The following is a 144,179-nucleotide window of genomic DNA, read 5'->3' as shown; positions in this document are numbered from 1 at the left end:
GATATATTAGCTTCGATGGAGGACTGGCTAACTAACAGGAAACAAAGAGTCAGGATAAATGGGTCATTTTCAGGTTTGCAAGCTGTAACTAGTGGAGTGTAATCAGTGCTGGGGACTCAACTATTTACAATCTACATTTATGACTTGGATGAAGGGCCCGACTGTCGCCAAATTTGCGGATGATACCAAGATAGATAGGAAAGCAAGTTTTGAGGAGGATACAAGGAGTCTGTAGAGGGATATAGATAGGTTAAGTGAGTGGGAAAAAATCTAGCAGGTGGAGTGTAATGTGGGAAAATGTGAGGTTGTCCACTTTGGCAGGAAGAATAGTCAAGCAGAATATTATCTAAATGGAGCGAAACTGCAGAATGCTGTGGTACAGAGCGATCTGGGTATCCTTGTATATGAATCAGAAAAAGTCAGCATGCAGGTACAGCAAATAATTAGGAAGGCAAATGGAATCTCAGCCTTTATTGCAAGGGGGATGGAGTATGAAAGTAGGGAAGGCTTGCTGCAACTGTAGAGGGTATTGGTGAGACCACACCTGGAGTACAGTGTACAATTTTGGTCACCTTAAGGAGGGATGTATTTGTATTGGAATCAGTTCAGAGAAGGTTCATTAGGCTGATTCCTGGGTTGAGGGGTTTCACTTATCAGGAAAGGTTGAGCAGGTTGGGCCTATACTCATTGGAGGATAGAAGATTGAGAGGTGATCTTCTTGAAATATATAAGTTGCTGACGGGTCTTGACAGGGTAGATGCTGAGAGGATGTTTCCCATTGTTGGGGAATCTAGAACTAGGGGGCACAGTTTCAAAATAAGGGATCTGCCATTTAAGATGGAGATGAGGAGGAATTTCTTCGCTGAGGTTGGGAGCATTTGGAATTCTCTTCCCCAGTGAGCAGTGGATTCTGGGTCATTGAATATATTCAAGGCTGGGTTAGACAGATTTTTGATTGACAAAGGAGTCAAAGGTTATGGGGGTCAGGCAGGAATGTGGAGTTAAGGCCACAATCAGTTCAGCCATGATCTTATTGAGTGGTGGGGCAGGCTTGAGGGCCCGAATGGCCTACTCCTGTTTCCTATTTCTTATGTTCTTATGTTGCTGCTGCTCTAATTTTGAATGTTGCTGCACACTTACATCACAAGAGTTCTTGCCACAGTGCCAGCACTCTTCAGAATTGGAGAAGCAGCAACAAAAACAAGGCAGGAACTCTGGAGCAACACTGAGGAAAGAACTGAGAACATTACTGGCTTTTGTCCACAAACATGCAGACAGTGCCTCTAAAACACTGACTGTCACCATTAAAGTCACTAGTATGCAATTCAAGTCATTGTCTCAGAACTGCTGCAACTAGCTACTCCATAGGCCTACCCCTGCGCTGTCACACAATGAACTCCTGATTTCAGTTATGTCACTGTGGGTAGTTGCCAAATGGAGGCCAGGGATGACTTCACAGAAAGAAGGGAACGAAACTGTAGGATCAATCATTCTATTTCAGTGAGGCCTTTTTGCTTGGTCTACAGAAACTTCAATAATTCTGACGACTAATGGCATTCCCTTGCTTAGTTGTGAGGGATAGCAAGAAAATGAGGGAAAAACAGTGAATCGCAGCTTGGTCAGCTTGCCACAGTCTGCTAGCCCATGAATGGAGACCCAAGGCTTATGTAGCAGAAGTCTGCCAAGGATCACAGGCAAAGGGTCAGCAGCCCACAAATGGCCTCCAGGGGAATGTTATAAGTTCCAATGGTGTATTAGGTACAAGTTGCCATATGTGCCAAGTCTTCACTGAAATATTTGAACTTAAAATTAGAAATTTGTTGAAAGTTGATACAGTTATCCATAGTAAAATACATTGGAACACCATCTACATTACCATAATCATTTGTTTAAAAAATGCAATTCTTAACATTTTAATTTTGTTCCTCTGCCCCACACTCTCTGTTCACCCCACACATTCATACTAATTCACATTATTCATTCTAATCTTGTACTGTTCACACATACACAGGTCTCAGTTCTGAATTAAGCAACATCCAGATGGTTTTGAGGGCCTCCTCAAAAAGCTTAAGGTTGAGATCTATACTGCTTCAAAAATATATCTTTACATTGTGTGTCAAGGTTGTTGTCACCTAAAATCAATTTACTGATGTGCGGAGTGCTCCCATGTAAATAGAGGTTATCGTTATATTGTGGATGGCAGCATTTAATTATCTCTGTTTATTTCTTTGTAATCCACTGATGGAATTAATATCATATTCCCTGTCACTTACTTTACGCTACTTGTACCATGCTGAACAAGCGTAAGAGTAAATTTATTAAATGTGAAAATTATATATAACATTTTGTACAGAATAACGAATGGTTGGCAGTGAGTTTACAGAGTAATTGAATACCTGAATTCTGCTACTTTCATAAACCCCTTGAGCCTCACTTTCACCATTTGTGACGTTATCAAAACTGGCCTGAATGAATGTCTTGTAACTCAGTGCCTGCCTCCTGTGTGTTTTATTTTCTAGGAATCTGCTGAAAAACATGTAGTTATACTTCAGTACTTGCCAGGTGAGGCTGCTGTTCCTGAAATCATACAGCGTCCACTGATGTTATACCCTGATATCTACATAATTTCTGCAGTGTTCTTTTTCCTGATACTTAGGATCTATTTACTGCATCAAAGAAATTGGATCTAAACAGAAAGCTAATTGAGCTTGTCATTTGAAACACCAAACTCTTCAATGTTTCTTGAGGTCACTTGATGCAGTAAATGTTTTTCTTCTAAGAAAAACATTCTTTGCCAGCCACCAAAACATGCTGCCATCAAACTGCTCTACTAATTCTCCCTCAAACAGACAGCAACAGCTGCCCTTCACAATCATACACTCTCCAGTAAGAAAGAAACTTCACAAAGCATGGAGAGTCCACATATACAAAATAAAAGAAAAATACTGGAGAACAAGTTATAGGGATAGGAACTCTATATATATTAAGATTATCTCTCAGTTTAGAATGTTGTCTGAACCACTCACTGGAATTACTGCCTTGTTACCCAATCTCCTTTCTATCTGTGGTTCTATATTTCATGTATTGTTCTGGTACTTACTGGTTGATGAAAAACAGATTCCTGTTCTCCAGAAATACTGAGCTTATAAATTCAATATTGTAATTCACTCATGTCCCACTCGTATTGGCCTTGTACCTTTACAGCTGCATGTCATGTATAGATTGCATGTATATACCGCACAATCTCACATTTTTGTCTCCCAATCGTGCAGCATAACTTCAGTAGAAGATCTGCAGAAACTCTGTTTCTTCAGGCTTTCTGCAACTCTTGTTTCAATGTTACAGTGGATGATCGGGAGAACCCACATCAAAATTAAACCCTTTTGTCTTTTTATGGTGCATAGACTGTTAGTACCATGCACCTATACATCATGCGACTTGAGGTCTGAAGGAGTTCAATCTTATACGGTATACATGATCTTGTAATGCTATTATACTACTGGTTTTAACATTCTCATTCTTGTTTACACAACCCTCATAGCCTCACCGCTCCTTATCTCTGTAACCTCTTCCAGCACTAAAACCCTCCAAGATCTCTGCACTCCTCCAATTCTGGACATCCCTACTTCCTTCCATTGGTGGCCATGTCTCTAGCTGCCTATATCCTAAGCTCTTGAATTTCCTTCCTAAATCTTGGCCTCTCTTCCTCTCTTTCCTCCTTTAAGATGCTTCTTAAAACCTACCCTTGCCTTTCCTAATTTCTCCTTATGTGGCTCGATATCAAATTTTTTTTGATAGCGTTCCTGTGAAGCACCTTGGAACATTTTACTATGTTAAGGGCATGATATAAATGCAAGTTGTTGTTCTTTTGCCTCACTGCCAGGCCATTTCTGATGTTTGGGGGTACATTTACATAGTGGTTCTCCTGTTCGCCCACAGTAACTTTCGTGGAAGAGCCATGGAACCCCAGGAAACTGTATTTTTCCATGGTTTATCTGCCTCTTCCACCGAAGTTCCAGGAAATGAGCAAAAGACTGCACTCATCGAAATTCACCCCCAGTAACTCAGGAGTCAGCTTCATGACCTGATTCTTGAACCCAGTGAAGCCAACAAGCAGAAATCTCCTCTAATAAATCCTCTCGCAGTCCTTGGCCTTCACATCAGCTACAGTATGTCTCTATTGCTTGCCTATACTGCAATAGTTGGCTCTTAATTGCAGGAAAATATTTAAAAATCAATTAGTTATGTTGATTAACAATTATATAAAAAGAGCTAGATAAATTTCAATTGCTTCTGAATAGTAATAAGAAGAAGCTCAAATGAAATCCTGAGTGGAATAACTTCGTTTCTGAACAGCTGGAAGCAAAGAAATGCCAAGGAAGAATAATGTAGTATATGAATTTGGATAAATATTCTGGAGTTTTGCATGATTAACTCTTTAGAGGGAAGAGAATATTTTTATAAACTTTACTCCTGACTAAATAGGTTGGGCAAGGCCATAATGTGAATTATTTATGGTCTGGGTGAGAAACAGCTTTTGATGCATCAATTGGACTTATCTCTTAGATTCATACAAATGTTTTCTCTTGCTCTCTCCTGAAAGTGTTGACTCATGCTAGGGTTGTTTCTGCAGTTTCATGATCAGCAGTAGCAGTCCTGTAATGCCTTATCCAAGTGGCTATTTTTCGTGCTTGAAATGAGATAGTAAATATCAGGAAGCTTTTTGACCATAGAAGGTAACACTTCTGAGCCCAATCCTGCCCTTACCCAATGTCTGTGTGCATTTCCCAGCAGGAATAATAGGATAGCAATCAGGAGCAGGAACCTTGTCTGATTTTTCCCTCCTCAGTCCAGGCACACACACAGAATTGGAGTGTTGCAACAACCGACCAGGCTGAAATCAGTTAACTCGACACAGACAGAAATTAACCTAGGATTTTTCTGGTTTGGCCTAATACTTCACATTGTGGTACTTTTACCCACTGAGCCACTGTCCCATCCTAGTGTTCCTCTAATTGAGATAAGTAAAAGCATTTAAATGCAGTACTGCTGACAAAGTGAGAATAGAGGTTGATGGATGGAGATTGTATTGCAGCTAGATATGAGTGGAACATTGGAATAGGGAGCAAATAGTTTCAAAGACACTTATTAATTGTTGCAATGTGATAACATTTTTGTTTTCATTTTTTAATTCCATTGTTTCCTTTCACAAACTTTTGTTATAAATTCACGTTGTTAGTTGTTAAAGATAAGGTCCAGAAATGTGTTTGTCAAGGAAGGCCATGGCCCTCATTTGATTTGTTGTCGGTGGAGCAAACAGTGATAGTTAGGGGACCTTTTGCATACAACTTTTGAGCTGTTGTTTCCTGATCCAGAAACAAATTACTATACAGCCAACATATCCCTTTTTAGTTTAAAAACCATCAATTTGAATTTGATCGACAGTTTCTCTAACCTCAATAACTGTGTATCTTTGACTGTGTGTGCCCGTCTGTTTTGTGCTGTTCTATTCATTTCTAAGGTATTCTGTGACAAAGGAAGGCAACATATGACAAGGGCAGCAGATGCATGCACCTGCAAGTTTCCCTCCAAGCCACACACCATCCTGACTAGGAACTATATCACTGTTCCTTCACTGTCGCTGGGTCAAAAACTTGAAGTTCCCTTCCTAGCAGCACTGTGGGTGTACCTACACCACATGGACTGCAGCGGTTCAAGAAGGCAGCTCACCACCACCTTCTCAAGGGCAATTAGTGATGGGCTTGCTAGCAACGTTCACATCCCCTGAAAGAATAAAAAAAGTGAATTATAAACCTTCTTTACACTGCCAGATTTATTCTGTGACCAATCCAATATGATTTATTTAAACCTGCTACGAAGTTTCTCAAGTTGGAATTCCTGCTCAGAATGCAGCATTTTGGAGGGATGAATCTCAGGACTATGCTTGCACCTGACCATCATTCTGGTTAATGTTTTATGCATTCCCGCGTCAATCTGACTGCTATTGTCTATGGCTGGACGTTGAACAATAAGTGAACTGTACAACATGTAAAAACCATTGGAATAATTTGGAGTGAATGAATTTGCAGGATGTCATGTATGAAATATCTACGAAGCTAATGTGGCTAGATAGAAATCCCCTTCTTTCAGCATGATGTTTACATTTTGTCCAGTTCATAGTCTCCTGGGCTACCCTAGTTACATATCCAGTTTGGAATCCCACCAAAAATTTTTATAGCTCAATTCATGTCATCAAATGAAGTGAGTCAGCAAAACAGGACCAAGAAATTGACAAGGCAGGAGAATATGAGAATAAACTAGCAAGAGACATAAATACAGATTGTAGATGTTCTATAGGTATGTAAATAGGAAGAGATTAATGAAATTAAATGTGGGTCCATTAGAGGCAGAGACAGATGAAATTATAATGGGGAATAAGGAAATGGCTAAAACATTAAACAAATACTTTCTATATGCCTTCACAGTAGAAGACACAATAAACATTCTGGAAATAATGGGGAACCAAAGGTCTAGTGAGAATGAGGAACTTAAAGAAATCAATATAAGTAAAGAAATAGTACTGGAGAAATTAATGGGACTAAGTGGCGGCAAATCCCTTGGAACTGACGATCTGCACTCAAGGGTTTTAAAAGAAATAGCTGCAGAGATAGTGGATGCATTGGTTTAGATCTTCCAGAATTCCTTAGATTCTAGAACAGTTCCCAAGGATTAGAAGGTCGCAAACATAGCACTGCTATTTAAGGAAAGAGGAAAAGAGAAAAGGGAGAACTATAGGCCAGTTAGCCTAACATCAGTAGTAGGGAAAATGCTCGAATCCATTATCAGGGAGGTGACAACAGGGCACTTAGAAAATCATAATATGATTAAGCAGAGCCAACATAAATTTATGAAAGGGAAATCATTTTTGACAAATCTGTTAGTTTTTTGAGGATGTAACTAGTAAGATGGATAAGGGGGAGCCAGTGGATGGAGTGTATTTGGATTTTCACAAAGCATTCGATAAGGTGCCACACAAGAGGTTCTTGCACAAAATTAGGACATGGGATTGGAGGTAACATATTAGCATGGATTGAGGATTGGTTAATGGACAGAAAACAAAGAATAGGAATAAACGGGATATTTTTGGGTTGGCGGGCTTTAACTAGCAGGGTACCACAAGGATCAGTACTTGGACCTCAGTATTTACAATCTATATTTATGACTTAGATGAGGGGTTGAGTGTAACCTATCCAAATTGGTAATACAAAGTTAATTGGGAAAGTAAGTGGTGAGGAGGACACAAAGAGGCTGTAGAGGGATATAGACAGGTTGGGTGAGTGGGCATGAACATAGCAGATGAAATACAATGTAGCGAAATGTGAAGTTATCCACTTTGGTAGGAAAAATAAAAAAACATCTTTTGAATGGTGAGACACTGGGAAATGTTTTGCATTCAGAGGGACCTTGGTATCCTTGTACATGAATCACAGAAAGTGAACATGAAAACGAAGAAAGACTTGCATTTACATAGCACCTTTCATGTTTTTTAGTTTAGAAAAGTCCACTGGACGTCTCAAAGCACTTTACAACCAATTAAGTACTTTCTTTGCAGTATGGTCACTGTTGTGAGGCAGGAAATATGACAGCCAGTATGCAACAAACAGCAATGATAATCTGTTTTTGTGATGTTGATTGAGGGATAAATATTGACCAGGACACGAGGAATAGCTGCTCTACCTTTCTTTGAAATAGTTACACGTGATCTTTTACATCCACCCAAGCAAGCAGATGGGGCCTCAGTCTTATCTGAAAAACAGCACCTCTGACAGTGCAGGGCTCGCTCAGTATTGCTGAGGGTCAGTCTTGATTTTTGTGCTCAAGCCCTGGAGCAGGACTTGAACCTGGAGATTCAGAGGTAAGAGTGCCAGCAACTGAGCCACACCTGACACTAACGTGTAGATACTGCAAGCGGTTAGGAAGGCAAATGGCATATTAACTTTTGTTACAAAGGGATTGGAGAATAAGAGTAAAGAAGGCTTACTACAATTGTACAGTGCATTAGTCAGGCCATACCTGGAGTACTGAGTGAAATTTTGGTCTGCTTGCCTAAGGAAGGACATACTTGCCCTAGAGGAAGTGCAACAAAGATTCACCATGCTGGTTCCTGGGATGAGGGGAGTGTCCTCTGAGGAGAGATTGAATAGACTATGCTTATATTCCTTGTTTTTGTGAATGAAAGGTGATCTAATTGAAACACATAAACTTCTTCAGGGGCTTGACAGGGTCGATGGTCAGAAAATGTTTCCCCCGCTGGGGAATCTGGAACACAGGGTCACAATCTCAGAATAAGGGTTTGACGATTTAGGACTGAGATGAGGACAAATTTCTTCTGTTAAAGGGTTTTGAATTTTTTGGAATTCTCGACAGAGAACTGTGGATGCTCAGTCGTTGAGTATATTCAGGACTGTGATCAACTGATTTTTGGGTACTAAGTGAATTAAGGGATGTGGGGATCGTACGGAAAGGTGCAGTTGAGATAGATCAGCCATGAGCTTGTTGAATGGTGGAGCAGGCTCAAAAGGCCAAATGGCCTACTCCAGCTCCTATTTCTTATGTTCTTATGTTCCATTTTCTTTGGCCCCTCTGCCACTAAATCCAGTAAAATTTGCATTTAGTTAAAACAAGATACTTAGACACATCATTCTATATAGATGTAAACACAGATAGTCACTGTCACTAAGAGGCACTTGGTTTTTTTGTTAGTAAAAATGGCTGGCTTCACTGTCAATATAAACATAAAGTTGGCGAAATTCTTATTTTTGTAGACTGGGTTGTCAGTACGGTAGAGGAATTTTCAAACTACTGTTTTTGTCTTTTTTCCATTGCGTGATTTTGACCCATCTTGCAATAATTTTTTGTCAGAAATTCTATATAAACTTCAAACAATAAAATCACTGAATTCCATTGATTACTATAGGTTTTAATTGTTGCTTTTTAAGAATGACTGATTGCATTGGAGGTTCATGCACTGATAGGAAATGGGTTCCCATCTTCAATTCTTCATATGGTGAAATCCCCAAGTTGTATTGAACATAGGCTGGCTGATTCCTGCCCAGAGATAAAGCCAAAGAAATATAACAAAGTTACAACATGGAAACAGGACATTTGGCCCAACCAGTCTGTGTCAGTGTTTACCCTCCACACTCAACCACTAACCTTGGAAATGTATTCCACATTCTCACAACTCTGTGTGAAGAGGTTTCTCCTACTGTCTATCTTAAATCTCTTACATTTAATCTTGTATCTATGGCCCCTCATTCTTGACTCCTTCCTTAACTACTGGAAATAGTCTGCATTTTCTACCCTGTCTCATCCTTTCATAATTTAAAACATTTCTGTCATGTTGTTAAGGCCTGTGTGCCATCCACATTTTTGGCAAGGCTGTGAAACACAATACAAAAAAACTAATTTGAGCACCAACGGGCTGAAATCAGTGATGAAAAAGAAGTTCTTCCCCACCCCCACCCCCCACCCCCCGAGGTTCCACAGTAGAATTCTCCATTTGTTCAATTTTCCGTTTGCTTACATGAGATTTGGACATAGAACATAGAACAGTACAGCACAGTACAGGCCCTTCGGCTCACGATGTTGTGCCAAACCTTTAACCTACTCTAAGATCAAACTAACTACCTACCCTTCATTCTACTATCATCCATGTACCTATCAAAGAGTCGCTTAAGTGTCCCTAATGTATCTGCTTCTGCTACCACCGCTGGCAGTGCATTCCACGCACCCACCACTCTCTGTGTAAAGAACCTACCTCTGACATCTCCCCGAAACCTTCCTCCAATCACCTTAAAATTATGCCCCCTGGTGATAGCCCTTTCCACCCTGGGAAAAAGTCTCTGACTATCCACTCTATCTATGCCTCTCATCATCTTGTACCCCTCTATCAAGTCACCTCTCATCCTTCTTCGCTCCAATGAGAAAAGCCCTAGCTCCCTCAATCTTTCTTCGTAGGACATGCCCTCCAGTCCAGGCAGCATCCTGGTAAATCTCCTCAGCACCCTCTCTAAAGCTTCCACATCCTTCCTACAATGAGGCGACCAGAACTGAACACAATATTCCAAGTGTGGTCGAACCAGGGCCTTATAGAGCTGCAACATAACCTCGCGGCTCTTAAACTCAATCCCCCTGTTAATGAAAGCCAACACCCCATACGCCTTCTTAACAACCCTATCAACTTGGGTGGCAACTTTGAGCGATCTATGGACATGGACCCCAAGATCCCTCTGTTCCTCCACACTACCAAGAATCCTGTCTTTAAGCCTGTATTCCGCATTCAAATTCGACCTTCTAAAATGAATCACTTCACACTTTTCCAGGTTGAACTCCATCTGCCACTTCTCAGCCCAGCTCTGCATCCTGTCAATGTCCCGTTGCAACCTACAACAGCCTTCCACACTATCCACAACTCCAGCAACCTTCGTGTCATCGGCAAACTTGCTAACCCAGCCTTCCACTTCCTCATCCAAGTCATTTATAAAAATCACAAAGAGCAGAGGTCCCAGAACAGATCCTTGTGGAACACCACTGGTCACCGAGCTCCGTGCTGAATACTTTCCATCTACTACCACCCTCTGACTTCTATGGGCCAGCCAATTTTGTATCCAGATAGCCAACTTTCCCTGAATCCCATGCCTCCTTACTTTCTGAATGAGCCTACCATGGGGAACCTTATCAAACGCCTTGCTAAAATCCATATACACCACGTCCACTGCTCTTCCTTCATCAATGTGTTTTGTCACATCTTCAAAGAATTCAATAAGGCTTGTGAGGCATGACCTGCCCCTCACAAAGCCATGCTGACAGCAGAGGATTGTAACAATGCTATGGAATATGTTGGAGCAGAGAATGACAGTTTCCCACTTCAGGCTGCCAATCCTAGCTCTTCATTTGTAACACCTACATTCACCTCCATATTCCTACTCATACACTGCCCTGCCGCATTTGGGGATATAAAAGAAGTGCAAGATTACATCAATTTGCCAATCCGCTGTGCCATACAGCTTCCAAATGCCTTTGCTCCGTGACCTTTTGGTCAGCTATGTGGCCTGGTCCAATCTGCACCTTCTCCTTTGTTATCTCTTGCCCAACCCCCACCTCACTTGTTTATAATCTGTGACTTTTCTAATATTTGTCAGTTCCGAAGAAGGGTCACTGACCCGAAACGTTAACTCTGCTTCTCTTTCCACAGATGCTGCCAGACCTGCTGAGTGAATCCAGCATTTCTTGTTTTTGTTCCAAATCTAACTTCCTTTCAAAGCAGACTGTGATGGAATTCCTAACGAATGTCTTTTCAAATACATAAAATGGCATAATGGTTAAAGCAGTTATAGATACTACAGGAAATGCTTTAACATTGATTTGGTGCTGAGCCATTTGAATTACCTCATTTAAAAGAATGGCGATTAACTTTTATTTTGGGGGTACATCCACATAGAGCTAGCTTTGTTTTCTGATGCACTTTTTGTCTCCAGTTTGTCTGTAATGGGGAATTAGTTGAGACCTGGTTTTGGTAAAGCATCTAGTCAGCCACAACATAGACAAACAAGCTTGATGAGGGGATGAAAAACTGACTTTTTTTTGCCTGTGATGAAATATTTGTGAATCAGAAATAAACCTTAGTTCATGCCATGTGGTGTAGTGTGTTACATCATGCTCTTACAGAGTTTTTAGGCAGGCTCAGGAGCAGCATGCTCTGAAAATTCTGTTTTGCAGCTTTCATATTGGTTGTTGGGAAACATTTAGCAAATGTGATATTGGCCATTGCACAAAATACCTCAAAACAGTTGGCATGAAGATGTTTCAATTTTCAATTCATTTTTTATTCAATTTTGTAAAACTCGGACTAACTCACATTACTATGGAGCTGTTATATGATAGAATTGACATTGTCAAGTCCAGTGAATAGCTAACAACTTATCTCAAACCTGCATATATAAAAATTGCATTTATTTTGCCAAAAATATGAAGGTCCAGTCCCATCTCCATCCATTAATAACAAAAGCTTACCATGTATGTGGATATTGACATAAACTATGGCACACCAAATTCAACAACATTTTAAAGTCCCTAACAATATTAAAGACCTTCAGTTATTACCAGTTATGTTGACAGGTGCAACACGTGAGTGAATGTGGCACATAATTTTTAGGCTTCTACGATAGCTGTGTTGCGAGCATCTATCATAGCTTTCTTGAGATGGATACCAAGACTGGAACTAAACTGAAATTTGATTTGCGAGCACTTGAGGAATAATGGCCCAAAAATTTCTGTATCGGGATGTTGACCAGCTCCTGCAGTTGATTAGACTTGTCCTTGCCCGTTTAATGTCGATGTTGTGTTGTGCGTGGAAAGTTGCTGGAAGTGGAAGATGGAATCAGCGAGTCACCATTTGCAGGGCTTCTGGGACCTAAGTGACCAGGGCTGGCAACTGTGTACCTTCTTAACCAATCAGATTGAAGGATTGTGAAATGAACGGTGGAACAAGGAAGTGTAAGTTAGAATGGGTGAATTCAATTTCAAAGCAGGTGCAGAAAGAGAAATAGAGGGGAAAAAAGATTGGATTGAAGTTTTTTAAACATCGTCAACAACAATTAAAACCTGAAGAAATGAGATTCCACACTTATAATAGTTAATTTTCAGTGTCTGAGAGCTTGACTGGCAGTAGCTAACACTTATCATGTTGTTAAAAGGATACTTAGGCTTGAAATGACAACTTTCTGTGGCGAGTTTACTTTGTACCTAAAGTGCAAGTACAGGAAATTCACACTGTTCAATCCATTTGAATGGAGAGCCAGACAGTGAGATGTCATTTTCGCAAAACTAACAGGAGAGTGGCACATCTCTGACAGCAACATCTTGATTTCCCTGTTTAATGGCATATCTGCTCTTGCCCGATGTTACGCTATCAGCCTCACCATTATTTTGACAGCAGTTTTTGAGCCTATATTGCGTAGTCAAGCAATTGAGAGTGAATAGTAAAGAAGTCTGCAAATCCCCCTCCTTGAAGCATAGTGCAGAAAATTTGCAGGAAGGGTAAATTTGCCAACTTGCCTCACCTCATCGAGTGGGAGACCCATCTCCATGAGGTTTTGCAGGATAGTCAAAAAACCTGTGATGCTTTAAAAACAAGAAACAGCTCCCAATCCATTATGTGGCCAATGCAAAGCCTGGATGACAGCTGATATTTTTGCAAAGTAGACTCAAAAGCCTGATTGAAAGTCGACAATACTTGGTTTGAAAATAGCATGATTAATCAATAACTGCTCTGCCCACCCTTGTGTCAATGGTATGCAAGCCATTATGTTTGCTTTTCTTCCTCCAAATACCACACCGTTAATCCAACCAATGGATCAAGGGATCATTCAGGTCTTAAGTATCACTATCAATTGCTTTTAGCTCATAAAAATGTGGCAACCATGGATGTCAAGAAAGAGTTTTTGGAAGACTTACAGTGGAAATGCACCATTTAAAAAAAATCTGGATATTAGTAAAATAAGAGACAAATCAAAATCGTTCTATGCGTGCTATTTTCTGCTACCCACACGATGATGACTTCCATGAATTCACAGCAGATAGAGCTGAAGAACACGCAGAAGATCAGGCTCTATATGAAGCACTTGGCTTGCAAAAAGATCATTTCATAACTTTAGCTATTAACTTGGATGCAAATGAGCAGTCTATTACAGTACGTTTGGGTGAAGATACCATTATCTCAATAAAGGTGGGTCAAGACAACAGTAAAGAAGCTGAAGAAGTTTAAAACAATGATTTGAATAATCTCAAATGCTAATCTGAAAGAACAAGTGGTCTGTTTGAAACAGTCTACTCTTAAACAGCTTTTTTAATAAATTGAGGAAAATCTATGCAAATAAATATACTGAGATTTAAAGTTCATAAATTCTGTTCATTATTTTATGTTTATAATTATATGTTATGCTCACTTATTTTGACAATCTACTTATGTTGACAAAATTAGAACAGTCTCCAGTATGACTATATAAGTATTATAATATTCCCCAAATTTGGTACATTCCGTTTTTTGTTTTATCCTGCAGCACTTATGTTTGCATGATGCTTTAGATCTCAGCAAATTAAAGAATTACTGTGTCACTAGAGGAATAGAAAAAACATCCAAATACAATGGGTAGAATTTTCATTCCAAAACGAAGGCGGGTTTGGAGGTGGGCGTGCCAGCAATTTCTCACTACTGCCCAGTGTGCCGGTCTGTCGGCATGTTTCTGCCTCCGGCCGACTTTCAGGGAGGTGGCTTCTAGGGGACCAATTAGGCCAATTAAAGTGCCAATTGAGAGCACTCTTCACATGCTGACTGGATTTTCCATATGGTAGACGGGTCCCCCAATGTGGCTGGAGCCCGGAGAAGGAAAGAAGCATGGCCTCCTGGCAGCAGGCCTGGGTGGGGGGTGTGGGGAGAGCCAGGGGTGCATTTTGCAAAGCAGCCAAGCGTTACCTCCTCGAAAATCTCCTCTAAGGTTCTTCCACGGCCACCTCCAGGCTCCCAACCCGGAATTCAGCCCAGTGCCGGGATCGGAACCCTGGAACTAAATTCAGCCCAATGACTTTGTAAATTATGTCATCAATATGCAGCAAATTAAAAATTATTATGGAGAGACAGATCTCTGAAAGGGGCAAACTGTTTGTGACTATGAGCTACTCTCAAGTGGTGAGTAATGTGTAAAGATCAAAGGTTTTGATCAGCACAGTTGTGAATTCCATATTTTGTGTGGCACGCGCAAACTATAAGAAGTCAGCGTCCATTTGGAGAAAACCCATTTCTATCAGTTATTAGATATTGAATGGAAAATGGCATTACATGTTTTTAAAAAACGCAAATGCAAAAATATGATTGGATGCAGTGCATTTATGCTTCAAACTGTGGCTTCCTCCTATGGTCCCCAGCATCATAGATGTCAGTCTTCAGCCAATTCGATTCACTCCATGTGATATCAGAAACAGGTGAAGGCATAGGATACTGCAAAAGCTATGGGCCCTGACAACATTCTGGCAATAGTACTGAAGACGTGTGCTCCAGAACTAGCCGTGGCCCTAGCCAAGCTGTTCCAGTACAGCTACAACACTGGCATCTACCCTACAATGTGGAAAATTGCCCAGGTATGTCCTGTACACAAAAGCAGGACAAATCCAACCTGGCCAGTTACTGCCTCATCAGTCTACTCTCGATCATCAGCAAAATGATGGAAGGTGTCGTCAACTGTGCTATCAAGAGGCACTTACTCAGCAATAACCTGCTCGCTGACGCTCAGTTTGGGTTCCGCCAGGGACACTCAGCTCCTGACCTCATGACTTTGGGGTGGCGCAGTGGCTAGCACTGCAGCCTCACAGTTCCAACAACCCAGGTTCGGTTCTGGGTACTGCCTATGCGGAGTTTGCAAGTTCTCCCTGTGACTGCGTTGGTTTCCTCTTGGTGCTCCGGTTTCCTCCCATATGCCAAAGACTTGCAGGTTGATAGGTAAATTGGCCTTTATAAATTGCCCCTAGTATAGGTAGGTGGTAGGGAAATATAGGGACAGGTGGGGATGTGGTAGGAATATGGAATTAGTGTAGGATTAGTATAAATGGGTGGTTGATGGTCAGCACAGACTCGGTGGGCCGAAGGGCCTGTTTCAGTGCTGTATCTCTAAATAAAAAAATCAAAAAAAAAATCACTCCACCCACCCACTGGCAGGAGAGCTTGGGAAAGAACTGCTTTGGTTGTATTTTTAATTTGAGAATTGATCTGTACTAGAATAGGGGATAGAGAGCTGATTAAGACATGTGGAAATTTTGCCTTTATGCATTGCAGCCATTATTATTGGTTTACGTTTTGATTCTAATGCTCAGGGAGCCTGTTGCTATCTTATTTGAAATGGGATCTGGGAGTATGCCAGCTACTTCCCATAGAAAACAATATTCTCAGAATGAAGACTTCTGCCAAATAGCCAAATGGATGGCTGAATTTAATCAAGTGGTATCTAACTGAGAGGTTGAGGCTACCAATCTGTTGCATGAAAATGATAAGCCCTGGCACTTTGTGTTGTGGTGATAGGAGAAGAAATGCTGTAGTAATTTTGTCCTTTGTACATGTCTATACCTTGTTTATCTTTATCAGAGGATTAATATTGTCTAAATCTATTATAATCTAGATGTCTATTTCCAAATATTAGAAAGACATTTATGATGCTTGCTTTTACGGTTCTACCCTTACAATTATAGGATATCGTTGCAGTGAGTGGTACATGGAACAACCCATCTGCTGCCAAACCTCAAAACTGTGAACCTCACTTAAATAGGAGCAAAGAGATTATGGCCTTAGTTTTGGTTTCCATACCATCTCATTTACAGTGAAACCAAAATCAAAAACTAACACTTAACAATTGTCGTCCCGCCCAAGGCCAGCGCAACTAAAGCCTGGCTACCTGACCCAAACCCAGCCAAATCCGACTACTTGTGTCCGGTTCAGGTCGGGTCGGGTCTATATTCGGTGTCCGGCATACGGGCTCAGGTCGGATCAGGTCGGGTTCGGGTTGGCTGTGGTCGGGTTTTGTTTTATATTGTTTCCTTTTTAATCTAAATTTAGGCGAGATTTTTTTTTTCTGTAGTAATAACATGTTTGATATTTTCTGGTCGGGTCGGGCATGAAAAAAAATTGAAGGACTCGGGCCCAGGTCGGGCTCGGGATGGCTGTGGTTGGGTTGGGCCCGGGTGGAATTTTAATTTTATACCCGACCCAGGCTTTAAGCACAACACCATTTTGAATGGGTCTTGAAAAAAACGGTCCTAGAACAGTCCAGAAACAGATAGCAATGTGAATGCGCAGTGCTGCACATGCAGGACCCAGTCACTGCCCTGAGCCGAAATTTGCCACAATCAGCACCCTTAAAGGAGAATTAAAAATTCATTTGCTGAGGATTTTGTGACAGCAGTTAAACATCATTTCTTGTCCATCATCTCTCTCCCTTCCCTCCACCTTCCTTTACACTTCCCTACCCCCCATCCTTCCCTCCCCCTTTACCTCTCCTCACTTCACTCCTCCTTGGATTGGCCTAGCACTTCCCTGTCATCAATTTCATGTGACTTAATTTCATGAATAGGCTATAAAGGAAAAATACTGCAGATGCTGGAAATCTGAAATAAAACAGAAAATGCTGAAAATAGTCAGTAAGTCAGGAAGCATTGTGGGGAGAGAAACAGAGTTATCCAGCTGAATTTTCCCAGTCCGTGAAGACGAGGATGGAGGCAGGGTGGGGAGGGGAACCGCGTCGGGCCGACTCCCCAATGCATTCCTGCCTCCTATGGACTTTCCCGGGGTGGGCTGGGACCAGGTTCAGCGGCCTGCTCCATGGAGGCAGGCAGCTAATTAGGGCAATTGAGACACCACTTAGGGGACATTTTGCGACAGCACCAGTATTTTTCTGCCAGCAGAGCGCCACCCACTGCACCCCCCCCCCCCCCACTACTGTGTGCCGAGCCCAGCAGCTCATTGGAAGCGGCCACCCGACAGCCAAAGGCTCCATGCCCCAATGACGGGGCCATGGAGATCAAAGGCCCCAACCTCATCCATCACTACTCCACACCAATGGCCCTATCGGCTTCGGGTCTCTTTATTTGTTGACTTCTCTGCAGGCAACCAAGGGTGCCTCCATGTTGAGGGGCCCTCATGCTCGCCTGCCTGCCTCAGCAGCGCTCACCTGTACAGGTGGGGTTGCCGGCCTGATATCACTGCGGGCCCTTTTATTGGCCTCCTACTTTCTTGGTCCGCCCGCCATCCTTAATTGGACTAGGCTCCTGAAGGTGGCTTATTAATTGGTCATCTCTGAGAAGATCATGACTCACATTCCGCCATAGTCACTTCTGGGTTCCTGACCCAGAATTGAGGCCAACATCAGGATCATGACCCACCTGGGAAAATCCAGCCAAATGTTTCAGGTCAATGCCTTTTCATCAGAACTGAAAAAAGTTGCAACAGGTTCTAAGCAAGTGCAGAGGCAGGGAGATTTAATCACAAAAGGGATGATGGTGCAACGCAAAAGGAAATGGTAATAAAACCAGAAACAAAAGTTGGATCTAGAGGAGGTGTAAATGAGAATAGCCGAATCATCACCGACAGCTACTGGCTGAGAAAATGGAGCTGAGATTATGATCTGAAATTGTTGAACTCAACATTGGGCTGAATTTTATTGGGACAAAGTGGACGAGTATGGAAGTGTGGGGTGACATAAAATCGGGACGGGACATGTCGGATAGGAAGTCCGATGTCGTGTCCTCCCATCCCGATTTTGTGCATGGCGGCAATCATAGCAGGCAGAGGTTCAATGTCGCTGCGGCGGGCAGGTAATTAAGATACTTTTGAGGCCAATTGAAAGTGATTTTATTCAGCAGATGCAATTTTATTAACGGCGCACGGGTCTCATGGAGCTTCAGAATTGGCAACATAGAGGCAACAGAGCGTGGCTGGCTAGAAGGGGAGGCTATCAGAATGGCATATATTGAGGGCCTGGAAGGGCCCCAAAGGGAGGGCTGATCTTAGGGCGCGAAGCATGAGAGAAGGTGTACAGCACTGCAGGGGAACCAATACAAGGATGGCAACTGGCAAGTGAAACTTGGTCAAAGATCACAAGTGGGGGCATCAAGAGAGGGACACTGGCAGGAAAGGACTGCCTTTCAGGGAGAGGGCACTTTTGGGTCTCATTCACCCAGGCTTCAGGGACCCCATTGAAGACAAGGTGCTCCTTAGCGGGACGGCTGCCCCTGCGCTGTCAGCTGAGGCGGAGGCTGCCTGCTGACCTTGCTACCCCGTGGCTAGGGATGACCTTGGCAGTTGTCCTTGGGATGCTTTGGGCCTGGAGAGCCCCAGAATGTTGCAGATCTCCTCCACAGAAGCAGTACTGCCTTCTTTTGGCAGTGATGTAGGAGGAGCTGGTGACACTGGCAGAGGGGCCTAGGAGCTGGTGCCTGCACCAAAAACACCTGGAGATATTCTCCAGCTGTGGGAGGTACACATCCCTCCTCCCTATCAAGGCAAAATTCTGCCTCCCTGCTGACCTCCTCATCTATCTGCAGCCATGCCTGCTTGGTTTGGGTGGCAGGTCTCCACCTCCCATCACTCGGGAACAAGATGTCCCTCCTATCCCTAAGACCCTGAAAGAACACCTGAAGGGAGGCATCAGGAGAGCGTGGAGCCGTACTGGGTCCCCTGTTAGCCATTTATTGAGAATTCCTGCTACCTTATCCTCCCAGGCCTGGCAGCCCTTTAATAATGGCCGCTTTAACTGCCAAGGCATCAACTGACACTTAGCTCCCTACCTCCAGGCCCGACCCCGACAACGTATTTGCACGCGGGTTCCATCTCATTAGGGTCAATTGACTGGCTGCTGCTGAATTGCATGCGTCCAGCTGCTACTGCCCCTGACTTGTATCCAGCTCCGGCCCTGGAGGCAGTACCGGCATCCCAAAAATAAAGTGAAGCCCTTTGAGTCCGAAAGACTGTAAAGTGCCTAATCAAAAGATGAACTGTTGTTTCTCGAGCTTACTGGTCAGAGTGGGAGTGGGTGGAGGATCAAATGGACAGGCTATCTAATTTCCCACTGCTCCCAGAACTGCAAGCTACTTATCAATTTGTGCTTGCAGCTCGCTGCTTCCATGAAGTTGAAGCTTGGCCATCGAAATGGTTCAGGCGTCTCGCTAGCTATATCTGGCTGTCGTAATCACCCTTCTCACCACCCGCCTGATGTATACCCCACTTCAAAATCACCTGTTATGGAAGAACCCGGCGCGGCATGCATGTATCAGAGACTAGAAAAAAGCATGGGGATTATAAATAGGGGCTATGCTACAATAAGGTATCTCAGCATGAATGATGTGTCATCATGTGTACAAGTCCCAACTTCAGCAGTGAGCTGTGCTTGTAGTTAAAAGGAAATGTTTATATTTATATATCTTTTTTAAGTTTCCTTAATGACACCTGGAATAAGGGGGGGGATGGTAACAGTAATTTGCCCTCCCTCGCCCCAAAGAGCACATCAACCTGCAAAAATGGGAAGGACAATACTGTCAATTGTTCATTTAACAGGAGTACAAGTATGTATCACTGGAGGAGACTAACCAAATGGATATGAATATCTTTGTTTCCTTTTCGCAGACCCAGAACAGAATGAAGTTGATGGCAGATAATTACGAGGAGGACCACCTGAAATCCTCAGCACATTCAGAGCAGATGAACCATAAACTCTCCCCAGAACAGGTGAGAATCATTTTGTCTTCTAACTGGGAATTGCACAGTTAATGGTTAAGATTTATATAGCACCATTAGCACTTCTCTTAAACACATCACACATCAGCAAAAAAAAGGCTCTGTTGGAGATATCTGCTATAACAGATCTGGATCAAGTTTGGAGTTGTGATTTAACACTAGGAGCAATGTGAAGGGTTGCAAAACTGCACCACAGAAATAGAGTATCTCTTCCTGTTGCAAAAAAAATCAATGGGCTGGTTATGTTTATATATTATGTACATTAGAAAGTTGTCATATGATTCCCTCATCCTACACTAGAGCAGCAATGGCAATCTAGATTTACTAGGCCAGTAAAGCCTAGATTGATGCCCTTTGATCCAGTTTGGCACATCACCCATGTGAAACAACACCCATTTGTTTTGCCCACAGCAAACTCAGATTGCAGTCAGTTCATTTGCTCGCACAAGTCTGAGCATACATGGAAGGATTAAGCATAAACGGTTCCTCTGAGAAACCCACCAAATCCGTATCTTAGACATAAATGTATTTATAACACATGCTAGAGAGAATCAGCTTATTTCACAATAATAGAAATGAAACCAAATTCACAATTATTTTCAGATCATTTTTTGACATAAGATTAGCTGTGATTGAGCAACCAAACCCCAGGGGAGAGGTGTGTGTCTATGGGTAAGAATGTGTTTGTAGATATATATAATATATATATTTTATATATATATATAATTACACAGACCAGAAACTCACTGGTTTTACTGTAACAATAACCAGCTTGTTTTCGAAAGGATAATTTTTTTTGCCATGGTTGCAGGCTACTTAGTAACAGTTTAATTTTGTTTTAAATTATTGTGATTATCTGTTATAATTAAAGTTGGAATTGTAAAAAATAATTCGTAAGCAAGATGACTACACCTCCTGTAAAAACCCACCTCACTAATCAGTGTCAACAACTTATGTGGTACATTATTAAAATTTATTCAGATTCACATTATAGCTGGTTTGTTGTTCTTAAAGATGTTTAAAATACCTCAATGCTTTTGAATACATGGGCTCTGTCATGAAATCTCAGCAAACCTCTTAATGTACCCAGGGAAAGCCAACACATTGACAATATGCAAGTACTTTGGTCTTTGTAAATGATGCTGTAGTAGTCACCCACATGGCCAGGGCTTTTTCCCTTTAGCCTGCTCCAAAACTGTAGCTTTTGGTTGTGGCTCCGGTTAAAGCCATGGTTAGATTCCAGTGTTTGTATATGCTATTCCCAACTGATAGATGGTTTCCCAGATGCCTGTTTTTTTTCCAGTTCAAGCAAGTGCTATATGTTTCCATTTAATAGCTGCTGATTGTTTCTTACTTACTTAATTCTGGCTTTCCACGTCATGAGACAGACAAAGGAGCAACAATTGGGCTGATTGCTGGGATCTCATGTGGTAATGTTAAAGGGTGTGCAAAGCACATTTCTCAACCTTTACCCAACTATTTTCATTTTCTTTATCTTTTGCTCTCTTTTTAGTCTTTTGTGCAAGGCAACTTCCATTATTGTAGAATTATATTCCCCAGTCTGAATTGTTGAACTACATACCTTGATGTGGTAAATGTGCTCCAAGCATATATCAGGCACTCTAACTCATTCTTTTCCCTGTCATCAAAACTGTGGACTTGCTTGCCTCCCTCAATTTTCCCTTTCTGCTACAATCCAGAGACTTTTAAGACCTAAAGTTGGCATCAATTAAACACGATGTCCAGGTAGTTATTTTGATTTCTTCTCTCACTCTCTTTAACCTTGGAGGTGCTCTGTGCTATAGCACGATAATGGCTCTCTCTGACAGATTTCTGATGGTGATAGCAGAAGAGCAATGTTAGGCTGATATTAATTAGAGCTTGCCATCAAGCTGTGAAATTGTTAACTACAAAAATGCAAGCTTGACTTCAAAAATTGGAAGCATAGTTTTGCTGTCTAAATTGGATTGATACCCTCATAAATGTATCCCATTCCCAGTAGAATTTAAAACAATGCATAAAATTTTGATGGATACTTCAAGAGATGGTTCCCAAGGTAGGCCTGTTTTACAGATGAACCCACAGTAATTGGGATCAAGTTGAAAATGATGGAGGATGGTTTTAATGATCGATATCATTGCTCCAAACTTGAGTAAAAGTATGAATAATTACTAGTTTTTAAAGAAAAGCAACACAATGCAGAAAGGAGAAATTTTAAAAACCTAATTTTGAAGAACTAATGGCCCAACAACCTTGCCTAAAATGAACTTTGAATAACTCAGTCTGCACTTTAAAATGTTCGATTTTCCTGCCATGATTTTGTTTCATTTTGCTTTGTAGTTTGTACCAAACCTGATCCCCTCTGATTTTCAATTTTTATTTCATCATTCAGTCCAGAAGTCAGAAATGACTTGGTCCACTCTTAAAATTGATGCTTTTTCACTTAAGAATTTTCTCATTTTGCAGAAGAACTAGGCTTTTGTGAACTGCTATGGGTTCCATTTTTACTCTCCAAGTCCAGATATTTTTGGGGGGAATTTTAACCAAAAAGAAAACAAGCAGTTTTGGGTTGGGTGGTTAAAGTTTAAAAATCAGAATTTCGACACAACCCACCTCCAACACGCCTACTTCTGGCTTTAACTGAAGTGGAAAGGTGGGCGGATGATTAACCTTCTCCAAGGAGGCTGGTTGGCATTTTAAATGTGATAATGAGGCTGCGAGTCTCATTGTTATGCAGCTTTTCAATTTTAACTATGATTGGCTGAGTTTCCAAAGCCTCAGAAAGCCCATCAACTACATCAAGGTGAGAGCTGCTGGATTCAGGAGGTAAGTGCCTTTACACCTATCTGCTGGATCCAGTGGACTGGGCAACCCCCACTAACCAGACACCCACTGACATTCCCCCCACCCCACACCCCCTTCCCTGGCCTCTGAAACCCCTTCCTAGACCTCCAACACCTCACTCGCCCCCCCCCCCCTCCCCTCCCGCCAGGCCTCTGATGCCTTTCCCAGGCTTGCTATTACAAACTCCTCCCCCCCACCCCAACAAGGTCTCCAACCTCCCCCTGCTGTTAAACTGTTAAACTCCAGAAAGCATGTTATGGAAGGATAATGCTGGAGCCTATCTTTACTCAGTTTCACATTTATTGTACAGAGTAAAACAGTTACAAACATGTAGTTCCTCACTCAAACCCTCCACCAGTCTCAGTAAGTGTCTGCTTATAAGTGCTCAAGTAAGACCCAAATTAACACCCTCCACTTGCATATAATCAAACAATTGATACACAATTAACAGATTAACCACCAAACCCTCCCCTCTCCCACCTCCTCTTAACTCCGTGATCGCCCTGAGACAGAGACCTATCTTGACCTGCAGCTTCCACCGACTAGTTCCTTTTCTGACTGGAAGCCAAGCCTGTCAGTCAGGCTGGTTTCTGGGCAGGGAACTGATTAGTGATGCCATGCACAGCATGCAGGGAAATCCCAACTTCCAGGTTCCCTGTGCTTTACTGCCCCCCCACCACCCCCCACAAGATCCTGGCGGGTCAAGTTCAGTAAAAATCCAGGCCATTACCTTTGCAGTTACCTTTGGAGGTGTGTCAAGAGCTATTTCTTTGAATCTAATCCCAAACTATCTGGCACTTTTCCAAAGCTAGGTGAAAAATTTGCATCAGTTCCATATTCTTGATTGTGTTTTGTTTTAATAAATGGAACATTTACTGACTTAAATTATGTTTGATTCTGTCTTGAAAGGGTCATTTTTGTTAGAAATTCTACTTTCCACAACAGGAATTGCCCAGCATGTTAATTTAAAAGATGGTCAAATTAATTGAGATTTTTGAGATTTTCAAAATTCTGCAAGATTTTGAGAGGGTAGTGAAAGATTGTTTTACTGGTTGAATTGATAACAAGGCTGCATGTATTGAGACTTGTAACTTTTTCAATTTGTGACTTCTTAGAACAAGGAATGTTTTATCACATGTGGTATTAAGGTAGAGACAATATTGTTTAAAAAGAAATCGACAAGTATCTGAAAAGAATATAAAATAATAACAAAAGAGGGTGTGAAAATGGCATTGGAACAGATAGTTACAGTTGAAGAATTAGCAAAGGTCCCAAATGGTGCCTTTGCAACAGTAATTTCTATGATTCTAATTCAGGACCCTATCTCATTTTGTTCCCAAAATGGCATCCATGCAGTTTATAAGGTCACCTTCTTTTGGAAATTATTCAAATTTATCGGTGTTTTTACGACACTCAGACAGTATTCACTTGTGTGCTTGCAAGCCAGAAACACCTGATGACAGCTTTCCTGGAAAGATATGAGAGCCAATTTTACAAATACATGCTCCCCACTGGGAGTACACATTTGCAAACTCACCCTGTGATGATGAGAAATAAAATGTGGTGATACTTGACTGCATGCTTGAAATAATCTTATCTCATTTCAAAAAGGCAAGAAACATATGGTTGACTTCATCCAAGGAAGACCAGTAATGGGTCTCACTGAATTATAATTAGTTTCAGAACTCTAAATCTGAAATGTTCTTTATTTTTTTCTAAATGCACCCAGTTGAACTGTAATTATATTATGTTCTACAGTGCACAAATTAATAGGTATATTTTCTCCCAGAAATATTATTTACAAAACATGTTTGTTAAGCCATATTGAAGTTCCTGAGTAGCATACAAAAAGTGACAGTGTTGTGCATTTACAACAACCAAAAACATGCAGCTCCAAATGAAATCCACTTAAATTTATCCTAATATTACCAAAGCATGAACAGGTTTGGCCTGGAGAAGGAGTGAATGCTAGAAGTCTGCTTGTGTCAGTGCACAGTAATGGCTGTTTTAGAAATGGACTAATTATTTTGCTATCTGTTCTTAATTATAAATGAGTAAGGGCCATCTCGTTCCAACCTTCTCAGTCCCAAATTTGTCAAATGTGATTTCCCCCATACTGTGACTAATATTTAGCATCACAGTTATGCTAAGGTCACGATTTCGAGGTGTAGGGAATCACAGGTGCATACCCTCATTCCATTGCTCCAACCTGTCGAAATGTTCCCTCCCTTTTTCTTTTGTTTTTCCCCTCTCAATCAAGAAATACTGGCCGGACTTTTAAACTCACCGGACGGGAGCTGTTCACCGACTGAAGAGTTGGTGACAATCCCCCTTCCACTTGGCCTGGCGATCCTGACTGCATTTCACGGTCCCCAGGCCTTTAATTGGTCTGAGGCAGGACTTCCACCTCATTAAGGCAGGAAGTCCCGCCTCATGGAGCAGCCAGCCAATCAGCGGGCCGGCAGCTCTTTGTCCCAGCAGCGCCACTGGGAGTGGTGGCCACTGCTGGGACTGCAACCCAGCTTCGAGAAGAAGAGGAAGGACGGCCTCAGGAAAAGGTAGGTTTTTGGGGCCTCGCCAGGGGTGATCAGTCAGGCCCCGGTGAGGCAAGGGTGGTCAATTGGGGGGCAGGGGGGCGTGTTGGGCGTTGGGGGTGGTTGGGGCATCGGGGGCAGCCCTCTGTCGGGCACAAGGTGCTTGATCAGGAGGGCCCCCGACCAAGCTGTCAGAAAGCCGCCTACTTTAAACAGGCCGCTTTTCTCAGGCCTGGGCCGCCCGCCAGCCAAGGGTAAAATCCCCGTGGAGGCGGGCGGAGGCCCTTAAGGGTCTTGATTGGCCTGGGGCAGGCGGGCCTTTTTCATCACCGCCGCCCCCTGTAAAATGGCAGCAGAGGCGGGAGCGGGTCAGGAAGGGCCCCCCCGAGATTCCCACTACATTCTAAACCCCCCCCCACCCTCCTCTCCCATCCCTCGCCAACATCCCACTCTTTGGGGGGGCGTAAAATTTCGCCCACTACCTTAGAATATTTCACACAGCCTGAAGCTCCTAGTACTTTTGTGCAATGTTAATTTTGCTAGGACATACACATGTTAAATGCAGTGAGTTTAAATTTACACTCAATTCAATCCATGGATGCAATGAAATGTCTTTGAAAGTCAAAGATTCCTAATTTACAGTGTTGTGATGGAAGATCAATGGTAATATTGCAAACTTAAAAGTTTCCTTGGATGACCAAAGGGACGTCTGCAGATCTGTTAAATGAAGATAAGTGCAGGTGGGCCATATATTTGTTAAATATGACATTCACACAGCTGTTGTCCAGGTAGAGGAGGAATATTCTATATTATCTGCTCTCTTCTAGCCTTAGCCAGTAAGGTAAAACTAACACTGTGTACTCTATTTACTTCAAGATTAAATAACAAAAGAGCAAGATTACATTAACTATGACTTCATTAGGGATGGATTTCAAACATTAAACATTAAGGGGCGGCACAGTGGCGCAGTAGTTAGCACCGTAGCCTCACAGCTCCAGGGACCCGGGTTCAATTCTGGGTACTGCCTGTGCAGTTTGCAAGTTCTCCCTGTGACCACGTGGGTTTTCGCCGGGTGCTCTGGTTTCCTCCCACAGCCAAAGACTTGCAGGTTGTAGGTAAATTGGCCATTGTAAATTGCCCCTAGTGTAGGTAGGTGGTAGGAATTATGGGATTACTGCAGGGTTAGTATAAATGGGTGGTTGTTGGTCGGCACAGACTCGGTGGGCTGAAGGGCCTGTTTCAGTGCTGTATCTCTAAATAAAAATAAATAAATAAATAAACTAGTTTCAATGCAATATTCTGTGTGTCCATGCTTTGAACTGAAGGAGGATGGCAATGGATTCAGTTATTTTCTGATGAATTGTGCTGCTCATTATGTCACTCATGAGCAGTTCCTGGTATCTGCTATGTACATTGAAAATTCAAATCTAAATTTGTCAGCTGTCTTAATGACTAAAGAATGACTTTGTCCCTTGGGAGGAGGGTCTGCTGGGTCCCCTCAGTGTAGACTTCAGGTTAATTCATTTGGCAATGGAAGATTGAACCCAAGTCTGTTTCTGTGACAGGTCTGTAGTACTCCAGGGCACTGCTGCTGATTGGCCAGTCTTGTTCATTAGTGGAACATAGAGGAGCCACTCAATGTTATTATCCTCTCACTCAGCTTGAAGGCAATGCCATAATGGGTAGGATAATCTTTGCAGGAAAGTAGTGGGAAAATTCTGGGTAAACTGGATGCTATTAGCTGATAATGCTCCAGTAGAATAGAACCCCTCTACATACATAGAGGGGAGTTCCCTAGCCTTCAGCCATTGGTAAACTGCACCTACACTTTCTGGGGTTCTGTGGGGATCAAGTGTGTACTCCATAACCACTCCTGTGTGGATTATCAGGTTTGTACACTTCTGATGTTTACATTATTAAATCTGTCTCTGTTATCGCAGTTGCAGAATATTATGTTCAGATTTTGTGGCCAGAATGTAGTTGTGAAAACACAGGGTCTGGCTTGTGGGTGGGGTTCGCCCAAAATTCAAACTAAACAGAGGCGATTTGAATCACACCGACATGTCTGGCATGCAGAGAAAAACGTGGCTGGCCAGAAAGAAAATCACTAGTTTCACTTTATGGAGCAACCCTGTTTAGTCTGTTTTAAGATGAAATTTGGAGGCTCTTGAAATCTCTTTCTGATGTTGACAGCATTGTGGTGTAAGAGAAGTTACAGACCTTTCACTTTAAGCTCTGAATAAGTGATCTGTCCTGTCAACCTTTGTAAATTTGAATTGAGACAATTAATTTGGGTCTTGTCTTGGATTTAATTAAATAGCAAGGTCCTTAGTACCCTTCAAACCAACTCTAACCATTCCATGATGAAGACTGTTGTAGTGGACTGGCATTACTGGTGTATCCTCAAGGTTGCTATACCCAAACTGAAAGGAAAGTACTAAAAATGATATAAAAAGTTCTCATTCTTTATCCCATCTTTTAAATTCAGTGTATGTATTTTAACATGTTGTATTTTGGTGCAGTCAATACAACCCTGTCACTGATGTATAATACTGTGGTGATTCGATTCACAGGAAATTGAGTAAATCTGTTTGTCCATTCACAAATCCATTATTTTGCACATAACAGAGGGGAGGAGATTTCTGAGAAGGCACCTCTGCTGATCTTTATTCTAATGTACAATCTGGTTGTTGCCTGCTTATACTAACTTGCTGTTATTTTGTCCCCATGCTATCATTGGCTGTCCTTGTCATCTGCAACCAAATAGGATGATGAGGAGGGCATATGGGCATAGCCATTCAGATGAACTTAAGCAGCTATTTTGTTCAGAATGGTGAGAATCTGTTTTGACTCCTGTTTCTCACAATCACTTGCACACGTTGATTCCAAATCGCTAACCCTAATCCTATGTGTGAGTGTTCTCCATTTCATTTGAACCTCTTTTCTTAATCCATTTGTGTGTGTATGTTTGGGAGTGGGACACTTTTACTGACTTGCAATTTCCTTCCACTCACACAAGGGAACACTGCAGACTTGACAGTTAAAATTAAAGGTATATATTTAGGATTTAAAATTTTTGAACACCTAGTATAAAAAGAAGTTAATTACATGACATTTTTTTTTAAGTGCATGTTGAAACCCAACAGCAAATGTGCAATGCATACAACAGAATTTCATGTTAATTGTGCTGTTTGGTAATCACAGTAAATTGCTATGCTAGATGCATGATTAAGAAGGTTTGAGAGTTGTAAAGTTAAACTGAAAGTGGTTCTTGCAAAACAAGGGGAATGAAAGGTGTGTACAGTTCAACTTAGTTTTACACTGAAATGATACTAACTCCTTGCAGCTAGTTTTTTGTATCTAGCGTACATGTGAGGAGCAAAATGGGTATCATTCATACTTTAAGTACAAATTTTATCTGTAACAACTAGTAATCAATATGAAAATCCCAAAGCACTCCACAGAAGTGGAAATGGTCAACAAGCAATGAAGGGAGAAGAGTTAGGGTAGGAAACCAAAGGCAGGGTCAAAGAGGTAAGATTTTTTTTTCAAAAGGTCATGTGTGTTTTAATAGCCTATAAAGGAAATCCTAATTTCACCCGTGTTTAAAAACTGGACCGTCCTTAATACATAGAATTTACAGCACATAAATTGGCTGTTTGGCCCAAGCAGCCAAATGCAGATGTTTATGATCCTTCAAGCCTCCTCCCATCCTACTTCATCTCACCTTATCTGCATATCCTTGTATTCCTTTCTCCTTTATCAGTAGTGACAGTCTCATTCCTTGTGTTGTAAGTGAGATTTATAACTGGCATAAAATCTGCTGCAATTAGACAGAAGTGTGCCTGTAGCTAGTTCAGTTGACTCTCCGTCTGATTTTCCTGCTTGCCATCAGGGGAAGTGCCTAGCTGGTGCTCTGTGCCTTCCCCTAATTACCTGGCTGCAATCACAAGTTCATAGAATTCTAAGTCAACTGCAGTATTTGGCATTAGCCATGAGAGCTTTGATATCTTTATTTTTAAAAATCTACATTTCATTCACATTTTTTTTTCAGTTATCGTTAGAGATACAGCACTGAAACAGGCCCTTCGGCCCACCGAGTCTGTGCCGACCATCAACCACCCATTTATACTAATCCTACACTAATTCCATATTCCTACCACATCCCCACCTGTCCCTATATTTCCCTACCACCTACCTATACTAGGGGCAATTTATAATGGCCAATTAACCTATCAACCTGCAAGTCTTTGGCATGTGGGAGGAAACCGGAGCACCCGGAGGAAACCCACGCAGACACAGGGAGAACTTGCAAACTCCACACAGGCAGTACCCAGAATTGAACCCGGGTCGCTGGAGCTGTGACGCTGCGGTGCTAACCACTGCGCCACTGTGCCGCCCTCATTGGGGTTTCCTTGTCCCACATTTCCTGTTCTTCGGCCTTTGCCAGGGCCCCTCTGAACCAACAGTTAGCTGTTGACCTAGTGTGACTGTTCTTTTGATTTTCCTCCTTCCCACATGGACAAGTATCTGCTCTCAGCCTGGCGATGAGATAGGTTTAATGGAGGATCTCAGGTACACCCTCTTGTGCTATCTCTCTGCTACTTTTCAATGCTCCATCACCTGCAATGTCATTTTAAATTCATAATTTTTTAATAGTTCAATGGGCATATGATTTATATATATCTTCAAATTAAGCATTATTACAAGATTGTAAAAAATCTACCTTGGGAACCTATTGACAATTTGTTACTTATAATCTGAAATTTAGAATTAAATATACAAGGAAGATATGTTTAATAGCTAACTCTTTCCAGCTTATAGAGGTTCCTAGCATCTTAGCAAGTATTGACCAAGACCTTAAAATATGAGGTGGGTTTTATAAGAGCTGATCATTCATGGTATAGCTCATGATGAGTCAGAAGTTCTATAAGGACAGGGTGTTATGCCGAGTATTAGTATTGGAGGGGGAGGGCATTGATTCATCAACATTGGGTGTCACCCTGGGATCTCGGAGCACTGGTAATGGAGTCCAGTGTCCAGCAGTATGGGGATGAGTATGGGAGAACTAGTAAAGAAAAAGAATGAACTTTCATTCATATAACTTCTTCCATGTCCTCAGAATGTCCCAAAGCATTCACTCACAATGAATTACTTTTGAAATGTAACCACTGTTGTTTTGTAGGCATACGCGGCAGCCAATTTTTGCACAGCAAGTTCCCACAGACATCAGTGAAATTGGTACCTGGTTAACCTGTTTTAATGGTGTTGCTTGAGGAATAATTGTTGATCAGAACATCAGGGGAGCGCCCTTCCTTATCTTTAAATAGTATCATGCAGTCTTTTATGTTCATTTCAACAGGCAGATGGGGTCTTGCTGTAATGTCAACCTTCTCCTCCTAAACCCACCACTGTATTCCCCATTGTCAGCTGCTTCGTCCTTTAAAGGTTGACCTTAAGGCATTGATTGCACTGTGTGTTTGCTGACTGATACAGTCTAATAAACATAAATTTCAACAAACTGGCAAATTATTACCTCAGAACACTCAAAGAAACTGCCAAATCTTCATGGGATGAGGTAAAATACCCTTTCACTCTTCAAATCTTGGTGATGCAGAAATTGCTTACAGTGGACATTGGCATACTGTATGTGGAATGCACAGAGGTGGTGTTTTTCAGCTATTCTGATGAAAAGACTTTTGAGATGGGCTTGCAGTAAAAGCTTTAATTGAAGGCATTAAAGCACATAAAATAAAAGTCAATGAATAAATTTATTCACATGAAAAATTTAATCCGTTAATGCTTTTATTTTCTTTAAATCATCATTTGGGACATGCGATATTTCAGTTACTGAGGAAAAAGTGACAGATGAATGACTTTTCAAAAAGTGCTTTGAATAACATGATTAGTTTTCATTTTTCTTTTGATTCATTGCTAAGTTCTCCTGACCAGTCATTTACAATTGGTTGCTTCATTGTACTTAGTTTCTACTTGGTAGTTTTTCAGCCACCTCCTCACTTTTTATTCATATGTTGCTAATCCCTTTGGTTCTTATTTGCTACTGTTTTACTTTGAACCAATCAACTAAGTGAAAAAGGGAATACTTGTTGCACAACAGGAACTGCATGTGCATGTGTAATCCATAATAGATAAATATAAACTTAAAACATCAGAGGACTGCCCAGTTGTGTAACAAATTTCTTCATTTAGAAGTACTGTTTAAGTCAACCTATGATAAATAGTAAGGAGGCTGCATACAGGGAAAAATGTGCATGTGGTTATATAATGCTTACCAGCAAGTAAATGACTGACAATGTTATGTTACAAATGCTATAACGCATCGTAACCTCAGTGACCTACCTCAGTGCAGTGGATTACTTGGATTGTATAAACAGGCAATATTTTGTTTTGTGGCCCACATTGCAAGTGACTTTCAAACCATCCTTAACCTCTTCAACTCCGCATACAAAAGGGTTAGTCTCTCACTCAACATCAGCAAGATCAAAATCCTCCAGCAGCCCTCCCCCAGACAAGCATCTACACCTCCAGCTATTGATATTGATAGGGAGACTTTAGAAGTTGTTGAACATTTTAATCTCGGCAGCTGTCTTTCTCAAAAGCTCACCATCCAAGTGGAGAACCAGAACAGAATCAGCTGAGCTAGCACAGCCTTCCAAATATTGCACAACCGGGTCTTTGACAACAGAGATCTCCAAAAGAAGACAAAGGCTTTAGTCCACAATGCTGTTGTTGTCACCACCCTTCTATATGACAGTGAGACTTGAGTCACCTACCAAAGGCACCTCCGAGTGCTGGAGAATTTCCACAAGCGGTGCCTTTGCAAGATACTCAAAGTCAAGTGGGAAGACAGGCAAACAAATTCCAGCATCCTCACTGAAGCCAATTCCTCCAGCCATGATCATTCAAGATCAGCTCCACTGGTGTGGACACTGCATCCGCATGCCAAATAATTGGCTTCTGAAGCAAATCCTCTTCTCACAATTTAAGGATGGCACCTGACCTCAAGGAGAGACACAGAAAACGTTTTAAGGACACTCTGAAGGGCTCATTGAAAAGGGGACAAATTGACGTCGGTACATGGGAGGAACTTGCCACAAACTGTACCATGTGGCAGTCCCTCATCCAAAAACCCGCAACACAGTCAGAAACTGACCACAGAGACTCTGCTGCAGAGAAGCGTCGAAAACAGAAGGAGAGAGAGCAGAACCCTGGCTTGAGAACCCCCCTTCCTCAGAGCAACTCCTGTCCTCTCTTCTCAAAGACCTGTGGCTCCAGGATTGGTCTGTTGAGTCAATTGAAGACACACAAATCATGAAGCCTGGCATCCTCGTTTCGAGGGACTGACAACAACAACAAAAAATAGTTACAACCCATCATAACCTCAGTGCAATGGATTACTGGGATTGTATAAACAGGCAGTATTTTGTCTTTAAAACATTTTAACTGCTAAATTTCAGGAAATACAAATTGATTATTGTGTGTTAGAAACTTTAGTAAAGGCCAAAACCAGGAATTTGATGAAGACATTTGACTTGTAGCAATATCCTATTGTCTGCCTGCCTGTCCTGAATTACAAATGACTGAACTCCACTGTAGCTCTGTCACTGCTTAACTCATTTCATTTGGAAAGAGTAAGAATCAGGCAGAGTAACCCTATTATTTTTGCACAAGGCACTTAATGACACAGTTTGGGACTGCAAAATTGAGCAGGAAATTCATGATCTCGTTGACGCTTGGTGTGGCGGTTCATTCCAGCCTGAGGCCCAAGTAAGATTTGGCTTTGGGCTTCAGTTAAATGCCACAGGAGAGCCGTGGGTACTAAAAAGACACCCAGCTGCAGCTCACTGGTCAGGGAAATTTGCTGGCTGTCATGAGGAGCTGGCTGGCAGGTCAGGTCGGCAGGGTGTCCATTCTTGGGCCGGAGTTCGTGCCTCTAATGTGGTGGCAGAAGGCCATATTTGTTTTGTGAACCCAGGAGATGCACTCTTATTTCTCCTGGAAACACATGAATAAAAAATGAATAAAAGCAAAATACTGTGGATGCTGGAAATCTGAAATAAAAACAGAAAGTGCTGGAAATATTCAGCAGGTCAGGCAGCATCTGTGGCGAGAGATGCAGAGTTAATGTTTCAGGTCTGTGACCAAAGGAGAGGGAGCACCACTGACCGAAAACCTATGTACTTGAAAGACACCTATAGTAAATTGGACTCTTCACTTTCTTCATCTCCTTAAAGGCTTCCCCAACATCATGTACTATTTATTGGCAGAGAGGAAACATTCTTCCAAACTTTACAACAACCTTCTAGTAGCTTATCCCATAATTCTTCCTACTCTGTTTGAAACTGTTTGATACCTGCTCTGTACCTTCCTCAAAACAAATGTAGCTGAGATCAAAAAACCACACTGTAGAGCAATGCAAGGTCTAAACATGCCTCCTCCCATTTTGTGACAGCTGGGGTTCTCGCCCTCATTGTATACTTTATAATGCTTGTTTTGGAAAAATAAATTGAAGGGATACTTGCTTTTAAGAAACTACACCTCACTTAATAGGTATCATTTTCAGAGGATGGAACAGTACTAGCTTAGTATTTATCTTTAAGACTGGAAATGCAACTTTTGGTCAGGCAAGTCTAATGAACAAGCCCTTTGTTTAGCTGGGGAAGAGAGAGTTAAACATTAAATCTGCAGGAGGCTTGTTGTTGAAAAAATAGCTTGAGAAAAAGAAATTCTTGAGAGGGTAAACAAGGGTATTAAAATTTATCTCTGTCCAGTCCCACCATTAAGAATAGTTCAACGTCATGCTCATACTCCTTTTGAATCAGGCCTCAGATTTTGTCTCACTGGAGTTTAGGAATGTAGTGCTTCAAAAGAATGTTTGTGAAGCTTATGACAATTGGATTATAGGGGATCTACATTTTAACTCTGCCAGTACAAGACATCTATGCCTGGAATGTCTGTCTCTGCTCTATGATTTCTTCAAATACTGTGCATTCTATAAACTGATCAAAATTCAACTACAACTAACAAAGTGTGCAAAGATGAAGTACAACTTGTTTTGTTACCTTACTTGCACTATGTTAAAGATAACTTGCACAGTGTACTTATTACATCATAAACAGACCTGCAGTTTTACAATAAACAATGTTGAACATTGTTTTAGTTGATTGGACCAGCCACATAAATACAGTGACTACAAGACCAGGTCAGAAGCTGGGTATTCTGCAGCGAGTAACTCACCACTTGACTCATCTCCTGATTCCCCAAAGCCTGTCCACCACCTACAAGGCACAAGCCAGGAGTGTAATGAAATACTGTCCACTTCTGCACTTGTTTGGATGAGCGCAACTCCAACATCACTTAAGAAGCTCGACACCATCCAGGACAAAACAGCACCCCATCCACCACCTTAAACAGTCACTCCCTCCACCACCAGCACACAATGGCAGCAGTGTATACCATCTACAAGTTGCACTGCAGCAAGTCACCAAGGTTTTTTTTGACAGCACCTCCCAAATCCACGATCTCTACCACCTTGAAGGACAAGGGCAGCCAGTGCATGGGAACACCACCATTTGCAAGTTTCCGTCCAAGTCACACTGACTTGAAAATATAACACCGGTCCTTCATTGTCGCTGGGTCAAAATCCCGGACTCCCTACCTAACAGCATTGTGTGAGTACCTTCACTACACAGACTGCAGTTCACGAAGGTTCAAGAAGGTGGCTCACCACCACCCTGTCAAGGGAAATTAGCGATGGGTAATAAATGCAGGCTTTGCCAGCGATGCCCACTTCCCGTGAATGAATAAAAAAAACAAAAGCTGTACTTTCAAGACAGTAACGATTAATCTCTGATCTTTCTTCGTAGTTCACCACCTCTACAATTGGGATCAGTCATGTTACTCTTTTTCTAATACAAATTAAAGTTTTTGGGTTACACAGATGAAAATTGAACACAGTATCTAGAGTTGTGTGTTTAACAGGCCACAATTTTTCCCCCATTCATTTTAATCGGGGCTGGCAAGTACAGAAGCAAATATTGCCAACCAGTATTCTTGGCATAGTCTAACTAGTGCAGTGCACACCCTGAACATGACTTCTGTAAACATATGCCTTATGACTCTGACCATATATCCTAGCATATGGTGGGTTTTTTAATCAAGTAGTCTACTCTTGTTAATTTGTATTGTTGGACAATTTACATTTTTTAGCACAATTGCACTTTTAGTGATTGATGTATAGTTTCTATTTTGTTTGACAATTGTTAATAAAACTTAAGCCATTTTGTTTTAATGATGCATATAATCTGCGAATAAAGGTGTGTATGAATTCAGCTGCCTGACTTCCAACTGTATTCTGACAGATGACTAATGCTCTAAGAAAAATGTGTAAGCTGGATGTTGCTTTCTTAGCCTAAAGACTGCCAACAGGAAAATTAACTTGAGTCTAAAATTTCTAATTGGCAGTAAGATTTATATCTGCAAGTTGGATGTGAGCCTGTCTGAGTTCCACTGTATGTGAAGTACATGAAAATTCCACATATATGAAATAATGAAAACAAATTTGACCAGAAACAAGGACATTGAGGGGGATTGTAAAATGCATGATGAGCTCTGAACACAGCCCACGCCCAAGTTGGAAAAACTCCATACTGCCAAAGAATGCAACCCTAATCTCCAAGGATCTGACATCGACATAAATCTTTGATTATAAAGCAACAGCATGTACATTACATATGCCCACTTCAGGCTGCAAATGTTAGGAAAATGGATCCATGTGTAGAATGCAGGTCCCCTTCCCATTTTGGAGCTGTAAATATAAAGTATTCATCATGTGACCTCAAGCTACATTGCAACAGAGTAGCTTAAAGAAAGAAAGACTGCATTTACATAGTGCTTTTCATGACCTTAGAACATCTCAAACTGATATACAGACAATGAAGTGCTTTTGAAATGTAGTCACTATCGTAAAATATGAAAACAAGGCACCCAACTTGTGCACAGCAAGGTCCCACAAACAGCAATGTGATAATGACTAAATTGTAGAATCATAGCATGGGGTTACAGCACAAATGAAGGTCATTCGGACGATTGGGTCTGTGCTGGCTCTCTGCAAGAGCAATTCAGCTAGTCCCATTCCCCCACCCTGTCCATGTTCCCCTGCAATTTTTTTTCTCTTCAGGTGCTTATCCAATTCCTTTTTGAAAACCACAACTGAACCTGCTTTCACCACACTCTCAGGCAGTGCATTCCAGATCCTAACCAATCGCTTCATTAAAAAAATGTTCATGTTGCCTTTGGTACTTTTGCCAATCGGCTTAAATCTATGTCCTCTGTTTCTCGATCCCTCTGCTAAAGTGAACAGTTCTATCTACTCTATCTGGAACCCTTCATGACTTTGAACACCTCAATCAAATCTCCTCTCAACCTCTCTAAGGAGAACAACCTCAGCTTTTCCTTTCTATCCACGTAACTGAAGTCCCTCATTCCCGGAACCATTCTCGTAAATCTTTACTGCACCCTCTGTAAAGCCTTCACAGCCTTCCTAAAGTACAATACTTCAGTTGTGTCCAAACCAGTGTTCTATAAAGGTTCATCATAACCTCCTTGCTTTAGTACTCTGTGCCTCTATTTATAAAGCCCAGGATCCTCAATGCCACTTTCTCAACCTGCCCTGCCACCTTCAATGCCACTTTCTCAACCTGCCCTGCCACCTTCAATGATTTGCGCACATATACCACCAGGTCTCTCCCTTCCTGTACCTCCTTTAGAATTGTACCCTTTAGTTTATATTGCTTCTTCTTGTTCTTCCTACCAAAATGTATCACTCACATTTCTCTGCGTTAAATTTCACCTGCCACCTGTCCGCCCATTTCACCAGCCTGTCTATGTCCTCTTGGAGTCTCTCACTATCTTTCTCACAGTTCACAATACTTCCAAGTTTTGTATCATCTGCAAATTTTGAAGTTGTGCCCTGTACATGCAAGTCAGTCATTTATATAGATCAAGAAAAGCAGTGGTTCTGGTACTGACTCCTGGGGAATACACCTGTATACCTCCCTTCAGTCCAAAAAACAACCGTTGACCACTACTTTCTGTTTCCTGTCACTCAGCTAACTTTGTAACCATACTGCCACTGTCTCTTTTATTCCTTGGGCCTCAACTTTGCTGACAAACCTATTATGTGACACTTCATCAAATGCCTTTTGGAAGTCCATATACACCACACCAATCACATTACCCTCATTAACCCTCTCTGTTACCTAATCAAAATCTCAATCAAGTTAGTGAAACACGATTTGCCTGTAACAAATCCATGTTGGCTTTTCTTAATTTATCCACCCCATCCACGTTACTTTTAATTTTGTCCCAGATTATTGTTTCCCACCACCTAGGTTAAACTAAATGGCCTGCAGTTTCTGAGTTTATCCTTACATCCTTTTTTGAACAAGTCATAGAGTTATAGAGAGTCATTTGCGTCACAGAAGGTGGTCATTCAGCCCATTGAGTCCATGCCGTCTCTCCACGGAGCACGCCAGTCAGTCTCATTTTCCCCGCTCATTCCCCCTAGCCCTGAAAGTTTATTTCCTTGAAGTCGCCATCCAATTTCCTTTTGAAATCATTGGTCGTCTCTGCTTCCATCACCCTTGTGGGGAGCGAGTTCCAGGTCACTACCACTCGCTGCGTAAAAAGTTCTTCCTCACATTCCCCCTGCATCTCTTACCCTGTGTCCCTTAGTTCTTGTACTATTAACTAATGGGAACAGTTTTTCCTTGTCCAACTCATCCATGCCTATCATAATCTTGTGCACCTCTATTAAATCTCCTCTCAATCTCTTTTGTTCAAAGGAGAACAACCCCAGCTTTTCTAACCTAACCTTGTAACTAAAATTCCCCATCCCTGGAACCGTTCTGGTAAATCTCCTCTGCACCCTGACAAGGACCCTCACACCCTTCCTAAAGCATGGAGACCAGAACTGGACGCAGTACTCCAGTTGTGGCCTAACCAGAGCTTTATAAAGGTTCAAAATAACTTCCCTGCTTTTGTACTCAATGCCTCTATTTATGAAGCCCAAGATCCCATATGCTTTGCTAACCACTCTCTCAATATGTCCCGCCACCTTCAGAGATCAATGCACATGCACCCTAGGTCCCTCTGTTCCTGCACACCCTTTAGAACTGTGCCATTAAGTCTATAATGCCTCTCCCTATTCCTTGTGCCAAAATAGCATGTTAAAATATTTTCCAGTCCTCTGGCACTACTCCCACATCCAAGTAGGATTTTGGCCAGCAGTTCCGCAATTTCCGCTCCTACTTCCCTCAGCATCTTTGGTGCAACCTATGCAGTCCTTGTGACTTAACAAATTTTAAGTACAGACAGCCTTTCTAATGCCTCCACTTTATCAATTTTTAGCTCATCTAGGGGCTCAATTCCCTCCTCCCTCACTATGACTTTGGCAGCATCTTCTTCTTTGGTAAAGACAGATCCAAATTCTTCATTTAGTACCTCAGCAATGTTCACCTTGTTGGTCCTTAATTGGCCCCACCCCTTCTCTTACTACCATTTTACCATTTATATGCCTATAATCTGTTTTTTAGTGATGTTAGTTGAGGAATAATCAATACTAGGACACAAGGGAGCACTTCCCAACTGATCTTACGAATAATGGCTTGGCAATTTTTATGTCCATCTGAGAGGGCAGACAGGGCCTCAGCTTGGTGTCTCATCTGAAAGACATCATCTCTGACACTTCAATGCAGCACTGGGGATCAGCCTAAACTATTTGCTCAAGTCTTTGGAGTGGGAACTTGAACTCACAACCTTCTGATTCAGAGGCAAGAGTGATACTGCTGTGCTATGGCTGACACAAGAAAGGCTTGCATTTATATAGTGCATTTTCATATCTCTTAGAAATACTTCAAAGTACTCCACATACAATGAAGCACCTTGGGATGTTTTTCTGCAGTAAAGGCATTCTACAAATGTCTGTTGTATTGCCTTGAAATACATCGACCATTGTTATTTAGACAAACAGGACTACCATTTTCCACATAGTGAGATCTCAGAAACAGCAATGAGATTAATGTCCATTTAGTCTGTTTATGATTATGTTGCTCAGAATCATGGAATGATACCGGACAGAAGGAAGTTATTTGGCCCATTATGCCGGTGCTGGGTCATTAAAAGAGCTGTCCAATTAGTCCCATATCTATATTCTTTCCCCATAGCGCTACAAATTTTTTCCTCTTCAAGTATTTATCCAAATCCCTTTTGAAATTTTTCACCACCTTTTCAGGCTGTTCTTTCCAGATTATAACAACTTGCTGCATGATTTTTTTCTTCATATCACCTCTGATTCTTTTGCCAATGACCTTAAACTGTGACCTCTAGTTGTCAACCCTTCTGCCATTGGAAAAGGTTTGAGGGAGGATTGTTGGTTCAAATACTACGAGGATCTTTTCTTTGGTATCCACTTGAACTACTGGAGCAGGCAAACAGAATCTCTGTTTAATGTCATCCAAAAAAACCCTCTAAAAATGCATCACTCACTCAATACAGAACTGCATTATCAGCTAATTTTAATTCTCAAGTACTGAATTGGAATCATAAGCTTTTGGCTCAAAGATACAAGTGATACCAACTGAGTCAAGCTCAAAATAAACACACTGAGGCTTGTGGCAATAGAGGCTAGAAGTTTACCAGACCTTTGGTAACAGGCTGGGAGACAGGAAGGCTGGCAAAATGGCGTGGGAAGGTGGCGGGACGGTACCAGACGTATTCCCGCTACCATGCCATTTTGCCAGCGGCGGGTAAGGTGGCAGATCGGCTGCCCGCTGGGAGACCAATTGAGCCACTTAAGTGGCCAATTAAGGCCCGCTTCCTGCCTCCGTGGGCATTTTTCCCACGTCGAGAGACCGACCAGTGAAGCTTGGCGGCCTCCCAGCGGACTCCAGTTGGAGGCCCTCCAGTAGGGGCACTCCATGGCCCAAGGAGGGCCCCCCTCCACCCCCAGCGGCAATGGCTGCCCTTGTGGTAACGACACCACCTGCCTTCAGTAATCACCAACAATCGCCGAAGCCTGCCTGCCAAGCCCCAGCTACCTGCAACCCCACTTACCCCTCTTTGAGGGCGCCTTGGCCATTGAGGTGTCCTCTGCTTGCAGCTGTGGCCTCAGCACTGGCCACCACGAGCAGTAGCACTGCTGAAGCTGCTGAGCCATCAGCCCGCTGATTGGGCCGGCAGCTCTTGGGGACAGGCCATTCTCCTTAATTGGCCTGCTGGTCCCAGCAGTGGCCAGTTAATTGGCCAGGTCCCACAACTGGCCCAAGTGGAGTTGCCTCCCGCTTTCGGCTCCGGCAGCAGGATTTCAGCTGTCCTTTTAAAATTCCGGCCAGAATCTGTTTCCCTCAGTTCGTAGCATACTGGAATCTGAGTTTGAAGATTTAATTTCATGTTAGAATACACGTAAATGACATAACTCCCAGTATTGGACAATTATTGAGTGGAAAAGTGAGTATTGTAATTAAAACTTAGAATATCTATGAGAACATAAAGATAGAGAAATTGATGGCCATTTAGCTTGCTGTTTCTACTTCTTCCACTCAACTTGTGCAATGTTGGACCGTTAGGGCATAATTTATTTAATCTCATGAGGAAGTCAAAGTAAAATTCTAAGATAAATCATGAAATTCTTCTCAGACTTAAAAGCCAAACTACAATGAATCAATCAAATGTTGCAAAATACTGTACATAACATTATGCAACAGTTGCATTACATCGCCTAGAAAGAACAAAACTAGAGTATTTTTAAGTTTTTTAAAATTATAGTGTGAATATCTAACATTTTGATAGAAGGTAATAACTTCCAATCTCCAACTTCTATATGCCTTTCAAAAATCAAGACTTTTGTAAATAATGTACATTGGATGGCCCTCATCAGCTAATAGTTCCCTCTTAGAATTCCAGTGGATTCATGTGGACTTACCTATCTTACTGTTTCTTACGGGTTCTGTGCTCTTTAGATGAATACTGACGGCATCTCATGAAATGCTTAGGATCTATTACTGCTTATATTTTCCTGTTTTCTGCTGTGGCATTAAGGCTTATATTACTCATCAACTTACACTGTATACTTCAGGTCTGATCTGCAATATATGGTCAGTCATGATGCATGGGTTGGCGGAAGTGTGAGATGTATTAAGAATTAACATGTTGAGGACTTGTGAGAATATGGCTAAGGAGATTGTTAAGAAGCTTGAGGATGAGAGGAATAAAAACTGGTAATTTGATGAAGAAGGCTGTGAGCAGTGGAAGTTGGACCCAGGTGATTTGCTAACTATTGTATGAGAAAGGGCTCAAAACAGCAATGACTGTGTATTGTCAGATGGAGGGTGGAATGGTTGCTGGCTCGTGTACTATAGTTTGAATGGTAGTGCTATGTGAATTGAAACCACAATTAAACATTTTTGACAACACCCAATGACCTGCTTGGTGAGGGAGCAGTAGTTTTTGCTCTATGCTTGATTGATGTAAACAGTGCAAGTTACTTTTATTTGTACATGGATAATTTGCTGTAAGCAGCAGTTGGATGTATCCTCAGGGGTTGCAGAAAGTAGCTTTAAATTTAACAGGGATTGTCTTATGTCAGGCTTCATTCTAAAATAATAAGTGACTCCAGTTTAGAGCTGCTTGCTTAAACATGTTTCTGTGCTGGTGAATGTAGCTGAGTGTAACATGACGAGCTGGTATTGTTTTCAGCACGTGCTCCTTTCAAGAAGGACTTGCATTTATATAGCACCTTTCACAACCACAGGACGTCCCAAAGCGCTTTACAGCCAATGAAATACTTTGAATTGTAGTCACTGTTGTAATGTAGGAAACATGACAGCCAATTGGTGCACAGCAAGCTCCCACCAACAGCAATATGATAATGGCCAGATTTTCTTTTAGTGAGAAATATTGGCCCACACACCAGGGATAACTGCCCTGTTCTTCTTCGTAATAGTAGCAGGGGATCTTTTGCATCCACCTGCAAGGGCAGACAGGGCCTCTGTCTAATCCAAAGGATCCGATTGTACAGCACTCCCTCAGTGCTGCACTGGAATATCACTGTTGATATTTGTCCTAAGGTATGGAGTGAAACGTGACCTGACGACCATCTGACTGAGAGGCAAGAGTGCTGCCAACTGAGCCACAGCTGACACACAAGCTTTTACTGAGATAGAAGCATGTTTAAACAGGTCCTGGTTACATCTGGAATCTGGTTAATTATTTTCAAATCAAGCATGATGGAAGGCAGGCAAAACTAATACTTTAGAAGATTTCCAGAAATGTATTGTCGAAGAGTTTGTTTAAGGATTTTTTTATATGTAATGCACAGCAGAATTTTTTTTTCTACGTGTCTTGACCAATGTTGCATGTTACTTTTGTAGTAGTTGTTGTAGCGTAGCTGCGGTGTTGTAGATAAAGTCTAAGGGATGGATTTTAAGAGCCTGCCGTCGCTCCCGGCAGTGAACTCAAAATGCCAAAGAGCCACCGCGATCTCCTGCGCGGTGTCACATTTAAATAGCCGTGCGGCCCAACCCCCAATCAGATGGAGGGCGTTGGCTGTCCGTCGCCAGAAATGTGTCAGTGCCATTTTTAAAAGGCAGCCTGCCCTGCTGGCAAATTTGAATTTTTAAAGTGAACCCCCCCCCGCACCATATGTACAGAATAAAATTGTAATTCCCCTTTCCAACCCCCCAATAAATATTACAGTATTTACCCTCCCCACCCAAAACACTTACCTTTGAATTCTGACCTTACCCCGCCCTCCCAGACTGCACGAAGTTGAAAGTGCACCCCTACCTACCATCCCCTACATTGATGATGCTTATTTGACCCCATCCCCTGCCCCACAGTAAAAATCTTAGCTCCTCCCCCTCCCCACCAGTGTCATGTCTGCTTTCCCCAGACAGGCAATTGAAGGCGCGGGAGTGCCGACCGCTGCGCCAAAGATTGCAGCGGGCCTGGAAGATTCAAGGTAAGTTGATTTAAATTTATTCATCTCATTAATTTAAATATTTAAATCCAGGTCCCATCGCCCAGTGACGGGGGGCCGCTACGGAGCCTCACCACTGCTGAGAGGATCGGGCCAGGCCCTCCGACATGGCCTCCGTGGTGGACCTCTGTCATAACCATCTTCTGGGCGCCCCCCCCCCTCACGCCACGGTGCCCGATGTCATGGGCTTGGTAAAATCCAGCCATGGGAGTCTAGATTAGATCAACTAATAGCTCTTTATTATATATACATTACTATTTATACTTTCCTCAAGCCTCTTTAGCTAGCATCCTTTGTGCTGCTACTCCCTTCTTCCCAAAGCCCATTGCCATGTGACTATTACATCATCAGCCATACAGTGGGAGGGTTTGCTCTCACTGTCTCCAACATTAACCCTTACATGTCATTATACTACATCTCCCCCCAAGTCATTATCCAACATTTTCTTAAACATATATACATTCTTGACTTAACCTTTTTTTTTATTCATTCATGGGATGTGGGCGTCGCTGGCCAGGCCAGCATTTATTGCCCATCCCTAATTGCCCTTGAGAAGCTGGTGGTGAGCTGCCTACTACCCTTTCTCCCCTCAAGTCTCTGACTTCACAGATGTAGTCTGTTAGGAGGTTTCATGACTCCCCCTGATTGTGTTCTAGTCTGAATGGGATGATCTGTAGTCTTACTTGTAAGTCTGGATCGCTGACTTGGTTGACTTCTACTAAGGATTGTAATATTCTGTTTGCTTTGGGTTAGTTCAACTTCATCTGGATTTTCCGAATGAATGATTGACTGTTGTTTCTGGGGAATAGGGATAATGTTTCTCCTGTTTCAACATATGTTTCCTTCAGCTGTGTGTACTACATAAGATCTCTAGTAGTTTTCATCTCTGTGGATTACAATACCTTCCCTTTCTAGATAACGTATCCATATCCTTTGGCCATCATTCAGTTTTGGTAAGTCTCTGACACAAAATTGTTTGTTGTAATTTTGAGTTTGTTGCCTTCTATAAGCGTTTTCCTGGTCTCTTACTCTTTCATAGTCCCGGACATTCAATACTGGAAGCAACTTTTTTGGAAAACAGGAAGTTGCATTCTTATCTTCCTGCCCAACAGTAACTCTGCAAGTGATAGTCCACACATCAACGGTGTAGAGCGGTAAATTAGAAGTGAATTTAGCAGATCTTCATTCTTTTTCAATAAGGAGTTTATGGTTCTTACACCTCTTTCTGCTTCACCATTCGACTGTGGATACCATGGTGAACTTGTGAGATGTTGAAATCCCATTCTTTTCGCAAACTGTGTGAAATATTCATTCGGTCTGTTGTCTGACAATACTTTGTCAGGGATACCATGTGTCGCAAAGATGTCTTGTAGGACTTTTATAACTATTTCTGTTGTAGTTGAATATAACCTCTCCCTTCTATCCACCTTGAGAAATAATCAATGATGATTATGTTGGACTTTCTGTTGAGCATGAATAAATCCATACCTAGACGTTGCCAAGGTCTGGTCAGAAATTGAGTAGTTAACAGAGGTTCACGCTGTTCTGGTCTTTGTATTGCACAGATCTGACAGTTCTGGATCAGATTTTCGATGTCTTTGGATATTCCTGGCCACAACACTGATGATTGTGCCCTTGCTCTGCACTTTGTTATTCCCATATGACCCTGATGTAGGCGTTCTAAGATCCCTGATCTCAGTGAACTAGGACTGACTAGCCTGTCAGTATAAACTAGCAAAACATTGATAATTTTGAAGTATTTTCTATATTCATAGAAAATTTCATCATTTTCCCACAAGGACGTTCTTGTGACCACCCTTGTGTGCAATATTGCCTTATGCAAATACATTCTTCATTGCCTTTTTGTGCTTGACAAATTTCTTGCAATTTCTGTATGCTTGCAGGCCAATTTTGTGCAGTATACTGCGAACATGACTGTACTTCATGCACAAATTTCACATCTTGTGTCAGATGGTCTGCCATCGCTCTTGATAGGGCATCAGCAGACGTTTACATCTTTTCCTGGACATATTCTGTCTCATACGTATATCTCATCAATCTTAAACCAAATCTTTGGATTCTTGGAGGCATTTTTTCGATCTCCTTTTCATCCAGCAAAAATACCAAAGGATTATGGCCTGTCTCGATGACGACTCTCAATCCGACAATATAATCAGAAAATTTCTCACATGCCCATGTGACAGCAAGTGTTTCTTTTTCAATTACTGCATACCTTGTCTCCAGATGTGTAGTATATTGGCCTACAAGAACCATCAGGTTGCTCCTGGAAAAGGACTGCCCCTAGCCCAGTTGAGGAGGCATCTGCCGCTATCGTCTTTGGTAGTATAGGGTTATAGCATGCTAAGATGTCCGGTGATTTGAGCATATCTTTAATTTTCCGGAATGCTTGTTCTTGGTGTGAACTCCATCACCATGCTTGCTCTTTTCTGAGAAGTTGTCTTAGCGGTTCTGTTACCTGCATTAAATGTGGTAAAAACTTTTCTAATTGATTCACCATTCCCAGGAATCTTTGGAGTTGCTGAATGGCGTAGGTAATTCTGTAATGGCTGGTACCTTTTGTGTATCTGCCATTGTACCTTTGCTGCTTACTACGTGTTCCAAGAAGCAAATTGAAGTCTTGGAAAATTCGCACTTCTTGTTCACTGTTATACCTGCTCGAACTCTTTGGTCATGTTCCTCTACTGTCCACCCATGTATCAGGATCTCATCCATGTGACAAATAACTCCTTTGAGCCCTTCTAAGATGTTAGACATAGACCTTTGGAAGATCTCTGGTGCGGACGTTATTCCAAACAAAAAGTGTTATAAATGTGGTTAGTAATCTTGGGTACCTGCCCATCTAAGGGTACCTGCCAAAAGCCGCTATTGGCATGAGTTTGGTAAAGATGGTGCTCTGAGACAATTTCGCTCAGTTGTCATCCACTGTGGGCATTGGATGAATATCACGCACCATTGCTTTGTTAAGCTGCATTAAATCCACACAAATACGTAGAGTTCCATTTTATTTCGGGACAGGAACCATGGCTGAACACCACTCCGTTGGTTGTGTAACCAGAGAAATGACTCCCTGTCTGGTCATCTCTTCCAACTGGTCTTGAACTTGGTTCATCAACAGATGAGGTATCTTTCTGGGTGTAACGATACACACTGGCCTGGCATTGTCCTTAAGTGTGATTCCATACTCTGTCTTGAGTCTGCTAAGACGTGTGAAAAGTTTCGGGTAATCTGCTTGGAAGCGACTATTTACCTGTGGCTGTTTGACTTTGTCAATCTTAGTTTAGTTTAGAGATACAGCACTGAAACAGGCCCTTCGGCCCACCGAGTCTGTGCCGACCATCAACCACCCATTTTATACTAATCCTACACTAATTCCATATTCCTACCACATCCCCACCTGTCCCTATATTTCCCTACCACCTACCTACACTAGGGGCAATTCATAATGGCCAATTTACCTATCAACCTGCAAGTCTTTGGCATGTGGGAGGAAACCGGAGCACCCAGAGGAAACCCACGCAGACACAGGGAGAACTTGCAAACTCCACACAGGCAGTACCCAGAATTGAACCCGGGTCGCTGGAGCTGTGAGGCTGCGGTGCTAACCACTGCACCACTGTGATTAGATGCAGGTCTGAGCATGCTTTTCTACTTAGCAAGGAAAATTCTTGGTTTTGCAAATTTTTTAAGACGTATAAGGTTTCCATAATTTGTCCGCCACAATATTGGAGAATTGCATGAAGCTTATCCTTTACTTTCGGTTTGGTACTGCCTGAACCATGCAATGGTTGTAGGCAATGTCTCATCAACCATGGTTTTTGGTCTGACAGAACTGTGACACGAGCACCTGTGTCCAGTTTAAAATTCATTAGATGTCCATTTATGTAGATATCTACCGTCCAAAATCCTTGATTTGGGTCATTAACTTCTCCTCGGAAATCTCCTAGTTCCTTTTTTGCTGGAAGTTGATGCCCTTCATTCACCGCTCTCTGTGTGAAGGTCTTCTGCTTTACGACTTTAAGTGAAGAGGTCTTGCTCTGGCACATTTTCCCATATTGCCCAGTCTTTTTACAGATGAAGCACTCCGCTTTACTAGCAGAATACAGCTCCTGTCTATAGGTCTTCCTGGCTCCACAACGCTGGCATGGTTTGCCGGTGTCATGCACCTTCTCACCTGTCTGTGTCTTCTTCTCTACAGATTGCCTCTCCATCTTTGACTTCAAGAATTGTACAGTCCATCGGATTTCTTCTAATCCAAGGCTGCTCTTCAGCCCACAGAACGACTCGGTTTTGTCTTCGTACGTCCGCTTGTCGTACAATCTGAATTGCCTTCTCAAGTGTAAGGCCATTTTTGGACTGCAAGAGATCTGACAGACATTCATCAGCTATGCCGACAACTATTCGGTCCCTTATCAGTTCCGCCTTTAATTCTGCTTATTCACATACCTCTGCCAATCTGTACAGATCATGTATAAAAGAATCTACTGATTTGCCTATTCTCTGGACTCGCTTGTTAAATTTTGCTCTTTCCAGAATGTTGTTACTGTGTAAACTGAAATATTTGTCGAAGGCTTGTAGCACATCTTCAAATTTATTAGAAACCTCATTTATTCCTTGCCTCAGGATCACGTCATCCACAATTGAACCCATCGAATATAAAAGGATATTTACTTGTTTTGTTTCTAATTTAGTATGGAGTTGGGAAGCAATCCTGAATCATAGGAATCTTTTTCTCCATAGGGCCAATTTTGTACCTGATTGGGTCCTTCCTGATTGTGGAAGCTTTTAGATATTCTGAATTTCGAATCCATTCTGTTTCTTATACTTTGTTAGGCTTTTTAGGGTGTTCTCCTTTCTTTTTAAATTGTACTCGCTTTAATGGAGGTTTTGGTGCTTTCTGTGGTTTTCCCGTGCTTTCCACGGTCAGGTTGAGTAATGGTTGCCGTCTCCGCCTAACTTCCATATCACCTTTTCACCTGATCAACCTCTCTCCCCGCTTTTTCCGACCCAGTGCGCTGCCAGCCAAGAATGGCCCCTTTGAAATTCTCTCACCCAATTCTGCACCATCGCCCAGCCCTAAGACTCGGAACCCGAGTGCTGGACCTGGATGTTTTGTTGCAGACCACCACGCTTCTGTGGTGCAGTCTGAATGCCTGCATGGCTGTCTCACCAATTGTCTGTGTCTTCTTCGGCTGTGAAGCAGCTCTGGAGCTCGTAGCAGTGCCCCGACAAGATCTGCTAGTCTCTTGGCGCTGCTTCATGAGGTAAGGTGATTGTCAATATTTTCTGGCCATTTTAAGCGATTCCACCATGTTGCAGTTGTAGTAGTATTTGTAGCATAGCTGGGGTGCTGTAGATAAAGTCTAGGAGTCTAGATTAGGTCAACTAATAACTCTCTATTAGATATACATTACTAATTACACTCTCCTCAAGCCTCCTTAGCTAGCATCCGTGTGCTTGTACTTTCTACTTCTCAAAGACCATTACTATGCGACTATTACATCATTATCTCTACAGTGGGAGGGGTTGCTCTCACTGTCTCCAACATTAACCCTTATATGTCCTTATTCTACAACTACCTCAAGAGGTGCTGTAATAATTAGTGTTAATTTTTATTTTTATTTTATTTTTTTAAAATTTTATTTTAGAGATACAGCACTGAAACAGGCCCTTCGGCCCACCAAGTCTGTGCCGACCAACAACCACCCATTTATAATAACCCTACAGTAATCCTATATTCCCTACCACCTACCTACACTAGGGGCAATTTACAACAGCCAATTTACCTGTCACCTGCAATCTTTGGCTGTGGGAGGAAACCGGAGCACCCGGCGAAAACCCTCGCGGTCACAGGGAGAACGTGCAAACTCCGCACAGGCAGTACCCAGAATCGAACCTGGGTCCCTGGAGCTGTGAGGCTGCGGTGCTAACCACTGTGCCACTGTGCCACCCTATAATAATTGCATTTTTACAGTATCTTCCAGTTATGATGCATTTACATTACAAGTTTAGTGGTGGTGCAAAGTGGTCAAAGTCAATAGGATAAACTTGCAATTTAACTCAGGTGTCACATCCCAATGGACTTCAAAGCCAAGTTTCAATGTCATGTTGGGCCCAGGCTCCAGTTTCACACTGTATTTACACTATAACCAATATTGGAACAAAGTGAAACCACATTGCACAAACCCTACAGTTGTAGTCATGTTTCCACCACACTTCTGGCAAAGTGGTGGAGCAGGAGCAGCCATGAGGAAATTCCTGACCAGTGCAAAGCATGAATTCTCAAAGGTTACCTGAGATAAGCTTCATTTAAAAAAATCATTGTAAGTTGCTATATTGAACAAGATGTTTGTTTAGCAAATGTACCAGTCAGCAAATTCTGTAAAAACTGTGGCATTATTCAAATTTGAATAAAAAGTCTACAATTTAAAATGTTGAAAGTAGAGACATGTTGTCGAAGCTAAACAAAATAAGTGACAGCCATTCGCTGGTTCATTCCTCAGGGCCTTGACCAATCAGAGCCAAGCTGCCTGGTGTAAATTTCAAACAAAGCTTGGCAGTCACCGTAAACTGGTGCACTCTCCATGGCAATGCCTCTACCAATCAGGGTTCACTTGCCAACCAATCAGCACTCTCATACAGTATAAAGTTGTTGTTTTCCCTTGCATTGGTATTTTTGTGGATTGTCCTGATGAGTGCAAGACGAAAAGCTTTGACAACATCTCTATTTTCAGCAAAACTCAAGTTCTGAACTACCAAATGACTATTTAAAATGTTCCTTTTCAGTAGAACCTTTTCGTAACATTATGTACTGTGCCAAAGACATTTTGAAAAGAAGAAAAGATGCAAATTTTTAACATAAATTTAAATAATTTCTATTACTATTCTATTATCGTTAAAAACATTGGGGTAGATTTTTGCCTTCACCACCTGAGCAGTAATTTGACAGAGCAGATTGCTTGCCTGTTGTACAACCTGCCTAATTTTCATTCTACTGAAATCAATACCTCTAACCATGAAGGACATGTAGAAGGAGGTGTAAGGGAAACTAGTAATATTTACCATGTCTAGAAACTGTTAGTTTATGCAGAGATGTTGTCACATTCATGTGTGTTAGAAGGCAGAACAAACAACTTTGCGTTTACATAGTGCTTTTCACATCCTCAGATCCGTGACCTCCATGCACAGATGCCCTTTTTACTTTTCCATTGTAGCTTCTCCAAATGAGTAAAATTGGATTGCACACAATGGGCTGAGGTGAGGGTGGGGGGCCCATAGAATCGCAATGGGTGGCGGGGGGCAGAGGGTGGGTGTGGGATCGGCTGATGGTGGTCTTTCCGCCCAGAGGCCAGTTGAGGCCCTTAAGTGGCCTATTAACGGCCACTTAAGGGCCACTTCCCGCTGCCGCAATGATCTAACTAGTGGCGGGGTTGCCTTCGCCACGCAGGGAGGTCGCCTTGTAAAATGAGGTGCACTCCCTGCGGGCTTTTGGGGGTGGTCCCTCCTCCATGGGCAATCTGTGGCCCACGGAAGACCCCCACTAGCAAAACCTCCACGTCCATGGACTCCCCTGTCCCCCTGGACTTCACGTCCTCCCCCCCCCCCAGCCCCCCTCTCCGGGGCCTTTCAGACTGGCCCCGGCAACGCCGCCTCACTTACCTATGGCCAGGGTTTCCAGCGCTGGGCCTGGGTCGGAGGCATCTGCAGTATCGACAGTGGCCACCCCTCCCAGTCGCATTGCTGATACTGCTGAGCTGCTGGCCCTCTGATTGGCTGGCAGCTCTTTAAAGGGATGGAGATCCCAGCACCAGAAACTTTGCCTCCAGAACAATGGAGGAGCGTGCTGGTGGGGTGGGGGCTGAGGATAGGCTGTGACACAGTTTCCCCCACCTTTTTGGCTTGGTGCTGGGTGCCCCGCTGCCTCCACAAGATCCTGTCCAATGAGACCGAAGTTTGGCTTCGAGGGCTAAGAAAGAAACTGCATTCCAGATCATACCAACTGCTGCAATAGAATTTTGATGGTAATTATTATTGTGGCCCGAATAGCATTTTTTTCAGGAAATTGAATCAAAATATGACTGCAAAGTTTATGTTCAAAGTTTAAAAAGCTCAATATATAGAAGGTAAATTGGCTTTATTGAGAGATTAATTTATGTAATTCAGCAATTAAATACACAGAAAAACAAACTTCTTCTATGCAGAAACATACACAGTTCTTTGTACCCTAGTAGAAACAAAGGGTAGGATTTTCCTTTCTGGGTCCTGAACCCGCGGCCGGGGGAAACAGCTATTGGCCATGATTTTTACGGGGGCACCACTTCAACTGGCCTTGGAGACAGGATTGGTGGCCACGGGGGCAGGAGCAGAGGTGGGACTGTTCAAGCATTGGCCTGATTTAAACAGACCATGGCATCCATTATGATGCTTGCTGTTTCAGTTTGGAAGATGTCTCAGGAGAGGCAATGGCCTGGAACCCGGAGCAGGGCAGCCCCTCGATTTGTAGATGCGGACCTCGAGGTCCTCCTCGAGGCCATAAGGGAGAGGAGGGAGGTCCTCTTCCTGGAGGGTGGCAGGAGGAGGCCACCTACCCAGACTAAGCAGACCTGGATGGAGATAGCTGACAATCAGCAGAAGGAGTGTGGTGCACAGAAACTGGATGCAATGTAGGAAGAGATTTAATGAGCTGATACACTCTGGCAAGGTGAGTGCAACCCAACCCTCAGGACAGACATTGGGTATTCACCTTCCAGCAGACACACCAGCTGAGGAGCCTGAGGGCACATGCTGCTCCTGAACATGGAACGAGTGTGTGCCCAGGACACTTAATGACCCCTCAGAATGGCGTGGAGCCACAGTGCTGCTGAGGACCTACCAACACTAAAACATGCAGCTTCAAATGAATAGGAGCAGCTAGCATTGGCCATAGAGGCCCTGCGGTGCCTTACCTTGCTCTCTGTTGTCCTTGCAGAAGCAATGAGCTCATAATGGCCACGAGAGGGCCCAGACGGGAGGAGGGGTGTCCCTGACGATACGTTATCACCACCATGAGGAGGGAGCCGTGGACATCGCCAGGGTCGCAGACTGCAAGGTGAAATGGGCATTCATGTTGGAGATGGTGATTGGCAAGTGCAATGAGTTCATTAAGGGGATGCATTGCACTCCACCCTGTCTGACAGCATACCGAAGACTGCACAAGCTTCTGCTCTCCAAGGCTAGTTCTCATGATCTCTTCTTGTGTCTCCTACAGGTGCAGATGTCAAAGTAATGAGACTGACTCCCTCACCATCACCGGGCCAAGCACAGCAACAGCACAGCTCAGAAGAGGAACCGTCACACCTTACTAGCGCACCCTCCACCAGCACAGATACACTCACCTCGGTGGGTCCTTGAGCGCAGTTAGATAGGGTGGCACTGGGTGATAAGCATAGCACCAGTGTGCAGGAGGAAGTGCCAGAGGCAGAGGTAGCTGTGGGCACTCCCCTTTGGAGGATGGAGCACAGACACTGCCCTGCTTAACTGAGGACAGATAAAGGCCCCCAGGAGTCACAGGAAAGGAGGCTGTATCTAGCCCAGCAGCAACAGATATGCTGACACATGTTGAAATTCCCTGAGGTTGTGAATGGTCATGGGCTGAGAATCCAGCTCATGTGTGCCGCCATGGCTCAGGGCATTCAGCGCATGAGCTCTTCCATTGAGAGAGTGGCCAACCTCATGGAGAGACATATGTGGCAGCACTTAGAGCGCATGCAGGAACTGCGCACTGACGTTCACAGGATGCATTCCACACTATGTAGCCTGGACAGGTCAGTGGTGCTGATGGCACAGAGATGTCTGGAGGGGGTGTCACTTGCACCCCGGCTGTGCTCCCCTCCACCCATCCGGAGCGCCAACTAAAGGCTGAGGCAGTCACCAAAAAGGATGAGGGTGCCACCCATCATGGGGCGCCATCGTCATCATCGGCCTCCTTGGCCCCTCTGATGGAGGGAGCATCTGTGCAGCAGGGCCCATGACAGATGCTGCCCTACAATGATGCAGGTACAACAGCCTCTGGAGGTGCCCCCAAGATGAGAATGACCGCCACATGCACCTTAGCCGCAGGCAGAGACAAGTGAGTCGGCTGCCTCCACCTACTTCGAGGCCACAAGGAGAGCACCACGTAGACGTGGCCGCGCTGGGAGGCCACCACGTTGGGCAGAGCACTGAGTGTATCACTGGGGTGTCTTCTACTTGCAACTGTGCACTGATTTCCTTTATTGACACATTAAACCAGATATGGGAGCATCCACAGGGAAGATGGTGGCGTAGTGCTAATGTCACTGATCTAGTAATTCCAGAGGCCCAGGCTAATGTTCTGGGGACAAGGGTTCAAATTTAAATATAATTAATTAATAAAAATCTGGAATTGAAAGCTAGTATCAGCAATCGTGCCATGAAGCTATCATCGATTGTCATAAAAACCCATCTGGTTCACTAATGTCCTTTTGGGAAGGAAATCTGCCATCCTTATCTGGTCTGATCCATATGTGACTCCAGACCCACAGCAATGTGGTTGACTCTTAACTGCCCACTGAAATGGCCTAGCAAGCCACTCAGATGTCAAGGGCAATTAGAGATGGACAACAAATGCTGGCCTTGATGTCAACATCCCATGAAAGAATGAGAAAAATTAATGGCGGACAAGAAAAGAGGTATGAAGTGGTGAAGGCAAGCAAGGATGCGTCTACGGTGACAGTGAAACCTCTGGCTAGATGTGCATCATTCATTGGCGGTATTGTTCCAGGCTGTGTCTTCAATGGAGGTGTCAGCGCAGGTAGCTCAAATTGTTCCAGACCATGCCATTGCTGGGTCAGAGGGACTCAGTCAAAACAAGCCGAAATCAGATGATCCCTGACAATAATGGCATCCTGATGAGACCCTCGAGCCCTGCACTGGGCCTGGCCACCTCCCTGTGCAGCCGGGGCACCTCGGTGTTCTGCATCTTCCCCCTCTGCCTTCTCTTCCTCCTTCTAGAATCATAGAGTCATAACTGCACAGAAGGAGGCCATTTGGCCATTTGGTTGACTCCAGGGGTCATAGCTCTTGGGTTTAAAGGGATCAAAGGATATGGGGCGAAAGCGGGAACAGGTTACTGAGTTGGATGATCAGCCATGATCATAATGAATGGTGGAGCAGGCTCGAAGGGCCAAATGGCCTACTCCTGCTCCTATTTTCTATGTTTCTATGAACGCCAATGCGATCAAGGACAAACACATCTGCAGAAAGTGTAAGCAGCTAGAGGAGTTCCGAATCAGAATTATATATCTGGAAGCTGAACTGCAGACACTGTGCAACATCAGGGAGGGAGGAGATCCCACATTCCACAGCTGCAACATAACACCTGTCCTGCCATTGTTTCTTATGTTATTTGGTCAATTTAATTTAATTACTTCCTTAATTAACTTAAAATAATTCCGATGATACTACAATTTACTGTGCTTATTAAATGCTAGTATAACCTATGAGCAGATATGTAGGCAAATCTCTGAGAAGTGCAAGAACAATAGCACAGTAATAGTAGGGGATTTTAACGACCCCAATATTAACTGGGATAGAGTCACAGAGTTATACAGCACAGAAACAGGCCCTTCGGCCCATTGTGTCCGTGCTGGCCATCAAGCACCTATCTATTCTAATCCCATTTTCCAGCACTTGGCCCGTAGCCTTGTATGCTGTGGCGTTTCAGGTGCTCATCCAAATACTTCTTAAATGTTGTGAAGATTCCTGCCTCTACCACTCCTTCAGGCAGTCTGTTCAAGATACCAGCCACCCTCTGGGTGAATTTATTTTTCCTCAAATCCCCTCTAAACCTCCTGCCCCTTACCTTCAATCTACGGCCCCTGGTTATTGACCCTTCCGCTAAGGGAAAAAATTTCTTCCTATCTATCCTATCAACGCCCCTCATAATTTTGTATACCTCAGTCAGCTCCCCCTTCAGCCTTCTCTGCTCTAAGGAAAACAACCCTAGCCTTTTCAGTCTCTCTTCATAGCTGAAATGCTCCAACCCAGGCAACATCCTGGTGAATCTCCTCATCACCCTCTCCAGTACAATAATATCTTTCCTATAGTGCGGTGACCAGAACTGTACATAGTACTCCAGCTGTGGCCTAACTAGCATTTTATACAGCTCCATCATAACCTTCCTGTTCTTATATTCTATGCCTCGGCTAATAAAGGCAAGTATCCCATATGCCTTCCTAACCACCTTATCTACCTGTGCTGCTGCCTTCAGTGATCTATGGACAAGTACACCAAGGTCCCTCTGACCCTCTGTACTTCCTAGGGTCCTACCATCCATTGTATATTCCCTTGTCTTGTTAGTCCTCCCAAAATGCATCACCTCACACTTTTCAGGATTAAATTCCTTTGCCATTGCTCTGCCCATCTTACCAGCCCATCTATACCGTCCTGTAATCTAAGGCTTTCCTCCTCACAACTTACGACACCACTAATTTTCGTGTCATCTGCGAATTTACTGATCATACCTCCTATATTCACAGCTAAATCATTAATGTACACTACAAACAGCAAGAGTCCCAGCACCGATCCCTGCGGTACACCACTGGTAACAGGCTTCCACTCGCAAAAACAACCCTCGACCATCATCCACTGCCTCCTGCCACTAAGCATTTTGGATCCAATTTGCCAAATTGCCCTGGATCCCATGGGCTTTTACCTTCTTAACCAATCTCCTATGCGGGACCTTATCAAAAGCCTTACTGAAGTCCATGTAGACGACATCAACTGCTTTACCATCATCTACACATCTAGTCACCTCCTTGAATTCAATCAAGTTTGTTAGACATGATCTCCCCCTGACAAGGCCATGCTGACTATCCCTGATTAATCCCTGCCTCTCCAAGAACATAGAACAGTACAGCACAGTACAGGCCCTTCGGCCCACGATGTCGTGCCGAACATTTAACCTACTCTAAGATCAAACTCACTACCTACCCTTCATTCTACTATCATCCATGTACCTATCCAAGTGTCGCTTAAATGCCCCTAATTATCTGCTTCTACTACCACCGCTGGCAGTGCATTCCACGCACCCACCACTCTCTGTGTAAAGAACCTACCTCTGACATCTCCCCGAAACCTTCCTCCAATCACCTTAAAATTATGCCCCCTGGTGATAGCCCTTTCCACCCTGGGAAAAAGTCTCTGACTATCCACTCGATCTATGCCTCATCATCTTGTACCCCTCTATCAAGTCACCTCTCATCCTTCTTCGCTCCAATGAGAAAAGCCCTAGCTCCCTCAATCTTTCTTCGTAGGACATGCCCTCCAGTCCAGGCAGCATCCTGGTAAATCTCCTCTGCGCCCTCTCTAAAGCTTCCACATCCTTCCTATAATGAGGCGACCAGAACTGAACACAATATTCCAAGTGTGGTCGAACCAGGGCCTTATAGAGCTGCAGCATAACCTCGCGGCTCTTAAACTCAATCCCCCTGTTAATGAAAGCCAACACCCCATACGCCTTCTTAACAACCCTATCAACTTGGGTGGCAACTTTGAGCGATCTATGGACATGGACCCCAAGATCCCTCTGTTCCTCCACACTACCAAGAATCCTGTCTTTAAGCCTGTATTCTGCATTCAAATTCGACCTTCCAAAATGAATCACTTCACGCTTTTCCAGGTTGAACTCCATCTGCCACTTCTCAGCCCAGCTCTGCATCCTGTCAATGTCCCATTGCAACCTACAACAGCCTTCCACACTATCCACAACTCCAGCAAACTTCATGTCATCGGCAAACTTACTAACCCAGCCTTCCACTTCCTCATCCAAGTCATTTATAAAAATCACAAAGAGCAGAGGTCCTAGAACAGATCCTTGTGGAACACCACTGGTCACCGAGCTCCATGCTGAATACTTTCCATCTACTACCACCCTCTGACTTCTATGGGCCAGCCAATTTTGTATCCAGATAGCCAACTTTCCCTGAATCCCATGCCTCCTTACTTTCTGAATGAGCCTACCATGGGGAACCTTATCAAACATCTTGCTTAAATCCATATACACCACATCCACTGCTCTTCCTTCATCAATGTGTTTTGTCACATCTTCAAAGAATTCAATAAGGCTTGTGAGGCATGACCTGCCCCTCACAAAGCCATGCTGACTGTCTCTAATCAAACCATGCTTTTCCAAATAATCACAAATCCTGTCTCTCAGAATCCTCTCCAATAACTTGCCCACATAAGACTGACTGGTCTATAATTCCCAGGGTTATCCCTATTCCCTTTCTTGAACAAGGGAACAACATTTGCCATCCTCCAAACATCCGGTACTACTCCAGTGGACAGTGAAGACGCAAAGATCATCGCCAAAGGCGCAGCAATCTCTTCCCTCTCTTCCCGTAATATCCTTGGGTATATCCCGTCTGGCCCCGGGGACTTATCTGTCCTCATATCATTCAAAATTTCCAGCACATCCTCCCTCTTAACCTCAACCTGTTCAAGCATATCAGCCTGTTCCACGCTGTCCTCACAAACGACCAGGTCCCTCTCACTAGTGGATACTGAAGCAAAGTATTCATTTAGGACCTCCCCTACCTCCTCCGACTCCAGACACAAGTTCCCTCCACTATCCCTGATCGGTCCTACCCTCACTCTGGCCATCCTCTTGTTCCTCACATAAGTGTAGAACGCCTTGGGATTTTCCTTAATCCTACCCGCCAAGACTTCTTCATGTCCCCTTCTAGCTCTCCTAAGTCCATTTTTCAGTTCCTTCCTGGCTACCTTGTAACCCTCTAGAGCCCTGTCTGATTCTTGCTTCCTCAACCTTAAGTAAGCTTCCTTCTTCCTCTTGACTAGCTGTTCCACATCTCTTGTCATCCAAGGTTCCTTCACCCTACCATCCCTTCCCTGCCTCATCGGGACAAACCTATCCAGCAGTCGCAGCAAGTGCTCCCTAAACAACCTCCACATTTCTGTCGTGCATTTCCCTGAGAACATCTGTTCCCAATTTATGCTCCCCAGTTCCTGCCTAATAGCATTGTAATTCCCCCTCCCCCAATTAAATATTTTCCCATCCCGTCTGCTCTTGTCCCTCTCCATCACTATAGTAAAGGTCAGGGAGTTCTGATCACTATCACCGAAATGCTCTCCCACCGAGAGATCTGCCACCTGGCCTGGTGCGTTGCCAAGCACCAAGTCCAACATAGTCTCCCCTCTAGTCGGCCTATCTACATATGGAGTCAGGAAACCTTCTTGGACACACCTGACAAAAACTGCTCCATCCAAACTATTTGCACTAAGGAGGTTCCAATCAATATTGGGGAAGTTGAAGTCACCCATGACAACAACCCTGTTACTTCTGCACCTTTCCAAAATCTGCCTCCCAATCTGTTCCTCCATGTCTCTGTTGCTATTGGGGGGTCTATAGAAAACTCCCAACAAAGTGACTGCTCCTTTCCTGTTTCTGACTTCCACCCATAATGACTCAGTCGACAAACCCTCCTCGACGACCTCCCTTTCTGCAGCTGTGATACTATCCCTGATTAACAATGCCACTCCCCCACCTCTTTTACCTCCCTCCCTATTCCTTTTGAAACATCTAAACCCCGGAACATCCAACATCCATTCCTGCCAAGTTGAGATTAATCCTGTCCCTCAGAATTTTTTCCAATAGTTTCCCAACCACTGATGTCAGACTCACCGGCCTGTAATTGCCTGATTTATCCCTGCTACCCTTCTTGAATAATGGTACCACATTCGCTGTCCTCCAGTCGTCTGGTACTTCTCCCGTGGCCAGAGAGGATTTGAAAATTTGTGTCAGAGCCCCTGCTATCACCTCCCTTACCTCACGTAACAGCTGGGATACATCTCATCTGGACCTGGAGATAGTTTTAGTGTGAAAGAAATTGAGGGAGCAGAATTCTTGAGGTGCATTCAGGAGAACATTTTTGGCCAGTATGTAGCAAGTCCGAGAAGAGAGGGTGCAGTTTTAGACTTAGTTTTAGGAAATGAAGCTGGGCAGGTGAAAGGAGTGGCAGTGGGAGAGCATTTTGCTGGTAGTGATCATAATTGGGTTGTGCGACTTTGGAACTCTGTGCCTCAGAAGGTGGTGGAGGTGGGGGTCATTGAATATTTTTAAGGCGGAGGTGGAAAGATTTTTGTTTGGCAAGGGAATCAAGGGTTATCAGGGGTAGATGGGAGTGTGGAATTCGAAACACAAACAGATCAGCCATGATCTTATTGAATGACAGAGCAGGCTCGAGGTGCCGAATGGCCTACTTCTGCTCCTAATTCATACGTTCGTATAATTCAGTCAGTTTTAACATAATTATGGAAAAGGAGAGAGATAGAATAGGAGTTATAGTTCTCAATTGGGGCCAGGCCAATTTTACTAAACTGAGGAGTGATTTAGTGAAAGTGGACTGGAAGCAGCTACTTGAAGGTAAATCAGTGTCAGAGCAGTGGGAGGCATTCAAAGGGGAGATTCAAGGGGTTCAGAGTAAACATGTTCCCAGAAAGTAAAAGGGTGAGGTGGCCAGATCTAGAGCCCCATAGATCAATGAGCTTACAAGGCAGAAAAGGAAAGCTTATGTCTGATACCGAGAACTCAATACTACAGAAAGCCGAGAGAAGTCTCGAAAGTGGAGGGGTGAAATCAAAAAGGAAATTAGGAAAGCAAAGAAAAGGCATGAAAGAATATTGACAAGCAAAATCAAGGTGAACCCAAAGATGTTTTATCAATACATTAAGAGTAAGAGGATAACTAAGGAGAGAATAGGGCCCATAAAAGACCAAAAAGGTAACTTATGTGTCGGGGTGGAAGATGTTGGTATTGTTCTTAATGAATACTTTGTGTCTGTCTTCACAAAAGAGGAGGACAATGCAGGTATTGTAGTTAAGGAAGAGGGGTGTGAAGTATTGGATGTGATAAACATAGGGAGAGAGTAAGTATTAATGGGATTAGCATCCTTGAAAGTTGATAAATCACCAGGGCCAGATGAAATGTACCCCAGGCTTTTAAAAGAAGCAAGAGAGGAACTAGCAGAAGGTCTGACCTTCATTTTCCAGTCCTCATTGGATACAGGTGGAGGATTGGAGAACTGCTGAGGTTGTACCTCTGTTTAAAAAGGGAGCGAAGGATAGACTGAAAAATTACAGGCCAGTCAGTCTAACCTCAGTAGTGGACAAATTATTGGAATCTATTCTGAGAGACAGGATAAACTGTCACTTAGAAAGGCACAGGTTAATCAAGGATAGTCAGCATAAATTTGTTAAGGGAAGATCTTGTTTGACCAGCTTGATCGAATATATTGAAGAAGTAACAAGGAAGATAGATGAGGGTTGTGCAGTTGATGTGATCTACATGGATTTTAGCAAGGCTTATGCCAAGGTCTCACATGGCAGACTGGTTAAAAAAATAAAATCCCATAGGATCCAGTGAAATGCAGCAAGGTGGATACAAAATTGGCTCAGTAGCATGAAACAAAGGGTAATTGTTGATGTGTGTTTTTGTGACTGGAGGGCTGTTTCCAGTGGTCCGCAGGGCTCTGTATTGGGTCCCCTGCTTTTTGTGGTGTATATTAACGATTTGGATGTAATGTAGAGGGCATGACCAAGACGTTTGCAGACGACACAAAGATTGGCCGTGTGGTAGATAGCAAGGAGGATAGCTGCAGGCTGCAGGAAGATATTGATGGTCTGGTCAAATGGGCAGAAAAGCGGCAAATGGAATTCAGCTCAGAGAAGTGTGAGGTGATGCTTTTGGGGAGGTCAAACAAGGCAAAGGAATACACAATTAATGGGAAAATACTGAGAAGTGTCGAGGAAGTGATGAACCTTGGAGTGAATGTCCACAGATCCCTGAAGATAACAGGACAGTCGATCAGGTGGTTAAGAAGGCATATGAAATCATTTCCTTTATTAACGAGGTATAGAATATAAGAGCAGGGAGGTTATGCTGTAACTGTATAACTCATTGGTTAGGCCACAATTTGAGTACTGTGTGCAGTTCTGGTCACCTCATTACAGAAAGGATGTAATTGCACTAGAGAGGTTACAGAGGAGATTTATGAGGATGTTGCCAGGACTGGAAAAATGCAGCTATGAAGAAAGATTGGTTAGACTGATGTTGTTCTCTTTGGAACAGAGAAGGCTGAGGGAAGATCTGATTGAAATGTACAAAATTTTGAAGGGCCTGATAGAGTGGAGGTGAAGGGTCTATTTACCTTCGCTGAGAGATCAGTGACTAAGGGGTATAGATTTACAGCGATTGGTAGAAAAATTAGAGGGGAGATGAGGAAACAATCTTTCACCCAGAGGGTGGTGGGGGTCTGGAACTCACTGCCTGAAAGGATAGTTTAGATGGAAACCCTCAACTCATTCAAAAGGAGTCTGGATATGCACCTTAAGTGCCATAATCTGCAGGGCTACGGACCAAATGCTGGAAGGTGGGATTAGAATACGTGGATCGTTTTTCGGCTGGCACAGACACAATGGGCCAAGGGGCCTCTTTCTGTGCCTTAAACTTTCTATGATTCTAAGAGTTATATGTTTCTTAATTACACAGATAATGTGTTTTAGCTATTTATTTTAAATTTTTAGTTCTTTTTACTTATAGATCTTCCCTAACTCCGGTGTCCTAAGCTGACTATTAACACACTTCGCTTACACTAAGCACTTAGCGGCCAATCAACTAAGTGGTTTTCTGTGATGTCACAGTTGTTTTTTTCACTCAGTTTCTTCAAACTGAGAGTGCGCTGACTCACAGCAGCTGACTCCCCGGTAGGTTAGGCTGCACTCTGGTTTCCTGGCTTTATTTATAGGTGCTCTGCTGCTCCCGACTGTCTCCCGCAGGTCCACTCCAACCCCCAGGTAGGTTTTCTTTGTGTACCCTATCTAAACTTGTCATCTTCCTGTCTAACTCTATCAAATCTCCCCTCAATCTCCTGTGCTCCAAGGAGAACAACCCCAGCTTCTCCAGCCTAATCTTGTAACTAAAATTCCCCATCCCTGGCACTATTATGGTAAATCTCCTCTGCACCCTCTCAAGGACCCTCGCATCCTTCCTAAAGTGTGGTGACTAGAACTGGATGCCGTACTCTAGTCGTGGCCTAACCAGAGCTTTATAAAGGTTCGGCAGAACTTCCCTGCTTTTGTACTCAATTCATCTATTTATGAGGCTCAAGATCCCATATGCTTTGCTCACTACTCTCTCAATATGTCCTGTAATGTTTAAGATCTATGCATATGAACCCCCAAGTCCCTCTGTCCCTGTACACTCTTTAGAATTATGCCATTATGTCTGTCTAGCCTCTCCCTATTCCTTCTGTCAAAGTGCATCACCTCACACATTAATTTCCATCTGCCACTTGTCTGCCCATTCTGCTGGTCTGTCAGTGTTCTATTGTAGTCAATTTGTATCATCCTCACTGTACCACTCCTCCAAGTTTGGTATCATGGGCAAATTTTGAAATGCATTCTCTATTCCAATATCCAAGTCATTTATATATATCAGAAAAAGCAGTGGTCCTGGCTCTGACCCTTGGGGAACACCACAGTCTACCATCCTTCATTCTGAAAAACAACTATTTACCACGACCCGCTGTTTCCTGTCCTTAAGCCATTTTTTTAATCCAAGCTGACACTGACCCTCCTATTACATGAGCCTCTATTTTGTTAAACAGCCTTTAATGTGGTCATTTGTCAAGCGCTTTCTTAAAATCCATATAGACCACATCCATTGCTTTCCCTTCATCAACGTTCTTTCTGACCACATCAAAGATTTCAGTTAGATTAGTTAAGCACGATCTCCTTTTACAAATCTGTACTGGCTCTCCTCAATTAACTCAAACCTCTCCAAGTGCCTGTTGATTTTTTTCCTTAAACCTTACCCATCACTGATGTTAAACTGACCGGCCTGTAGTTACTAGGAATGTCCTTACACTGTTTCTTCAATAAAGGTGTCACATTTTCCACTCTCCAATCCTCTACACATCCCTCGTATCTAGGGAAGAATGGAAGATTATGGCAAGCCCTTCTGCAATCTCCACTCCCACATTCTTTAGCAACCTGGGATGCAAGCCATCTGGACCAGGTGAATTATCCACTTTAAGCATAGTCAGTCTTTCCACTACATCCTTCCTCTCAATTCCCACCCTATCCATTACCTCTACCATCTCCACTTCTACTGGAGTTTTATCAGCATCCTCTTACTAAACATAGATACAAAGAAATTATTATGTATTCTAGCCTTGCCCTGTGCCTCTCAGCATAAATCACCTTCTTTGTCCCATAGAGGCCCACCCTGTCTCTTACTACCTGCTTACTATTTACATGCTGGTAGAAGATTTTTGGATTCCCTTTTATGTTAACTGCCATTCTATTCTCATATTCTCTTTTTGCCAGTCTTATTTTCCTCTTCACTTCCCCTCTCAACTTATTGTTTTGGCCAGATTCTCGCTTAAAGAATTCACCAGACATGCATCATACACCTTTTTTTTGTTTCATCATATTCTCTATCTTCCTCGTCATCCAGGAGCCCTGGGTTTGGTTCCCCTACCTATTGCTCTTGTTGGAATGTACCTAGCCTGTACCTGAAACATGTTCTCCTTAAAGATCGCCCTTGTTCCGTTACCGTTTTCCCTGTCAGTCTTTGGTTCCATTTTACCCGGCTAGATCCCTCTCATTCCATTGAAGTTAGCTCTCTTCCAATTTAGAAATTCTACTTTATGTTGTTCCTCGCTCTTTTCCATTACTAACCTGAACCTTATGATACGATGATCACTCTTACCCAAGTGTCCCCTCACAGACACTTAGTCCACTTGGCCCACCTCATTTCCCAGCATCAGATCCACCAATGCCTCCTTCCTGGTTGAACTGAGAACATGCTGGTCAAGAAAGTTCTCCTGAACACATTTCAGAAATTCCTCCTCCTTACCCTTTACTCGAACATTATCCCAATTTATATTTGGGTAATTAAAGTCCCCCAATATCACCACTCAAGAGTTCTTGCAGATATCTGTGATTTCCCTGCAGATTTTCTCCTCTATCTCTCTCACATTATTAGGAGGCCTATAGAATACCCTAACTAGTGTGATCATCCCCTTTTTGCTTCTCAACTCAAACCAAATGGATCCTGTCTTTGTCCCCGCAAGGACATCCTCTCTTCCCAAAACTACGTCTTCCCTAATCAGTACTTCCGCCCAACCTTCCTTTTTTCATTCCCTATCTTTTCTGAACAGTTTGTATACCTGAATATTAAGCACCAGTCCTCACCATTTTTAAGTCACATTTTTGTTATTGGCACCACATCATATTCCTACATGCCGATTTGTGCTTGTAGCTCATCAACCTTATTCACTGCACTTTGTGCGTTTACATACATGTATTCTAACCTGTCCTTGTATTCCTTGTAGCCTTCTTAGTCTGCTGCTATCTAATATGGTACTACTTCCTTCTCTAGTACTTTCCAACACTCTCACTCCTCTATGCACTTTAATCCTCTGTTCTACTTCTATATGCTGGTGCCCATCCCCCTGCCAAGTTAGTTTAAACCCTTCGTAACCACACCGATGAACCTCCTCGTGAGGATATTGGTTCTAGTCCTGTGGAGGTGCAACCCATCCTTTTTGAATAGGTGCCCCAGAACTGGTCCCAATGCTCCAAGAATCTGAAGTCCTCCCTCCTACATCATGCCTCAAGTCACATATTGGTCCTCCCTATCTTCCTATTTCTACTGTCGCTCGTGCATGGCACTGGGATTAATCCAGATATTACTACCCTCGAGGTTCCACTTTTTAGCTTCCTCCCTAGCTTCTGAAAGTCTGACTGTAGGATCTCAATATCTACTGTTACGACCCGGTGCAGAAGGTGTCTCGAGGTCCCTCTGCGCCTTCACCTTGTCTTACTGTAACAGGGTTTAACTTTAAACACACTGTGTCTTTAGCTCCCCCTTGGCGAATCCTTGTTCACTGCTTTCCAATTATACGGCAAAGAAACCAGCACAAACAGGTTTTCTTAGGTTTAAAGAAAAAAAGTTGAAATTTATTAAACTTGAGCTTAAACTCTAATTCAGTTGATGCCTACGGATACACGACGTGCCCATGCTAGCATGCATACGTGATGCACATGAAAATAGAGACAGAAAAGAGCAGAAGAAAAATAAAGTGGAGAAGTTTGAGGCAAATCTGAAGAGTTTTTGTTTCGGTTCTTCGAGCTTACTGTAGAGTCCTTGATTGTAGGTAGATCTTGCTTTTTGTTGGGGCCCAGTATTCTTCTTAAACCTTGTTTGCTGTAGGAGACTTTTCTCTCTTGGGGCTCATGTGTCTTCAGTAGATTCAGAGGCTGGTGAGAAAGAGATGAGAGCAGACAGGAGAGATCTTCTCAGTCCAGGAGCAAACAGTTTTTCTCAGTTCAAACTCTCTGTGGCCAGTTCAAAAGAAAACCCTGGAACAGCCAGTTAGTCATGTGACCAGCTGGTGCTAGTCCAACCAGACCTGGCCCTTGTGTATTGTATCCTCCTTAGCACGCCCTGGAATGCCCTTCATCACCTTCGATGTCTGTTTGTATGTAAAAAAAATTTCCAGTCACGGCTTATCTGTTTAACAAGTCATTTCCTCGCTCCAACAGCAGTTAAAAATCAGTGTTCATGACAAAATTGATATGCCTCATTCTTGCAGGTGGGGGCCTAGCATGACGCCTACCCTCCCATGCAGGACTCAAGATAATGTTTACTGAAATGCCTGTCTGTCCCTCTAACTATGGAATTTCCTATAACTACTGCATTTCTACTCTTTGCTGTTCCCTCCTGTGCAATTCCTCGCCCATTGGTGCCGTAGTCTGGTCTGCACCTTCAAGGTGTCGTCACTCCCAGCAGTCTCCAATGCTGAGTACAGGTTTGAGATGGCACACACCCCGAAGACTGCTGCAACTCTTGCCTCTTCCTACTCTTCTCGATGGCCACCTATCTACTATCCTGAACTCTCTGCCTGAGGAATGCAAACCTCCTGGAACGTTCGATCCAGGAAACACCCATCCTCCCTGATGCTCCGCATTGACTCCAGCTGCCCATCAAGCTTGGAAATCCGGAGCTCGAGGTCAAGCAGCTGGAGATGCTTCCTGCACATGTGGTCCCCTAAGAAACATGGTGTCCTGAAGTTCCCACATGGCGCAGGAATTGCAAGGAACAAGTCTCATCTGCCCATCCAATCTCTATTCTCTCTTCTAGAATCTCGTTAGTACCTTGTTTAAACTATTAATTTTAATTAATACCTCTAGACCTGCTCTGTGCTGATACTCTTATTAATTCACTTCCTGTTATACTTACCCTGATTGAAATTTTTAATTTTCTGGCATCTAGTTTAACCGAATTCCAATAATTTAGAGAGCGAAAAGGAGAAATACTCACCAACCAATCACTTACCAGCTTTCCTGTGAGGCGACATTTTGAATTTTTTCTCTTTTCTCAGGCTCGCTCTCTCTGTCTTCCACGTCCTGCTCCTCCTCTTCCTCCAATGAACTGTGTCTTTCCAGGGCCTCACTCACTTCAAGGTCCACACCTCTCTGGAGGGCCATGTTATGAAGAGCACAGCAGACCACCACAATGAGCAATACCCTTGCAGGAGTGTATTGGAGGGCACCACTTGACTGGTTCGGGCATTGGAACCATATCTTCGGAAGCCAGATGGCCTGTTCCAATACTTGTCCTAGTGAGCAGATGGCTTTGGCTTTGGTTGTATAGCCTCTGTGCCTCTGCCCCAGCTCTCATAGAGGGCTGAGTAGCCAGTTCTTCAAGGGATATCCCTTGTCCCCTTGAATCCATCCACAGAGTTTCGGGGGTGGAGTGAAGAGCTGCGGTAGCCTGGTTTAGCACAGGAGGAAGGAGTCATGGCAGCTGCCAGGAAAGTGAACGCACACATGGAGGAAGTACTTGCTGTGGTCACAGACCAACTGAACATTGAGGGACTGGAAGCCCTTCCTGTTAATGAATCTAACTGGCCTGTCCCTGGATGCCTTGGTGGTACATGGGTGCAATTGATGATGCCCTGCACCTAGGGGAAGCCAGCGATGGCGACAAAACCTCCTGTCCTCCATGTCTGCGAGGCCGTGTCAGTCTGGAATTGTATGTACTGTCAAGCTCTCGCAAATCGTTTATCAGTGATCTGCGAGATGTGGTGGTGTGCAGCCATTTGCAAGATGCCACCAAGGTCTACCAAGGCTGATCCTTGGAAGGAGCCAGAAACGAAAAGGTTCAAGGCCACAGTGACTTTGACGGCTTCTGGCAGAGAATGCCGAGCATTGAGGTCTTCAGCAACGAGGGCACAGACCTCTGTGACCATCTGTCTGGAGAGGTGCTGGCTCCTGTAGCACTGATTCTGGGACATCTCAAAGTAGCTTTGTCTTCAGCAGTAGACCCAATTCTGAGGGTGTGGTCTGCATGTCCTTCCTGCCCCTCATCCCTATCCTCTGCCAGCCTGTTGCCCAGTGCTCTGTCCTTCCTGTGGAGGGTGTTGCACCTCATTGCCACTGGATCCAAAATCTGAGAGTCGTGCCCCCATTGACAGCTGCTACCTTCCTTGTGCTTAGGTGCCCCCCCCAATTGTGTTTGGCAGCCTTGCCCCCTACTCTTATGGCCCTTCAATGCCAACAGGGTGATGGCCCCCTGCACTGCCTCAGCATTTACTGACCACTCACCTGCAACGTGCGATTACCCAATGGCACCTGTATCCAATGGCCAGGTTCCCCTCTGCGCCGTTCACCCTTTCATGGGGCTCACCTAATTCCCTGGGGCGGACAGGTTTGTTGGACTGTTTTAAGGAAACCTCATGGGCAAAATATCTTTGCAAAACACATAGTTTCCTTTTCATGCAGTCGTCACAGGTATGGCTCATTTTATTGATCTTTTCATGGATTGCTGGAAACTTTCTGCATTGAAGTCTTTCTTTTCCAGTCTTTCACCTTTTCTTCTCTCCTGAAGCCAGTGACCTTTGCTGGTATAATAAAAGCAAAATACTGCAGATGCTGGAAATCTGAAATAAAAACAGAAAGTGTTGGAAATACTCAGTAGTCTGGCAGCATCTGTGAAGAGAGAAACCGAGTTAATGTTTCAGGTGGTTGATCTTTCCTCAGAACTGGCAAAGGTTAGAAATGTAATAGGTTTTGAGCAAGTGAAAGTGGGAAGGGGGCAAGACGAACAAAAGGGAAGTTCTGTGATAGGGCGGAGGTCAGGAGAGATTAAATGACAAAGGTGCCATGGGAAAAGAGGCAAAGAGAGTGGTAATAGTTGTAGTAAAAGACAAAGCATATGTCCAGAGAGAGTGTTAATGACAGAATAATGAACTGCTTCGGCTGAAAGTAAAAACATGAAAAACAAATTTAAGACCAGGTCATGGTCTGAAATTGTTGAACACAATGTTGAGTCCAGAAGGCTGTAAAGTGCCTAATCGGAAGGTGAGGTACTGTTCCTCGAGCTTGCGTTGAGCTTCACTAGAACACTTCAGCAGGCCGAGGACAGAAATGTGGGCATGAGAGCAAGGTGGAGAATTAAAATGGCAAGCAACCGGAAGCTTGGGGTCATGCTTTCGGACTGAGTGGAGGTGTTCCACAATGTGGTCACCCAAACTACGTTTTGTCTCACCAATGTAGAGGAGACCGCACTGTGAGCAGCGAGTATAGTGTACTAAATTGGAAGAAGTATCAGTAAATCGCTGCTTCACCTGGAAGGAGCGTTTGGGGCCTTGGATAGTGAGGAGGGAGGAGGTAAAAGGGCAGGTGTTATATTTCCTGAAATTGCATGGGAAGGTGCCGTGGGAAGGGGACGAGGTGTCGGGGGTGATGTGGAGTGGACCGGGGTGTCGTGGAGGGACTGGCCCCTTTGGAATGCTGACAGGGGAAGGGAAGATGTGTTTGGTGATGGCATCATGCTGGAGGTGGTGGAAATGGTGGAGGATCCTTTGGATATGGAGGCTGGTGGGTGAAAAGTGATGATAAGGGGAACTTTGCCACGGTTCTGGGAAGGAGGGGAAGGGGTGAGAGCAGAAGTGCGGGAAGTGGGTTGGACACCGTCGAGGGCTCTGTCAACCACAGTGAAGGGGAATCCTTGGTTGAGGAAAAGGGACGAAATATCAGAAGCGCTGTTGTGAAAGGCTGCATCATCAGAATAGATGCGATGGAGATGGAGAAATTGGGAGAATGTAATGGAGTCCTTACAAGAGGCAGGGTATGAGGAAGTGTAGTCGAGGTAGCTATGGGAGTCGAAATGTTTGAGTTCCACCTTTTCAAGTGTCATTCTTTATGTTAAAGAAGCTATTTGCACATGGAGAGCATCAGACCTAAGCTCCATATTGTCCTTTTGACATGTACACATACATATTGCCCAGCAAATGTCATTGGATAGCAAACAGGAAAAGGAATAGAATCACGTCAAATTATTTTTTCCGCTTCCCTAGCCTTGGGGCCACAAAGACCGCTTGGAGAGTTCTGTTGCTTCTCTTATTGAGATTAGCCAACCCATCACAGACGAAGAATTAAACTAGTGCTTTCTGGTCCATATGGCATAGTACCACACCATGGACTAGATTTACGAAGAGTTAAATTATAGCAAAATGCAGATCAGAGCAGATCAATGAGATAGATTAGTGTACTCTTGTGCTGACCTGTCATGTAAAAGTATACAGATCTCTCCTCCCGCACCACCCTCCCATGCCCACACATGCATAAATTGATGATCCTGCCTGGGCTGTTGGTGCAGTTGAGTGAATGAAAGACAGGTGCTTCACCATAGGGAGGAAGCCAGTCAATCTGCAGTGCTATCACTCAGCTTCTGGCTGACCTCTTAGAAAGCAGCAAGAGCAGGTGCACATTCATAGGTTTCATGCTGCCTCCTGCAGTCTTAGAATGTTATATAGTGAGGACAGACCTAAAGAAAGGAAAAAAATGAAATATTGGGAAAGGAAAAGCCTTTTTTTAACAATTGATCATGCACAAATATAACGAACACTGAGGATACACTCAGAGTCCCCATGTTTAATTATCTATGCATTTCCCTCACTGTGTTCCAAGTTAGCAGTACCAGAATTATAAATGAAGATATAACTCCTGAATAATCTGTTGAGATGTACAACCAAAAGCCTTCAATAAATTTTCTCCTAAAGGCTGTGAAAACAGTGAAACTCAAGGTGAAACCTGTAAGTGGATAAAATAAATTGTCTGAAGGAAACAAAGCATCGAATTACATAGAAATTACAACAGGGATGCAGGCCATGCAACCCAACCAATCCACATTGATACTTATAAGCAGTAGACCTAATCCCATGTGCCACCCTGTTCCCGTATCACCTTATACCACATTCCTTCAAACACCTATCTGACCTATTTTTAAAAGTTGATATGGCTTCTGTTTCAATTACTAAATCTGGGATTGCAATCCACAACCTCACAACCCTATGTGTAAACAAAAATCTACTATCTGTCTTAAATCTCTTACATTTAATTTTACATCACTGGCACCTCATAGAATCATAGAAAGTTTAAGGAACATAAAAAGGCCACTTGGCCCATCGTGCCTGTGCCGGCCAAAAAACAATCCACCTATTCTAACCCCACCTTCCAGCATTTGGTTTGTAGCCCTGCAGCTTATGGCACTTGAGATGCATATCCAGATTCCTTTTGAATGATTTGAGGGTCTCTGCCTCAACTACCCTTTCAGGCAGTGAGTTCCATACCATCACCACCCTCTGGGTGAAAAAGTTTTTTCTCATCTCCCCTCTAATTTTTCTACCAATCACTTTAAATCTATGCCCCTTCGTCACTGACCTCTCTACTAAGGTGAATAGACCCTTCACCTCCACTGTATCCAGGCCCCTCAAAATTTTGTACATTTCAATCAGATCTCCCCTCAGCCTTCTCTGTTCCAAGAACAACATCAGTCTAACCAATCTTTCCTCATAGCTGCATTGTTCCAGTCCTGGCAACATCCTCGTAAATCTCCTCTGTACCCTCTCTAGTGCAATTACATCCTTTCTATAATGAGGTACCCAGAACTGCACAGAATACTCAAGTTGTGGCCTAACCAATGAGTTATACAGTTCCAGCATAACCTTCCTGCTGTTATATTCTATACCTCGTTAATAAAGGAAAGGATTCCATATGCCTTCTTAACCACCTTATCGACCTGTCCTGCTACCTTCAGGGATCTGTGGACATTCGCTCCAAGGTCCCTTACTTCCTCTACGCTTCTCAGTATTTTCCCATTAATTGTTGAATTCCATTTGCCGCTTTTCTGCCCATTTGACCAGTCCATCAATATCTTCCTGCAGCCTGCAGCTATCCTCCTTGCTATCTACCACACGGCCAATCTTTGTGTCGTCTGCAAACTTCTTGATCATGCCCCCTACATTTACGTCCAAATCGTTAATGTACACCACAAAAAGCAGGGGACCCAGTACTGAGCCCTGCGGAACACTACTGGAAATAGTCCTCCAGTCGCTAAAACAGCCGTCAGCAATTACCCTTTGTTTCCTGCCACTGAGCCAATTTTGTATCTACCTTGTTGCATTTCCCTGGATCCCGTTTTTTAACCAGTCTGCCATGTGGGACCTTGTCAAAAGCCTTGCTAAAATCCATCAACGGCACTACCCTCATCTACCTTCCTTGTTACTTCTTCAAAATATTCGATCAAGTTGGTCAAACAAGATCTTCCCTTAACAAATCCATGCTGACTATCCTTAATTAACCTGTGCCTTCCTAAGTGACAGTTTATCCTGTCTATCAGAATAGATTCCAATAATTTGTCCACTACTGAGGTTAGACTGACTGGCCTGTAATTCTTCAGTCTATCCTTCGCTCCCTTTTTAAACAGAGATACAACATTAGCAATTCTCCAATCCTCCGGCACCGCACTTGCATCTAGTGAGGACTGGAAAATGATGGAGACCCTCTGCTATTTCCTCTCTTGCTTCTTTTAACAGCCTGGGGTACATTTCATCTGGCCCTGGTGATTTATCAGCTTTCAAGGATGCTAATCCCATGAATAGTTACTCTCTCCCTATGTTTATCACATCCAATCCTTCACACTCTTCCTCCTTAACTACAATATCTGCATTGTCCCCCTCTTTTGTGAAGACAGACGCAAAGTATTCATTAAGAACCAGGCCAATATCTTTGGCTCCTACACATGGGTCTTTTATGGGCTCTACTCTCTCCTTCGTTATCCTCTTACTCTTCATGTATTGATAACACATCTTTGGGTTCACCTTGATTTTGCTTACAATATTCTTTCATGCCCTTTCTTTGCTTTCGTAATTTCCTTTTTGATTTCACCCCTCCACTTTCGCGACTCCTCTCGGCTTTCTGTAGTATTGGGTAATCGGTATCGGACATCAAGCTTTCCTTTTCTGCCTTATCTTTCCCTGTATGCTCCTTGACACCATGGGGCTCTAGATCTGGCCCCCTCACCCTTTTTCTTTGTGGGAATATTTTTACCCTGAACCCCTTGAATCTGCCCTTTGAATGCCTCCCGCTGTTCTGACATTGATTTACCTTCAAGTAGATGTTTCCAGTCCACTTTCACTAAATCACTCCTCAGTTTAGTAAAATTGACCTTGCCCCAATTGAGAACCCTAACTTCTGTTCTATCTCTGTCCTTTGCCATAATTATGTTAAACCTGACTAAATTATGATCACTACCACCAAAATGCTGACCCACTGCCACTCCTTCCACCTGCCCATCTTCATTTCCTAAAACTAAGTCTAAAACTGCGCCCTCTTTTGTTGGACTTGCTACATACTGAGCAAAAAGGTTCTCCTGAATGCACCTCAAGAATTCTGCTCCCTCAATTTCTTTCACACTAAAACTATCCCAATTAATATTGGGGTAATTAAAATCCCCTACTATTACTGCACTATTGTTCTTGCACTTCTCAGAGCCCTCAACTACTGGAAAGTGTATAGTGTAGAGCCCAAACTTTTGGTCTTACTAAAGTTTTATACAGATTTGCCACTACATCTTAACTTCTATATCCTGTGTTTTTTGGCATCAAACGTAATATTTCATGAGCTTTTTTCATAGCTTTATCTGTATGAGATGCTGCTTTCAATGTTTTCTGAACCAGAACTCTCAAATCCCTCAGTCCTTCCCCATTCAATGTATACTTTTTGTTTTTTCCTTTTTATTCATTAGTGGGATGTGGGCGTCACTGGCAAGGCCAGCATTTACTGTCCATTCCTAACTGCTTTTGAGAAGGTAGTGGTGAGTTGCCATTTGAACTGCTGCAGTTAATGTGGTGCAGATACACCAACAATGCTGTTAGGTAGGATTTTAACCCAGTGAGGATGAAGGAACAGCAGTATATTTCCAAGTCAGGATGATGTGTGACTTGGAGGGAAACCTGCAGGTGGTGGTTGTTACCATAGGAACATAGGAGCAGGAGTAGGCCTTTCAGCCCCTCGAGCCTGTTGTACCATCCAACTAGATCATGGCTGATCTACCTCAATGCCATTTTCCTGTGCTATCCCCATATCCCTTTACATCTTTAATATCTAGAAATCTATCAATCTCTGTCTTGAATATACTCAATGACTGTCCCTCTGGGGTAGAGAATTCCAAAGATTCATCACCTTCTGAGTGAAGAAGTTCCTCCTAATTTCAGTGCTAAATGGTCTACCTCTTATTCTGAGACTGTCCCCTGGTTCTAGACTCCCCCAACCAGGGGAAATATCCTTCCTGCATCAACCTTGTCAGGCCCTGTAAGAATTTTGTATGCTTCAATGAGATCACCTCTCATTCTTCTAAACTCTAGAGAATACAGGCCCAGTCTCCTCAATCCTGCCATCCCAGGAATCAGTCTGGTGAACCTACGTTGCACTCCCTCTATGGCATCCTTCCTTAGGTAAAGGGACAAAACTGTACACAATACTCCAGGTGCCGTCTCACCAAGGCTCTATACAATTACAGTAAGACTTCTTTACCCTTGAAAGTAAACCATACACCTTGTTCTTCTGGGCAGTAGAGGTTTGGGAGGTGCTGTCAAAGAAGCCTTAGCAAGTTGTTGTAGCGTATCTTGTTGACGGTTCATACAGCAACCATGGTGTGCCAGTGCTGCATCAGTGGTGAATATTTAGGTTAGTGGATGGGGTGCCAATCAAGTGGGCTGCTTTGTTCTGGATGGCATTGAGCTTCTTGAGCAATGTTGGAGCTGCACTCATCCAGGCATGTGGAGAGTATTCCATCAAACTCCTGAATTGTGTCTTGTAGATGGTGGAAAGGCTTGGGGAGTCAGGAGGTGAGTTACTCGCTGCAGTATACCCAACTTCTGACCTGCATTTGTAGGCACATTATTTATATGGCTGGTCCAATTAAGTTTCTGGTCAATGGTAACCCCAAGGGTGTTGAAGGTGGGGGATTCAGCAATGGTAATGCCATTAATTGTCAAGGGGAGGTGGTTAAACTCTCTTTTGTTGAAGATGGTCATTGCCTGGCACTTTTGTGGCACGAAAGTTATTTGCCACTTATCAGCCCGAGCCTGGATGCTGTCCAGGTCTTGCTGCATGCAAGCACGGACTGCTTCAGGATCTGAGGAGATGCAAATGGAACTGAACACTGTGCAATTATCAGCAAACATCTACACTTCTGACCTTATGATGAAGGGAAGGTCAGTGATGGAGCAGCTGGAAATGGCTGGGCCTAGGACACTGCCCTAAACAACTCCTCCTGCAGTGTCTTGAGGTTGAGATGATTGACATCCAACAACCACAACCATCTTCCTTTGTGCTAGGTATGACTCCAGCTAGTGGAGAGTTTCTCGCAATTCCCATTGACTTTAATTTTATTAAGGCTTCTTGACGACACACTCAATCAAATGCTGCCTGTCAAGGGCAATCACTCTCACCTCACTTCTGGAACTCAACTCTTTTGTCCATGTTTGGACCAATGCTGTAATGAGGTCTGAAGCCGAATGGCTCTGGCGGAACCCAAACTGAATATCAGTGAGCAGGTTATTGGTGAGTAAGTGCCACTTGATAGCACTGTCAAATACACCTTCCATCACTTTGCTGATAATTGAGAGCAGACAGATGGGGCGTTAATTAGCTGTATTGGATTTGAACTGCCTTTTGTGGACTGGACAGAGCTGGGCAATTTCCCACTTTGTCAGGTAGATGCCTGTGCTGTAGGTGTACTGGTACAGCTTAGCTCGGGGCTCGGCTAGTTCTGGAGCACAAGTCTTCAGGACTACAGCCGGGATGTTATCAGAGCCAATAGTCTTTGCTGTATCCAGTGCGCATAGCATTTCCTGATATTGTGGAATAAATCAAATCGGCTGAAAATTGGCATCTGTGATGGTGGGGACCTCAGGAGGAGGCTGACAAGGATCATCCACTCAACATTTCTGGCTGAAGATGGTTGCAGATGCTTCCCCCTTGTCTTTTGCACTCATGTGCTTGGCTGTGCCATCATTGAGGATGGGAATGCTCATGGAGCCTCCTCCTCCCATTATTTGTTTGGCCTTTATTGCAAGAGGATTTGTAGTGCAGGAGTAAAGAAGTCTTGCTGCAACTGTATAGAGCCTTGTGAGACCACACCTGGAATATTGTGTACAATTTTGATCTCCTTACCTAAGGAAGGATATACTTGCCAGAGACGGACTGCAACAAAGGTTCACCAGACTGATTCCAAGGATGGTGGGATTATCCTGTGAGGAGAGATTGAGGAGACTTGTGACTATATTCTCTAGAGTTTAGAAGAATGAGAGGTGCTCTCATTGAAGCATACAAAATTCTTACAGGACCCGACAAGATTGGTGCAGGAAGGATGTTTCCCCTGGTTGCGGGGGCAGGGGAGGTGGTGGGGGGGACTCTAGAACCAGGGAGTCTCAGGTAGGGCATTTAGGACTGAGATAAGGAGGAATTTCTTCACTCAGAAGGTGATGAATCTGTGGAATTCTCTACCACAGGGAGCTATGGACTGTCAGTCATTGAGTATATTCAAACAGAGATCAATAGATTTCTAGATATTAAAGATGTAAAGGGCTATGGCGATAGTGCAGGAAAATGGCGTTGAGGTAGAAGATCAGCCATGATCTAGTTGAATGGTGGAAAAGGCTCAAGGGGCCAAATGACCTACTCCTGCTCCTATTTCCTATGCTACTATGTTCCTGTGTTTAATTGTCCACCACCATTCATGACTGGATGTGACAGGATGCAGAGCTTTGCTCTGATCTATTAGTAGTGGGATTGCTTACTCTGTCTTTAGCATGCTGCTTCTACTGTTTAGACTGCATGTAGTCCTATGTTGTAGCTTCACCAGTTTGACACCTTGTTTATAGATACATATGGCACTGTCCCAGCATGATCTCCTATACTCCACATTGAACCAAGGTTGGTCCCCTGACTTGGTGGTAATGGTAGAGTAAGCGATATACCAGGCCATGAGGTTATAGATTGTGGTGGAATACAGTTATGCTTCTGCTGATGGCCCAATGTGCCTCATGAATGCTCAGTTTCAAGCTGCTAGATCTGTTCTGAATCCATCCCATTTAGCATGGTGGTAGTGCGCTGCACTCCTTTGGACCCCACTAGAAAGGCTGAGAAGGGGGTTTTGATGCTGGGGCAACTCACAACCTTCATATATCCACCCAGGCATGCGCCATGGAGAGGTCACTCCATAGTCGCCTCACGGTGACCAAAGCAACACGGAAGGCAGCAATTACGGGTTAAGAATCCAGCTCAATTGGCGTAGAGATTGGGCGCTACGGGTTGCCTTTGTCAGTGGGAGAGGTCATGGCATCTTACTGGACAACTACCGCCCACCTCAAACCGGGCAGCCCCCGGTCAGAAAGGTTCTGACCTGCCACAGTCCACCTGCTTCAATGGGTGCTTGGAGCTCAGGGTCATTGCCTGACAAGAGGACTGTAACACCGCACCAAACAGCACGACAAAAAAAGGAAAGAAGGTACCAGCCCTTCGTTTTGCAAGCTGGAATGTCAGAACTATGTGTCCTGGCCTGTTGGAAGACCTTACACAAATCAACGACTCTCGGAAGTCCGCCATCATTAACAACGAGCTCAGTAGACTCAATGTGGACATTGCAGCACTTCAGGAGACACGCCTCCCTGCGAGCAGATCTCTAAGAGAGCAAGACTACACCTTCTACTGGCAGGGGAGGGATCCTGAAGAACCAAGACAGCATGGAATGGACTTCGCCATCAGAAACTCTTTGCTCAGCATGATAGAGCCACCTTCAAATGGCTCGGAATGCATACTGTCCATCCGACTGCTCACTGCCTCTGGTCCAGTACACCTACTCAGCATCTATGCTCCAACACTCTGCTCCCCACCTGACGTTAAAGACCAGTTCTACCAGGAACTCCATAATATCATGAGTAGCATTCCCAATACCAGACATTTGTTCCTGCAGGGGTACTTTAACGCCAGGGTTGGGGCCGACCATGACTCATGGCCCTTCTGCCTTGGGCGCTATGGCATTGGACGGATGAATGAGAATGGACAGAGACTGCTGGAGGTGTGTACCTATCACAACCTCTGCATCAACAACTCGTTCTTTCATACTAAACCCTGTCATCAGGTTTCATGGAGACACCAAGATCACGTCGTTGGCACCAGCTGGACCTCATCATCACAAGGCGAGCCTCTATAAACAGTGTCCAAATCACAAGCAGCTTCCACAGTGCGGACTGTGACACCGACCATTCCCTGGTGCACAGCAAAGTTAGACTCAAACCAAAGAAGCTACATCACTACAAGCAGAAGGGCCGCCCGGGCATTAACACTAACAGAATTTCTTACCCACATCTGTGATACAAGTTTCTAAATTCACTTGAAAAAGCCCTTCAAAACACACCTGCAGGGATGCAGAGATGAAGTGGGCCCACATCAGAGATGCCATCTATGACTCCGCAATGACTACCTTTGGCAAACGTGAGAAGCAGAATGCAGACTGGTTTCAATCTCACTTTGAAGAGCTGGAACCTGTCATAGCTGCTAAGCGCATTGCACTGTTGAACTACAAGAAAGCCCCCAGCGAGTTAACATCCGTAGCACTTAAAATAGCCAGAAGCGCTGCCCAAAGAACAGCCAGGCGCTGTGCAAATGACTACTGGCAACACCTATGCAGTTGTATTCAGCTGGCCTCCGAAACCGGAAACATCAGAGGAATGTATGATGGCATTAAGAGAGCTTTTGGGCCAACGATCAAGAAGATCGCCCCCCCTCAAGTCTAAATTAGGGGACACAATCACTGACCAGTTCAAGCAAATGGATCGCTGGGTCTGTACTCCAGGGAAAATGTTGTCACTGATACCGCCCTCAATGCAGCCCAGTCTCTGCCAGTCATGGACGAGCTGGACGAACAGCTGACAAAATTGGAACTCAGTGATGCCATTGATTCTCTAGCCAGTGGAAAAGCCCCTGGAAAGGACGGCATCACCCCTGAAATAATCAAGAGTGCCAAGCCTGCTATACTCTCAGCACTCCATGAACTGCTTTGCCTGTGCTGGGATGAGGGAGCAGTACCACAAGACATGTGCAATGCCAATATCATCACTCTGTATAAGAATAAGGGTGACCGTGGTGACTGCAACAACTACAGTGGAATCTCCCTGCTCAGCATAGTGGGGAAAGTCTTGGCTCGAGTTGTTTTAAACAGACTCCAGAAGCTGGCTGAGTGTGTCTACGCTGAGGCACAGTGCGGCTTTCGAGTAGAGAAATCCACCATTTACATGCTGTTCTCCCTTTGCCAGCTACAGGAGAAATGCCGCGAACAACAGATGCCCCTCTACGTTGCTTTCATAGATCTCACCAAAGCCTTTGACCTTGTCAGCAGACGTGGTCTCTTCAGACGACGAGCAAAGATCGGATGTCCACCAAAGCTACTAAGTATAATCACCTCATTCCATGACAATATGAAAGACACAATTCAGCATCGCAGTGCCTCATCAGACCCCTTTCCTATCCTGAGTGGCGTGACACAGGGCTGTGTTCTCGCACCTACACTGTTTGGGATCTTCTTCTCCCTGCTGCTCTCACATGCATTTAGGTCTTTGGAAGAAGGAATTTTCCTCCACACAAGATCAGATGGCAGGTTGTTCAACCCTGCACGTCTTAGAGCGACGACCAAAGTACAGAAGGTCCTCATCAGGCTACTCCTCTTTGCTGACGATGCTGCATTAACATCCCACACAGAAGAGTGTCTGCAGAGACTCATCGACAGGATTGCGGCTGCCTGCAACAAATTTGGCCGAACCATCAGCCTCAAGAAAACGTACATCATGGGACAGGACATCAGAAATGCTTCATCCATCAATATCGGCAACGACGTTCTGGAAGTGGTTCAAGGGTTCACCTACCTAGGCTCAACTATCACCAGTGACCTGTCTCTCGATGCAGAAATCAACAAGCGCATGGGAAAGGCGTCCACTGCTATGTCCAGACTGGCCAAGATGGTGTGGGAAAGTGGCACACTGACATGGAATACAAAAGTCCGAGTGTTTCAAACCTGTGTCCTCAGTACCTTGCTCTACGGCAGCGAGGCCTGAACAACGTATGTCAGCCAAGAGCGACATGTCAACTCATTCCATCTTCACTGCCTCCAGAGAATACTTGGCATCAGGTGGCAGGACCATATCTCCAACACAGAAGTCCTCGATGTGGCCAACATATCCCCAGCATATACACCCTACTGAACCAGTGGCGCTTGAGATGGCTTGGCCATGTGAGCCGCATGGAAGATGGCAGGATCCCCAAGGACGCATTGAACGGCGAGCTCGTCACTTGTATCAGACCCACCGGCCATCCATGTCTCCGCTTCAAAGACGCCTGCAAGCGCGACATGAAGTCCTGTGTCATTGACCACAAGTTGTGGGAGTCAGTTGCCAGTGATCGCGAGAGCTGGCGGACAGCCATAAAGGCGGGGCTAAAGAGTGGCGAGTCGAAGAGACTTCGCAGTTGGCAGGAAAAAAGACAGAAGTGCAAGGAGACAGCCAACTGTGTAACAGCCCCAACAACCAATTTTATCTGCAGCACCTGTGGAAGAGTCTGTCACTCTGGAATTGGCCTTTAAAGCCACTCCATGCGCTGCTTCACAAACCACTGACCACCTCTAGGCGCTTACCCATTGCCTCTCAAGACAAGGAGGCCAAAGAAGAAGAGTGCCACACAACACAATGGAGGGTGTCCTCACTGTGAATACGGACCTTTTTCTCCACAAGGACTACATGGGTGACACTCCTACCAATAATGTAATGGATGATGCATCTCCGACAGGTGAATTGGTGAGGACGAGGTCAAGTAGTTTTTCACTTGTGTTCGTTCACTCGCCACCTGCCACAGGCCCAGTCTGGCAATTATGCCCATCAGGACTCGGCCAGCTCAATCAGATTCTGTCCCCTTGCTCCCCTCAGTGCTTCTTCCAAGTAGTGTATAACATAAAGGAGTACTGATTCATCAGCTGAGGGAGCGCGGGAGATGGTAAACAGCAGGAGGTTTCTTTGCCCAAGTTCGACTTAACGTCATGAGAATTCATTGGGTTCGGAATCAATGTTGAGGATTACCACGGCCACTCCCTCCCATCTGTATCTCTTGTGCTGCCACCACTGGTGGGGCTTCCCCGCCAATGGGACAGAACACACCCAGGGATTGTAATGGAGGGGTTTGGGATGTTGGCTGAAAGGTACGATTCTGTGAGTATGACTATGTCAGGCTGTTGCTTGACTAGTCTGTGGGACAGCTGCACAATTTTAGCACATGTCTCCAGATGTTAGTGAGGAGTACTTTGCAGAGTCGACTGGGCTCAGTGTGCCTTTGTTGTGTCCAGTGACGAAGTCATTGCTATGTGGTCCGTCTGGTTTTATTCTCATTGGACTTTTCCATAGCAATTTGATACAACTGAGTGGTTTGGAAGGTCATTTCAGAGGTTAGTTAAGAGGCAACCACATTACACTTGGTCTAGAGTCATGTATATCCAGACTAAGCAATGACGCAGATTTCCTTCCCTGAAGGACATTAATGAGTCAAGTGGGTTTTTATGACAGTCCAGTAGTTTCATGGTCACCATTCCTGATACTAGCTTTTCTTCCAGATTTATTTTAATTAACTGACTGTAAATTTCCCAGCTGCCGTGTTGGAATTTTATGTTGGGCGGGAGTCCCCGCCCACCGGCCAAAAAATTGGTGGCAAGCCTGGCCCTGCCGGGCCTGGGGAGCCAGGTCGGGACTTTTCACTCCCCAGGCCCTTAATTGGTCTTGGGCAGGACTTCCTGCCCTCCTTGAGGCAGGAAGTCCTGCCGATGGAGCTGCCACCAATCAGAGGGCCAGCAGCTCTTAATCCCAGCAGTGCCACTGGGAGCGGTGGCCACTGTTGGGACTGCGACCAGCCATCGGAGGCAACAGGACAGGCGGCCCGAAAAAAAGCTAAGTTTTTAGGGCCTTGCTGGGGACAATTGGTCTGGCCCCTGCGAGACGGTTGGGTAGTGGGGTGGGGGCGTTGGTTAGTTGGGGAGGGAGGGGAGTGTTGTGCATTGGGGGCAGTTGGGGCTTCGAGGGCAGCCCTCTGTGGGACACAGGGTGCCCAAACAAGAGGGCCCCCCACCCAGCCCACAAGGTTTTACCAGGTGGGGTTATTGGGGCTTTTGCCGTCTGGCCACCGAGGGTAAAATACCCGCAGTGGCAGGAGGAGGCCCTTAAATGGCAGTTAATTGGCCACTTAAGGACCTTGATTGGCGTGGGGCAGGTGATTCGTTTCTCGCCACCTTCGCCCCTCGTAAAATTGCAGGGGGGGGATGGGAATGGCCCCCCGCCTCCCACTCAATTTTACACCCCCACCCCCCCCCCCCCACCCGACCCTACCACCAGCCCGCTGGTTGGGGATGGGGCGATAGAATTCCAGCCCATGTTTCTGAATCATTAGTGCAGGCCTATGGATTACTAGTCCAGTAACACAACTAAAGGGGTGGGGGACTTGCATTACTGGTTAAGGAGAATATCACAGCTGTGCGAGGACACCTCAGAGGGGTCATGCAGCGAGGCAATATGGGTGGAGCTCAGGAATAGGAAGGGTGCAGTCACGATGTTGGGGATTTACTACAGGCCTCCCAACAGCCAGCGGGAGGTAGAGGAGCAGATATGTAGACAGATTTTGGACAGATGTAAAGGTAACAGGGTTGTAGTGGTGGGTGATTTTAACTTCCCCAATATTGACTGGGACTCACATAGTGCTAGGGGCTTGGATGGGGCAGAATTTGTGAGGAGCATCCAGGAGGGCTTCTTGAAACAGTATGTAGATAGTCCAACTAGGGATGGGGCCATTCTGGACCTGGTATTGGGGAATGAGCCCGGCCAGGTGGTCGAAGTTTCAGTGGGGGAGCATTTCGGGAGCAGTGACCATAATTCCATAAGTTTTAAGGTACTTGTGGATAAGGATAAGAGTAGTCCTCGGGTGAAGGTGCTAAATTGGGGAAGGCTAATTATAACAATATTAGGCAGGAACTGAAGAATTTAGATTGGGGGCAGCTGTTTGAGGGTAAATCAACATCTGACATGTGGGAGTCTTTCAAACGTCAGCTGATTAGAATCCAGGACCAGCATGTTCCTGTGAGGAAGAAAGACAAGTTTGGCAAGTTTCGGGAAGCTTGGATAACACAGGATATTGTGAGCCTACTCAAAAGGAAAAAGGCTAGGAACAGATGAAGCACTTGAGGAATATAAAGACAGTAGGAAGGAACTTAAGCAAGGAGTTAGGAGGGTTCAAAGGGGTCATGAAAAGTCATTGGCAAACAGGATTAAGGAAAATCCCAAGGCTTTTTATACATATATAAAGAGCGAGAGGGTAACCAGGGAAAGGACAGAGATGGGAATCTATGCGTGGAGCCAGAGGAAATGGGCGAGGTGCTAAATGAGTACTTTGCATCAGTATTCACCAAGGAGAAGGACTTGGTGGATGATGAGCCTAGGGAAGGGAGTGCAGATAGTCTCAGTCATCTCATTATCAAAAAGGAGGAGGTGTTGGGTGTCTTGCAAAGCATTAAGGTAGATAAGTCCCCAGGGCCTGATGGGATCTACCCTAGAATACTGAGGGAGGCAAGGGAAGAAATTGCTGGGGCCTTGACAGAAATCTTTGCATCCTCATTGGCTACAGGTGAGGTCCCAGAGGACTGGAGAATAGCCAATGTTGTGCCTTTGTTTAAGAAGGGTGGCAAGGATAATCCAGGAAATTATAAGGGTGAGCCTTACGTCAGTGGTAGGGAAACTGTTAGAGAGGATTCTTCGGGACAGGATTTACTCCCATTTGGAAACAAACGAACTTATTAGCGAGAGACAGCATGGTTTTGTGAAGGGGAGGTCGTGTCTTACTAATTTGATTGAGTTTTTTGAGGAAGTGACGAAGATGATTGATGAGGGAAGGGCGGTGGATGTTGTCTATATGGACTTTAGTAAAGCCTTTGACAAGGTCCCGCATGGCAGACTGGTGCAAAAGGGGAAATCACACGGGATCAGAGGTGAGCTGGCAAGATGGATACAGAACTGGCTTGGTCACAGAGACAGAGGGTAACAGTGGATGGGTGTTTTTCTGAATGGAGGGATGTGACTAGTGGTGTTCCGCAGGGATCAGTGCTGGCACCTTTGCTGTTTATAGTATATATAAATGATTTGGAGGAAAATGTAGCTGGTCTGATTAGTAAGTTTGCGGACGACACAAAGGTTGGTGGAATTGCGGATAATGATGAGGATTGTCAGAGGATACAGCGGGATATAGATCGGTTGGAGACTTGGGCAGAGAAATGGCAGATGGAGTTTAATCCGGACAAATGTGAGGTAATGCATTTTGGAAGGTCTAATGCAGGTGGGCGGTGTACAATAAATGGCAGAACCCTTAGGAGTATTGACAGGCAGAGAGATCTGGGCGGACAGGTCCACAGGTCACTGAAAGTGGCAAAGCAGGTGGATAAGGTAGTCAAGAAGGCATACGGCATGCTTGCCTTCATCGGTCGGGGCACAGAGTATAAAAATTGGCAAGTCATGTTGCAGCTGTACAGAACCTTCGTTAGGCCACACTTGGAATATTGCGTGCAATTCTGGTCGCCACACTACCAGAAGGACGTGGAGGCTTTGGAGAGGGTGCAGAGGAGGTTTAGCAGGATGTTGCCTGGTCTGGAGGGCATTAGCTATGAGGAGAGGTTGGAAAAACTCGTATTGTTTTCACTGGAACGACGGAGGTGGAGGGGCGACATGATAGAGGTTTACGAAGTTATGAGCGGCATCGACAGAGTGGATAGTCAGAAGCTTTTTCCCAGGGTGGTAGAGTCAGTTACTAGGGGACATAGGTTTAAGGTGCGAGGGGCAAAGTTTAGAGGGGATGTGCGAGGCAAGTTTTTTACAAAGAGGGTGGTGAGTGCCTGGAACTTGCTGCCAGGGGAGGTGGTGGAAGCAGATACGATAGCGACGTTTAAGAGACATCTTGACAAATATATGAATAGGAAGGGAATGGAGGGATATGGGCCCCGGAAGTGCAGAAGGTGTGAGTTTCGGCAGGCATCAAGATCGGCGCAGGCTTGGAGGGCCGAATGGCCTGTTCCTGTGCTGTACTGTTCTTTGTTAATACACTACTGTACCCACTTATTTTTTTCACCAAAATGTGCCACCTGACACTGATAAATTCAATCTGCCAGTTTTTTTATCATCCCACTATCTTATCACTATCCACTCACAGTTTCCTTTGGTCCTCAGAATTAATGATTTACTATGCCTCCTATTTCAGTATCATCTGAAAATGTGATCACTCATTCCATCCTGAAATCCAGACCATTGATGTACCCAATGACCTGACATACTCCTAGAACAGCATCTTATTGGACACCACTACTTTCTTTGGTCCACATGAGATGCTCTTAGTTTTTGTTTCCTCTCTAACCTGTTTTTAATCCAATTTGCTATCTTCCTCTATTTCCATACGCATAAGGTACCTTGTCAAAAGCTTTCTGAAATTCTTTGTATACCTCATCCGTTCTGTTTTCCCCATCCACCATATCTGTCACTTCCTCTGAGAGCTCAATCAGGTTTGTCAAGCCCAATCTTCCTTTCTAAAATCTGTGTTGGCTGCTTCTAATTATGCTTTCTTCATCTAAGTTTCTAGGAATTTTATGTTTTCATTAAAGATTTTACCATTTTCCCTCCCACAGATGCTAAACTAATTGGCCTGTAATTACTGTTTCCCTTTTAGAAAATGTGTATTGCATTGACCACTGGCATATATCCACTCTCAATAGAACCCTAAAATGTGATTTCTAGTGCCTTTTGCTATTTATTCCCCTATTTTCCTCAGGGTCCACCATTGTATCCTACTTCAGCTGAACTACCTTCTCTAAAAATGTTCTCTTGTTTTTTATAACATCTCTCGTCTTGCTTTTAACCAATTCAGAATTTACCACTTCTCAAGTATCGTAAACACTGAGGCAAAGTGCTTGTTAAATATTTTTGCAAATTTTCATTTATCCTCTACTAACGTACTATTCATTCCTCTTAGGTGTCCCACCTCATATTTATCAATTCTCTTTTGAGAGATGTATTTGTGGTGTACTGTTCTTTTCAATATTTCCTTGTTCCTCTTCTAACCTCTTTCATTATTTTCTTGTAATCTTTCTCATTTTTATTATACCTTTGGGACCTATATATCCCCTACCTCAATTTTTTGTTTATTTGTAAACTTTATTTATCCAGTTGAAGTAGTCTGCTCTTTTAAATTGCACCTTTGCCATCTTTTTGAAAAGATACTACTGCTGTTATACTCTCCTGTGCACTAATTTCTCTTTCCATCTCAATTCAGTTAGCTCACTGCTCATTATCCTAAAATCTGCCGAATGCCAATCTGTTGCCCTTGTTTTAATACTAACTTTTACCCTTTCCTTTTGGACCTTATAGACCTTACTGCTGAAGTGCTCATCCACATTTAATTCATTTATCTGATCTATTTTGTTACTCATAACTAGATCTAACAATGCCCGTGCTCTTGTAAGCATATCAAAAGCTAGCTGGTAGGGATTGGGGGCTCTTCTTCTTAGGCAGTCCCTCTGGATCAAGGTTGACTTGCTTCCACTCCAGTTCTGTGTATTTTAATGTGGCCAATGAGTCCAATGCACAATCCGCAGACTCTACAACATGTGGGTCAGATGGTGTTTGAAGGGGCAGGTAAATAAGTTATTTGGGGGCTGTGCACTCCTTCTGTGCTTGACCTCCGCAGGCTCCAAAGTATCTGGAGGTGCTCAGTGCCTTCCCGTGTGCTCTTTCTCCATTTTGGGTCGTCGAGGGCCAGGGACTCCCATAAATCGGTGGGGATGTTAGATCTCTTCAGGGATGCTTTGAAAACATCTCTGCACTCCTGGGAGTCTCTTGCCGCAACAAAGTTCAGAGTAGAGCAGTTGTTTCGGGTGGCTGGTGTCAGGCAAACAGTGTGACCTGCCCAGCAAAGCTGGTTTTGGGTGATAAGTGCCTCAATGCTGAGAATTTTGGCTTGGGAGAGGATGCTAACATTAGACCGCCTATCCTGCCAACAAATTTGAAGGATTTTGCAGAGACAGTGTTGGTGGTATTTCTGCAATGCCTTGAGATTTCTATAGATTGTCCAAGTCTCTGAAACAAATAGAAGGGCGGGGATCACTACTGCCCGGTAAGCCATGACTTTCATCCCGGGTTTGAGGTACCAGTCATCGAGTACTCTTTTCCACAGTCGGCCGAAGGCTGAACTGGCACATTGAAGACGTTGATGAATTTTGTCATCTATGTCTACTTTCATTGAGCAGAGGCTTCTAAGATAGGGAAAATTGTCTACATTTTCCAAGGTCTCACCATGGGTCTTGATCAACAGGGAGTGATGTTGTGCAAATTGAAAAATAAAACAAATGGATTCTTGAGTTTTTCCATCCAAATGAAAAATTTTTGGACTGTTTTAATTTTTCAGTCGACCCTCAGTCATTGGTGGGAAGAAAGCAATTTATCATGCACTCTTCCATGCCTCATTTCAATTCAGAGAGCTCATTTGTTGGTAGTTATCTTAATTTGTCAAGTGAGAATAGATGAACCTAATGCCATAATGAATAGAAGTCATACTAGACAGAACTGTTATGGTATGTGAGGAGAACATGACTTGTTTGCTGTGCGGTTGTGATAACCAGAGCAGGTTACCTTTGAGACCCTGCGTGTGACTTGATGTGAGTCTATTTATATTGGCTCCCTCTAGTGGCTAGGGCCACACACCCACACAAACTCGGGAGAATAAAGATGGATGCTCACAGAATGAAGCACATGTTGGAATGCTGAAACTTGTGCTGTCTTTTGTGTCAACCAAACCAAACAAGAACCACGTTGAAAACAGTAGCACTTTACAGTCATTTTAGAGGGAGACAACCCAATGTATAACATAAGAGGCTACATCAAGCGTGTTAATACAAGGATATTCTAGGTTCCTTAGAGGGGAGAGGAAGTGTGTGAAGGTGGACTGTGAATTTAATTTCTAAGAATTTAACACCGCAAATCTTGGCCCAAGAAAATACTGAGAAAGCTTTGTAAGCTGGAAACCTGATTTGGATTTTTCCATCACTCCTTGACTCATTGCTTGACTCACTTCAACTAGATAACTAATGTAAACTTTGGTTGGCTGAGCGGAAGTGACCTGACATTTTTTTTTTATTCATTCATGGGATGTGGGCGTCACTGGCCAGGCCAGCATTTATTACCCATCCCTAATTGCCCTTGAGAAGGTGGTGGTGAGCTGCCTTCTTGAACCGCTGCAGACCATTTGGGGTAGGTATACCCACAGTGCTGTTAGGAAGGGAGTTCCAGGATTTTGACCCAGTGACAGTGAAGGAATGGCGATATAGTTCCAAGTTAGGATGGTGTGTGACTTGGAGGGGAACTTGCAGGTGGTGGTGTTCCCATGTATTTGCTGCCCTTGTCCTTCTAGTTGGTAGAGGTCGCGGGTTTGGAAGGTGCTGTCTAAGGAGCCTTGGTGCGTTGCTGCAGTGCATCTTGTAGATGGTACACACTGCTGCCACTGTGCATCGGTGGTGGAGGGAGTGAATGTTTGTAGATGGGGTGCCAATCATGCGGGCTGCTTTGTCCTGGATGGTGACGAGCTTCTTGAGTATTGTTGGAGCTGCCCCCATCCAGGCAAGTGGAGAGTATTCCATCACACTCCTGACTTGTGCCTTGTAGATGGTGGACAGGCTTTGGGGAGTCAGGAGGTGATTTACTCGCCTCAGGATTCCTAGCCTCTGACCTGCTCTTGTAGCCATGGTATTTATATGGCTACTCCAGTTCAGCTTCTTGTCAATGGTAGCCCCTAGGATGTTGATAGTGGGGGATTCAGCGATGGTAATGCCGGTGAATGTCAAGGGGAGATGGTTAGATTCTCTCTCGTTGGAGATGGTCATTGCCTGGCACTTGTGTGGCGCGAATGTTACTTGCCACTTATCAGCCCAAGCCTGGATATTGTCCAGGTCTTGCTGCATTTCTACATGGACTGCTTCAGTATCTGAGGAGTCACGAATGGTGCTGAACATTGTGCAATCATCAGCGAACATCTCCACTTCTGACCTTATGAATGAAGGAAGGTCATTGATGAAGCAGCTGAAGATGGTTGGGCCTAGGACACTACCCTGAGGAACTCCTGCAGTGATGTCCTGGAGCTCAGATGATTGTCCTCCAACAACCACAACCATCTTCCTTTGCGCTAGGTAAGACTCCAGCCAGTGGAGGGTTTTCCCCCTGATTCCCATTGACCTCAGTTTTGCTAGGGCTCCTTGATGCCATACTCGGTCAAATGCTGCCTTGATGTCAAGGGCAATCATTCTCACCTCACCTCTTGAGTTCAGCTCTTTTGTCCATGTTTGAACCAAGGCTGTAATGAGGTCAGGAGCTGTAGCCCTGCAGCACTCAGGCTTGACTATCTCCTCCACAATGGACTGGCTAGGAAATTGGATGGTGAAGGGCTTCAGTCAGCTCACTCTTTCACTAATTGTTCTTAACGAGTCTGTTCTCCTGCAGATTAACTGGTCATTCATCTCAGTACTGTTTGTGAGCCATTTCTGTGTGCAAATCAGTTGCCACAATTGCTTACAAAACAACAATGGCAATACTTTAAAGTAATTAACCGTGAAGTGGTTTGCAATGTCCTGAAGATGTGAAAGGCTCTGTATAAATGCAAGTTTTATTTTAGTTGATAAAAAGGACATAAATCCTCCTTTTGGATATATTCCCACTTAGGCTGATCATGATTATCATTGGCACCAATATTATGCAGCAATTTTGGGACCAGCACTTTGAAAGTAGTGCCGAGAGTATATTATAACCACAGTGCATTGTTACAGTTTGCATTATTAAATCCTGACCTTGTGCATTTCACATATAACATTTCTGTTGTCAACACAACACAGAAACCAGCATATTACAGTCTAATTTTTTTTTTTAATTGTCCAGGTTATCTCAGTTAAGAATTGGTACACATACCTCAGTTGCTGTTCAACTGAATGCCAAGAAGAATTTAGTCATAAATTCTCTCCAAAACACAACTGTGATTCATGCTAAAATTGAAGCTACAATTTTCTGCCAAAAGACAAAATGCTGCATCATGAAACATTGCAACATGTCCAACCCAAAAGAATGTTCCTTAGTACACCACACATCATTCACATTTAACCAGTGTCTGCATATAGTACTTATTCTCATCATTCCAGTTTTGTATAACCATTGTCTCCTCTCAGCAATATCAATCAGTCCAGTACTATTTACCAATGTGTACATTTTGCCAGTAAGACTGATCACTTCAATACCATTAATCAATGTATACAGAGGGTAATTTTCTGAGTACATGCCTGCTCAGAATATTTGGGCCATGTAGCTGATAATGCAAGTCACTACTCTTTCATTTAACAGTATCCATGTACAGCCCAAAATGTCTGTTCCAACTTTCTGTAAAATTCTGTAGTTGCTCAAGTGGGAGGCTGACAGTACCCAGTGTAAATAAAAATTAAGCTTCATATTCATTTTGACTAGATCAACACGGTCTGCAAAGTATATTTTATCTGGTTTCCATGGTTAAGTAGGTCCCCTCTGTAATAATTTATGTCATAACACAAGAATTATGTTTGGATGAATGTATTATTCATTGTAAGATTTTTCCATTACAGAAGCAAAGCAGTAATAGGAAAAGTAGTGTACCAGAATGTGTTGTCGTGAGGGGTATATTGTAAGACACTTTATATATAAGGTTTCTGTGTTAGGGAGGAGCAGTGGCAATCTGCATTATATTAGATCCAGCAAGAGAAAGTATCTTGCCTCCGTTTTCATTATCTGCTATATTACTTTAACTGAATAGGTCAGGAGTTTGTGTCATTTAAATGGGATTGAAGTGAGGTCAGTGGGCACTTAGCACAAAAGAGCTCTGTACAGGTCATCCCAAATGATTTCTTGAGGCAATGGGGACCCTCATATAGTGAACTTTAACCTTAGCATGAACTGTTTAGAGTGAGTTTATTTATGGATTATCTGGCTGACAAAGCACCACATTTAGACAGCGTTGTGGAGAAGCAAGCCGAACAAAGCCTCGATCACTCATCTAGTTGAAGCCACATCAGTCTTTTTAAGTGTAACTTAATCTGATATTTTCAACGTGCTTTTTGATTTTAAAACTCCCAAGCAAACACATCCACTTGAAGGATATGATTTGAGAAGTTTTGAGGCTGCTTTGTTAATCTGAAAGTTGGTAGATGGTATGTATCAAATAAAATATATTTGTGAACAGATTGTATTTTCAGACTTAAATAATCTGACAACAAACTAGTGCAGGTTTTTAAAAGGTTTTAATTATTTACATAAATGAAGTAGTCCAACTGATGTGCACTCAATACTGCACTCATATCTGCAAGAAATGTTGTAGTATCTCTCTTGCACTCCTAAGCTGGATACAAGAAAAGTTGCTTGTCCCTACTTTCTGGGTTCATCTCCCCCGCCCCTCCCTCCCAATTGTGCCCTTCTCCATCTATCTCTCTATCTCCCTCTCACCCTGTCCACTTTTCCTTATTGTGTTGGTATAACTAAAGTCGTTGCTGCTCTAGAGCTACCTATTTGGTTCCTCCTAAGCTCCATCCATGCCATCCTAATGCTGTTCCGTTTCGCTGTAACCCAAATGTTTTGAAATCAAGACTTCACACTATCTACTATTCTAAGTCATTCTTTTTCAGGACCTGAAAACTGGAACTCTTTAACTCATATAGTCTTTCCTTCCTGCTCATATTCACAGACTTATAAAACCCAAGGTTAGTATCACCTAACCAGTATTTATAGCAACAGATGTTGGCCGTTTGCACATCAAGCTTGCTGTTCCATTTTGTGAGCCATGTCCATATCCACAAATATTGACATACCTAAGCATTACATAGAAAATTAGCATAGCAGCAGAAAAACTGACAGCTCATGTTATTTTTTTAAAATTCAATCATGGGATGTGAGCATGGCTGGCAAGGCCAGTATTTATAGCCTACCCCAATTGCCCTTGAGAAGGTGGTGGTGAGCCACCTTCTTGAACCACTACAGTCCGTGTGGTGAAGGTACTGCCACAGTACTATTAGGTACGAAGCAATGTTTCCTCTAAGCTGTGCCGCTGCACAGCAACCTGAAAGTTCCCGTGCAGGTTGCGCATGTGTGGCTGGGCAAAAAAGTTTAAAGGAGCCACACAAATTTCTTGTGCACTTCTAACAAAATTAGACAGTATGTTTCTAGGGAGTTCCAGGATTTTGACCCAGCGATGATAAAGGGACAGCGATATACTTCCAACTCAGATTGCTGTGTGACTTGGAGGGGAATTTGCAGGTGATTAGGTTCCCATGCACCTGCTGCCCTTGTTCTTCTAGGTGGTAGAGGTCAGAGATTTGGGAGCTGCTGTCAAAGAAGCATTGCTGCAGTGCATCTTGTAGATGGTACACACTGCAAACACGGTGCGCCGGCAGTTGAGAGAGTGGAGGTTTAAGGTGGCAGATGGAGTGCCAATCATGTGGGCTGCTTTGTCCTGGATAGTGTTGAGTTTCTTGAATGCTGTTGGAGCAGTACTTATCCGGGCAAGTGGAGTGTATTCCATCGCATTCCTGACTTGTGCCTTGTAGATGGTGGAAAGGCTTTGGGAAATTGGGAGGTGAGTCACTCATCACAGAATACCCAGTCTCTGACATGCTCTTGAAGCCACAGTATTTATATGGCTGGTCCAGTTTAGTTTCTGGGGCAGAATGTTGATAGTGAGGGATTCAATTTTGATAATGCTGTTGAATGTCAAGGTGAGATGTACATAAGAATAAGAGTAGGCCATTTAGCCCCTCGAGCCTTTTCTGCCATTCAATGAGATCATGGTTGATTTGTGACCTACCTCCATATATCCTCCTTTGCCCCATATCCCTTAATACCTTTGGTTAACAAAAAATTATGAATCTCAGATTTAAAATTAACAATTCATCTAGCATCAATCACCATTTGCAAAGAGAATTCCAAATTTCTACCACCCTTTATGTGGACCAACGTTGTAATGAGGTCTGGAGCCGAAAGGTTCTGGCAGAAGCCAAACTGAGCATCGATGAGCAGCTTGTTGGTAAGTACCACTTAGTGGCACTGTCGATGACTCTTTCCAGGATTTCCCCAGGTGCAAGGCGTGATAGATTGCATGCATGTGGCCATCAAGGCTCCAACGGTCCAGCCAGCTGCCTTCATTAATAGGAAGGACTTCCATTCAATCAATATTCAACGGGTCTGCGACCACTGAAAGGCTTTCCTGCAACTGTGTGTCCACTTCCAGCAAAGCAGCCATGACACCTACATACTGCTACAGTTGCAGGTGCACAGCCTTTTAGGTTCCCCTGCTCACCTTCAGGGAAGGATTCTCAGGGACAAGGGCTACTAATTAAAGACATGGCTACTGACTGACGCCTGTGAGAAATTCTCGCAATGCAGCAGAGGAGTGGTACAACACTTGCCACGGGTCCACCCGAGCGACCATCCAGCAGGCCGTTGGGCTGCTGAAGATCAGATTCTTTGGCCGAGATCGATCCAGCGGAGCTCAGCAGCATGCCCCAGTGAGGTTTTCGTGTATCGCGGTGGTCTGCTGTCGCTCTGCATAATTTAGCACTGCAGAGGGGGTAGGCCTTGTATGACGAGGCCATGACTGAGCGACACTCCTCCACAGACGAGGAGGACACAGAGGAGAGAGATGAGCAAGCAGCACTGGATGTTGAAGCCCTTGCACCAGAGACCAGACAGACTGAGCGATGGCCAAGGAGGCAGGAGACAATCTCATACTTACTTGCCTCTAGCCACCTGGATGGCCACTCAGAGTAAAAACAATAAAGACTCTTGTCAATGCATTTGTCTACCGTGCCTAGCACCCAGCTGAACCACACGCTAGTGCCTATGGGAGATCATATTCAAATGAAGGCAATACCTACATTGGCATTCCACTATGGAGGAAGTCAGCAGCTCACAATTAATGCAGGATAGAATAATCACTTTTACACAATGACAAGTAATTGCTTGAATGAAAGATCTTTATATGATGCAGCACATGTCAAATTTCGAACACCCATGAACCCCCAACTGTCTCTAGGTGGTTTTCTTCATACGTTTCCAAGTGCTTCTACGAGTTGTGAACCCAGCGCTAGCAGCTGGGCTGGAGGTAGGCTGCTGATCACGCTGCCCCTTGGCCTGTGATGACTTTGGCAGGCATCCTCTGGCTGCCTGAGGCCAGGAAGGCCCCAGCTGCCTGAGGGTTTCCTGCACTGGTGCAGAACTCTCCTCAGGTGTCGCGGCTGCTGGAGCTGGGGTCACTGGCAGAGGCATTGAGGAGTTGGTGTCCACACAGAGCACCCTGAGGGGAGCCTCCAGCTGTGGAATTCAGCATCTCCTCCCTTTCAAGACTCACTCCAACCTCTGTGATGATCAGAGAAGGATGAGGAGCTGGAGAAGACTCCAGGCCCCTCATCCTTCTCTTGCCTTGTCACTGCTGCATGGAGCTCATGGCCAAAGCGATGGTGTGCAGGTCTGCGTATATTTGTGGGATATGGCTCTTCATGTGGTCGCCAGTCTCTCGATGGAGGAAGCCATGCACTCACATGCATGCGACATGGCAGCACTCATGCCATGGATGGACCTCTCCATGACATTGCCTCTGGCATCTCCGTCATATGTTGCCTTACTTCTCTGCAACTCCAGCATGCCCTGTGCTGTCGACACCATAGGCTGGTTATGAGCTTGGGGCTCAGCATGGGCCTAGTCACCCACAGTCCTCCGACTGTCAGAGGCCTTGGCTGGCTCAGTCTCAGCCAGCTGCTTGAGTGCATGTGCGGTGCTCTCACCAGCTTGTGACCCTGATTCTACAGCCAAGTTGGTGCCCACTGAGGTGAAAGTATCTGTGCTGGTGGAAAGTACAGAGAGTCATGGGATGGTGCATCCTTTGAGTGCTCCTCTTCCTCAGAGGTGGATGGCTGTCCCCTTCAGTTTGAGTCTGCTGTGGGCACCAACCTTTATGAGAGAAAACAAACATATGTCGGTTAAGATGTGCAGGTCTTGTCATGCCAACCATATGTGATGTGGGTCTCCAGAAGTGAACAGTATGTCGATGGAAGCCAACCCTCACCCTCTTGCGCGGAGACACCAGACTCTCTGTCTGATATGGAGCTGCTGCCTGGGTCCCTGCCAATTCTAATGTCTTTTCCCCTGCTGTGGAGATGCCTCCGCCAATTTGGGGCTGTCTCCCTCCTGTTATGGGGCCGCTTGTCCTGCATGGAAAAAGGGAGATAGTCATACTTTGCATGGAGATCACCATGACAGTTCTGCTACTGTCAGCCCTTCATCCCCTACTGGGGTATCCCAAAAAGCTCATGCTCCCATCCGCTCTCAGGGAAGTTAATGGGGGTGAGCTGTGAAAGAAGATGGCCAAGATGCAGCCATGAGTCTGTCAGGATGAGGTGATGCTTAACCTGCTCTGCCAATGCCATTGTAGTGCATCCTTGCCCATGGCAGGCTTCCTCCTGCGTAGCAACTTGCAATCAATAAAAAGGAGAAAGGTGTGGAGCACGCACCTTGGCAAAATGAACGCGGTCGTTAACCCTCTTGCGGCACTGTGCCCATGTCAGTGAGTGACCCGACAGCTGCTGACCTCCTCAGCGATCTCCATCCAGGCTTGCTTGATTAGGCAGGGGAGCCTGTTCTTGCCATCACAGAGGACTTCACACTAAAGGCCTGCTCGGGTCTGCAAAAAAGACCCGACCCGAGCCCGACGGAACCACATCTGACCCGAGCTTGACCAAGCCCGCGTCCTTCCATTTTTTCCCGCGCCTGATCCGACCATCAGTTAACTTACCTTCCGTTTTTCACCTTGTTGCTGATCTGCACAAGCTTAAAATAACTGTAACAAAACCACCTTTCAAGTCCAAAAATTAAATTAACAGTGGAGCCACTTACCTGTGATAGAGCGTGTCCGACCCGAGCCAACCCGAGCCTGAATGCCGGACCTGGAAGTGCAACCCGACCCAACCCAAACCTAACACATGTCGTCAGGTCCTGTCGGGCTCGGGTCGGGTAGCAGGCCTTTCCCTCATGCCTTTCTGATGCAGCCTTGAGGAGTATCTGGAGGGAGGCATCACTAAACTGTGGGGCCACTCTGTGTCTTGACTGTGCTATACTATGGAGTCCGTCTCGGGGGGCGGGTGTGGGGTGCAGAGCCACTGTTATATGGGTCTCAGGTTTGATGCACTAGCAGCAAATGAGTGCAAGGAAGCAATGCAGCAGGGCTGGCTGGCTTTTAAATATGGTGCCAACACTTACTCCGGAGTCATCTGACATCATATTTGGTGTCTCGCATCCCGCCCCCACCGCATAGTTGGACGGGCTCCACGCCTCCAAAACTGCAAAGTGGCCGTCCACCACATGATCGCAGTGGGCCAGCCACCCACCCATGTGATTAGTGGGAATGGCGTCCACTTCCAGGTCCGCTGGTGGCACCTACGGCGGGCTCACTAAATTCAGCCCTGAGTCTTTCTGGACTCTGCCCTAACAACATCACTCAGACCAACCTCAGACAGCACTCCCTCCTTCAGCAGTGTGATATTTTTCCATTTCACAGAACAATCATTTGTGTTGCCTCTGAGTTAGATTGCCAAATTGTGCTGAATTAAGGATAGTTTCCTAACAGTCAAATCTGTTCAATCACTCCCTCATCTCCACCTTTGATACCCTGGTGCCCACTAAAATCCTTACTCATGCTTGTCATGCCCACAGTCAGGTCCTTTCTTCACTTCCCAAAGTCCAAATGTTGCTGACTTGAATCTATTTGGCACATGGTTTAGCCATCCATCACCAGATCTGGCTGAACTGCATCATGCGTCATTGGGCCCTGTCTTCTGCCAAAACTGTACTCTACTCCCGGATCATCCAGGAGTGCATCTCCGCTTCTTTTCTCCATTGCCCATCGTTTCCTTAAACCCCTTTCAGCTACCCCTTTACCATCATCAAACCATCATAGATCCACAATTAAAAATATGAGATTTAGAGTAATGTGTTGGAGAAACTTGCAGAGAGCTATGAGGATGTGGAACTCACTTCCACGGTCAGTGGCTGAGGTAGAAACTATGTTAATATTTAAGATTAGACTGGATAGGTGGAAAAGCAGTTGTAAGGATCTGGGAACAGGGTAATTAGAACTATGTACTCACGTGGAGGGTAAACGCCAATGTGGATGGGTTGGACCAAATAGCTTGTTTCCTTGTTGTAACTATTTATAAATGTGGACAGTGCAACTTATAATGGAAAAAAGTTGGCACAGAAAGCACGTATGGTTGCAAGATTTTTTATTGTTAACAAAGATATTTCAAATGTGTAAACCTTTTCACATTATAAATTCCTATGTTATCTGTGTATTCTGGGCATGAACAGTTTGCAGAATTTCCCAGCATGTAAACTTTGCATCAACAGGAGTTGAAAGGTATGTCCCCTCATCCTGTGAGGATTGGACAGTTTCCTTTGCTTTTTCCAAAAGACATTGAAAATTTAATCCCTGGTTTCTTTCAAAGCTTCATTTCAGACAAATAATGGCATTTATTAAGAAATGCTGTTTTCTGTTATGAAGTGCTCAGACAACACCTGCAAATGGTAGCAGCTATGAATTCTAACACCTGCTTTCTTTGTTAACAGTTATAAGAGAAGAGATTGTTTATTAAGAATGGATTGCTATTAAAAATTTATCTAAATAGTTTCTCAAACCATTTTTGAGGTTAATGAAATTTCTTAACACTCTTGGAAACTGCATTTTATTACCAAAAAGTATTTAATATGGTCATTTTCATTTTTTTTATGAAAATATAAACTGTATAAGCTGACAAACTTAGTAATTGTGCGTGGAAGCCTAAATGTTCCATTTCTGCACATCTGGCATAGGACTATATTGAAAAATTGTACAACTCTCAGCCTATGATTTTCTGTTCGTTAATTTTAAGAAGCAAAAAATTATGCTTAAATAACTTCAGGCAGGAGCATAAAAGTTGAATGGTGGGGGAATTGGCCAAAGGTACCTGAGGGCTCAAAAGAGGCTGTGGGTGAATTGGAGGAAGAGGCTAATAGGAGATGGGGGAATTGGGGTCTGATAGTCTGAAAAGGGCCCAGGACAATTTGAGTCCCATTTTCCTCAGTCCCCTTTCCCAACTGGTGGCTGTAACCTATCCCCACTACAAAACTGCTGGATCCTAGTAACCTCCAATACTGCCTGATTTTGACATTTTCTTTGTCAATCCTTTTGAAACTCAAGAAACGCTTCCCAGGTTTCATTATCACTCCACCCCAATCCCAAATTCTGGGACTTCCTTTCAGTGTTTATAAATCACTAGAGTGCATTTCTAGCATTCCTTATTTCCAGAACTGTTCCCAAACCTTGAGACATCCTTCCCCATTGCCCCAAATCTCATGAACTGACCCAATTTAACTGCTCAAAGTATTTCTTGATCCTGTGAGTCCATCCCAGCATTATCAGACTCAGGTCCCCTATCAAATGCTCCCAGAACTTTCCCTAATACGGATGTCTTTGTAATACTATTTGGCATAGCACATTTGTTGTGATAAAATCTCTATGAACACAGCATTTCTGTTGTCATGTTTTACCCCAACATTTAACATTGCAACTGTATATGTAAACATTTGGAATGGGAATCCTGTATATTAGCAGCTGTCTGTGATGTACTTTCAGGCTGTGGTCAGCAGTTGGTGCAGTGCAACAACATTCAGGGGGGTATTTTAATATGGGTGAGCAAGTGGGATTGGGTGTGGGTGATGTGTCAAATGGGCAAAAATTCCGAGTGCATCTTGTTGCAGGCTTCAACCTTCCAACTTCCAAGCTTTATTGAAGCAGTGCAAGGGGGGACCAGCTTTACCCAGGAGGCAGATAGGCATTTTAAATATCTTAATGAGGCTACAAAAAGCAGATATGACCTGCTTTGCAGGTTTAACTGTGTCTGGCCGGGTTTCCCAGACTCTGGGAAACCCATCCCCTGCAGCAAGGCGAGGACAGGCTCGGTGAGATGACAAGGGCCTTCACAACACCTCTTGTGGACCAGAAGGAGCAGGAGTGCTTCCTCATAACCCCGTAAGCTCCCCCAACATCAGACTGCACCCCTTCCCACCCACCCCCAGATCAGACACCCCCACTGGGATTGAGGATCAGGCCTACCTGGTCCTGCAGCTTTCATGGAGTGCTCCCGTCTGACAAGCCTGTCCAATCTGTGAACTCTGTCCATCATTTTTTTTTCCCAGTTCCAAACTTGGATAAGTTAATTAGTTTCAGAGTTTTTTTTAATTTAACACCAATCTTTATTTTATTATTTATTTTCTTCATCCCCTTTTGCCTGTTCAACCTTTTTCTTCTTTCTCTACTCCCCTTTTTCCCTTACTCTTTATTCCCTTCAACCATTTTTTCCCTTCAACCATTTTTTCTTCCCTTTTTTCCCTCCTTCCCCCCCCCCCCCGTCCCCCAAGTCCTACTGCTGCTACATCCTGCTGCCTCTACTTTTTTCCTCCTCCCCCATCCCTGTTCATCATTTTTGTTTATGCTTTTAGGACCTGTTCCCATGTGGAATGGAGCTGTGGATGGTAACTGATCTCCACCATGCTGGTTTTTCCACTTAGTCCAACTTGTCTGCCTCTGGGCCCTGCTCTGCCACTGATTTGACAATCCACCCCTCTCTTGGAACCCAACAGTCTTCGTCTGCACAGGTCCCTTTGGCCACTTACTCTGCTGCTCCCAGACCATCACCTGCCCAATCCCACTTTCCTTCAACACCAATTTACACTCCCTGGCCAGATTCAGCCTTTGCCTTGGCCCGCCATGCTCATGGTTCCTTTTTATCCGCTCCCAGTTGCTTCTGCTGCTGATTGCCCCAGCCTCACCCTATCCTTCTCTTGCTAAGCAATAGTTTGAAATTTCTCATTTTTAATATTTATTTGAGTATTACAGCAGCGTAACTTTTACAGGGGAATGGTGAGGCAAATGGAAGTTTTTGTGGGGAGTTTAAAAAACTTGCATTTATATAGCACCTTTCACCACCTCAAGACATCCCAATATGCTTTACAACCAAGAAAGTATCTTTTTGAAGTGTGGTCACTGTTGTATTGAGGGGGAAAATGCTGCAACCAATAAATGGCCAGATAATTGCTTTTAGTGATGTTGATTAAGGGATGAATGTTGTCCAGGACACCATGACAACTCCCCTGTTCTTCTTCAAAATATGCCTTGGAATCTTTGATGTGCACTTGAGCAAGCAGATGGGATCTCTGGAACTGCCCAAAAATGGATGCATTCAGGCCGTGTCTAGACTCTCGCTTGCCCAAAAGATTGTATTTCATGCAAGAGTCTAGACACAGGGCCTGAATGCATCCATTTTTGGGCAGTTCCAGAGTAGTGTAGAGAAAAATGGGTGGGCTGCATAATGTTCGAAGCTCCACCCTTAAATTGTGCCTTCATATATCCCCCTCCCCCATGCTCTTCAACCCCCACTGACACTGTGTTAGCTGCCTTCCCTTTCCCCACCCTACCGCATTTATATGATGATGGGGCAGAGACTAGTACAGGAACAGTACCAAAGAGCTGGAGGCACTGTGGGAACGCAGGCAGGTAAAATGCATGGAAGGGGGGTACCTCCTCACTCCTATTTCTTTAGGCCTTTCCAATCAACAGTATCATCTGGCCTTCTGTATTCTTTATTTTCTCACAATGTGTATGGTCACATAGCATTTGCTCACCTGTCAGCCATATTCTCTCCATTTTCCTCTCACCTGATGCCATTCTCCCCTCGCAATCCTGTTTCTCCAAACCACATATGCTCCTTAGTATCTACCATTAATCCTCTGCTTTTCCTGGTCATCCTTAATTTTTTGCTACTCCTGACATTTAAGCACATAATCTAGTCTGAATCTTCAGTGAAGTACTGAGGTGTGGCTGCACCGTTGAAGGTGCTGTCTTTTGAAATATGGTCACTGTTCTATTGAGGGGGAAAATGCTGCAACCAAATAATGGCCAGATAATCGCTTTTAGTGATGTTGGTTAAGGGATAAATGTTGGCCAGAAAAGGTCAGTTCCTTTTGAATGTGGGGCGGGGGGGGGGGGTAGTGGGGGGAAAGCAGGGGTGGAATAATTGTCTGAGATTGCTCATGCACTCAGCTTGAATATGGGCTTGGAGAACAAATTATTTGTTTAGTTTAACAAACCTAAGTGAATATTGTAAATGCAACAATTATCACTGCAGCAATCACCAACCTGCCAAATGCGTGTTTTGAATTCAGCTAGATGTTTGCTGATTTCAGCCGGGCAATAGCCTTAATGGGCAGTTCCCCTCCCCAGTTAAATTGTAGAGAAACAATGGGCCAGAATTTACTGTAGCCAGTAAGAAAATGGTAGGCTTGCCCTTGTATTTTTATTTTTGCACTGAAAGTTGCTGTAAGTTAGATAGCCAAATGACACGGTGCCTCTATAGGACATCTAGGACCTTTGTAAACAGGTGTATAACCATGTATCTCTCCTTAACCAAGCAGATGGAAGCTGATGCACAGCGAAGTGCCTGAATCAGGAAACACATGTTAGAATAGTTGAATTCAATATCAAATCAGGTACAGAAGACAAAATAAAGAGAGAGAATGAAAGATTGAATTAAGAGATAGAGAAAATATTATTTCAATTTTAAATGTCCAAAAGCAATTAAAAACTGAAGAAATGAGATTCTACACTTGTAAAAGTTAATTTTCAGTTCCAGAGAGGTTGTCTGGCAGCAACTAAGACTTACCATACTGTTTAAAAGGGGACTCAGACTGAATTGGACAAGCGCTAACTTTTTGTGGTGAGTTTAGTCCATACCTGTCATACAAGTGCACGAACTTCACACTGTTCAGTACATTTGAAAGGGGAACCAGATGATGTGATGCTGTTTTCGCACAGCCTATGGAGGAGCAGTAGATCCCGGACAGCAGCTTCCTGACTTTTACGTTTAACTGCGCAGCTGCTTCACCAGAATTTGCTGCCAGATTTGCATGTAAATAGCAGGGAGTGCCATTAACCTCCTGCTTATTTTTAGAGTATATTCTGGCCCACTGCATTCAATGATGAAGTGTTTGACAGATTTCTTTTTGTTTATGTGTATCACTTCTGTCAGACAGATACCACTCACAAGTAAACGTGATGATGAGTTTTAATGCAGTTTATGTCATCATAGTTTATAAACAAATGAACAAGTTTTGCCAGATCTCATGAAGATTTTAAATGTGTCCCTTTAATAGTAGTTGTTCAACCAGAAATAAAAATTTGTAGAAGTAGTTTACAACTCTGAGGTATTTTCATATTGCCTAGTTGTTAGTCATCCTTGTGTTAAAATTCCACCATAGCCTCACCCCTCCCTATCATTGTATCCACCTCCAGCCCTACAATCCACCAAGTACACTGCTTTCCTCCAAATCTGGCCTCCTATGCATCCCTGACTTCCACCATTCCACCATTGGCAGCCATGCCTTCAGCTGTCTATGCCCTCAGCTCTGGAATTCCCTCCCTAAACCTCTCCAACTCTTCATGTTTTTTGTCTGATTACATTCCTATGAAAAGCCTTAGGATGTTTTACTACATTAAAAGTGCTGTATAAATGCACCATGTTGTTGTTTTCTGGGGTGTGCTATTCTCCCCTTTTTAGTTTTACTTTTAATTTGAACACTAATTGATATGACTCTGCCAAATGGTGCAGAAACCCAGTACCTGAATAGAGTGTAGATGTGGGGTTGACTTGTTGCATTTCCTTTCGTATAACCAGCTCCCTCAATCCAACAGTACGTTAATAGAGCCACAATTCTGTACGTTTCCTAAGCTTTGTGGCACTTGTATTATGGATGCACTTGTTGTACAAAAGTATCTACCTTCTGTTGAGGAGCACTTGGAAGCTGGTGTGTGAATGTGGTTTTCATTTTAGCTTTCTAAAGGAAGTGAATGAGAAATTGGGATTGTTTGAGCCCTTTTTTTGGGTGCTACGAGTGCCCTGAAGAGCCCCAAAATGGCATAGGCTGCATGCACACGCACTTTTGGGGCGAATAGCACCTGATGCCATATTGGTGAGGGCGTGAGCTCATGTGCCGTGAACAGCCACTGGATGTGTGTGGAACAGGCAGATCATGACGTCAGTGAGTGTACAATGCTGCTTTGATGCCAGCTATGCTATTTTGGAGCTCAGTGCTTCAGCTAATGCCCACTCTTAACCTCAAACAGCTGAACTGGCATTCAGCAGCGGCAAGGACCTGCCCACCCCCCCATCCCATCAGTGCTATTTTAAGATCATCAATTGCTTACAGGTTAGTTGATTTCTTTGGCTATTGCTTCGATTCTGTAAGTGTTTGGTGCTTTCTGTAGTTGTTTAAAATTGCCAAAGTCTACACGGAGTGGTGTGGCAGATGCTGAAGGAGTTTTCCTGACTTCAAGACTTCTGCACAAACCATTTGCTCTCAGACATATGTTCGGGTCTGAAGTTCTGTTAATGGATGATAAATATCTGGTAGTTCAAGATATTAGGGTGAACAGGTGTTGGGTGTTAATTAGTTAATTGTATTCAAGTGTGTATATATAAAGAAGAACCAGCCAGTACTGATGGAGAGCAGAGTATCAGAACATATTGTGTTCCTGAACATTTGGAAAACAAAAACTTTGCCATTACAAAGCTCATTCCAAAATCCATGGCATTTTTCAAACATTAAACAGTACGTTTCAATAGGAGCAACGGATTTGCATTTATTGTAGCAAAGAATGATGGGCCTTATCAACTGAAAGATGTAACAGAAATCTCCTGCGCGAATCTTTAAAAAAGTGTTTTATAAGCTATGAGCAATGCTCATGTGACAAGCAATAAACAATCTACGCGAAAGCATCCTAGTCTCAGTGTCTTCTTTACAAACAGGCTTGGAGATTTCTGCAACATTGGTAGCAGAGAATGGTTGCCTGAAAGTGAAGATTGGAGACTAAGATTTGTTTTCAGACAGGAGATTAGAATTGGAGGTTTTTTTTTAGGAAGCAGTATTTGGAGTGTTTTCTTTTGAAGAAAGATGACTTAAACCAATTGTAAGGTGTTGGGATATGATTTTCCGCTGCTGTTTTAGTTTAGAGATACAGCACTGAAACAGGCCCTTCGGCCCACCGAGTCTGTGCCGACCATCAACCACCCATTTATACTAATCCTACACTAATCCCAGATTCCTACTACATCCCCACCTGTCCCTCTAATTCCCTACGACCTACCTATACTAGGGGCAATTTTATAATGGCCAATTAACCTATCAACCTGCAAGTCTTTGGCATGTGGGAGGAAACCGGAGCACCCGGAGGAAACCCACGCAGACACAGGGAGAACTTGCAAACTCCACACAGGCAGTACCCAGAATCGAACCCAGGTCCCTGGAGCTGTGAGGCTGCGGTGCTAACCACTGCGCCACTGTGCCGCCCCCTTTTGTGAAGCCGAACCTTACGATCAGTGGAAGAATGAAGTTGATCTATGGACGTGGGTTATGTCTTGACCTAAAAGGAAGCAAGGAATGGCCCTTGCACTTTCACTTCCTGCCAGAAACAAGATCGGGGCAAAGTGTTCTTGGAGCTAGAGGCTCATCATTTGAACAATGAGGAAGGTTTGGACAAACTCTATAAATATATGGATAATATTTATATGAAAGATGATGTATTGAGTGCTGATGAGGTGTGGTCGGACTTTGATAAATTTAGAAAAATGGATGGTTCTTCCATAGAAGAATATATTATGGAGTTAACCGACTATATGCAAGATTGCAGCAATTCTGTTTGGAAATTCCTAGATCAGTACTTGCCTTCAAATTGTTGGATTGTGCTAGGATGTCAAACGTGGATAGGCTCTTGGTATTAACCAGAGTTAGATTCAATGAAAAAGATATGCTGTTTGATCAGCTGTCTGACGCCCTAAAAATATTTTTGGGTAAACATTCCTTTCTGGCCACTTTCATGGCGCAGATAGGCTCTTTAGCGATGGCACCGAAGGTAGAGGATACAGTGCTAGCAGCATTTTGAGGCTGTTCAAGTATAGGGCCCAGATGTCAGTATGAAAGGAGAAACACACACAAAACGAATGAGGATAGAGACCCTTTTGGCAGCTATAACAGACGGCAGGAATTGGATAATTATGGCAGAAGGATGAACTCCAGGAATAACCAAGGAGTGGTCAACAGGTGTTTCCGATGTGACTCAAAGTATCATTATGCATTGCATTGTCCAAAAAGGAATAACAGGGTTTTTGAGATGACACATACGTGGAAGGTTTGGAAGGCAAGGATGACGCTACTGATCAATCAGAAGGAATTGTACTGGTCACGAGAAGCTTCAGTCCAGTAATGAGTGTCCTAGTCACAGATTTGTTCAATTGCGCAGTAATAGACAGTGGGTGTACGTCCACAGTATGTGGAGTGGACTGGTTACTGTGTTACATGGATTCTTTAAGTAAGGAAGACTGAATTAAGGTCAAAGAATTAATTAAAAATTAAGGTCAGTTCTCCCTGTTTCAGGTTTGGGGATGACAACATGTTGATTTCACTAAAAGGAGTGGGAATTCCGTGTAAAATAGCAGGGGTAAACCATTTTATTAGTACGGATGTAGTATCCAGTGATATACTTTTGCTGTTAAGTAAACCGTCTATGAAAAAGGCTCGGATGAAATTGGTTATGGAACGTGATAAGGCAATTGTCTTTGGGAAATCTGTAGCTTTGCGGTTTACACAGTCGGGACATTATTGTATTCCTTTAGCGAGACCTAACATCTCTAAGCAGGATGTTAAAGTAGTATTAATGGCATCCAGGGGTAGGGATTTAGAAGAGAAAAGGCAAATTATTTCAAATCACATCAACAGTTTGCACATCCATCTTGTCATAGGTTGAATATTCTGTTAAAAGATGCAGGGGTAATAGATGATGACTTCACTAAACTTATTGAAGGTATCAGTGGAAAATGTGACGTCTGTAGGAGGACGCCATCATGACCCATAGTGAGTCTCCCATTAGCAAGGGACTTGAATGAAACCGTAGCAATGAACTTGAAAGTATGGGATAAAGAAAAAGCATTTTTTATTCTACACTTTATAGACGTGGCGACTAGATTCAGTCTGTCGACGGTAATTTATCGTAAAGACAAAAAAGTAATAGTGGACAAGATAATGGAAAAGTGGATAGGAACAGGGCTGGGAGCACCGGCTAGGTTTCTAACTGACAATGGAGGAGAATTTGCCAATAATGAGTTCAGGAGTATGTGTGAAAATATGAATATTGTAGCAATGCGCATGGCAGCAGAAAGTCCTTTTTAGTAATGGGATTTGTGAGAGAAATCATGCCGTTATTGACGTAATGGTCAGAAAATTTTTAGTGGACCAGCCAAATTGTAAATTGACTACTGCTCTGGCGTGGACAGTACATGCGAAAAACACGCTTCAAATGATTGGGGGCTACAGCCCATATCACTTAGTTTATGGCAGGAATCCGAAAATATCTTCGGTAATGTGGGATTTAGAGGGGACTACAATTAGTTCAATTTTTGCGCAACATTTGAATGCCATGCATGCAGGGAGAAGAGCATTTATTAAGGCGGAGGTTTCAGAAAAAATCAGGAGAGCTTTGAGGTATTGGATCAGGCCATCAGAAAAGAATTTTGATACCGGAGATATGGTGTGTTACAAAAGAGAAGGGCAGAAAGAATGGAAAGGCCCAGGAAAAGTTATAGGCACTGATGGCAAAACGGTGATTTTGCAACATGGCAACCAAACCATTAGAGTACATTCCTTGCGGTTTATTGGCACTGATTATACATTGTCAGAATCTGAACAAATGATGGACACTGATGATGCACCATGTACTTCGCATGCACATATGTCGGACCTTTGTGAGCAACAAATTGTGGCAGATAATGGGCTGACTGAGAGTGGACCAAGTGATAGTGAAGATCCAGATAAGGCCATTTATCCCAAAGGTCAACTACCAAAAGTTGGGACTAGAGTGACATATATGCCAGAAGGGACTAGTGAATGGAAGGAAGCCACCATTATAGGAAGGGCAGGAAAGACCACAGGGAAATACAAATATTGGCTGAATGTGCAAGACAAGCGACAGGATATCAGACCTATAGATTGGCAGAAGGAAGTGGAATTGTGGAAGGCCAGAAAACGTAGTATAAATTCAGACTGTGGACCTGAAGATGATCACAGTCCAAGGAAAAAGTCACTAACTTGTGGAAGAAAGTCTGGTTGTAGGAGGGACAGGTCAATTAGTAGTAGTTCAGAAAGGGATAGGAACTCTATTAGGGGACGTGGTTTCACTAGAGCAAGGACCAGAGAGCAGGGGAGGGGCGCCACAAGAAGTAGGAGCCCTTACGATAGAGAAGCTCTAGTGGCTACTAATAAGTTAGATGGTAAATTGATAAAGGATGTCAAGCAAAAAGAGCTTGACAGTTGGAGAGAGTTTGGCGTATGCACGGAGGTGCCAGATAGAGGACAACCAGTATTGTCCCATAGAGGGATCTGTACAGAGAAAGTACTTCACAATGGTACATATAAAGCGAAGGGCAGACTAGTAGTTCGGGGATTTGAGGAATGACTAGGTGACCAGGAAGTTAGAATGGACTCTTCAACAGCAGGAAAAGCAAGTTTGAGGATTTTCCTAGCCCTTTTAGCGACACACTCATGGGAATGTAAGTCCATTGACATCAAAGCAACATTTTTGCAAGGGGAGAAGTTTCAAAAGGAAGTAAGTATTTTTAAAGCCACCAAAAGAATCTGGAGATATAGAAGGGAAATTATGGAAGCTAAATAAGTGTGTTTATGGGCTAAATGATGCATCCAGGGTGTGGTATTTTTCAGTTAGGTCCGTCCTACTAAAAGCTGGTTGTATTCAACTAAAGGTGGATCCAGCAATGTTTTATTGGTACTATGAAGAAAAACTAGCAGGCATTTTCTTGATGCATGTAGATGATTTTCGGTAGGGAGGATCTGAGGCATTTGAGAAATTTGTGGTAGATAAAGTTCTACAGGAATTTAAAATTGGAAGTCAGGCTTCCGGAGCTTTTAAATATATAGGGTTGAATGTTAGGCAGTCTAAGTTGGGGGTAACCCTAAATCGACAGTCTTGACTAGAGAATGTTAATAGGATCCCAATAAATCGGGCTAGAACCTCACAAAAGGAAGACTTTGCAACCAAGGAAGAAGTAGACTAGTTAAAGAGCTTAATCAGGCAGTTGAACTGGTTGTGCACACAAACTAGGCCGGATGCTTACTATGATGTATCAGAATTGAGCACCATGCTGAAACATGCTATTGTTGGGGAAGTGCTGAAAGCAAATAAGACATTGAAGAAATTGAGTTTTGATAAACGTACACACACGTTTCCAGCATTGGCTGACCCAGAAGAGATGAAATTGGTCATTTTTAGTGACTCCTCACGCGCTAATCTTCCCAATGGTTATTCGAGCGCAGCAGGGTTCATTATATTTTTGGTGGGAAGAAATGATAAATGTTGTCCGTTAGCCTGGAAATCGAAGAAAATAAAGAGGACAGTTAAAAGCACTTTAGCTGCTGAGACACTTGCGCTGATAGAAGTGATAGATATGGGTATGTATTTAGTTTTTAGTTTTAGAGATACAGCACTGAAACAGGCCCTTCGGCCCACCGAGTCTGTGCCGACCATCAACCACCCATTTATACTAATCCTACACGAATTCCATATTCCTACCACATCCCCACCTGTCCCTATATTTCCCTACCACCTACCTATACTAGGGACAATTTATAATGGCCAATTTACCTATCAACCCGCAAGTCTTTGGCATGTGGGAGGAAACCGGAGCACCCGGAGGAAACCCACGCAGACACAGGGAGAACTTGCAAACTCCACACAGGCAGTACCCAGAATTGAACCCGGGTTGCTGGAGCTGTGAGGCTGCAGTGCTAACCACTGCGCCACTGTGCCGCCCCAAGTCTTTGGCATGTGGGAGAGTATTTTGAAGGAACTCTTGTATAAGGAGCAATCAGAGAAGAGTTTTCCTATAGAATGCTATATTGATAACCATTCTCTCTGGGACAATGTCTATTCGACAAAAAATGTCACAGAAAAGAGGTTGAGGATTGATCTCGCGAATATAAAAGAAATATTGGAAAGAAAAGAAATTCCCAAAATAAAATGGGTTGACACAAATCATCAGTTGTTGGATTGTTTTACTGAGAGGTGCTGGTTCGAAAAAATTGTTGGATGTCCTCAAAGAGGGCCGTCTTGTGTTATAAGAAGTTAGGAAAATGCGGAGAATATTTTTTATAAGATCTCTTTTTTTTCTTTAAACAAGTTTTTTTTAATGAGGGGAGAATACAGCATGTTAATGGCTGGTGCTGTTGAAAGTTAATAAATAATGTAAAGAAAAATGTGTCATTATTTGTTTTTTATTTCTTTTTCATATATATATAATTTATTTTTTTCATTCATGGGATGTGGGCATCTCTGGCTAGGCCAGCATTTCTTGCCCATCCCTAATTGCCCTTGAAGGTGGTGGTGAGCTGCCTTCCTGAACCGCTGCAGTCCATGTGAGGTAGCTACACCCACAGTGCTGTTAGGAAGGGAGTTCCAGGATTTTGACCCAGCGCCAGTGAAGGAACGGCGATATAGTTCCAAGTCAGGATGGTGTGTGACTTGGAGGGGAATTTGCAGGTGGTGTCTGTTAATGGATGGTAAACATCTGGTAGTTCATGATAATAGGGTGAACAGGTGTTGCGTATTAATTAGTTAATGGTATTCAAGTGTCTATATGTAAAGAGCCAGCTAGCACTGGCTGGTGGTGTTGTTTGGAGAGCAGAGGTAAGCTCTGTGACAAGCAATAAACAGTCTACACCAAAGCATCCTAGTCTCAGTGTCTTATTTACAAACAGGCTTGGAGATTTCTCTGACAACATGGGTGCACTAGTAGGCATTCCCCTTAGAATACGCCATGGGCTGGACTTTATGGGCCCTCCTGAAGCGGGGTCTACTAACGTCCACTTAAGGGCTTCTTCCTGCTGCTGCTATGATCTAACCAGCCTCTGCCACGTGGGGAGGGCACCTTGTAAAACGAGACACACTCCCTTGCTGGCTTGGGTGGGTGCCCCTCCTATGTGGGAAATCCGTAGCCCAAGGAGGACTCATGCCAGCAAAACCACCATCTCCATGGACTTCAAGCCCAGCACCTCAACCCCCCCCCCCCCCCGCCCCCCCCACCTTGCTGGGACCTACCGGACTGAGCTCAGCGAGCCCACCTCACTTACCTGCGGTCCAGGGTTCCAGCGCTGGGCCTGGGTCCAAAGCATCTGCAGTACAGGCAGTGGCTACTGCTCCTGGTTGCGTGCCAATACTGCTGAGCTGCCTGTCCTCTGATTGGCTGGCAGCTCTTGGAGGCGGGATGCCCTTCTTTAAAGGGACGGAAATCGCAGCACCAGCATCTTCGCCTTTGGGACAACATAGGATTGCGCTGGCAGACACAAAAAGGCCAAGGCAGGGGTCCCCCGCCTCTTCGGCCCATGCCGGGAGCCCCATCGTCTCCACAAGATCCTGGCCCATGACTTGGAGAATGAACAGAGGCCGTGCAGAGCAGTACAAGCCACTGGAAAAGGGAGCAGGAGGATGGGGAAAAAGGCTCTCAGCAGAAGGCCATATCTGCCCAGAGTGCTCAGGGAGCAATTCTCCTACCTGAACCTCAGCAAGGAACAATGTATGTGCTGTCTAGGCTTCAGTAAGGATATCCTTGCTGAAAACTGCCACCTGATGCAGCCATAGCTGCTGCCTCGGAGCAGGGCAGGAACCCAATTACCAGTACATGTGAAGGCGACCTTGGTGATGTACTTTTATGCATCTGGCTCCTTCCAGGCTGAAGCTGAATATATGTGCAACATCTCACAGTGTGCCATACACTGTTGTGTAAGGGAGGTCGCTGAGGCTCTCTGCTTAATGAAAGCTAACTACATTTCATTCTCTCTTGCAAGAGAGAAGCAGATGGAGTTTGCTTGCAGTTTCGCTAGGATTGCAGACTTCCCCATGATGCAGGGTGCCACTCACTGCACACACATTACTTTGTGGACCTCACCTGTCAACTTTGCCCTGATACTGGAACCAAAAGGGATTCCACTCCCTCAGTTTTTTTTTATTCATTTCATGGGATGTGGTCGTCGCTGGCAAGGTCAGCATTTATTGCCCATCCGTAATTGCCCTTGAGAAGGTGGTGATGAGCTGCCTTCTTGAACCGCTGCAGTTCATCTGGTGCAGGTTCTCCCACAATGCTGCTTGGGAGGGAGGTCCAGGATTTTGACCCAGTGACAGTGAAGGAACAGCAACATATTTCCAAGTCAGGATGGTGTGGCTTGGAGGAGAATTTGCAGGTGGTGATGTTTCCACGCATCTGCTACCCTTGTCCTTCTAGGTGGAAGAGTTCGCGGGCTTGGAAGGTGCTATTGAAGGACGGGTGGTGAGTTGCTGCAATGTATCTTGTGTATGGTACAGGCTGCTGTCGCTGTGCATCGGTGGTGGAGGGAGTGAATGTTTAAGATGGTGGATGGGGTGCTGACCAAGCAGGCTGCTTTGTCCTGGATGGTGTCGAGCTTACTGAGTGTTGTTGGAGCCACACTCATTGAGACAAGAGGAGAATATTCCATTACACTCCTGACTTGTGCCTTGCAGATGGTGGACAGGTTTTGGGGAGTCAGGGGGTGGGTTACTTGCCGCAGAATTCCTAGCTGGTCTGTGACCATTTGCAGCACATCTTGCAGTTTCATGCCTAGTATCCTGGCAGCAGTCATGATATCTTCATTCTATGGCCACTGGGTGTCAAGGTCTATCTTCTGACCATCTGGCTGATAATTTCAGTGCACAGCCAATGCACACGTGCACTGCATGCATACAATGAAAGTCATGCTGCCGCACAAAATGTGATAGAGCAGAGTACTGGCATGCTGAAACAAAGATTCTGCTGCCTGGATCGATCTGGAGGAGCTGTGCAGTACTCAGCAGAGCGCATGTCAAGATTTATGGTGGTCTGCTGCATTTTACACATCAAGAGGGGACAGCCATTGCCACCAGCTATACAGTGAGCAGCTGAGAAGCAGGAGCATGAAGAGGAGGAGGAAGAACAAGGGAGGAAGAGGAACAGAGGAGGAAAACGAGACAGCCCTTTTCTGCCCAGGTTGTCCATGAAGAACTCATTTGAGTGTGATACCAGTAACCACAATTCCAATTCCCCATTCACCAACAGTTCCACACCTTACCTTCCCTCTGTCACGGACCATCACAGCGTTTGCTTAACCACAATGCTGAAATAAAAGCCACTACAAAATAAACATTCCAAACCAAATTTATAAATGAAATCATGCCATATTACATACAAAAATCAACTAATCACCCTCATGCATTCTCTTAGCACCTGTCTCCTGTATGTTTTTGCCTGTTCTAGTGCTCCTACTCGGTACTACCACAGTGGCTGCAGCTTGGCTGGTGGAAGACTGCTGACGTTCAGTGGGCAAGACTGCATATGGTCTTGGTGGACAACCTCGAGCAGTTGTGGGCCTAGACAGCCCGGCTGCAGACTGTCCCATCTTGGCATGGGCGGCAACAGTCTGGGCGGGCTGGCTGACTGACAGGCAACACAAGGGCACTGGCAGAGCGACAGTGGTGCGAGGCCAAATGCTGTCTTCCTGAGAGAGGACAGCAGGTTGATGTTTCATGGAGTCACTGGCACACCCCTAGGGCAGTGCCTCAACAATCCTATTAATCTGTTGGAGGACAGATTGCAGGATTGCTGTGACACCCTGCAAGCTCCTTTGCACACAGTAATTCACAGGCATGATGGCAGCAGTCTGAACATGCGTGACAGTAAGCTCATCTTGCATGACAGCAGTTTTAGCTTCCACTGCATCATTATTGGGTCCATAAGTGAGTGAACTGAGTTGGCCGCTGAAATGGATAGACTCCAAGCTCTGCGCAAAGCCTTCTGACATGTTGGTGCTGGGCTCTGCACTGCTCCTTGACATTGACTGCTGGTTTTCTGGCAGGCTCCCCAATGCACCAAGCATCTTATTGGCATACCCATCAGCCGCCTTCTGTCGGCTGCCCCAAGAAAGTCCTCATCTGAGTCCGCTGCAGTAGAACATGTGGCGAGCTGGCACCTGCAATATCCTTGTCCTTTGCCCTGCTTGCAGGCCACTCATGCCCAATGTCTCACAATTTGGGCGGCGCAGTGGTTAGCACCGCAGCCTCACAGCTCCAGGGACCCGCGTTCGATTCCGGGTGCTGCCTGTGTGGAGTTTGCAAGTTCTCCCTGTGTCTGCGTGGGTTTTCTCCGGGTGCTCCGGTTTCCTCCCACAAGCCAAAAGGCTTGCAGGTTGATAGGTAAATTGGCCATTATAAATTGTCACTAGTATAGGTAGGTAGTAGGGAAATATAGGGACAGGTGGGGGTGTTTGGTAGGAATATGGGATTAGTGTAGGATTAGTATAAATGGGTGGTTGATGTTCGGTACAGACTCGGTGGGCCGAAGGGCCTGTTTCAGTGCTGTATCTCTAATCTAATCTAATGTGCAGATCTGTTTTATCTTGTAAATTATGTGCACTGTCAGTTTCTGAGCTGGTGGCTGCAAGTGGGAAATCAAGTGAAGATCATCTTCATCATCACTGTCTTTTTGCTGTTCCTCCATTGCCTGGCCAGGTTGCACTTCTTGGGTATCTGAAAGGAGAAAGGCACAAGGGTAAGGTTGTAGTGAGGGAAGTGGGTGGTGGGGGGAAGTAAGAGGTGCATGCTTACATTATGTGCAGCTTGTAAATCAGAAAAGACTGTGGGATAACATGAAGGAGGGATGTGAGAAAGAGGATTAGGTAAGAGGATAACCTCACTTTAGATGACTTCAGACCCACTGCTGACCACGCCCTCAGCAATGGTCATCCCAATAACGGCTGTCTCCTCCATGGGGGTTAGGACATGCAGGTGTGTCTGCCCTCCTCATGTTAGCTCCTGCTGCCTCTGGTTGTGCACCACCTTGTCCTGCAAGGAAGAGGAATTATGTGAGTTAATAAAAGCAGAAAGTGTTGGAAATACTCAGCAAGTCTGGCAGCATCTGTGGAGAGAGAAACAGCTAACATTTCAGGTATGAATAACTGGCAGTGTGTGCAACCTGTGAGATGTGCTTGTGGCGCTTGCAACAGCACTAAGAGTGTGAGGGTGCAATGGAGCATGTGAATGTTAGATATGAGTCCTGATTGATAGAGATTGCTTGTAGGTGAATGATGGGAATGGGGTGCATTATGCGCTGTGTGAGGCTAGTGATGCGGTTGATAGGATATGGCATCCGACCTTGTCCACTCATGTGAGATCATTGAACTTCTTGTGGCACTGCGTCCAACTCCTGAGGGCTTGACTTCTGGCATTGACCTCCAAGGCTATCTGCTTCCACTGCCTTCTGAGCATACATCTAGAGGGCCTCTTGGCCCATTGCGGATATAAGATACCTCTTAGCCTTTTCACTTGCTGCACCAAGGTATTCAGTGTAGCATTCAAAACCTTGGAGCCCACTCTCTCCCATGTTGTGCAGGTCACATTCACTTCCTGCATGGCTGCTCCTGTTCCAGTCACAATGCACCCCTTTAAGTCATACTAGCCTGACCCTCTGCTGATGCATCCAGTCAATCAGCAACATGGTTAGCACTGGCTGAATGCAGCAATCATTGAAATACAAAGTTGGCATGCTGCCTGGATCGCAATCAATGAACGCAGATTAATCACACATTGTGATCTCCACACCCGTTTCCGGGGGCTATCCAGTTTAGCCCCCAGTGTGTTTAGAAAATAAGTTCTAAATATTTTAATAAACTAATGGCCAATGTTTTTATTCAAGTTCCCATTTTTTACTCATTTTTTTGGAACTAACTTTAGGTCCTCTCATCCTTCCACATACCATGGGCTGAATTTTATGGGCCCCCCCGAGATGGGTTCGGAGGCAGGGGTATCCCAGAGAATTGCAACCGGAGGTGGGGGTGCAGAGGGTGGAGGGCTCATTGCCTCCCCATTGCATCTCAATTTTGTTGGGGGGTGGGATAGGCCGAAGACAGCCTTCCCGCCCAGAAGCCACTTGAGGCCCCCACCTCACACCTTGGGCCCAGGCTGTAGCACTGGGCCTGGATCCAAGGCCTCTTGTAGTACCAGCAGTGGCCAGCATTCCCAGTGGCGCTACTGATATTACTGAGCTGCCAGGGAGCTTTTGGAGGTGGGATCCTCGTCTTTAAAAGGATGGGGATCCTGGCGCTGGGAAGTTAAGTGCCTGAGCACCAGTAGATCGTGCCCTGGGGGCTCTGAAAGGCCAAGGCGGTGTTCCCTTCACCTTTTCGGCGCGGCAGTTGAAGCCCTGCTGGCTTGACAAAATCCAGCCCCACTTCTCTTATCTGGGTATTACCATACAGTCTCGATTTCCTGGCTGTGATGTACGCAGCATGCACTTTATTTTCACCAGTTAGATTTTATGATGACCTGAATCCAAACACTGTTGCTTTATACATTAACCCCTGCAAAGGAAAACACACAGTGTAAATAAATAATTTAGCCATAGGACCAAGTACTAATACCATCGAATAAACAGTACTCGCCAGTCTAATCTGGTGTTACTACCTGATTTCCTGGCTGTACAAACAGCTAAAGGATATGTGCCAATTGCACAAGCAGTAAAGCTGATAGTCAGGTAGGTGAAACTCTTTGAGCTGGCAGCTCTGTTTCAGATACATAGGAGGCCTGTTAAAGAGAGAGCCCTGTTTCTGACATTATATACTGGTGAACTCTTAAAACAGCAGTCCATATTAGTAAGCATTTACAAAGGGGAATCCTTGAAGTTGCAGTTTCTGTTTTCTACCTTTTATCTTATATTCATGAAGTCAACCAACACCTGTGCTCCCATAACATGCACGTTTTGACTTTTGAGAAATCATAATGTTCTAACCATTTTTATTTCATTCACAATTTGATTATTGTTCTTTACTCAATCAAATATACATTCAACTCTGAGAGGGCTTGATTGAGTTTTTTGATGAGGTAACAGAGAGGGTTGATGATGGTAATGCGGTTGATTGAATTCTGTAAGGTATTTGATAAAGTGCCACATAACACCAATAGAATGAAAGCGGCAGTGGCTGCATGGATACAAAGTTGGCTGAGTGACAGGAAACAGAGAGTAGTGGTGAACGGTTGTTTCTCGGACTGAAGGAAGGTATGTAGTGGGGTTCCCCAGGGGTTGGTTTAGGACCATTGCTTTTCTTGATCTATATTAATGACTTAGACTTGGGAGCACAACTTCAAAATTTGCAGATGACAAAAAACTTGGAAGTATTGTGAACTGTGAGGAGGTTAGTGATAGACTTCAAGAGGATATAGGCTGGTGGAATGGGCAGACATGGCAGATGAAATTTAATGTAGACAAATGTGAAGTGATACATTTTAGCAGGAAGAATGAGGAGAGGCAATATAAAATAAAGGATACAATTCTAAAGGGGGTGAAGGAGCAGAGGGACCTGGGCTATATGTGTATAAATTGTTGAAGGTAGCAGGACACGTTGAGAAAGCAGTTAATAAACATATGGGATCCTGGGCTTCATAAATAGAGGTATAAAGTACAAAAGCAAGGAAGTTATGATGAATCTTTATAAAGACCATGAAACCATTGTCAATTGTTGTAAAAACCCATCTGGTTCATTAATGTCCTTTAGGGCAGGAAATCTGCCATCCTCACCTGGTCTGGCCTACATGTGACTCTAGACCCACAGTAATGTGGTTGACTCTTAAATGCCACTCAGTTCAAGGGCAATTAGGGATGGGCAACAAATGCTGGTCTATCTCAGTGACACCCACATCCCATGAAAGAATACAAAAAATAAATAAACTTACTTTCTGTGCTTGTAAATAGATTAAATATTGCACAAACAGCCAATCTATAAAGTTCACATAACAATTGATGTAAATGGTCAAGTTACTTTTACCCAAAACGTTTCTGCTGTCCATGACCAGACCACAGTTTCTAAAAGCAGCCTAAGCCTCTTGTGAACCAAACCTTTGGTTTTATTTTCTGCTATGTATGAGTTAACATAGATCCATTGTAATAATTAACCCTGCAGGATACCCATCCATACCTTAGAAGCTGGAAATATAGCATGTTCAGCCACTGTTTGGACGAAAATGATTTGTCCTGATTTAATTACAGATAAAATTATATTTAAAGCAGAAAAACAGGCATGATACAATTCTGCTAAAACAAAAATCAAACTTACACAAATAGAACTGAATTAACTGCTTAAAAGAAGACAACAGCCATAATTCTTGCACACCCTCCTAGTGTGTTCTTAGCAACAGTCTCTGGTGGTACATTACATGAGATAATTTACCTTAGAGCTCCTTACATTCACTTGATTATAACCAAGTGAATAGACTGAAGACCCTCAGAGGGTCCCAGATTAAAAGACCATCTTTGCCTTTGATGATCAAGTAATATCATTATAATAATCAGTCAATAATAATTGTAAATTGCTGATGTCTTTTACATATTTCTTCCAGAATAGATTACAATTCTCTCTTTCTCAAACTGCATGCAAAAAAGCTGCATAGCCAGTTCAAATGCAACCCAAATTCATGAGCCTCAATCCTATTACTTATAACAGGCTTTATTTGTGCCCTTCATCAGTGACCCCACCATCATTTGTATGATTAGGCAGAGAACACCTAATTGGCATGGCACTGGCAATTAGGGATGGGCAATAAATACTGGCCTTGCAAGCAATGCCCACATCACATAAACAAATTTTAAAAAGTGCCCCCATCACTAGCAGCATATCATAGCACTTGCCATAGTAGCACCTGCTCCAAACATCTGGAAAATTCAGCCTCACGGCCTGGTCCGATGAGCCCTCACCTACCCAAAACAGCGAAAATTGACCCCCATAAATAAAATTAAAACTATCACTTCAATCTTTGGGGATCCTGGGCATGATGCCAGCTTCCACTGCCCCTCCCCACCCCCTACCCCCATTTCCCTCCCACATCGCACCCCAGCCCACCATGGGCTCACATCTGCCCTTTAGGAGTGCACCCTTTAGGTGTCAGTTGTGGCTCAGTTGGTGGCAGTATCGAGGGAGTGCTGCACTGTTGGAAGTACCATCTTTTGGATGAGACATTAAATCCAGGCCCTGTCTGTCTTCTCAGGTGGACGTAAACAGTCCCGAGGCACTAGTTCAAAGAAGAGTAGGGGAGTTATCCCCTGGTGTCCTGGCTGATATTTATCCCTCACTATCTATCACTATTATCACATTGCTGTTGTGTGAGCTTGCTGTGTACACATTGTCTGCTGTGTTTCCTATATTACAAAGTGACTACGCTTCAAAAGTAATTTGTTGGCTGTAAAGTGCTTCGGGAGGTTCAGTGGTCATGAAAGGCACTATGTAAATGCATCTCTTTATTTCTATTTACAGTACATCTTTTTTCACTTGGCATATTAGCCTCCAAAATTACATCAAATACCTATTAGACCAAGAAGGTGGGAACTCCCATTGTAGGAATTTCCCAACCCCTCTGAAGCAGGTATTATTGTAAGAGTTGGACGGCAATTCTCCCCCTTGCTGGGCTGATGGAAACTCCTACGTAAGCCAAAGGCCCAGAGTCTTTTGGTTCAGGCAGGGTTTGTGGCACTTGCAGCATATTCCCACCAAACTGAAGGCGGAAATCCACCAGAACAGCCAAAGAATTTCAGCCCCAGTAACAACCTTAATTGATTTACAAATATAAGAGATAATTCCAGTTACTAGCAAACTGGCTGTCTTCCATTTTGAAACTTAGCAGAGAGAGATGACCTTTCATTTTGAAATTGTATACAAAATGGATAGAAATGTCTCTTTCAATCACAGGATAAGTCTGTGCTGAAGAAAAAAAATGGTCTGAATATGTGTATATTGTCATGATTATACCACATATTGCAGCTAGGTGGCACAGTGTTTTGCTGTGTCACCAAGAGGTAGATTCATCCTAACAATTCCCCAAGTGGCAGGTTCCCAATTTTTGCAATGGTTTCAGATGATGGCCAGGCACTCAAAACATGGGTGGGAAATGCAGCTGGTGTTTGACAACCCCCACCCCACCCCACCCCACCCCATCTCAGGACCATGAGCGGCTATGGCATGAATCCAAAGAGATGATGGTTTACCTACTCTTTTAAACTGGGTGTGATGTACCACCGGCAGACTTAAAAGTGAGGAAGAAAATAAAAATGGGTTAAAATGTAAGCATATAAAAATTTGAGGACAGCTGATTGGTTGGCTCTTAAGAGCTATTTAATAAGTTAGTTCATACATGTTGACTAGTTTGTTTTAAATTGTAAATGCATGACATCCAACCTGGGTTACCATCTGGACCTAGCAGGTGATCAGGAGTGACTATTACTTAACCTATCACAAACCAGATCTACGCAAACTTTCCATGTGTCAGTGAATGTTAACAGCAGAGCTGGGTCTTGTTTTGTGAATTGCAATGGGAACCAGATGCTGGTTGATTAGGGCACACAGATGACAAGGGAAGCTGCGCTGGATTACAGTACATGCTTTCAGTCAGCATCAGATGGTTTTCATTAGCTCCTTTTTTCTCTGTCCAAATTAACTCTTTCGCCCCCTCCCCCCCCCCCCCACCGGAGAATGGGATTGTGGATTCGGGTGTTTTTTTTGTATGCAACATGCACCTCATTTATTCTACCAGTACTATTTTGCCAAGCTTGTCCTTTTATGACCTGCTGCAAGAAAAATACAATTTTGTATTTTTATTTTTCCCTTGGTATTGATTTTTATAACACTTCAAGATAAAAAGGTGACTAAATGGTGCCGTCACGGTGGGTTTGGTCAAGAGATGACCAAGTCTTATTTAATTAGAGATCTTGGATCAATGTTTGACCTGCTGTGGTTTAATTACACTTTCAAAGTGTGCTCAAGGGTAGGGGTGACTGGGTATGATTTCAATTGCATTTTAAATCACCAAGAATAGTTTCAGAATAGTTTCAGGAAAAGCAAGCAGAAGTTCTTCAGAATTTGATGGGGTTTTGAATTCTCTCTGGTGCGGCCACTATGTGAACGACGCGCCCACCTGGAAGACACTGGCCAGGGACGTGAAAGGCGGACCGAGTGCCCATGAGGCAGACATCGAGGCTCGGGGCTTCAGTCCGGCCTCGGTCGCCGTTCCGCCGTCACTGCTGGGAGCTGGGAAAGAAGCTCCACCGTCAGCTGGATGGCGACCACGAACGCAGCGTCAGCCTGAAGGACGCTGATATCGAGGAGGCTGTGGGCTGGCCCGCTCGCCAGGTTCGCAACCCCCCGCCGGACACCTCCCCCCTACCTCCCTTCCCCCCTACAACACGTTCCCCCAAGCACCCACTTCCCCCAGCCCCTCCCTCCCCGCACCCCCTTCCCAGCTCACCCCCCGCACCCCCTTCCCAGCTCTCCCCCCTTCCCCCTTCCCCCCACCCCCTCTCCCCCCCCTTTCCAGCTCCTCACTCGCACCCCCTTCCACCACACCATCTTCCCCTCGCACCATCTTCCCCTCGCACCCCCTCCCCTACCCCCTGCACCCCCCTACCCAGCTCCCCTTCACTCCCCCTTCTCACCACCCCCTCCCCCCGCACCCCTCCCCCTCGCACTACCTCCCCCTGCACCCCCTCCCCCCCTGCGCCCCCATCCCCCCACCTCCTCCACCCGGCATCCACCTATCCCTGAGCAGGGGCCCTAACAACCCCACTGTCTTGTGGGCATCTTGGGAGAGACCAAGGCTAAGGGAGTAAACCCTAACAGAAAAGCCGGAGCGGAACCCCGAAGGCGGTCATGTGTCACCTTTGGCCTGTTTCCGGCAGTTCCTGCAGCCATACCGGTGCCAAAAGTCGTGCTCTGCACTCCTTTGGACCCCACCAGGAAGGCCGAGAGGGGGGGTTTGATGCCTGGACAACTCACCACCATGCATCTGCCCAGGCATGTGCAATGGTGAGGTCACTCCATAGTCGCCTCAGCGACCAAAACAACACGGAAGGCAGCAGTTACGGGTTATGTCCAGCTCAATTGACATAGAGGTTGGGTGCCACGGGTGCCTTTGTCGGTGGGAGAGGTCATCGCATCTCACTGGACAGCTACCGCCCGCTTCAAACCGGCAAGCCCCCGGTCAGTAAGGTTCTGTCCCGCCACAGTCCACATGCTTCAATAGGTGCTTGGAGCTCAGGGTCATTGCCCGACAAGTGGACTGTAACACCGCACCAAACAGCACGACAAAAAAAGGAAAGAAGGTACCAGCCCTTCGTTTTGCAAGCTGGAACGTCAGAACTATGTGTCCTGGCCTGTTGGAAGACCTTACACAAATCAACAATTCTCGGAAGACCGCCATCATTAACAACGAGCTCAGTAGACTCAATGTGGACATTGCAGCACTTCAGGAGACACGCCTCCCTGCGAGCGGATCTCTAAGAGAGCAAGACTACACCTTCTTCTGGCAGGGTAGGGATCCTGAAGTACCTAGACAGCATGGAGTGGACTTCGCCATCAGAAACTCTTTGCTCAGCATGATAGAGCCACCTTCAAATGGCTCGGAATGCATACTGTCCATCCGACTGCTCACCGCCTCTGGTCCAGTACACCTACTCAGCATCTATGCTCCAACACTCTGCTCCCCAACTGAAGTTAAAGACCAGTTCTACAAGGAACTCCATAATATCATTAGTAGCATTCCCAATACCGAACATTTGTTCCTGCTGGGGGACTTTAATGCCAGGGTTGGGGCCGACCATGACTCATGGCCCTCCTGCCTTTGGTGCTATGGCATTTATTTATTCATTTAGTGATACAGCACTGAAGGGTGAATGAGAATGGACAGAGACTGCTGGAGGTGTGTCCCTATCGCAACCTCTGCATCACCAACTCGTTCTTTCATACTAAACTCTGTCACCAGATTTCTTGGAGGCACCCAAGATCACGTCGTTGGCACCAGCTGGACCTCATCGTCACAAGGCGAGCCTCTTTAAACAGCGTTGAAATCACTCGCAGCTTCCACAGTGCAGTCTGCGACACCGACCACTCCCCGGTGTGCAGCAAGGTTAGACTCAAACCAAAGAAGCTGCATCATTCCAAGCAGAAGGGCCGCCCGCGCATCAACACTAGCAGAATTTCTTATCCACAGCTGTTACATAAGTTTCTAAATTCACTTGAAAAAGCCCTTCAAAACCTTCAGAGACCAAGTGGCCTACTTCATAGGCGCCATCTGTGACTCAGCAATGACCACCTATGGCAAACATGCGAAGCAGAATGCAGACTGGTTTCAATCTCACTTTGAAGAGCCGGAACCTGTTATAGCCGCTAAGCGCATTGCACTCTTGAACTACAAGAAAGCCCCAAGTGAGTTAACATCCGTAGCACTTATAGCAGCCAGAAGCGCTGCACAAGGGACAGCCAGGCGCTGCGCAAATGACTACTGGCAACACTTATGCAGTCGTATTCAGCTGGCCTCTGACACCGGAAACATCAGAGGAATGTACGATGGCATTAAGAGAGCTTTTGGGCCAACCATCAGGAAGATCGCCCCCCCTCAAGTCTAAATCGGGGACACGATCACTGACAAAAGCAAATGGACCACTGGGTGGAGCACTACCTAGAACTGTACTCTAGGGAAAATGTCACTGATACCACCCTCAATGCAGCCCAGTCTCTGCCAGTCATGGATGAGCTGGACGAACAGCCAACAAAATCGGAACTCAGTGATGCCATTGATTCTCTAGCCAGTGGAAAAGCCCCTGGGAAGGACGGCATCACCCCTGAAATAATCAAGAGTGCCAAGCCTGCTATACTTTCAGCACTCCATGAACTGCTTTGCCTGTGCTGGGACGAGGGAGCAGTACCAGAGGACATGCGCAATGCCAATATCATCACCCTCTATAAGAACAAGGGTGACCAACTACCATGGAATCTCCCTGCTCAGCATAGTGGGGAAAGTCTTGGCTCGAGTCGTTTAAAACAGACTCCAGAGCTGGCTGAACGTGTCTACCCTGAGGCACAGTGCGGCTTTCGAGCAGAGAGATACACCATTAACATGCTGTTCTCCCTTCGCCAGCTACAGGAGAAATGCCGCGGACAACAGATGCCTCTCTACGTTGCTTTCATTGATCTCACCAAAGCCTTTGACCTCGTCAGCAGACGTGGTCTCTTCAGACTACTAGTAAAGATCGGATGTCCACCAAAGCTAATAAGTGTCATCACCTCATTCCATGACAATATGAAAGGCACAATTCAGCATAGCGGCACCTCATCAGACCCCTTTCCTATCCTGAGTGGTGTGAAACAGGGCTGTGTTATCGCACCTACATTGGGATCTTCTTCTCACTACTGCTCTCACACGCGTTCAAGTCTTCAGAGGAAGGAATTTTCCTCCACGCAAGATCAGATGGCAGGTTGTTCAACCTTGCCCACCTTAGAGCGAAGACCAAAGTATGGAAGGTCCTCATCAGGGAACTCCTCTCTGCTGACGATGCTGCATTAACATCCCACACAGAAGAGTGTATGCAGAGACTCATCGACAGGATTGTGGCTACCTGCAATGAATTTGGCCTAACCATCAGCCTCAAGAAAACGAACATCATGGGACAGGACATCAGAAATGCTCCATCAATAAATATCAGTGACCACGCTCTAGAAGTGGTTCAAGAGTTCACCTACCTAGGCTCAACTATCACCAGTGACCTGTCTCTCGATGCAGAAATCAACAAGCGCATGGGAAAGGCGTCCACTGCTATGTACAGACTGGCCAAGAGTGTGTGGGAAAATGGCGCACTGACACGGAACACAAAATTCCGAGTGTATCAAGCCTGTGTCCTCAGTACCTTGCTCTATGGCAGCGAGGCCTGGACAACGTATGTCAGCCAAGAGCGACGTCTCAATTCATTCCATCTTCGTTGCCTCCGGAGAATCCTTGGCATCAGGTGGCAGAACCATATCTCCAACACAGAAGTCCTCGAGGCAGCCAACATCCCCAGCATATACACCCTACTAAGCCGGCGGCGCTTGAGATGGCTTGGCCATGTGAGCCACATGGAAGATGGCAGGATCCCCAAGGACACATTGTACAGCGAGCTCGCCACTGGTATCACACCCATTGGTCGTCTATGTCTCCACTTTAAAGACGTCTGGAAACGTGACATGAGGTCCTGTGACATTGATCACAAGTCGTGGGAGTCAGTTGCCAGTGATTGCCAGAGCTGGTGGACAGCCATAAAGGTGGGGCGAAAGAGTGGTGAGTCGAAGAGACTTAGCAGTTGGCAGGAAAAAAGACAGAAGCGCAAGGGGAGAACCAACTGTGTAACAGCCCCAACAACCAATTTTATCTGCAGCGCCTGTGGAAGAGTCTGTCACTCTAGAACTGGCCTTTATAGCCACTCCAGGTGCTGCTTCACAAACCACTGACCACCTCCAGACGCTTACCCATTGTCTCTCAAGACAAGGAGGCCATTGAAGAAAGAAGTTTCAGAATATCTGGTGCAGCATATCCTTACACTGCTGATCTTCTCTAAAGTTTGCGCTGTAAATTGAGTAACGATCACTGGTACACAAGTGGAAGTAAAAGCTGCTCAAATTCCATAAAATCCTGACCCACTCCTCCTCCCCAAGCTAAATAAAGGTTAGTCGATAGAATTGTTAGATTTAATGTTTACACCTATTTGGAATTTAAAAAAATCTCTTTTTGAAGAGGAGATTGGAAACTTAAATTTGATGGCTGTAAAACCACCCTTCAGAGGCCAATAAAAAGAACCCTGCAGCTTTAAAGCCCAAGGTCCCGAGTCTACGATATTGCACAGCAGATTTGGAGATGCAAAACATGTGCAATTGTGGCTTGAATTAAATTCTTTTGCAGTGTTCCATGCCTGTTGTTCTGAACAGAAAAGGATTACTGCGTATATTTCCATAGTTTGTCTCCAGATGAGCGGTACTTTAATCTTGCTATGATGATAATGTGTTCACAACATTGACATTTGGAAAAAACTGATTTTGCAATCGGAAGATACCCTTCAATTTAAAAGGCAACATGAAAAGAAATAAAATGAAAATCCAAACAATCAGCTGGTACAACTAGGATCTGCTGCTTTCAGATTGAGTTTGCCATGTAACCAAAAAGATCTGTGTATTTAATTTGATGTTTGTTCAGTATTCCCCCTCACCCCAATTGCAATCCTGAAGGTGTTGACATAAACCAAAGCACAGACTTGTGGCCTGAAGCCTGCTGGGCACTCCTACAAATGAGCTCCTGCCTTTGTTGGTGGAGGAAAATTAGATTGGAGGCACCATTACATTACTCCCACCACATTTTAAATGCAATTTGTAAGTTTGTGCATGTACTGCATATGACATATATGTTACCCACTCAGTGGAACATCTGCACCAGAATATATATGCCAAAGCAATCCTATCTCCATTTGACTCAGGAACTTTGCTTTACAGAGATAGTCAAATTGAGGCCATAACCTGACCTACAGCTCACCTCTACCACAATGTCCATACATTTCACACCTACTGTGAATTTTCATGCCAAAGCATCATTCCAGGCTACCACTGGAGACATCAATAACATTAGCCAATGATCAGTGCAGAGATACAAAATGTAATTCATAGGGCTCAATTTTACCCAGGCTCTAGGACCTCGACTTTGGGACCAAATAGAGGTCCTGGGCCCGCACTTTCTGGCAGCAAGATCACCTCAGCAATCTTCCCAGAGGCAGCCTCCTAAATGGATGTCTCTACACTCACCATCCTATTAAGGATGGAAGGCGGGCTCCCGATGCTGCCAGCCTAATCAGAGGGCCGGCAGCTCTGAAGCTTCAGCAGCCCACGAGGAGAGATTGGTGCTGCTGAGGCAGGTTGGGGACCATAAGGGTGCCTCAACATGGAGATGCCTTAGGAGGCGTGGATCTAACATAAAAATTATGAGGGTTGAAGCTGTTAGGCCACTAAGAGCAGAGAGGAAATCCCTCCAGTTGAATCTTTTGGGCTATGGTATGGCCTTTCCTGCCCATGGCCCACCCTTTGAGGCATGAAACCTCCAGCTCCTATAACACCAGCCCCTCAGCCTGCCACAGGGAGGCCACCTCCATTGAGCCGGCAGCCTCTGCACGCGGTGGAGGGGCCGCTCCGCCAGGGGCGGAAATGCCCTCAACTTCACAAAATCGTCCCTAATTGGCTTAATTGGCTGCCCACCTCTGTGGAGTGGGCAGCCCATCCTACTCCCAGCCCACCCCAGGAAAGTTCTCCGGTGGCAAAAATGCGTTGGGGAACCGTCCTGATGCTGCTCTCACTTATTTTTCTCGGCCACCTACCTCCAAGCCTGCCACCATGGGGTCAGGAAAATTCAGCCCATTGTTTCTTGAGAAATTTTGCCTCCTTCAGCATGGACAACAGGCAACAGCACAGTAGGGCACTAGAATTTCGCCGTGCAAGATTTCTCAAGATTCCAGGAGTCATTGATTGCATCTTTGTAGCTGTATGTGCTACCAATGCTCTCACCTTCATCAATAGGAAAGAATTTCACTTTTTCAATGTACATCTTGTTCGCCACTAGCAGCACTGCATTATGAAAACAAATACTTGTTTTTCTGGTACTTGTCTTCATTTTAAGACAGTCCAAAGGGCAGCAGTCCTTCATTCAGAAAGATAAGTCTCTGGTAGCTCCTGGGAGATCAAGGATATCTCCATCAGCCTTGTCTGATGACGTGCACGTTCTCCGCCATCCTTGAGATTTGATTTTTTTATTCGTTTGCGAGATGTGGGCGTCGCTGGCCAGGCCAGCATTTATTGCCCATCTCTAATTGCCCTTGAGAAGGTGGTGATGAGCTGCCTTCTTGAACCGCTGCACTCCATCTAGTGTAGGTACACCCACAGTGCTGTTAGGAAGTGCATTCCAGGATTTTGCCCCAATAACAGTGAAGGAATGGTGATATAGTTCCAAGTCAGGATGGTGTGTGGCTTGGAGGGGAACTTGCAGGTGGTGGTTTTCCCATGCATCTGCTGCCCTTGTTCTTCTAGATGGTAGAGGTCGTGGGTTTGGAAGGTGCTGACGAAGGAGCCTTGGTGAGTTGCTGCAGTGCATCTAGTAGATGGTACACACTGCTGCCACTGTGCGTCGGTGGTGAAGGGAGTGAATGTTGAAGGTGGTGGATGGGGTGCAAATCAAGTGGGCTGCTTTGTCCTGGATGGTGTTGAGCTTCTTGAGTATTGTTAGAGCTGTACCCATCCAGACAAGTGGAGAGTATTTCATAACACTCCTGACTTGTGCCTTGTAGATGTGGACAGGCATTGGGTAGTCAGGAGGTGAGTTACTTGCCACAGAATTCCCAGCCTCTGACCTAATCTTGTAGCCACAGCATTTATGTGGCTGCTCCTATTCAGCTTCTGGTCAATAGTGACCCCCGGGATGTTGATAGTGGAGGATTCAGTGATGGTAATGCCATTGAAGATCAAGGGGAGATGGTTAGGTTCTCTCTTGTTTGAGATGGTCATTGCCTGGCACTTCTGCGGTGCGAATGTTACTTGCCACTTATCAGCCCAAGCCTGGAGGTTGTCCAGGTCTTGCTGCATATGCAGACGGACTGCTTCAGTTTCTGAGGAATTTCAAGTGGTGCTGAACATTTTGCAATCAACAGTGAACATCCCCATCCAGGACCTTATGATGGAAGGAAAATCATTGATGAAGCAGCTGAAGATGGTTGGGCCTAGGACACTACCCTGAGGAACTCCTGGGACTGAGATGATTGACCTCCAATAACCACAACCATCTTCCTTTGTGCTAGGTATGACTCCAACCAGCGGAGAGTTTACCCCTGATTCACATTGACTCCAGTTTTGCTAGGGCTCCGTGATGCCATACTTGGTCAAATGCTGCCTTAATGTCACAGGCAGTCACTCTCACCTCACCTCTTGAGTTTATCTCTTTTGTCTATGTTTGGACCAAGCCATGATGTCAGGAGCTGAGTGGCCCTGGCGGAACCCAAACTGAGCGTCAGTGAGCAGGTTATTGCTGAGCAAGTGTCTTCTTATGAAGACTATATTGACAGCACTTCCTAGACCAGGACTGTCCAACATACGGCCCATGGGCCAGAATCAGCCCGCCAAACGTTTCCATGCGGCCCACAGATGCAAACTGTACCTGGGGCCATTCCTCATCCTCACCGTGACTGGAGATGAGAAATGTCCCTTTGTCAGTCTGGCTTTTAAACCATTGTGCTATCAGTTTCACAGGTGACAGCTGCTGACATCGGTAACAGCCGTTTCCCAACAGACTCAGGGTTTTCCAGCGGGTTCTGACAGTTTTTTAAAAAGCCTGCTGGAAAACCCCGAATCTGTTGGGAAATGACTGGTCTCGATGTCAGCAGCTGTCACCTGTGAAACTGACAGGGATGTTTTTAAAAGAACTGACCAACCACCTGCTGAGCGTTTCACTCTCTGCAACTGTGAGAGAGGGAGAGGGGGAGAGACGGAGGGAGAGGGTGGAACAGAGAGTGGGGGGGGAACTGACAGAGAGAGAGAAAGGGGAACGGGGAGAGAGGGGGGGAGAGGAAGGGAACAGAGATAGAGAGAGACAGACAGAGGGTCAGAGAGAGAAAGAGAAAGGGCGAGAGGGGGGAGAGACAGAGAGAGAGGGGGAACAGAGTGAGGTGGGGTACAGAGATACAGCGGGACAGAGAGAGGGGGGATAGAGAGAGCGGGGAATACTGAGCAGGGAGCGGGGAACACTGGAGACATGGGATGGGGGGGGAGAGATTCAGAGAGGGGCGTGTGGAGAGGGACAGAGAGAGAAGGGAGAAGGGGAGAGAGAGAGAGACGGGGAGAGAGTCAAAGAGTCATTTACTTACGGCACAGAATGAGGCCATTTTGTCCATCGTGCCCATGCTGGCTCTCAACCAAACTGTGAGTTCAGTCCCTCTCCCTGGCTCAATCCCCGTAGCCCTGCAAGTCTATTTCTCTCAGGTGGCCATCCAACTTCCTCTTGAAGTCATTGATCGTCTCCACTTCCATCACCCTTGTAGGCAACAAGTTCCAGGTCATTACCAGCCGCTGCGTAAAAAAGTGCTTCCTCATATTCCCCCTGCATCTTTTGCACAAAACTTTCAATCTGTGTCCCCTAGTCCTAGAGAGGAGGGGGGAGGGAAGAGAGAATGAGACACACACACACAGAGCACAGGGAGAGTGGGGAGAGAGATCAAGTCTCTCCTGAAAGGTGGATATCTATCCAGAATACTGTATCAAGATATATCAAGAGATTGACTACTTATGCAAGCAAAAACAATGCCAGATATGTCAGTAAATCAGCTTTCAATACAGTGACAAGGAAGTAAGTCAATAAATTAGTCTTCTCATTTAAAGCTTCTTCACAAAAATGCATATTTGTTGTTGTTTTTATTAGTAAGATAAATTTTTAATGCCTTTATCTTTTGAAATTTTCTCACGGCCCCCCCCTCCCCCCCCAGGGCCAAGCAAAAATCGTAATGTGGCCCTCTGACCAAAAAAGTTGGACAATCCTGTCCTAGACTGATCCAAGCACCTGATGCATGCACTTAAATTTCCCAATTGTATGTTCCACAATGACTGGCAGCAAAATGGACTTTGTTACAGTAGTGCTTAGCTAGTGTGCAACTGGTGTCCTGGTAAAGTGCAGTGGATTAACGCTTGTGATGTTGGTGTAGATTTATCGAGAAAATACTTTGCATTTAGTGACTGATTTGCTTTATAATAATGCATAATGAGTCAGTGATTGGAAGGTAGTGTCAATTTATGTTAATTACACATACTCTGCCAGCTCATTCTTGAGCAGCATTGCTGGAGCTTGGAAACAGATTGTTTCAGGTTCTGATGTCGGTTACAGTTGGGAAAAAAGTACTTGAGACGCAATAAGAAAATATATTGTAAATTTTTCAGAAAATGAACAAAGAATCAAACACGGAACTTATATAAAAATGCTTGTTTTACATAGGATCGGTGTTAGATTTCAGAATGTGTTTTGTACAGGATGTGTTTACATGAAGCTAACCAGTTCCATTTTCTCTGAAATAAGAGTCCCTGAGAGATTTGGAGATAATTTAGACTTCCAGGTATGTTAAAGTGGTTAGTAAAAAATTCAATTGAATGCAATAATTAGAAGGGTTGCATTGCAAGGCAGTGCCCAGTGTGATTGGTCTCCTCCAGTATCATCTTCTCTTCTATCTCTTTCTCCTCCTTGCCTACTTATTTCTCTTCCTCCAGTCTTGGCTCTCTCTCTTTTCTTACGCTCGGCCTTAACATATGATCAGCCAGACAATGCACTGCTGCACTATCAAAATACAAATAAAATTGCTCTTTGAGGGCCACTGAGTTTCAGCGTTACTCAAGACAGTTTCGGATATAGACCTTTCTTCAGAATAGAGTTCAAACACTGCTATGAAAATTCCCAGAACACTCAAACTGAAAGGTCCCGAAATACTGGGACTACTGTTCTCTGACTGAAAATGCGGCATAGCAGGTCCCAAATTCGGGATGCAGGAATATTTTAATATTCATGGCAGGTGGTCTATGTCTGTAAAGGTGCCCGCATTGAGTGCCCAGATTTGTTTATCTCAGATAGAAAACCTTTTAAGGACCTTTGGAAGGCTCAGTATTGTAATCTGCACTGGCTCTTGGCAGGCACAGTCATCTGCTACACCAAGAGTGACATGCTAGGTGGAATTCCTGGTATACCTTGAAATTGCCCCCAGATTTGCCTCCAAAGTTGACTGCAGACATGAAGATAGAGAAGGCAGAAGACTAGCACATTAATGCCGCCAGCCCTGCCACCCTCAACCAATCAGGATTTCTGGTGCTCCTTTAATGGAACAGAAACCCAGCAAGTCTGGCTTCCGCCCTCAAGTTCTGCCCCCTACGGATGCTCCACCTGAATTGGTCCCTCCCCAACCATTTTGGTCCATTGTGCGTGAATATCTGCTTTAAAGAGTGACATGGCAAAAGAAGCATTTTGTTTAAGATATGTTTTTGTAGTTTTGAAATTGGCTTCTGCAGACTGACAAAAAGTAATTTCATAGCTTTAATGTGGCTGTATAATGCAGGCTTGGCCATGTGAGCCGCATGGAAGATGGCAGGATCCCCAAGGACACATTGTACAGCGAGCTCGCCACTGGTATCGGACCCACCGGCCGTCCATGTCTCCGCTTTAATGACGTCTGCAAACACGACTTGAAGTCCTGTGACATTGATCACAAGTCGTGGGAGTCAGTTGCCAGTGATCGCCAGAGCTGGCGGGCAGCCATAAAGGCGGGGCTAAAGTGTGGCGAGTCGAAGAGACTTAGCAGTTGGCAAGAAAAAAGACAGAAGCGCAAGGGGAGAGCCAACTGCGTAACAGCCCTGACAACCAATTTTATCTGCAGCACCTGTGGAAGAGTCTGTCACTCTAGAATTGGCCTTTATAGCCACTCCAGGCGCTGCTCCACAAACCACTGACCACCTCCAGGCGCTTACCCATTGTCTCTCGAGACAAGGAGGCCAAAGAAGAAGAAGAAGATAATGCAAAAGAAATGCCACTGCCCTGAGACAGTGAAAACCACCCAGTCAAAAAAGAGATTGTAGTATTGTTGGTGTTTCACCTCAAACATGTCAAATGGACGTATTTCATTGTATGCAGTTCAAAAGTAACCACTGGATTTGAGAGTTGTAAGACTTAATTGCTCCTTAAATTGTGATCAGAACAAAACTTGTGAGAACAAAGAACAGTACAGCACAGGAACAGGCCATTCGGCCATCCAAGCCTGCGCCGATCTTGATGCCTGCCTAAACTAAAACCTTCTGCACTTCCGGGGTCCGTATCCCTCTATTCCCATCCTATTCATGTATTTGTCAAGATGCCTCTTAAACGTCTCTATGGTACCTGCTTCCACCACCTCCCCCGGCAACAAATTCCAGGCACTCACCACCCTCTGTGTAAAGAACTTGCTTCGCACATCCCCTCTAAACTTTGCCCCTCTCACCTTAAACCTATGTCCCCTAGTAACTGACTCTTCCACCCTGGGAAAAAGCTTCTGACTATCCACTCTGTCCATGCCGCTTATAACTTTGTAAACCTCGATCATGTCACCCCTCCACCTCCGTCGTTCCAGTGAAAACAATCTGAGTTTATCCAACCTCTCCTCATAGCTAATGCCCTCCAGACCAGGCAACACCCTGGTAAACCTCTTCTGTACCTTCTCCAAAGCCTCCACGTCCTTCTGGTAGTGTGGCGACCAGAATTACATGCAATATTCTAAGTGTGGCCTAACTAAAGTTCTGTACAGCTGCAGCATGACTTGCCTATTTTTATACTCTATGCTCCGACCGATGAAGGCAAGCATGCCATATGCCTTCTTGACTACCTTATCCACCTGCGTTGCCACTTTCAGTGACCTGTGGACCTGTCCGCCCAGATCTCTCTGCCTGTCAATACTCCTAAGGGTTCTGCCATTTACTGTATACTTCCCACCTGCATTAGACCTTCCAAAATGCATTACCTCACATTTGTCCGAATTAAACTCCATCTGCCATTTCTCCACCCAAGTCTCCAACCGATCTATGTCCTGCTGTATCCTCTGACAATCCTCATCACTGTCCACAACTCCACCAACCTTTGTGTCGTCCGCAAACTTACTAATCAGACCAGCTACATTTTCCTCCAAATCATTTATATATACTACAAACAGCAAAGGTCCCAGCACTGATCCCTGCAGAACACCACTAGTCACATCCCTTCATTCAGAAAAGCACCCTTCCACTGCTACCCTCTGTCTTCTATGACCGAGCCAGTTCTGTATCCATCTTGCCAGCTCCCCTCTGATCCCATGTGACTTCACCTTTTGTATCAGTCTGCCATGAGGGACCTTGTCATAGGCTTTACTGAAGTCCATATAGATAACATCCACTGCCCTTCCTTCATCAATCATCTTTGTCACTTCCTCAAAAAACAATCAAATTAGTGAGGCACGACCTCCCCTTCACAAAACCATGCTGCCTCTCACTAATAAGTCCATTTGTTTCCAAATGGGAGTAAATCCTGTCCCGAAGAATCCTCTCTAATAATTTCCCTACCACTGACGTTAGGCTCACCGGCCTATAATTTCCTGGATTATCCTTGCTACCCTTCTTAAACAAAGGAACAACATTGGCTATTCTCCAGTCCTCTGGGACCTCATCTGTAACCAATGAGGATGCAAAGATTTCTGTCAAGGCCCCAGCAATTTCTTCTCTTGCCTCCCTCAGTATTCTAGGGTAGATCCCATCAGGCCATGGGGACTTATCTACCTTAATGCTTTGCAAGACACCCAACACCTCCTCCTTTTTGATAATGAGATGACTGAGACTATCTACACTCCCTTCCCTAGGCTCATCATCCACCAAGTCCTTCTACCAAGTCCTTCTACCAAGAAGAAGGCTTAAGAAAATGAGAGATCTGAGATCTTTACAAGTTTGTGGTTCATATGGGAATTCTTGTTACTTGAAAGGCTTCAATTAACCCTTTGTGCATCTGAGCTGGAGACTTTAACAATGCTTTGTTCCACCTGTCAGTCATGACTGGAAATCCTTCCTCTTCCCTGTTCCATCCTTAGATGATGCTGGAAAAACCATCACAACACCTCCTTATTGTCATTATGGAACTGGTTGATTCACAGTGCCTTATTTCTCATTAAAAGCCACTCATATTTGAATTTTCTTTGGAAAAGATTTTTTAAAATTAAATAAAGGAAATCGTCCTAAAACAATACATTGTCACCACGCACCTTAGAACAGAGGAGGCTGAGGGATGACTTAATAGAAGAGTACAAAATTATGAGGGGCCTAGATAGAGTAGACAGGCAGGACCTGTTTCCCCGAGCGGAGAGGTCAATTACCAGGGGGCACAGATTTAAGTTGATTGGTAGAAGGATTAGAGTGGACATGAGGAAAAGCTTTTTCACCCAAAGGGTGGTGGGTATCTGGAATTCACTGCCAAGAATGGTGGTGGAGGCAGAAACCCTCAATTCTTTTAAGAAGTACCTGGACATGCACCTGAAGTGCTGTAACCTGCAAGGCGATGGACCAGGTGCTGGAAAGTGGGAATAGATTGGGCGGCTAGTTTTTTTATTGGCCAGCACGGACACGATCGGCCTGAATGGCCTCCTTTTGTGCCGTAATTTTTCTTTGGTTCTATGATTCTAATGGGCTGGTGCCACTAAATGGTGCACTGCAGTGTCATGTCCAACACTTACATCTGAACATGCAATAAAGGACAGGACAGACCAACTGGTTCATCAAACTGACTGTGTTCCAACATGATGCAACCTACACACACCAACAAGGCCAGCTCCTCCCATCTCCCAGTCACACAATCTCCTAGGAGAGACAAATAAAACAGGAAAAACTTTAGGCCAACTTAGGGGAAAAAAATAGAAAATTCCTTTCAAACCCCCGAAAGCTATCAAGCAAGCTCCCAGATATTGCCGTGACTGGGAGGCCAGCAGGAATTATGCTTAAAGCATTTTCCTACATATATAATTTTTAAAAAGCTAATTTTAAAAAATGGAACAATGTGACTCTTAACTTCATGTGCAAGGATGCCAGTCTTCAGCCAATTTGATTCACTCCACATGATATCAAGAAACTGGTGAAGGCACTGGATACAGCAAAAGCTATGGGCCCTGACAACATCCCAGCTGTAGTACCGAAGACTTATCCTTCAGAATGAGCCATGCCTCTAGCTAAGTTGTTCCAATACACCTACAACACTGGTACCTACCCGACAATGTGGAAAACTGCCTGGTTATGTCCAATCCGGCCAATTACTGCCTCACCAGTCTATTCTCGATCATCAGCAAAGTGATGGAAGGTGTCATGAACAGTGCCATCAAGCAACACTCAGTCACCACCTTCTCAAGGGCAACTAGGGATGGGCAGTAAATGCTGGCCTTGTCAGAGATGCTCATATCCAAAGAATGAATAAAAAAACAAAATTGATTAGGTAATCTAAATTGACCAATAAGAAACTTCAAGTGTCATTTTATAGCATCAGTTTAAACCTTATTTCTAATTTTATCTTTGGAGGTTTTTTTCATTTGTCTGAGACCCGAAAGGACTTCCAGCATGTTGAGCCTACACACTAACTCAGTCACCAATAACTTGCCTACTGAGGCTCAGTTTAGGTTCTGCAACGGCCACTCGGCTCCAGACCTCATTACAGCCTTAGAACATAAGAACATAAGAAATAGGAGCAGGTATAGGCCATTCGGCCCCTCAAGCCTGCCCCGCCATTCAATAAGATCATGGCTGATCTGCCCCAGACCTCAACTCCTCTTTCGTGCCAGCTCCTCATAGCCCTCAACTCCCCGATATTTCAAAAATCTATCTAACTCCTCTTTAAATACTTTCAGTGATCTATCCTCCACAACTCTCTGGGGTAGAGAATTTCAGACATTCACGACCCTCTGAGAGAAGAAATTCCTTCGCATCTCAGTTTTAAATGAGTGTCCACTTATTCTGTCACTATGTCCCCTAGTTCGAGATTCCCCCACAAGTGGAAACATCTTCTCAACATCTACCCTGTCAAGCCCCCTCAGAATCTTGTACGTTTCAATAAGATCAACCCTCATTCTTCTAAACTCTAATGAATAAAGGCCTAACCTGCTTAGCCGTTATTGATAAGTCAACCCCTTCATCCCAGGAATCAGCCTAGTGAATCTCTTTTGAACTGCCTCCAATGCCAGAATATCTTTTAAATGCGGGGACCAAAACTGTACATAGTACTCCAGGTGCGGCCTCACCAACACCCTGTACAGTTGTAACAAGACTTCCCTATTTTTAAACTCCAACCCCCTAGCAATAAAGGCACAAACATGGACAAAAGAGCTAAACTCCAGAGGCGGGGTGAGAGTGACTGCCCTTGACATCAAGGCAGCATTTGGCCAAGTGTGGCATCAAGGAGCCTTAACAAAATTAAAGTCAGTGGGAGACAGGGAGAAAACTTTCCACTGGTTGGACTGGTAGCACACAGGGAGATGGTTGTGGTTGTTGGAGGCCAATCATCCCAGCCCAAAGACATCACTGCAGGAGTTTCTTAGGGTAGTGTCTGAGGTCCAACCAAGTTCAGCTGCTTCATCAATGTCTTTCCCTTCAACGTAAGGTCAGAAGTGAGGATGTTCGTTCATGATTGCAGAATACTCAATACCATTCACAGCTCCTCAGATACCGAAGCAGTCTACATGGATGCAGGAAGACCTGGACAACATTCAGGCTTGGGCTGATAAGTGGCAAGTAACATTCGCGCCACACAAGTGCCAGGCAATGACCATCTCCAACAAGAGATAATCTAACCATCTTCCCTTGATGTGCAACGACATTACCATCGCTGAGTTCTCCACCATCAACATCCAGGGGGTCACCATTGACCAGAAACTTAACTGGACCAGCCATATAAATACTGTGGCTACAAGAACAGGTTAGAGGCTGGTAATTCTGCGGCGAGTAATACATCTCCTGATTCCCCAAAGCCTGTCCACCATCGACAAGGCATAAGGCAGGAATGTGATGGAATACTCTCCACTTGCCTGGAAGAGTGCAGCTCTAAGAGCATTCAAGAAGCTCGACACCATCCAGGATAAAGAAGCCCATTTGATTTGAAACGCAACCACCACCTTAATCAGTCACTCCGTCCAGCACCGGCGCATCGTGGCAGCAGTGTGTACCACCTACAAGACACACTGCAGCAACTCACCAACCTCTACCACCTAGAAGAACAAGGGCAGCAGATGCTTGGGAAACCACCATCTGCAAGTTCCCCTCTAAGTCACAGACCATCCTGACCTGGAAGAATATCGCCATTCCTTCACTGTCACTGAGTTAAAATCCTGGAACTCCCTCCCTGACAGCACTGTGGGTGTACCTACACCACATGGACTGCAGCAGTTCAAGATGGCGGCTCACCACCACCCTCTCAAGGGCAACTAGGGATGGGCAGTAAATGCTGGCCTTGTCAGAGATGCTCACATCCAAGAATGAATAAAAAAACAAAATTGATTAGATAATCTAAATTGACCAATAAGAAACTTCAAGTGCCATTTTATAGCATCAGTTTAAACCTTATTTCTAAATTTGTCTTTGGAGGTTTTTTTATTTGTCTGTGACCCGAAAGAGCTTCCAGCATGTTGAGCTCAAAAGAGGTTGATTTAGAGCCCCTAAATTTAAGATATATTGCAAGACCCCGCCCAATCCTGGCCCTGGGCAGCTTCCATGAAGTGCTGGTGGTTCTCAGTGCCCATTTGAAATAGAAATGGTTTAAGGGAGGACGGCTTAAAAAAAGTGACAAGTTTTTTGGTTCACTCTGTCCTTAAAAAATGGAGCAACATTTTACTGAAGCATTCCTACATTATAGTCTCCAATGCTCCATTCTTTTCTGTTCAAAGCTAATTTTTAAAAGTTAAAACCCAGACACAACTTTAAGTGCTGGTTGCCAAAGTCCTTTAACAGTTGCTGGCATCGAATAACCTCAGCACCCTTCCACCATGGCAAACACTATGCACTGGAAGTGCATGTAAATATTTAAATTAGCTGAATGTGCATTATGAGATGAGATCAGCTTGTAGTGCCACAGGGCATATATGACCGGGCATATGCAGTGTTCTTGGCCTCACTGCCACATAATAGGTCTGCATCGTTTAAATGGGCCAACAGTGAACTGATAATTAAAGGAATTTGAGGGTTATTGTAGTAAAACAATTGAAATCATGAGCTTAATGTGTCTACGTTGAATGTGGCAGACATCTGCATCAGCTGAGGCATGGACTGCAAATCAAAGAAAATGGTACTCTGTATAAAGCACTGGACCCATCTGGAGTACTGATGATAAAATGTTTGTCAGCCTGCCATTAAAAAAAGACGCATTTATACAGCGCATTTCATGATCACCAATGTCTCAAAGCGTTTTATAGCCAATGAATTACTTTTGAAATATAGTCACTGCTGTATTATAGGAAATGCAGCAGCCAATTTGTGCACAGCAAGCTCCTACAAACAGCAATGTGATAATGACCAGAAAATTTTTGGGGGGATTGAAGGATAAATATTGTCCAGGACACCAGGGATAACTTCCCTGCTCTTCTTTGAAATAGTGCCATGGGATCTTTTACATTCACCTGAGAGGGCAAATGGGGCCTTGGTTTAACATCTCATCCAAAAGATGGCACCTCCAACAGTGCAGCACTCCCTCAGTATTGCACAGGAGCGTCAGCCTTGATTTATGTACTCAAGTCCTGGAATAGGACTTAAATTCAGAACCTTGTGACTCAGAGACAAGAGTGCTACCAGCTGCGCCATGGCTGACACAGGAAGCATATTATTGCTGTGGAGAGGTTTTAACATATATTAACAAAGATGTTGTACCACTGAGGGATAAAAATTTGATACGGCTGGTTTTTGGGCGCAGGAATCATGATGCCCATCACCATGATTGCAGCATGCAGCCCAACGCTAAACATACTGCTGTCTAGCTGTATGCTCTGCAGGGGGCAAGAGTTAAAGCTAGCCTGCACTTCTTAAAGCCAGCCTGTACCTGTTAAAGGGAGGGTGTATTTTACCTGTAGCAGGTGGTGGAACTGCCTCCAAAAGTGGTTCTGGGAAGGAATAAAGATTACCAATGGAGCAGCAGGCCAGAGATAGAGGGCTGTCATGTTCTCTGATGCAGCGCTGGAGACCTTGGTCCAGAAGGTGGAAAGGAGAAGGAATGTCATATTTCCTCAAGTGGGCAGGAGGCCCTCAAGGCATGCACTGTGAACGGCATGAGAGCAGGGAGCCATGGAGTTTAATTCAAAGAGTGTGGTCCTGAGGACCTGGCTGCAGTTCCGCAAAACATTCAGTGACCTCACATCAGTGGTCAAGGTCAGTAAATGTATCTTCAAATGCCATATCCTACCCACTCCACCACCAACCTCAAACGCCACTCAATGCACCAGCCCCCCTAAATCACCCATTATTAATCTTGAGCAATCAGGTCTCATGCTTAACATTCAAATGCTCCAGCTCATTTTTACACGCTCCAAACCTCATACCCACATCTCGCAGCTTCCACATATTGCAGGTATATCAGCCAAAGAAATTGCAACACACACTCACTAATGCTGTTCCCTCTCTCTTGCAGGACAAGGTGACACATAACAGGAGAGAGTAGCAACGAACCCATGGGGACAGGCACGCCTGCATCTCCTGAGCTCCTTGGAGGAGAGGGTACTGTGAATAATTCGACTGGCAGTGACTGAGGCCATTGCAATCTGCGTCACTGAAAACATCCAAAATGTCGCTATGTTCCTCTTTATGCTGCTTCTCAAATTCCACATGACCCTCATCTCGCTATATGGCATGAATATTAGCTGCAGATGGTGTAATCATGGACCTCTTGCTTTCCACCCAACCTACCTTGCCCCACCCCAGCCCGCCCCATCTGCATTTTTGCTTTCAGATACCCAAGGACTGCCACTGGGCGAGCCAGTGCAGCATCACAATGAAGGGCACAAGCAAGAGCACATGTCTGATTTAGAAGCACAGTCACTTGGTTTGACACTCTCAGCCACCAGCTCAGATACTGGAACTGTGTGTACTTTGGAGGGTAGTTTAGAGGCAGGATCAGCACCTGGTGAGTCACTGGGCACATGGGCTGCAGCCACGCCATTAGGAAAGGAACACATTTGCCATCTCACTGTAGGGCAAGATCACAGCTGAGTTCTGCTGCAGGGGACTCAGATGAGAACTTTAATGCTTCGAAGAGCGACAGTACAGGCCACGCTGGAAGTGACTGGAAGCCATTTTCAGCAGCTACAGGCTCCGATAGTGCAACACCAGCAGTGCTAAAGAGCCAAATTTTGCAGGCGGAATCTCAGAGATATAAATTGTGACGGAAAGGAAAAGATGATAGCCCTGTTTTCCATGGAAAAGGGGAGCCATTAAGGTGACCTCATAAAAAGTTCCAAAATTATTTGAAGGTGATTGATAAAGGTTGATCCTCACAGATTACTTATAGTCACAAACTTGGGAGTCGTCTGGGCTACCAAAGGAATCCAGAACCTGACATCTTGTGTCATGAATGCAGAGTTCAGAGGTGCAGCAAACAAGTGTTCCTTTGTCAGTGGCTCTCCAATACGGAATGATGACATACCAGGGCAGTAAAGAGGGGAGAAAGGTGCTGAGAGCTCACTGGTCCATCTCTGAGCACTGCCTCAGCACTCACAACTACTGTTATATTAAGAGTTTTTAGGTATCATTGAGCATTAAGCAAGAAATATTTGGAGTTTGTAACCAAGGCAATGTAATAATTGTGGGGGACTTTAATCTTCATATAGACTGGCTGAATCAAATTGGCAAAAGTAGTTTGGATGATAAGTTTTTAGAATGCTTTCACAACATTTTCCTGGAACAATACGTTGTGGAACCAACTAGGGATAAAGCTTATTTAGATCTGGTATTGTACAATGAGGCAGGTTTTGTTAGTAATCTCATAGTGAAAGTGATCATAATACAATTGAATTCCATCTTAAGTTTGAAAGCGACATACTCCAGTCCCAAACAAGAATCTTAAACGGTTTTGTGACGGGTAGGTCGTGCCTCACAAACCTTATTGAGTTTTTCGAGAAGGTGACCAAACAGGTGGATGAGGGTAAAGCAGTGGATGTGGTGTATATGGATTTCAGTAAGGCGTTTGATAAGGTTCCCCACAGTAGGCTATTGCAGAAAATACGGAAGTATGGGGTTGAAGGTGATTTAGAGCTTTGGATCAGAAATTGGCTAGCTGAAAGAAGACAGAGGGTGGTGGTTGATGGCAAATGTTCATCCTGGAGTTTAGTTACTAGTGGTGTACCGCAAGGATCTGTTTTGGGGCCACTGCTGTTTGTCATTTTTATAAATGACCTGGAAGAGGGTGTAGAAGGGTGGGTTAGTAAATTTGCAGATGACACTAAGGTCGGTGGAGTTGTGGATAGTGCCGAAGGATGTTGTAGGATACAGAGGGACATAGATAGGCTGCAGAGCTGGGCTGAGAGATGGCAAATGGAGTTTAATGCGGAAAAGTGTGAGGTGATTCACTTTGGAAGGAGTAACAGGAATGCAGAGTACTGGGCTAATGGGAAGATTTTTGGTAGTGTAGATGAACAGAGAGATCTTGGTGTCCAGGTACATAAATCCCTGAAGGTTGCTACCCAGGTTAATAGGGCTGTTAAGAAGGCATATGGTGTGTTAGCTTTTATTAGTAGGGGGATCGAGTTTCGGAGCCACGAGGTCATGCTGCAGCTGTACAAAACTCTGGTGAGACCGCACCTGGAGTATTGCGTGCAGTTCTGGTCACCGAATTATAGGAAGGATGTGGAAGCTTTGGAAAGGGTGCAGAGGAGATTTACTAGGATGTTGCCTGGTATGGAGGGAAGGTCTTACGAGGAAAGGCTGAGGGACTTGAGGTTGTTTTCATTAGAGAGAAGGAGGAGGAGAGGTGACTTAATAGAGACATATAAGATAATCAGAGGGTTAGATAGGGTGGATAGTGAGAGTCTTTTTCCTCGGATGGTGATGGCAAACACGAGGGGACATAGCTTTAAGTTGATGGGTGATAGATATAGGACAGATGTCAGAGTAGTTTCTTTACACAGAGAGTAGTAGGGGCGTGGAACGCCCTGCCTGCAGCAGTAGTAGACTCGCCAACTTTAAGGGCATTTAAGTGGTCATTGGATAGACGTATGGTTGAAAATGGAATAGTGTAGGTCAGATGGTTTCACAGGTCGGCGCAACATCGAGGGCCGAAGGGCCTGTACTGCGCTGTAATGTTCTAATTCTAATTCTAAACTGAAAGCCAATTACATAGGCATGAGGGAAGAGCTGGCTAAGGTTGATTGGGTAAATAGACTAAAAGGCTTAGCGGTAAATTAACAGTGGGAAACATTTAAAGAAGCAATTCAAAATGTTCAACAAAAGTACATTCAATTAAAAAAACAAAATTTCAGCGAGAAAGATCCATTCGTGGATTACTAGGGAAGTTAAGGATTGTTTTGGATTAAAAGAAGAGGCTTATAATATTGCAAAGAAGGTCATGCCTGAGGATTGGGAGTGTTTTAGAAACCAGCAAAGGGCCAGCAAAACGTTGATAAAAAGAGAAAAAATAGAATGAGAGTAAACTAGCCAGGTGTATGAAAATGGATTGTAAGAGCTTTTACAAGTATATAAAAAGGAGAGTGGCTGAAGTAAATGTTGGTTCCTTCGAGGCAGCAACAGGAATGAAGAAATGGCAGAGACATTGAATTAATATTTTGTGTCTGTCTTCACAGACATAAATTACAAGCCAGAAATAGAGGGTATCCAAGGGGCTAATGAGAGTGAGGAACTTAAGGTAATTAATATCAGCAGAGAAAAAGTAATGGAGAAACTTAAGGGACTAAAAGCCGACTAATTCTGAGAACCTGCTGGCCTGCATCTGAGGGTTCTAAAAGAGGTAGCTGCAGAGATAGTGGATGCATTGGTTACGATTTTCCAAAATTCCCTAGATTATAGAACAGTCCCAGTGGATTGAAAGTTAGTAAATGTAACAGCACTATTCAAGAAAGGAGGAAGAGAGAAAACAGGGAACCACAGGCCAGTTAGCCTGATATCAGTCGTTGTGAAAATGCTGGAATCTATTATTAAGGAAGTCTTAACAATACACTTGTTTTTTGAGTTTTTTGAGGATGTAACTAGTAAGGTAGATTAAAGGGGAGCTAGTAGATGTAGTATACTTGATTTCCAAGATAGTTTCAATAAGGTGCTACACAAAAGGTTAATACCTTTTGGGCTAATGGAGTTGGGGTAATATATTAGCATGGGTAGAGGATCGGTTAAGGGACAGGAAGCAGCGAATAGGGATAAACGGAGCATTTTCAAGTTGGCGGGATGTAATTACCTTTTCAAAGCCAAAATTGAGGGCTGGATTTTACCCGTACCACGCGCCCACCCCCCCCACCCCCCCCCCCCCCCGACGTCAGGAGTTGTGGCGGGGGTCCTGGAAAATACCTCCAGGAGAGTTCTGCCATGGGCCTCGATGCCAGGAAGGCCCTGCCCCATATTAGCGGCGGTGGTGAAGCCTTGTGGTGGCAACCCCCCCTCCCCCTGGCTGCTTGGCGCTGGGGACATCATTAACACATGCTAATTAATTTAAATGAACACATAATTACTTACCTCATCACGACGGCCGTCCTACACCAATATTCCGGCCGGTTGTCAGATCTCCCATGCCTTCAGATCTCCATTTGGAGATCAGAGGTGGAAGACTAGTGGGGAGGGGGGAGGAGTGATGTTTTAGGCAGGGTGGTGGGAGAACGGGGAAAACTCTTGCTATTAGTTGAGGGGATGGTGGGAAAGGGTTGGAACTTAGGAACATAGGAGTAGGAGTAGGCCATTCAGCCCATCGAGCCTGCCCTGCCATTCAATATGATCATGGCTGATCATCCACTTCAATGCCTTTTCCCCACGCTATCCCCATATCCCCTTATGTTATCTGTATTTAGAAATCTGTCAATCTCTGTTTTAAACATACTCAGTGACTGAGCTTCCACAGCCCTCTGGGGTAGAGAATTCCAAAGGTTCATAACCCTCTGAGTAAAGACATTTCTCCTCATCTGTCCTAAGTGGCTTCCCCCTTGTTTTGAAATTGTGACTCCAGGTTCGAAACTCCCCAACCAGGGGAAACATCTTAG

Source organism: Heterodontus francisci, chromosome 18 (genome assembly GCF_036365525.1).
Source record: "Heterodontus francisci isolate sHetFra1 chromosome 18, sHetFra1.hap1, whole genome shotgun sequence".
Taxonomy (NCBI): Eukaryota; Metazoa; Chordata; class Chondrichthyes; order Heterodontiformes; family Heterodontidae; genus Heterodontus; species Heterodontus francisci.
The sequence above is the reverse complement of the archived record's forward strand: the minus strand, read 5'-3'. Positions refer to the sequence as shown.